The sequence below is a fragment of the Prinia subflava genome, chromosome 3 (genome assembly GCF_021018805.1).
Source record: "Prinia subflava isolate CZ2003 ecotype Zambia chromosome 3, Cam_Psub_1.2, whole genome shotgun sequence".
In the NCBI taxonomy this organism is placed as follows: Eukaryota; Metazoa; Chordata; class Aves; order Passeriformes; family Cisticolidae; genus Prinia; species Prinia subflava.
Window position 1 is genome coordinate 99,358,452 of NC_086249.1, and position 144,179 is coordinate 99,502,630.

A 144,179-nucleotide genomic window follows, 5' to 3' on the forward strand; every position below is an offset into this window, starting at 1 on the left:
CTTGAGAAATGCAGATGTTAACATGATCTGCTAAAGCACCAAAAATAGGGAGAATATGTGGTAAATTTCGTCTCTGGGCCAGCATTGCCCCAGGATTTCTGTGGCCTGAAACCAGGACTCAGCCCTGGTGCTTTTTCTTTTGTGTTTTCCCTTTTCAGTCAGTCTCTAGCAAGGGAGGGGTGATGGCGTTTCCAAGCTTTCCTGAGCTTGCTGTTAAGGAGATCTGCAGGCTGGGGCTTTTCTGGTGCTCAGCTGTGTGAGCAGGAGCAGTGCAGCCCTGGGACCTGTTCTGATACACACGAGAACGTGCAAAGAATGGCTCTGATTACCCTGACCAGCCTCTGGTTGGAAGGTGATGGAGTGATGGAACCAGAAGCAGAAGGGGCAAAAGCAAAATTGCTCCAGTTAAGGGCAGTCAGTCCCTTGTCCCAAAACACCCTGAGTCCTGCTCAGTGACTACTTCTGTTGTTACTGACATATTGCAGGGAACAGAGCCTCCTGCTGCTTCCCAGAGGAGACTCACACTCCCTCTTGCTAACTTTCCTGCTGAGCCCTGTGAGCTTTGAGAGCTAGACCCCTTTAAGGATTGCAGAGGGATCCCCTGCCCTCAGGAGGGACAGAGGATTCCTCACACTCCCTCCCTGGCTCCCCTCCATGCTCTCATATCAGACAAAACCAGATCTACTGAGGCTGAGGGAAGCACTGAGCCAAAGCTGTTTTCATTCAAGGCACATTTTCCACCCCCTAGTCTTATTATATGGTGAGATGGAAGATGAAGAAAAAGATGAGCTAATGCCACTGCCTTTTCTCTAAAAAAGCTGCTGATCTTCCTCAGAAAAGCAGTACCTCTGGTGGAATGAGTCATCCAGCATTTCCTACTCGTTTCTTAAATTATCAATGGAGAGAAAGAGAGATGCTCAATCAGAGATGCTGAATAAATATCTGGAAGCTTCTAGGGATGCCTTCTGCCCTCTCTAAACTCTAGAGAGAATTTTCTTTAGGAAGGCTGGAAGAAATGTTTCTATCCCATGGGCTAGAGACCCAAGGAGCAGGCTGGTGCTGACCTAAATTAGATCACAGAACCATAGAATATTCTGAGTTGGACGGAACCTACAAGGATCATCAAAATCCAACTCCTGGCCCTGCACAGGAGAGCTCCAAAAATCCCACCACATGCCTGACAGAGCTGTCCAAACACTTCTTGAGCTCTGTCAGGCTTGGAGCTTTGACCACTCCCCTGGGGAGCCTGTGCCAGGCTGGATGAGCCAGCCACACTCTGGATGAAGAACCCAAAATCTGGGTGCTTGTTCGTGGGTGGACAGTGCCCTCTCTGGAGTGCAGGAGTGCCACCTGTGGTGCCCCAGCCACTGACTGCACCTCAGCTCGTGGGACAAGGCCAGGAGCAGACTCAGTGTCCTGTAGTAAGGGTGAGGAATTCTGGCTGCCTGAAGACCACCCCTCTTATTCTAGCTTCTGCCTCTGCTACTCCTCCTCACAGGCTGATGTGAACAAAGCCTAAAGGAGGTGGCATTTATCAGGCACTTTGCTCCCTTCCCGTGTGGCTCATCCTGCTCCTTTTCTCCCTTCTCTCTTACCACTGTTTTCCTTCTTGTTCTTCCTCCCCCTCAGCAAGCTGCTGGCTTTCCAAGGATAGCTTTGCCCTGAAGGTCAGAGCTGCTGCTAGCAGCTGTTTTATTTCTTATTAGTGTTTGAGGAGTTCCCTCCCTGCCTCCTAGGTCTGCCTGCAATCACTGCAATGACATATCTATAAAATAGCTGCACCTCCAGTCTAGTGACACAAACTAGATTTCCAGGCTGTTGAACTAACAGGGTATCTTAGCAACAAATATTTATTTTAATAACAGTATTCCCAGCCATGTTAAACAACCACTTACTTCAATAGTCAGAATGCCCTAGAACATTCTGTTTTGTATCACAACCCACCTTCTGTTGGCTCACCTTCACTTCTGAGAGTTGCTAAAGTCAATGCCATTGTCCCAGAGAGGTTGTCTCAGTGACTTCCCAACATTTTAGAACAATACCCAAAAGAAGCAGGTCACTGCACTCCTGCTAACCACCCACACAGATTTGATGTGGGGGCTTTCCTCTCACTATCTGCTAGAAATTTCTTCTTGCTGCTGGTGTTGATCTGCTCAGAGGAGTTGTTGAACTGATTCCTTGCATTGTCTGTTTACTGCTTATCTGAAGACTGCAACATTCCAGCTACTCCTCCAGCAAGGACCACCAGGCTGATGCCTGCTCTCATCACAGCTGATCCTTCACTGGCATCCTCTCCTTGAAGCTGTCAGGAAGCAACAGATGACATCCCAGAAAACTTCCCTGCTACTGCTCCATCATGCTGCTCACCCAACCTGCCATGAGGCTTTACCATCCATTTCCTCTGGCCCTTATTAGGATTCCAGGAAGGATTTTTCTTTAAAAGAAATTTCCAATTTCCTCTCGAAAATTAGCTGTAGTGGAAACATTCACACATCAGAAATAATGGCTAACATAACCACCTAGCTTTACTGTTTTATTGTCATTGTACATTTTGCAATTACCTTTTCCTCTCCCCTGCCAGCTAAGCCAAGAGACTGACTGTGACATCAAACCATAATTTGTATGGTCATCGTTATAAATTTATGAAAGCAAGTAATAGTTTGTCTTATGGAATAAAATAACACAGCATGAAATTAGAGTAGCTTATCTTCATATTCCTTGGACAGCACATTGTTGCTCCCTGATGGGTTGAAAGCTCTTTCTTTTGATAAACTCACTAGTATCTGCGTTTGCACTCTCCTAGTGAGATATTTTAGGGACAGAAACATCCAGAAATGTTTTTCTCAGCATCACCCTATAGAGGATAAAGCCAGCCCTTCTTGTCCCCAGACACAGCTTGAGGCTTCTGACTGAACTGCTCCACTTCCAGGCTGACTTTGTCCATGTGCATTCTCTCTTCCACCTGCCACCCTCCTCCCCCAGTTACAAATGAATGTTTGTGTGCAGCTCAAGGAGAAACACCTTTCGCAGCTTCATAAAAATAAATGATGTCAGCCTGCTGCTGAGTTAGTCAGGAAGTTCTGCTGAGGACAGAAGCTGTTCTAAAGCTGCCATCATGCAGTATTTAGCAATCCCACCCGTGCTAGAGGGTGAACCTACTATCCCACAAACTGTGTGCATGGACAGGAACTGGTAATGACACCCACCTCCCTGAAACAGCCACAAGACTTTAAAAAATGTTATGGCAAGAATCACTGTTTACACCTGGGTAGCTGAGCACCACTTATGTTGAAAGAGGAAAATTGCTCACCCCTCTCATTCTTGCTTGGTGAGGGTCTCAATCCAGACCAAAGAGGTGATGTGACCTGTGCTGCTCCCCAGACAAGTGAAAGGAGTGTTTTGGGTTGGATGCCAGACTTGTGATCTGAAAACAACTCTTCCTCTTATTCTCTTAGCATAACTTCATTAGTGACAAGGACTGAGAGTGAAAGTGACAGCCTCATCATTTGATTTGATTGCTTATTGTGTTAATTTGGTACGGAAGCACTTTGAAGCTATTAATCTATTGATTCATTTTTTACTTGAGAACATAATTTGATTACTGTATTTTTCGCATTTTTATTAGCTTTGTAAATAAACTATGTAGCATGCTTGCTTTCAATTTATGTTGGCTCTATTATTCAGTTTGATAAATTCTATAAAGAAGGCCACTGAGCTGGTTAGGTTAGACCATTCCAAAGACAAACCTGTCTACCATGGCAAAGGCAAGTCTATCCATGTAGCTGTTCTTGCACATTATCCATGTACAGCAGATACAGCTTTACTCTGTCCAGCAGCACTACCCCACTCCCCTATTTATAAAGCACAGCTGGCTCCTCCAAATGCATCAGTTCTATTTTCTGATGTGTGAGCCACATTTTTTGCAGCTGCATTAACCAACCTTTGCCAATGTCCCTCTAAGGCAGTACCAGCCCAAAAACACACTCCAGATTTTCTGGGTGGAATTCTCCCCATTCACCCACAGCTGGCTGCTCATACATATCCACACACAGCCCCTAAATTAGGGCAACCTGAATTCACAAAAGCAGGCAAGCTCTTGGTGTTTTGGGCTGCTTTTAGCACTGCTGCTCAGCTGAAGCAGGGAAAATGGATGCAGGCTAGACATTTAACTTGCTGCTCTCCAAACACAAAGCACTTTTCACCATTGCCAAGGTGTTCACTTCCAATCTCGGATTCTAAGAGAATCTGACACCTGTTGTAAGGCAACACCTCTTGGGATAAATTTGCTTTTTATAGGTCTCAAAAGAGGAGATGTCATGAAAGCTATAGTGTTGAGTGCTGCTTCATAAACTGGCATTCATAAACAAAAATTTAGGTTTTGTTATTTACAGCTAGAGCAGCAATGCATTTCAAAGCACTGGTTGGGTTGTAGCTAGGAAATTGAAGATGAGAGATCTGACCTTTAAAAATGTGAGCTCTTTGTCCAGTGAAAGTACAGACACCTATTCTTCCTCCCTCCTGGGAAGGCTGACCTTCACCCTCTGGGCTTTGCAACATCATCACCCTCAGTGTGGCCTGGGAGAATGAAATAAACTTCCCTCTAGAGACCATCAGTGTTTCTTGATCACAGACACTGACAGTGACTCATCAATTAGATAATCAGTTAAATATAAAGCTGGAAATTAGCTGGGAAAATGATGGAGAAAGATCTCATCAAATATTTGTGCCTAAGCAGACAGAGATCCTGCTCAGCCAGGCTTAAATCCATTTGTGTTTAAGCAAACAATTGAATGGCCACTGTTTGTTCACAGGGAAACGTGGAGAGGGGCTGTTCACCAGTGCTTGTACAAGGACTAATCCACGCTGCAGGAATTGGCACCAATGTGGCTGAACCCTCACTGTGTGGGCAGGGGGTGTTTGGGAGAGAGTGAGGAAGCACAGAGGGATCAGGGAAGCAGGCAGGCAACACTTTTAGTCCAGACCCACGAGACAAATGCCTGGTGGTGGTGAGGAAGAGGAGGAATCCTTGAGAAGTGGTGAAGTTCTTGACCAGAATCAAGGTGCTTGTGGTCCTGAGAAGGATGAGATGCCTGAGCAGGAGCTGGGCAGAAGGATGCAGTTAAGTAAAACTCTTTATGTGCACTGCCCCACTCTAGCTTTGACCTTAAAGATCGCTGAGATGGACTTGTTGGTCGGGAGAGAGAGACACTGATAACTATTTAGTACATGGTTCAAAACATGACTCCTGTCTGGGTGCAATGGACAGCATCCAGCCCTGCTGTCCAGAGATAAGTGTGGAAAGAGAATTGGGTATCTTGGCAAGATTTCTGCTGGAGCTGAATTCAAACTGCAAACTAATACATCACTTACAACTCTTCAATCCTTATTATCTTCTTTGCTATCTTGAATCCAGGTCCTCTGTCTTCTGGAGTTCAGTTCTTATTTTAACTGAGACATTTTTTGTGAAGAGCAACTCTCCAATTTAGAGGCGGTCAATAAATTAATAAAAAGATAGGTATAAATCATGACTCGTGACTTGGAATAGCTCTGCAATTATTCGGGTCTATAAGGCTTAGCTAATGTTTCTAATGTAATATTCTTGCATGAGATTTAATTTGCCTCGTATGAGCCATTTAGTAACCTAAGCATAGATGTGGAACTGACAAATATCTTTTAAACCAGTATGTCCAGATACAATGGGGTGGATTTGTCCATCACTAGGTATTATGGCAACACTGAGCAGATGATTTTGGATAGGGAGCCTCAGCTGTAAACTCTATTTAATTATAATTTTGTTATTCTCTTATTGTTATCTGTCTTCCATTGAGCCATGGGCATCAAGATCTCTCTCACACAAGATTTCTAGGCACAAACAACTAATTTACCTTAAGTGTTTTTCTTAGTCATCTCTCAGTGACATTCCCATCTGGATATAATTCCACACCATGGACTGGGCCTTTTTCTGTGGATTGGAAGTGGCTTGTTGTCACTCCAGGAGCTCATGACTGAGGTATGAAATACCACTGAGGTCACAAAAACCACAGAAGGTTCCAGCAACAATTGCCACACCTCCAGTTACTTCAGTTGAATTGTCCATGACACTCCCAACACACCTCCACGTGCTGTTGTTTGCACGTGCTAGAAATGATGCTGCACTTTTCATAAGCTAATGACAATTAGCAGAACTGTGGTTAGTGGTTATTTTAGGCAGCATTGTCTCTGATGTTAGCCCTCAGTTTTCTTCTCAGCAGTTGTCATGATGGACCTGAACATGATTTTCCTCTTGGTCACAAGGTCCTTGACTATAAAACTGGTTTAAACTGGCTTCAGTCCAAAGTAGCTTGTCATAAGAAAAGCCCTTTCAAGCAAAACCAATGGGAAAGCACCTACTGGTTAAAGAGAAAAATGGAAATGGAATTGAAAAGCAAAAGCTAAGAGAGGAGGGTATTCAGTCAAGACCTGACACTCTCTGTGCCTGATCTGTGATTTTCTTCACCACCTTTCTCTAGATAGGAAAAAGTGATACACTTCTTTCTGTACCACCTGCACGTTACCCAGGGAGATAAAATTCCTCAATAAAAAATGAAATGCAAGGCTGTACTCTTTCAGAGCTGAGCCTCATTTTTTAAATTCAAACTCCTCCTCTCTTCGAACATCTTCAGGCAAAGTAGCATGCAGCATTTAATCTACAGACTTCTTATTCCGTGTTTTGAATTAATATTTACCATGAACAATTCTACCAGAAGAAAAGTGTTGCAGAATACACTCCTGGATGTGTACAGGTTTCTGAAGAGACTATCAGCATTTCCTTTTCTTGTTTTATTGTGCCTAACTAGAGGAAACTCCCAAACAATCAGATAAGCTTGGCACGATCCAGCCCTAAACTTCTCTTGTCATCTACCTTCCAGACTTAATTTCTCTCTGCCCTCTTTCTACTGCACTTCAGAATAAAACAGGTCTTTAATAAGTGTGGATTACAAAATGCCCTGATCCCATCCTGCTTAGATTGCATGAATGGCCTATTGCTAGACTGCTCTGAAGTTGACCCTCATTCTGCATCCAAATTCAATGATACAGCCATTCATCAGCTTGATTTTGGCAGTGTTATACATGCCCTCTGAAACGTTATTTTTGGCAGGTTCTCAAAGCACGAGTGACTTTCAGCATACAAATCTCATTTGCTGCATGGTCTCCTTCGTGATCCTTGATCAGCAGGAGCTCGGGACCTGGGCTGACTAGCACAAAGCCAAAAATAGTGTGTTTGTCAGTGCAGGTCTGAGCAACCATTAATATGTAACCTCAGTGACAACAGTTGGTGTGTGCATCTGTGCTGCTGCTTGTTGGTATGTGCTCTGTGACTGCTTCTCTCCACCTGTGCTCATGTGAGCTGCTCAGCAGGACGAAGCTGCCCTAAAAACACTTGCATCTGCTCCCTAAATTAAGCACATGTTGCTGTAAGTTGGTTTGTCCCACCAAGGGTTGTCTGGAGACGGTAACTACAAAGAGCAGGCCCCTAAATCAGGGCCCTTGTTTGTTTGTTTGTTGTTGGTGGGGTTTTTTATGGGTTTTTTGTTTGTTTGTTTGTTTTGTGGTGGTTTTTTTGTGGGTTGTTTTTTTTTTTGTGTGTGTGTGTTTTTGGGGTTTTTTTTGGGGGGGTGGGGGGGTGTTAGAAAAGCAGCAGTAATTACTCTGTATTTTTTTTAAGCTTTGGAAAATTTTGGAAGCACTTCTTTCTCATGGCCTGGAGTTGAATGTTAGTTGTCCCTGTGGGGAAATGGCAGCACATAACAAGCCTGGGGATCTCCCTGCCACTCAGATTTTCTTCTTGGACCACCAGTTCTCAGGATTTTTCTAAGATTGCTGGATCTCACCTCTTTAAGTTCTCAAAGCCTCCAGCACAAAGCACAAGGTGCCCTCCCAGTGTGCAAGGGGTGAGTGTCCCTGAGCAGCTCTCTGGGAAAGCAGTAGGAAGTGTCTGGTTGCTGCAGTGCCTTACATAACCCAGCAGTACCCACACACAAAGGCACCTGATCCCCTGGAGCTGAAGAAATGTGGGGATCTGCTCAAGTCCACTAAGGCACAAGAGATACCCCAGTACCCCTCTTCAGACACTCCTGCATGGAAAAAAAACTGGAGGAGCTGCCTGGACACTGGCACTGTCCTTTACTCCCTCAGGGGGAAACCTCAGGACAAGAAGTGATTCAGCAGAAGAGGATGCAGTGCAGGAGTGATTTGCTTGGCAGGGACCCCATTGCAGGTCTAAAGCTGCTGCCCTACAGCACCTCTTTCACTGAAAATGAGTAAAATCTAAACCTTTGCCTCTCACAGAAGGCAGATACTAAACAGGAAGCACTGTTTGCTCTTAGGTAACATCCCACCTAGCAAATAGGAGTCAGCCTTCACAGCAGCAGCCCCCAGCTTTGTTCTTTCAGCAAGGCTAACTGGAGTCCTTGTGCTGCTCTGAGAGCTGAACACAGCCCTTGCCAGAGCAGGTCTTTGTGCCCTTTTAATGACAGAAAAAAACCAAGCACTCAGACTGCAAGTGTGATTCTTCACTGAGTTGTTCATATTTCATGCCAGTAAATAACTGTAGTAAAATCTATGTCCTAAGCCAGTAAAATCTATTTTGTGATGATGAGGGATCAGGCTCGGTAAAACATATCCAGAAATTAAACAAGCAAAACAGAGCAAACAGCTCTGTCCTATCAAGATAATTTATATCCTGTTAACCACAAGGAAAAAAAAAAACCCAACATGCACAAGAGACATCTGGAAATGAAAATTAACTAAAACCAGACTAACAATATAAACAAGAGAGAAATACAACCTCCAGATCTGTGTAGCTGAGCCTGATGTATATCACAAACTAGATTGCTTGGGGTTTTTGTTTTTAAAAGAACACAACAAATCAGGGAGGAAATTTTCCATTTAAAGCCATAACTTTTCAATTCAGACATTTGTGAGGGCAAATAAAAAACAGAAGCACGGAGGAAAAAAATCATCTGCCAAGAGCTCTACATGCATGTTGGTCCCGGAACTAATTGAACAACAATAACCATTATTTGAGAATCATTTTGGTTGCCAAAATTCACAAATAATATTATTTACAATCTGGTGTATGACCACCTGCAGATTTAACTGAATTTTAAAAATATATACTAGCACATACACACATAAATTTGGAAAAAATAGTTTCCATTTTAATTTTAATTTTAAAAATGACAGTTAAGCAAGCATATTGTTTCCCTGTTGCTATATTGTCTTACACTAAGGGCATTTGCTTCTTTTTGTGAAAAAATTTCTGGGTTTGGTGCATTTCCTCTAAATGTGTGAGAATGCTGTACATGCTCCTCACTGAAAAAAATCTGGGCATGGTTTTCACCTCATCACTGACCTTGACTATTTTCTTGCCTATCTAGCGATTAAATCTTCATCCAAACTGCAGTGGGATCTGCCATCTGTTTGATTCCCCTGCAGATCTGGGCATAGCAGTTTTATGATCTGTTTCCATGCCTATAACAGAATTTTTTAAAGGATGCAAATGCTACTGCTTAAAAAATTGGGGGGATGTTGTTTATTTTTTTAATTTTCAGTATTGGAAGAAATATCATCATGGAGTTTTCATTTGCTCATATTACCCCCAAGACCCCACCAAAACAAACATTTGCTAAAATAATGGTAAGCTCAGCAAAGCAGAAAGGTTCAGGTTTTGAATTATATACCATTAGATCTTAAACAATACTGCCTGCCAAATCCAGAGCCCACATCATTTTCAAGCATACAAGTAATTTTCAAATACCAGGCTGGTTTTGCAGTGCTGACAGACTAAAATGATCTCCTGCTTTACTTAGAAGTTGACCCAGTTTGACAGAAAAATCTTCAGGAGAAAGCAAATGCAGAACTTTCTATTTTATTTGATACTGCTTTACCAACTACAGCAAAGCTCTGAAGGTCAGTAATGTTATCCAGGCACTAAATACCAAATCCTGCACCAAAACACATCCCAGAAAGGTGTGCCTGGTTCTTTTATTCCTGCATGGAAGTGGTGAAGTCTCTCCTTATGGTACCACTTCCATGGTGGACCCACCCTGTGTCCTTATTGTGCTGCTCCTGCACAGAAATAATATCATAATTCATGAGGATTATAGAGGCCCTTGCTGTGTTGTGAATTCACCAGAACCAGCAAAACGCAGTCTTCAATCTCGTTTGGTTTGGTGTGACTTGTGCAGTCCTCGTAGCTCCTTTACTTGTGTACATCATGGAACTGCCACACCAACCTCCCCGAGGGTGCTCTGCAGGATAAAAGGTCCTGTGCAGGCCTGCAGGCTGGCCTGGGGCTTGCAGAGGACTGAAAAATGTGAGGTGGAGGGAAAACACTGAAATGGAAAAAGAGGAGAGTCAGAGAAACTAAATTGTCTAAAGCCTGTGGGTTCTCAGGCACCAAAGTGATGAGTAAGAGACTTGCTGAGTTCTTCTTCCCCACGGGGACACCCCAACAAGTGTCACTGGGACTCCTGCAGTGACCCCCAGGGACTGAGGCCATGCTTTGTACCCCTCATCCATGAGGCCAGCATGACAGCAAGAAGATATGGGATGTTCTGGTACTGACCTGTGATCCTTGGCTCAGAAACTCCAGGATAACGTAGGGGGTTTTTCAGAGGTTGTTTCCACAGTGAGTTGCTGTGGTGAGGTTTATCCAGCCCCATTTTTATGTCTTCTTTTGCTATATGAAATTGAGTATTGAACGCAAGTGACATCAGTAAAAATATTTCAAATGAGTCAAGAAACTATTTATCTCAGTTCCTAATACAAGTATATTTCTAGGGGCGGTCCAGAAAAAGAAGAAATATTAATGAATACGTACAATTTAGGACAAAGGATGTCACACATTTCAAAGGCAATAAATCAATAGAAATTTTATCAGCCTCCACTATGCATCCTTATAAAGGAAGGCCCTAGTTGATTACCTGTTGATTAAAAAGCTGTGTATCTCCAGTCTGGATGCAGCAGGCCCAGTGTGACAGGCCAGCAGTGCAGCAGCCTTTGTGCCTTACGTGTCAAGGACAGTGGCACCAGGGCTCACCAGCCGTGCTCTGTGCTGGGGACAATGGCACACGGCCAGGACCTCATCTCCCTGCCCAGGCTGCTCATCCTGCTGAGAGTTGCACCTGCAGCCAGGACAGGACAGCAGGGGAGACTGAAAGGCAAAGAGGAGGGGAGTGATGGTGTCCAAAAGCAGGAAAAAGGGAAAGATGCCTGTGGAGTAGCAAACTTCGAGGCAGGATATCAGAAAATGGAGAGGGAGAGGGAGAGGGAGAGGGAGAGGGGAGACCCACCAGTGCCCATAAGGAGGTGAGCATGCAGCAAGGTGTCCTGGTGCTCTCCCCCTGCACCTCCCTTGCCCTTCTCTTCCTGGGCTCGTTCTTTAGCTCCAGCTGCTCGAGCATATGGTGCTTTGTTTGCAGTGCCAGGGAGGCTTTGTGAACAAGCTGTGTGTGGTTCTTGCATTCCTTGACCTGAGTCCATCTCGGGTGGGTGGCCAGCCTGGAGCACAGGCTCCAATGTGGCTGCAGCGTTATGAGGAGAGTGCCCAGCCTAAAAGCACCTCCAGAGAGAAGGCAGCCCTTGCACCTCCACCAAGGCTTCTCACAGCATTTCCCCAAACTTTTGCTTCAAGATGGGACAGCTGCACCCCTCACCTAAGCTGAGCCCAGGCAGTCAAAGCCCAGGAAGAGCTGGAGGGTGTGCTAAGGGTCAGGCAGGCAGTGCTGGGCAGCCTGACACAAATTGAGACACAACTGCTTGCTGCTCCTCCTCTCAGAGGAGCAGAGCTCCTCACCCAAGGGCTTAGGGAATTGCTGGATGGCTGTGGAGGAAATGAAGCTGTTTGCTGAGGGAGCCTGACAGGGACAAGCAGTGGGTGTCTCCAGGGAACAGATTGCTCCTCCAGAAGGAAGGGATGTGGGCACAAAGCAAGAAAAGCCTCCACAAGGGAAGAAGAGCTGCTCTCGTCCACCTCCCAGCTCACCCAAGAAACGAGCAGGGTCTGAGTGAGCAGTTCATGTCTGCTCCCTTCCCCAGCCTCACAGGGAAGGAATCTGCTCCACAATGAGCAGCTGGGCCTCTGAGCTGCAGCCAGAGCTTTTGTGTGCTCGTGTGGGAGATACCTGTACACAACACACAGCAGGCTGTCCTTGAAAAACAAAACTTTGCCTACACTGGCACTGATGTGGGCACAAGATGTGGGCACAAGATGTGCTCCGAGTCTTTTTTCTTTCATTGTTTTAAGATTTGTTGTTATACACTTTTCCTGTAATAAATCGGTTTTTAAATGTTATTGCTTTATACAGCATAATTCTACTTGTTAAAACACGCTAATATTTTGTTGTCATTTTTTCTCTTTTCATCACTAGCATATTGTTTTAAGATACATGGCAACTTTAAAAATCAATCATGTAGTCTTTTGAAGACAAGAAGAGGAGCCATTGTTTAGAGGAGGAGAAGCAAAACTAGAGAGGAAAACCATATGGAGAGAAAACACATTGGATCAAAAACCATGCAGTGTACCTCAAATTCCTTTCATTATGTACATGGTCTAATTTTACCTTGAGCATGGCATTGGTGAGGCCACACCTCGAGTGCTGTGTCCAGTTGTGTCCCCTCAGTTTAGGAAGGACATTGAGTGCTGTGTCCAGCTGTGTCCCCTCAGTTTAGGAAGGACATTGAGTGCTGTGTCCAGTTGTGTCCCCTCAGTTTAGGAAGGACATTGAGTGCTGTGTCCAGCTGTGTCCCCTCAGTTTAGGAAGGACATTGAGACGTTTGAGCGCATCCAGAGGAGGCAGCGAGGCTGGTGAGGGGCTGGAAACACAAACCCTGTGAGGAATGGCTGAGGGAGCTGGGGTTGTTTATCCTGGAGAAAAGGAGACTCAGGAGTGACCTTATCACTCTCCATACCCTGAAAGGTGGCTGTGCTCAGGTGGGGTTGGTCTCTTTCTCCAGGCAGCACTGACAGAATGAGAGGACACAGTCTTCACCTGTGCCAAGGAAATATAGGCTAGATATTAGGAAAAAGTTTTTTATGGAAAGAGTGATAAAGTACTGGAATTGTCTGCCTGGGGAGGTGGTGGAGTCACCACCCCTGGATGTGTTTAAAAAAAGACTGGATGTGGCACTCAGTGCCATGGTTTATATGAAGTGTTAGGGCTGGGTTGGACTCAATGATCTTGAAGGTCTCTTCCAACCCAGTGATTCTGTGATTCTGTGAATTGACTAAAGAGCTCTTGGTGTTCCCATAACCTCTGTGGTGCTCTTCACAGGGTCCCTTGGAATATCACATTCCACAGCTTGACCTCCCTCAGCAGCATCCATGTTGTCCATGGTCCATCAGCTGTCTCACACCTGAGCTTTCCTCATCCTGCTGTCCATGAGCTGAGGACATCCAGAATCCCCTTTCTGCTCAAACAGCTGCACAAGACTTCGGTTATGGTTTCCTTTCCTCTGGAACTGGACCTGAGATGCATACAAGGAAAAGCAAACCTCAGGGAAAAATGAAGTTTTCTCGAACCTGTTTCCAGACTGTAACTGGAGTGGTCTCTGCTGGGAGATGGGAACACTCTTGCTGCAGAGCTCTTATGGCTGACACATAAAATCCAGAGTCTGCAGCTGGGGCATCAAGAGTGGGAGCAGCCAAGGCAAGAGGTCAGGGTCCTCCCCCATGTACACCTGTGACTGCTGTCAGAGACAAGGTCCAGGGCCTGGCACGTCCTTGCAGGTGGCCAGGCAGATCAGTGTCTTACCCAGCCCAGAAAATACCACACAATATGCAGGCAGACAGTCCCGTGTCAGCCAGGAGCTTGTGTCTGTCATGTGGGGGGATTGCTGCAGAACAGAAAAGCTGGATTTGCTCTTCTGCCCATTTCTTAGGCAAACACTCCCAGACCAGTGATGACATGGGTAACTTCTGCCAGCACTGGAGAAGAGGCTGAGATCCCCAGTTCTGCCTGTATTTGCTTCAGGGCACACAAAAGAGAAATCTAGTGGAAACAAATCATGGCACAGTCAAGGAAATGAAAAGGAGGAAAATACAAACAGTAGTGAATGCTTTGGTGTTCGCAGTTTAACCTAATTTTTTAACCTAACAGTTTTCTAACTTCTTGACAGAAGTTAAATAACAGAAAACCACGGAGGAGGGGGACCTCATAAATGATTTTTCATCCCTCACACTGATCTTTCCAGAAGAAGAAATTATTTAATTCCTCCCAAGATTATTGCAAATTATCTACTGACCTTAAGAAATGTCCAGGTATTCCAGAGACACACAGGAGAGAATCTGATGTTGTTATTCATAACTACAAAGAAAAGAAAAAAACAGAGAAAATATAGTGTGACAAATCAATTTGAGTGACTTGGCAAATGTGCAGGGTTAATTGTCACTTTATTGCTAAAGATGAAGAAATTAAAATTGTGTGGCTCCATTTTTCTTACTGTGTGTCAAAACTCTCATCATTTAGAGATGTAATAATGTTTCTCCTGAAATAATATAGACCTGCCCTTTGTGTATTTTTCTGCTTTCTGACTTCTTTTCTTTTCCAAGTCCTCCACCCTCCCTCTGTAAATGCTGGTGATCTTAATTTATCCTGTTGTGGTAGTTATGCTTTGTCACAAATGTATTTCTGTTCCATTCCCTTCAAGAGAACACTTCACAAAGCTTTGCAGTAATCAGAAAAGTCATCACAGGCCATGAGAAGTACCTGCCTACAGAACAGCCATAAACTTCCCTTTTAAATCAAGGCATTTTCTGAGAAATACAAAGAGCTATGAAAAGCTTATTTGTATCAAAGTTACTGATAAAAGCCAGATATTACATGCCCACTCGGAAGGGAAACAGGATAAAGAACATCTCTTTTTGGCCTAACATAACATAAACTGAGCATAATTCAGAGAGAATGAGGTATTTCCTATAAAGCATCCTAAAGAAGTTCTTAAAAGGTTTAAGAGCGTTTCTTAGCAGTAGTACTTCTTCCTCTGCAAACATGTACTGCTGCCCATCAGGGTAAGCACTATGATCTCAATACTGCACAGCCAGCCCATGAGCCCCTTGTATTGAATCAGTGCTGAATATGAATTTCATCCTAACCCATACCCATTGCCAAACTACTGAGGCTGATGTCTGTATTTGCTCCCTTATCTGCACTGCTTGTTGTCTTGGTTTGAGAAGACAGGTGTCTGCCAGGGAAAACTGGAGTTTCCCTTGGAATGGAGAATGTAAATCCCCTCCCTCCAAATTATTATAATTTTACAATTAAAGGCTTTCAGGCTAAGATTTAGGAATAGGAATAACAGTTCTTTACTGTTAGGAATATTAAAAATACAAATGTAGTAGTACAAAAAACAAGCAAACAAACAAAAATCCTTGAAACCCTGACAGAGTCAGGAATATGACCTGACACCCTGTTGGTGTTGGAAGCAGTCCAAATAAATCCTCCTGGAGAAATGAGTGTGGTTCTGTTGAAAGAGATGATCCTGAAGAAAGAGTCCAGTGCTGGTGAGATGGGTCCAGTCTTCCTCTGGGAATCCAGTAGAAAGCAGGCTGCCCTGGTGTTCTGAATCTCAGGTTTTATCCAGGTGGGAATGTTTGGCTCCTCCCCCTGGGTGGAGCATTCCCAATGGGATGATGTAATTTTATCAGCCATGTAGTGAGCCTTGATGGCCCATTAACAGCAGATATCCCCTGGAGGGAGGATGGGTCCTGGAAGAGATAAAGAACACTGCCCCACCTGGTTTTAACAGCTGGCCCATTAACAGAAGGCACCTGCCCCCTCTCCCCTGGAGTTATGAGGAATGGATTATACAAGAGATAAAGAAAACATCTCTCCAACCGATTTCAACAGATGGAAAAATAGAATAAACATTTTTTTAGTTACATAACCCATGACACCTGTGCTGCAGGAGACTGGGCCTTTATTTCCAAGTTGTGGTAAATGGAAATACCTTGATTGACTTTGTCAACACTGCATTCATCTCCTTACAGGACCTTTTCTGGAAAATCATTCTCTGGCACTGGTTTTGTAACCCCACATCTCTTCCTTGGGGACCTATAAAGCCTGAGGCATCTTTAGAAGACACATTTTGGGGCCTGGGCCTGGCAGCTTGGTCCCACTGATGCATCTGCCAAAAGCATGCAGCCAGCAGCCATGTGACAAACTGGCTGCTGTGCGAGAGCTCTGCTTTTTTAGAGCTGAATCATGATGCAGATGTGTCTGTGGGACCTGTACGGAGCTGCCTGAACTCACCTGTGAACCACGAGTGAAGCAAAATTATCAAAATTATCAGACACTTGTTTTTCCTCCTGCTTCCTGCATTTTGCCACAAAGCTTGTGGTTTCTCTGCCATGGAGTGACGCAGGCTGTGGGCTCCCCCAGCTGAGGACAGCCACTGGCAAGGCCTCATGGAGGCAGGAGGAATGAGAAAAGGACAAAAAACCCCTAAAACCTCTGCTCTCCAGGGAGGATGAAGTGAGTGTGGATTATAAACCTGAATGCCCAATAAGAGATAGGAGATGTTGCTGCCTTTATATTCAACAGCACCACAGCAAATCCAGGAAAGGCCAGAATGGGCATGAATGGAACAAAGCACTACATTTCTCACCTGATAAAATTGCAGAAGAGTGTGAGACCTTTATGTTTTACCACCACTTTCCCCAGAAAGTTGCCATTTAACTACCAAAAAGCCAAGGTCAGCTTCAGGTAAGGATGGAAGTCCTCATTTTCACTTCCTATGGTACAATGCTCTGCCATAGGATGAAGGAGCTCCTTCTAGACCGATGCTTTGCAAACAGACTTATTAAGACAGAGGATATTCCCTGTGCCTCCTGAAGAAATAAGAGTTTACAGATTGAAGAAGAAACCCCTGCAAACTGCCAGTGTTTTGAAGAAATATTTTTCAAATGACACAGTTAGGCAAAAATGTCCTGTTTTGAATAACTACAAGAATGTTTTCTCTGTGGGGAGATGTGAAGAGCAATTATGTTCCCAACTTTGCAAACATGGATTACAGAACTGAAAATGTATTTTGCTTTAGAAAGGCTTGCTTTGGTTTTGTTCAAGTAATACTTGAAAATCTGCCCTCCCAAATCTGCAAAACTATGATAAAAATAATTTTAAAAGGTAGATGTGTTTCCAAGCCACATATAAAGGCTAGCAATTGTTCAGTAATTCCATTTAAGCCTAAAATGTTTGATGGCTCAGTGCTCTTGTCATATTTTAATGGTATTTGCTGTAATCAGGCAGATTTTTGTTCAGCTCTGTTCAGACATTCTCAATTTTAATCCAAAATTTGCATCTACATCCAATAAAGTATATGCTCCAGAGTTCCTCCAAAGACAGCCTCGTGAGAAGACTGTAGGTTCAGGAGGAGATACCATGGAGCCTCTGTTTCTCAGTTCTCAGGACATCATCCCTGCCAGGACCTGACATTCATGAAGAAAGGAGCTGTATTTCCTGATGTCTGCTTTTCTTCTTGCACCTCTGTTTCCTCCCTGGTTCCCTGGTGCAAAATCCTGTGAGTTTTAGCAGCACTATCAGGGGAGGATTTGTAGGCACTCATGTAGTTTAGATCCCCAACTCATCCTTCTGAGAAGACTCAGGGGATGTGTCTCAAATTAGGCACTATGGGACAGAGTGACCTAAAATCACATGCTACTGGGAGAAAATATGAGTCTTTGTCAAAATCAGCATCTACCAAAATATCCATTCTGATTGATATTATAGTTTGTTTCATGCTTTCTTAAAAACACCTGAAGGGGAGGGGAAGTATAACCATAGCTACTGAAATAAATGGCTGCTGTCCCCTGGGCTGTGACAGCAGCATTTATCTTTTCTACAGCCCAAGTGTGAGGGGAAGGAAGAGAATTCTCCAGCTCATAGCTATTTTCTGTCAAAAATCTTAGTGTAATTTTTGTACAGTGAATATTTATAACTGTTGTTAATGTCAATACAATTTTTTGCAGTTAGTGCACGTATTTACATTTTAATGGCCAAGCCAACAAAGATTTATGCACCTGTCGTCTGAATTTTCCACAAAAGTGGTGATTGCTTAAAAAACCCTGTATCTCCTGCAGAATACTCCCTCTCCAAGCATCTTTTAGATGCCTTCATTGTTTCAGGAAAGAGTAGGCTAACAGCTCTAAAAGTCATAAGTTAAACCCAGCAAAATCCTGCAGCAGTCCTCATGGCAGAATTTCTGCATATTACAAAAGCACTTGCTCAGGAACCATGTTTTTCTCACTCTGTTTTCCAAACACTGTCTCTTGAATGGCAAAGGCTGTTTCATCACTTCGATATGTCTCAGCTGCACAACCTACACTACTTCTGTAGCTTAAGGAGATTCGCTGTTTAGCGTTGACCCTGTTTTGATTTTAATGCAGTTAAAGCCATAGTTCAGATCCCTGCCTTGCGGGGCGTGCAGGCACACCACTCAGGAGGGACGTGCAGTGTTCCAGCATCCACTCCCCTGCACACATAACCTCCTCCAAAATGTGAGCTACGGAAAAAACCCCCAAAGGAATCCCCTCTGTTCCTGCCCGTGGCCTTGGCACAGCAGCTTGGGCTGCCAAGGCACATGTGTGCCCTCATTCTGGCCGTGCTCCTCCTGGAGGCAGCCAGCCCACAAGCCCTTTCTATCCCCACCCACCCAGAGGAGCTGGTGAGACCCACACGCTGCTCTGCTGCCAGGCTCTGCAGGATCAGCTCCCTTTCCAGTCTCAGACTAGGTTATTTCCCTGCTGGCCATCCCTTGCTGGATTTCCAGAGGGCTGGGGGCTGCGGTGACAGGGAAGAGAAGCAGGCTCCCTCCGGAGCTCTGGGCTCTCTCTCCGGAGCTCCAGGCTCTCTCTCCGGAGCTCCGGGCTCTCTCTCCGGAGCTCTGGGCTCTCTCTCCGGAGCTCCGGGCTCTCTCTCCGGAGCTCCGGGCTCTCTCTCCGGAGCTCCGGGCTCTCTCTCCGGAGCTCTGGGCTCTCTCTGCGGAGCTCCGGGCTCTGTCTCCGGAGTGCTGGGCTCTCTCCCCGGAGCTCTGGGCTCTCTCTCCGGAGCTCCAGGCTCTCTCTCCGGAGCTCCGGGCTCTCTCTCCGGAGCTCTGGCCTCTCTCTCCGGAGCTCTGGGCTCTCTCCGCGGTGTGTTACACTCCAGGCAGAGCTGAGTCTGTTCTGCTGGAACAGACCTGTTCCAGACCTGTTCCAGCTGAAGCTGAGGCTCTCAAAGACAGAGCAGTATGAGGCTTCTGATCAGTGTAGCTGGGGTTCAGTGTCCAGAGCAGTTTTAGCCCTGAGTTCAGATTCGAGGCTGACATGAAGCCAGGGCTGAGGGCCAGGCTCCAGCAGCACCCCAGCTTCATGAGCTGCCCCTGTAAGGCACCGTTCACAGGTCACAGCTCGTACAGTCTCCACACGGTCACCTGCACCAGAGCTGCAGGAGGGGCACGCCACATGCGGAGAGCTGGAGGAGCCCGGTCCCCCTAATGGCTTCGGTGCAGCTTCTCGCTCTTAGGTACAGCCTGGCTCAGCCAGACTGCGCGGCTGTAACCAGAGCGCCGTCAAACCTGTGCTGCTTGCCCTTGCTGTGGTCTCCAGACCTTTGAAGCTTGCGCAGGAACACACATTTTAATCGTGACACTGAAAGAGATTTTCTCCCGTACCGGCAATTCCCTCTGCAGCTCCGACCATGCAGCGCCTCCATCCCCAAGCCCCTGAGCAGCCTCCGAGCACCTTCCCGAGAAAAGGGGGCGGCCGGGGGGTGTCCTTCACCTCATCTTTCAAAACCTCAGCCCCCCCCCCGCCCGAGATATTCCAGTAAATGCCACCCCTGCTGTTGGAGCCCCCTGTGCGCTGCCCTGGGCGGCCGGGGGTCCCCGGGCGGCGGCGGCAGCAGCAGCAGGAGGCGCGGTGAGCCCGGCCGCGGCAGCCGGGCGCTGAGCTCACCTCCCTCCGCCCCCCCGCTCCCTTCTCCCTCCCCCTCCCCTCCCTCCTCCTCCGCCTCCTCCCGCGCCCAGCCTGCAGCCGGGATCTCAGTATTATGGCATCGAGGAGAATGGAGACCAAACCCGTGATAACGTGTCTGAAAACCCTCCTCATCATCTACTCCTTCGTGTTCTGGGTGAGTGCGGCGCGGCTCGGCGCGGGCACACAGGGAGCGCCGGGCACCCCCCGGCCCCACCTGCCCGGGGCGGGGGGCACCGGGGGCTCCGCAGCCGGGGTAGCACGGCTGGGCGAGCGGGGACGGGGCATGCCCGCCGGAACACAGCTCTGCATGCACACTCACGCATATACAGGAGCTCACACGTACATACACACGTATCTATGTATAAAAAATGATGGATTTTGCCTCCTCTCGCGGCGAGCACATCCCTCCCGAGCCCCTGCGGGGGAAAGTTGCAGGGGTCTCCGCGAGAGCCTCCACACGCTGCCCCCTCCCCGCCGCCCCCCTGGCCTGCCGGACCGTGTCCGCAGCGCCGGACCGTGTCCGCAGCGCCGGACCGTGTCCGCAGCGCCGGACCGTGTCCGCAGCGCCGGACCGTGTCCGCCCTGCCCGCCGCAGCCGCGGCCCCCGGCGGGGCTGGCTTTGCCCCCGAGCCGCGGTCCCGAGCCCCGGCCGCGCTGCCCGCGTTTCGTAACCGGGCTCGGGCTCCCGCAAACCATGTTCCTGACCCAGATGCATTAATTGAGTTGCCGCGATTGCCTGACGGGCAGCCCGGCCGCGTTTTTCGGGCGACCCCGGGGGCTGGGGGTTTTCGCAGCTCCCCGGCCTGTTAGTCAGCAGATCGCCGGCAGGAGCCGCGGACCGCGGCGGCGATCGCAGGTTAAGGACCTCCAATGGCACACGGTGACAGCACACGGTGACAGCACACGGTGACAGCACACGGTGACAGCACACGGTGACAGCGCACGGTAATGGCCCCGCTGTGTGCTGTTAGGGACCTGCTCCGCGCATCAGCGGCGCGGGCACCGAGGCGCGTTTGTCGCTTCCCAGCCACGGGAGCTGCCTGTGCTCTGCCGCTTTGGTAGCTTTGTGCTGTGTGGAAAGTGCCTGTGAAACACGGTGACTCGAATCTTCATCTTTCTGCTTAAAAAGGCATTCTAAACAAAGAATTGCTTATTCATGGCCATAGCGTTTGACATCCTTACAGTGAACATAGGACTTCAGCTGTTTCATCTTTAACTTCATAGGCTTTCAGATTTTTTTTTTTTTAAAGCATAACCAAAACACATTTGGCTTATCCCTACTTATGGCAGTACCTCGGTGTTATTGCCGCCTTCTTACCTCCCCCCCGATATTTAACATATCCCTCCCCTTCTTTTTTAATAATTTTGGTGGCAGCAGATGTGTCTGATGACTGAAATGGATAGGGAGCCGGAATCATCTGTTGGGTTTTTTGTTGGCAAGTAGTTCCTTCACATCAGTCTCAGGAGGTAGGTGGCTAAGTGGATATACTTACCACAGTTTCAAGATTCCTCCTTTCCAGTCCTCTGTTCTCAGCAGATCTGTAAGAAACCCCTCTTCATCCTGTGATGGGTGAGCAACTGCAGGAGCTCAGGAAAATTCATGGCATCTTTTAAAACTGAGTCTTTTTTTTTTAAGTGATCGTTGTATCTGCTGTAGCCCGAATAAACAGAGGACTTAGATCAGCACGCCCGTTGAGCTAGCACATTTCACCGACACTAATCTCATTTAAAAGAGAGAATTGTACACTGAGCCAAGCAGCTGGCCGAGGGCATTTGTGCCACAGGCTGTCACGATGCCAGGCCAGGTTGACAGCTGGGACCTCAAGGGTAAATAACACAGCTGAGCTCCAGTCTGGGCTCCAGCAAGGCGGCCGTGCTGGTGGGATGCTGTGCTGTGAATTCTTCTCCTCTCAGCTGTGGGTCAGGCTCCCGTCTGTCCTGATCTTCTCCAAGGGCATGGCCCACTCTTCCAGTTACTTAACATTCCAGTTACTTAACATTTGACAGCCACCAGAGTCTGTGTTTGTCCCCTTCCTCGAGCCTGGAAAAGGAGGAGGAAATCAATGGTTGGAGACAGAATCCTGCAGCCATGATCAAAGGAGAATGAAGAATCATGCTTGCTGTTCCATCTGGTTTCTCAAGGCACCAGCCTGGGGACACCTAGGCAGGTCTCAGTGGGAGGAGACAGCAAAGGACTTGGTAAAGGTCCAGAGCATTTGACAGCAGATTCTAAGTCTTTATCGGTTCTTCTGTGCTAAAAGGAAGAACAAAACTAATTAACATTTTTGTCCCCTTTCTGGGCTCTGAATCCATTTAGGATAAATTGGAGCAAGGGTGCAGCTGTCTCCATGAGGAGAGCAAAACCATGATGTTCTCTGGCTGTACACTCATTTCTTTTTTTCAGTCAGGATTGAGAGCTGAGGGATGCATGGACTTCCTTCAAAGCCCCCACCTCCATTGTTTTCTGGAGTGATTTTTGTACTCTTAGGAGCTGCTGGCACCAGAATCAGTGTAACTCAATTTGAGTCCTTATGAATTTTCAGAGCTGAAAATATGGGAAGGATTCTATTGGAGGGACTATTTTAAAAATTTATTTCTTGGACTGATCTAAATACCAGAAGGAAACCATGCCAGCGCCACAAATGGCTGGTTTGTAAATTTTCATTCTGACGGCTTTCCCACATTTTTTGGAGAGGTTGTAAGCTGATTTCTGAAGGAGAAAGCTCTGTGTTGCTTAGCTGCAGTTTGTATGGGGGTTTTTTTTTCTGGCTGTGGGAATGGAGTTGTGATATAATACAGGGCAGAAACTCATCCTGTGACAGGGTGGTGTGTGGTGGCCACTGTTTGCCTGTTGGGTCAGATGGTTACAGATGTGAGGGAGAGGGGAGAAGATGCTTCTTTGCACCCAGTGAGCTGTTCTGAGCCATCATGAAGGACTTCTGTGTGTTTCACATTGTTTATAAAATAAGAAAATGTGTGTATGCAGCATGTTCCCCCAACAAGTGATTTTTTTTGTCAGGGTTAAACACGAATTTCATTTGTATCTGTGGAACAAATGTGTATAGGTGGAGGCTTTTAGCATAGGCATTAAATGAGGCTGCACGGATTCCCTGGGAGCTGTAGGACCGTAATAGGGAGACACAGTTAATTCAAATTTCATACTGTGTAGCTTGTTCCTTTCCAAATAGGTTTTGTTTAATGTAATTTGTTATTTTCATAGCTTCCTTTCCTCCTCCTCACCATACTTCCCAACTTCTTTCCATAAATGTATCAACATGGTAAAAAAATTCCATAAACAGAGATAACAAGCTTTTTGTGTGCTCATATGTATTGTTATTCATAGAACACATTAAATGCCTAAGGTTACCGCTTTTGGTCCTTAAGGGATGTAGTAATAAAAATTCAACAGCCATTTTTTCCTAATCAGAATTCTGTACTGAATGCACCTGGTTTGGAACTAGTAGATTAAAAAAGGTGATAAAAGCTTTGCTTGGCTGTTAGCTATCTTTATTTTTTTCCTTTTGGGTATCATAAATTGCTTGCATAGAAATCTGAGATACAGCCTGTCCTGTTTTTAAGAGAAGATGAATTTTGGATTAGAATTCTAAGTGAATTTTTTATAGGAGAGAGAAACCTTGAAGCACCCCTCAGTATCTTGTATTTGTCTAGTACTTAAGTAACCTTTGGTCTTAAAACACGTGTATAATTAATATTTCATTGTAGCCTTCTAAATATATTTTGTTACCAAATTAACTGCCTGCCTCAATGTGTTTTGGGAGGGAGCTTTAAGGGTACATTCACTTGTCCTTAAAGTTCTATGGCTGAAGAAAATGGGCTTTGTCTTCCATGCAAAGCTTGCTGTTGCCCCAAATAAGCACCATAGCAAAGTGATTACTTTCTGATCCTAGGCCCTTTGAGACACTCGGCAATCAAATGAGAGCTTTGTGTGTGCTGTCCTGCTGGAATTGGGTTTTCTTGCTGTCAGTTAATGTAATAAAAGCGTGGAAATAGAGTTTCCATCTAGATAATGTTCCAAGGTGGGTCACTGATCTGAAGAGAATCTTCCAAAGTTTTTGGGGACTATATTAGCTTCTTAGAACTTGGCGTGTCTTTGTCTATGTGACAAAATCAGAAATAGGGTAGCTAGTCATAGTTAGTGGTAGTTTTTATTGCTTTGAAAATAGACCTGTGCATCCTGGTGTAACCCCTTGGAAGTTAGCAGGCGGTAGGAGAATGGTGGGCAGGTAAATGTTGCCTGGCTGTGAGGCCACACCAGGGCTGTGATTTTAAAAAAGGTTGAAGCTGTGTGTTTTCATATGGTTCCTCCTCTTTTAGCCGGTTCCTCTGGGAATGTGTGTCACTGGCGTGGAGGTCAGGGGGTCTGGACATGGCCCCATGAAGGACGATGGGCTCAGTGTCCCTCTGCCATGGGAGGTGTGGAAAGTCTTGGTGTCTGCTCTGAAGTGCCCCCCTTCCTTTCCATCTGCTCAGAATTCCCCAAAAGGAGGTCACTTGTGGGTGCTGGGGGTGTCTCTGCTGTTGGGACAGGCAGCTCCTGCTGTGGCAGGGGGGTGGAGGGGGCATTCCCTCGACATTCCAGGGGCTCACAGAGCTGTTTTCCGGGAGATGACCGAGACAAAGAGCACGTGTGGTGGCCTGCTCAGGAACACAGATTGATGGCTCCACTCCTGGCCATCCTCAAACGCAGCTGTGCTTTATAATGTGGGATTAAATTTGTGTGTCACTTTGAGTTACTAGTGGCGTTAGTCATCTCCCCTGTAAGTGTCCAGCTGGGTTCCTGAATTAACTGGTTTTCTCCTCACATCTTCTTTCCAGTACTTCTGTATTGGTTCCTGTGTATTTCTGGTCTTTTTAATACCTCTTACCATGCCTGTATTTCTTTTCTTTTAATTCTTTCAAAGTATATGTTAGCAGATGGTTTTAAAGGAAATATTTTGGGAAATTTTTGGCTTTCCCATGTGGCTTAGATTGCTCAATCTCTTGGTGGTTCCATTTGATTGCAAAGTCAACACTGCTATACTTTTAGAAAGAAGTGTTATTACTCATATGTAGTTACCTGAAATCTCAAAAAAAAAACCCAACCCAAGCTCTCAAAAATGCACAGTATCCCTCTATCATGACAGGTTTGAAGTGCTCCATTGTTCAGACACAAACCTCATGCAGTTGCCTCCTTAAGTCAGTTGTTTCCTGTTCTGTTCTCATAATGATATACATGAAAGATTAAAGATAATGGCTGTTTCTAGTGAGCATAGCCCAAGGTGAATTCTGTTGGCTAAACAAATAACTGGATTTAAAAAAAAAAACAAACAACCAAAATAAGGCTAGAAGGTGTTTGAAACCATAACTCCAGAGTCACCTTTCTAAGTCACTTCTTGGGATGTGTACCCAGCTTGGCTTAGTTTAGTGGGGTTTTGATTGGGATTTTTCAGGTCCTGAAAATTGAATGGTTTCAGTACAAATTAGCATTTTACACCTCATTTAATGGAACACCTGACTTTGCCATTGGCTAAATGCTCCTTCTTTTCAGCTTGTGGAGCTGTGCTTGCATCTCAGCAGGTGCGACCCCTTGACCTTGGGCTTTGCATCAGGACAGTTCTGTAGACTGAGGACGGTGACATTTTCACGTTGAGAGGTCAGTTTGGGCTGGTGAAGGAGGGCTGTGGGTGACTTAGAAGTTGTTTCAGTTCTGTTTGGGAAGGCATAGGATGCATTCATAACCAAGCTGTGGCAGGAATTCTGGTTTTTCACAGGGAAGGAGACGAGGCTGTGGGGGAGTGCCACTGTGTGTGTAGCAAACATTTGGCTGTTTAGCATTCCCTCGTGCTCTGAGCAACCTGTTGTATAACCTGTTTATATTTACCCTGTTTGTGCCTAAACAGGGTAAATATAAATCCTGGGGAAAGGTGCTGGGGAGGCCTTGTTAGCACTTCTCTGTGAAAACAGCAGTAGAGTCCTTGGATGCTGGTTCATTCCAGCCTTGCTTGTCAAGGAAATGGAGGCAATTATCGTAGGTAAACCAAGGGAATTTAAAATGGATCCAATAATCTGATTTTATCTCTGATTCTGTGACTATTTATCAATTCCCTGTGCTGTTAGGGAGGGAAATTAGGTTACCTGGTACCGTTAGTTGTCTCCATCTCTGGATTTTTATCATCGTTTCTTCTATTGTTGCAACTGTCCTACAAATTTACGTGCCACTGAGTTAATAGATGAATATCTAGAAAGGCTCTTTGTGCATGTGAGCTTGCAGAAACATCTCCTTCAATCTTTCACGTGCTGTTTAAGCCCAGTGACGCTTGTTACAGAGATGATGGCATTGCTGTAGTGCTGAGTCCCTTCTGCAGTCACCAAATTTGCACTTTTCAGCCCTGTTGATCTCAGTGCCCTGCAAACCTCGGCGACTGAATCTTTAGAATAAAATGCAGGACTCCAGAAGTGACTGTGGAAAGCAGTTGACAGATATCGTACACCATTTTTATTTGCATAACGTGACTTCTTTAGGCTCATTTCTATTAATTAACATTTAATAATCTCTCAGAGAAGATTCCACAGGGGCAGAGCAGGCTTCTTTCCATCTTAGCTCTCTCTCACGGTGGTGGGCACATGGTTGAAATGTTCTGTCTCTTTAACAGTTCTGGGGTAGGAGAGGGAAGCATCTGAATTTCCCTTGCACTGAAGGACTCTGAAGCCTGGCACACTTGTGTCTTGCTGGATTATTGTTACTTCACAGCTGAGCTGGTTCTTTGAGCTCTGGGAGAAGGACACAGGATTTTTAGGAGCTGTAATAAAGGAGAGGAAGTTAATGTTGTCAATATTAATTTTTTTTGTAATTTCCACGTAGCGTTTTGCAGATGTGTTTTGTTCCTCTCTGTGTTTCTGGGGACAGCACTAAAATCTTTAAAATAAGCAAGCAGCCCCCCTTCCCTCTCTGTTTCTTGCTTTTCCCATCTCCCTGAACTGCTGTGGTGAGTTCAGTTGGTGTCTGGTGACTGTGTAAGGCTGGCAGTGACACACTCTCCCAAAAGCCAGGCAGGACTCACCATATCCACCAACAGCCTGGGCTGAGCAGAAGGCTAAAATTTTGTCTTGTCATTAATTTATTATCAGGAGATGTTTGCTGAGGGCTTTGAGGAAAGCTTGGGTTTGGTTTGGGCTGAATGTGGATTTGGATGGATCAAACTGAAATGTTATTTTTTTGTTATTATATTCAGAAAGGGTCTTTTTTAAGAGTTTAATTGCTAGGAGAATGTGATGAGGTGAATAATGATGTGATGGACTTAATCTGCAGAAGCCTCTGGATCTTGGGAGCAGACCTAAGGAAAAGGCTGGCATGCTTAAAAGGTGCTGCAGAGATGTAGGAGAGGAGAAAAGAGAATGAAACCCTGTAACTATCATAGGAAGAGGAGCATTTACATTTCCTAAAACTGGGGAGAGAAGGAAGACCCTGCTATCTGACCCACATAACCACTCAGTGCCTTAATGCCTCTGGACAGACATGATCAGCTCAGGCCTGCTGCTGCCACAGGACTGAAGCCACCAGTGAAGCTGACAAGTTCCTCAGGATCTTATTCCAGACTGGATTACAGGCACTGCTTCAGAGAATGCAGTACACAGGAACTGCAAATTGCACAGAATGCCACCAGCAAAGCATGTCTGCAACTCAGCACATGAGAAACTCTTACTGTGAGGACCTGAGGACATCTCCTGCAGCTGAAGATTCAGCCAGGCCATGCTGATTTAGTCATTTGATAAGTTTTAAAAACATTTATCATTTGGACAGAGTTTCTCATGGGCCTCCACCTGGAAAAAAACTTTAAAGCATTTGGAGAACTCCTTTTAGCATTTTTTGGCAAAAGAATATGAAACATTGCTCATTTTGTATGTTTCTCAAAGTAAATGGGAGCTATATCAAAACCTGACATTTTTGATGGTGGTAGTCTTCTCAATGATAAAAACTTAGTGGTTTGGGAAATTCTAGAAAAATGAAGTTTTCAAAGAAATGAGAATTTCCTGAACCTGCCAGGTAGCACTGGAATTTTGGGTTTTATTTTTTTTTGTATCTGGACTTGAAACTGAGGCCAGTTTATGGCATCACAGGTTGTGTCATGGCACAACCTGTGATGTGCTGCATCAGTGCAGTTGGGCAGTACCAAGGCTTCGAAGTTGTGCTGGGGCTTGGAGCCCAAGCACAGATGAAAGTCTGCCAGAGATGGGGACCTGGGCTCTGCAGGCCCGTGCAGCCTGCAAGGATCTCCACCTGGACTGGGATATTTGTCCATGCTTGAAGAGAACACAAAGGTGCATGGCAGTTTGCAGCTTGCTTGGGCTGTCCAGATACTCTGCTGTGACCTCAACCAAAGAAAAGGTGGAGGACATTGTAAAGAGATTATGGAAACATGTCCAAGTCAATTCCAAAAGCTATCCGAGATGGAGGATTGCTGCAGATTTCCTGCAGTGGAGAACCCATGATTTTTATTGTCTTTCCTAATAGTCTCCTGCCCAAAGCATTTTTATTACAACTTGCTGTGGCCACCACTGCATCAAAAGACAGTCAACACACCAGAAATGTGTCACACAAGTTGTGCCTTTCATTCTTGGAAGAGCAGGTTAAGATAGAAGAGAAGACCTGTCCAGGTATGCATTAACAGAAGAACAGATAGAAACTCAATCCTGTTTCACTTCAATAGTACTTAACATCTAACTGGCTCTAATTAGGCTTGGAATGGGAACATAATTAAGTGCATGTCTGTTTCCCGTTGACAACAAAGAAAGGAAACAAATACAGATAGGTTACCCTCAGTACCTTGGTGCTCTCCCTGATGGCTGCATCTCATGGCTGGGTTCATTTTCACTGGTGCAGCTGCCTTGTGCTGGATGGAGCATTTATTGCTCTGTGGCATGCACTGATTGCAGACAGAGCATGATTCAATTTACCTGCAAAATAATATCTTGGAGGAAACCAGCAGCTGATATTGTTGCATGTTTTTGAGATTTGAGGGTGTTTTTTTTCAAAATTCCTCTGTTTTCAGGTCATTGATGCTATGCTAGAGCTCCTTTTTTGTATAGCTGAATCTTTGAGTCAGTTAAAGCTGGTCCAGTGTACAGTTGCTTGTAAATGTTGAGGTCAGCTTGAGTGTTACCTGGAACTGAGTTTCTCTTTCCAGTATACTGCAGGAAAACTGCTGAGTTAAATCGTGTGGGTCAAATAATCTAGAGGCTTAAATTGATCTCTCTTGTCCCAGAATAACCTATGGGCCATCTGTGCATCACCTGCAGTCTTCAGGGTTTTGGTTTTCTTTTATGCAAGTGTGTTCTAAAACCTCCTGAAGAAAGAACCAGAACAGCAAGATGTTGGAGAGCTGAGTTTCAGGGATGTTTCCCTGTTATTTCCTGGAACATACAAGCCAAGCCTCGGTGTGTTCCTTGCTTTCTGTTGTCACAAAACAGGAGCTGATGCAAAGGGATTGACTTAGGATTTTCCAACAGAAGGTCACACCATTTAAAAAGAAAAAAAAAAATGTAGTTCACATGGGGATGACCTTAGAGGTTTATTTCTGTCATGGCAGGTGGGACTGGGGACACATAACAGCCTTTCTAGGAGGCAGCAGGACCTTGCTGCATTTACTGAATATGTGCAGGATGTCTGCAGCTCTCAGGGCACTCGTGCAAAACTCTCACTGGCAGGATGGGGCAACTGCTGGTTTTGCCCATGGCTTTGTAGATAAATAGTTCCTAATGGAAAAAACCTACTCCTTTTTAAACCTTTCCCTACTGGTCTCCAAATTCAAAGTGGTGCTTTGACTGTGCATCCTCCCAGCATGGAAAGGGCAGCTCAGTGCCCTCTGTGCCCTGATCAGCTCTGACTTCACCCATCCTCAGCTGTGTTTACTGGCATAATCACCAGAGAGACGTGCAAGACAGGGCCATTGGTCCTTGTCCCATCCAGGGTGGTCCCTGCCACAGCCAGGGGACAGCCAGCAGCCTCCTGGCCAGCACGGGAGCACTGTCAGGCAGGTGAGGGCTGGGCTCTCCCTCTGTGCTCACCAGCTGGTGAAATTACAAACTGCAGGAGTTGTGCTGGACCAGCCACTGTGGTAATAAACAGTATTTCATCCAGCTCTTGTGTAATTTTCAACCAAAACTAGCAACAAAAATAAAACCTCCCACTCCCAGGACTTTTGTGTTTTGTAAGCAACAGCTAGTTGCTTTGTGACAAGATGGTTGTACTCAAAATAGGTATGTCTGTGGTGGAGGGAATTTTCAGCTCATGGAATTGATAGAATGATATGGAAAAGCTCCCTCAGTTTCTGTGAGCTGGCATGATATGCATGTAATACTCTTGAACACAAAACAAACCTGGTTCTTGTTGTCCAGAAACCTGAGCATGCTGCACCATAGCTATTTTTTAACAGAAGTATCGGATTTAATGTGGTCCCTTCCCTTCTGCTCACTGACCTTACATTGCTGGGGGACCAGACAGGATTAATCCCTGTGCCATGAAGAATATCCAGTATTAAAGCAAGGAGATTGGTTGTTTCTTAGAGCAATGCAGTCCCCAAATGATAAAGAATATAACTGAACCACAACCACTTAGTTGATTTCTTCTCTTAATTTCATTTAATTTCCAGTGTTGTAGCAGGTGTTAGACCAAAATTAATTCCTATTTTTTCCAGCACTATTGAATATGAAAAATATTTAAGACTGCAGACCCCTAAATCTGAAAGATATAGAGAAGAATTTCATGCTAAGTCTTAGCTCTTAGGCAATCAATCTATCAAGTTATTAATGATATAAGAATAAGAGCCACCTCATCAGTGAGGAGCAGACAATTACCCAGTTTTTCTTCTAGTACCATTAACCAGCCTATCAGTTGTGCCTCAAGCCCAAGTCTCTGTGGCACTAAAATTTCCTTTTTGAAAACATATTTGCTCTACATCGTATGTTAGTGCAATACTGGTAAGCAAAAGAATCTGAAATAAAAAGACATTTTAAGAGGGATTACTTCATCTCTGGTTGGTGGGCACATGTGGGTGGACTCAGCTTGGTCCATAGGAAAGGTGTAAAATATCTTAGAACATCATCTTGCTCTGCTTAAATTCAGTGGGAAACAAACATGACCAAACTGTCTTGTGCAGTCAGACAATGATTTTTGAAACTCACCTGTCTTAATATTCATGTCCAGTGAAACAGACTGTTACTCTGGCTTGGAACCCACAGAATTCCCATAGACATGTGGTTGGGAGGGTTTATCATTCATTCGTGTGCTGGATGTCTCAACAGGATAAACTTTCTTCCCCTTCCTCTGTCACATTCAGTTCTGCCTCTGGTCTCTAGACTTGCTTTGGTTACCCCATGATTTTGCAGCACAACATAATTTTACACAAATATATGTGATCCTCTGGTGCAGTGGTCCCACAGAAGCTTAGATGGAACCTAAAAGAAATAAAATTTGGTTTAAAATTTTGCAGCTTCTATGAAAACAAAGCCTAAAAGAATACAAGAGGGGAAGACTTACCTCTGTGTTGATGAGATGCTGTAGTGCAAGACCACACAATTCAGCTGGTGGATGAATATATGTTGAGTATTATGGCTGGCATCAGAGGGCATGGCAGAGTGCATGTTGTTTGGATTAAATTCTGAAGAAAATGGACCCTGGCTGCACCCTGTATGTTGATAAGATGGGATTTTTTTACAACATTGACAGCTGTATGTTATATTTTCTCTGTTCTTAAGAAGCTTTGTGTAATTACTTATTGGCAACACTAAATCTTTGGATTTATTTACCAGTGGTAGTCCTTAAAAAATAATAGTTGGCATGTCCATTTGATAAGACAGAGCTGCTGGTGCAAGTCAGGCAACATGTCTAAGATGTGGCACAGCTGTGAGCTAGTTATTTTAAGTCCCTCACTGTAATTATTATTATGTCATAGCATTCACTTCGACATCTTACTTCAATTGCAGGAATAGCAAGCTGAAATAAAAATTTGAGTTACCTGATGTTGCTTGTAGAGTACAGGAATGCTTCTGAGAAGTTTAATGACTACTGCCTGTAAAGACAGATTATGATGGAGCAGCTGGCTGTATCTGAGCTAGGAAATTGATACACCGTGATGCTTCTTTATTCTGAAGCTGCATAGACAATGCTCTGAAAAAGCTTTCAGGCTGCACAATATCTTGGGAGAGGGAGCAGAGCTGCTGGTGCATGAGAGCAAGCCCCAAGGTGAGTGGGCTTCCACAGCTGGGAATGATCCAAACAACTTTCCTGACTTCACAGGAAGCCCTTTGTCTTGCAGGGCATAGGGGGGATAGTTTTTCTTCAGGGAAAGAGCTGCACATTTCTGCAGATGGATCTCCACCTTTATTTTGGAAGATCATTTGACTGGAGCACAAGCATGTTGATACACTTCCCCGTGGAGAGGAGACTTGGTGTACTTGCTTAAGAATGTCCTCATCCTCTTTGTGCTGAGTGCCAGCGATCTGTTATCTCCATGGTATGTTCCAAGTGTGGCAAGCAGGATCAGGTTTAAGGGCTGACCTCCAGAACAAGGTGGTTTGCTTACTTTCACCCTGCTGTGGACATGAAGACACAGAGGAAGATTTTGCTAATGTGGAGTTCTGGTTAAACACCATTAGTTCTGGATGCAGAATTTTGTCATCTGTGGATTCTGCCAGGTTTTGTGAGTGGGATTGTCAAGTCCTTCCAGGAACTGGACTGACTTCTTAGCTCAAGAAGGGTTTCTCTCTAGTTTACTCATGCACTGGATATTATGACAGCTGCAAAGAATATTTAGCAGTTTTGTTTGATAAATTGTAATCAGGCAACTAAAAAGAACTCACTGTGTGGGGATGCAGCTCTCAGAACTCTGCTTTAGCACAGGAAGAGAGCAGTAACACCTACTGGGGCAGAGACTGTGCTGGGAAGGACAGTGGGGGCTTGCCAAGCTGTCATTTAAGGCTAGAACATGTTATAAAGAAAAGGATATCAGGTAACTTACTGCTTGGAGGAAACTTTCACTTTGGGGATTTCTTCAAGTAGAAGGGAGTTTGTTCATGCTGAGAGCCTATTCTGTACCTTGTGCTTTCTCCCACACCTCAGTGAGACCCTTCTGGAAGAAATTAATGCTGGCTGCTCTTGGTTTTGTGTCAGAGTTAAATTAAGGCTTTTCACTAGCCTGGATTAAGGTGTATTTTGGAGTTTGGTGGGTGTAGGCGGTGACAGCTCATGGAAAGATGTGATCATTCATTCTAGCGTGCATCTTGAATGTGAGTGGGTGAATGACAGGCTGGTTTTCTTCTGATGGCCCTGTGCAGTTCTATCTAAAATCCCTTGTCATGGCTATTGCCCAGCTGGTCAGGCTGAGAGCAGAGCAGAGCAGAATGGCTTAGAGCAGTCACTGTTTTGTTCTCGTCCTCTCCTATGGCTTGGTGAACAAGAGGGCAAAGGGCTCAGCAGGGACTCAGCAGAAGGTAATTAATTTCTCTGGCATTCCTGGACCATGCTGCTTTTAGGCAGAGAGAATTTTCAGGTTAGCCACAGCATGATTTCTGTTTCCCACTTCTCCTTCCCCCTGAGTGGGTATCATGTAGGGACAGAGATTGCTCTGTGGCTTAGTTCATGCTTTGTTTTCTTTTATCACCTTATGTGGTGCAGTTTAAATTACACTTTTCAAATGGTAAATTGCTTAGGAAAGACTTCTTAATGCCATTTTTCCTGGCAGTTTATTTCTTACTTTTCATGCAAGTCATACCAATCAAGTGTCTAGTGGGGCTGCCTGCTAAGCAGTAACAGATGGCCCATGCTAGCGAGGACAGGAAGGATCACAGGGGTAGGAGCCAGTGTTATCTGCATATGTGGTTTGGATTGCATCATGGATGCTTCCCAGGAGGAAGCACAACTGGCACTGGAATTGCAGAGATCTGATTTTTGGGCTTGGCACATGTGAACATCAAGTTTGTGTAGGGCTATATCAATAATATTGAAATTATACCTCTTCCTGAATAAAATCACTGTGCTTGCTGGTTTTCTTTTGGAGATTTTTTTACTGCCTTTTTTTTTTTTTTTTCTTTTTGCCTATCCTGTAATCAAAAGTACTTTGTGAGAAAATACACAGAAGACAGCAGCCAGATCCATTATGTACTCTTGCTTCTATGAGTGCTCTACCACAGGATGGTCTGAAAATGGAAAATGCAAATGCAAAAAAAATTGCAAATAATGCAAAACTGAAGGAAGAAAACCAGAATTAATCATAGATGGTTGGAGGAGTATCTCCCCCTCTAGCTTGCTCTGGCACTAAACACATGGGTTCCATGATAGGCAAAAGCCAAAGAGGAGAGGGGGATGTGTCAGAAAGTGGCTGCCTTGCAGAGCCCATGTTCTGGGGAAGATCCTTCCCAATGCAGGTCTGGCAGCATCCCTTGTGCTTCGACCTGGTTTTCATCTGTAGCAGTGGGCACATCTCCAAGGGGGCAGGCAAAAAGCATGAATGAAGAAGGCTGTGATCTTAAACACAGTCTGTGGAGGCCAAGCTTTGATTCCGCTAAGGTGGCCAAGCCACCTTAGGCACAGCCAGCTTTGTCTTGTGTACTGTGTTATATTGGATGTTTGTCCAGGTGCCAGCAGGAATAGGCCAAGAGATCCTCCACATGGCCAAGTGGTTAAGATTTGGCACATCAGGTCTTTCAGAGGATTCTTAGTATATATATTGGTACTTGTCTTCTCTTGACACTAAGACACAACATGAATAAAAATGTGAGAAACTTCTTACTGAAAAATTCACTATCAGACAGTCATGGGAAATTCATTACTTTGTGGGTTGTTGTTGTTGCTGCTGTCCTAGAAGCTTTCAGTTTAGAAGATAACATTTCATTTGGTTCTGACATTTAAATCCTTTTCCTTCTCCTGCATGGACAGAGGCTAGGCAGTCCTTGCTTTGTATAAAGCAACTAGAACTTGTGTCAGTCCTGGGATGAGGCAATCACATTATCACAGAATGGTTTGGGTTGGGAGGAACCCAAAAGATCCTCTGGCTCCAATCCCCTCCCAAGGTCAGGGATGCCACCTGCTAGACCAGGTTGCTCAAACTCCACCCAACCTGGCCTTGAACTCTTCTAGGACTGGGGCAGCCACAGTTTCTCTGAGCAAACTTTTCCAGTGCCTCACCACCCTCTGACTTCTATTCTCACCAGCAGGATAATAACCTGCAGTAGATAAAACACATTAAAACTGCCCAGAGAATGATGTGGAAGATCTTAGGAAGATAACCTAAGGCAATCCTGCCAGGATATGCCCTTATCCTGGGACAGCTGAGAAAGGGGTAAAACCTTCTTGTCGGCCTGGCCTGGAAGGATTTGTCTCACAACTTGCCTTATGAATTTTGCACTTTCCTAGAGCTACATTGCTGTGTTGACCTTGGTTCCTCCTGTCTTGATGTGTGTCTTTTGAGCATAAGCAGAAAATGTTGGCAATGTATCAGGAAAAAATCCATGAGGAATGCCTCTAAAATGCCCTGGGAGAGAAGTGGAAACCAAGCAAGGTGGTGAAAATTCCTCCTCTCCCTGGCCCATGTACACAAACTTGCTTGGGTCTAGGGTAAAGCCAGATTCTGCAGTCACTTAAAAGCTTTTTCACCAACAACCTTGTGTGTGGAGACAGGACTAGAAACACATTGCTGGTCATTCAAGGGAAGGAAAAATATGTTTATCCCCACTTTCTCCAGGAGACATGGGATACATGGCTGTGCAGAACTGTCAAACACATTTACCCTTTGTGGAGGTGGCAGCTGGGTATTCTCTGCTTCTCCTGTTCCCTGTTAGCTCTGGAGTGGAGTCCCATGGCACTCCTTCTGGAGAACTGCAAAGAAGGGAGCACCTGCTTTTGTACCTAAGCTGCTGAAGAGATCAAAGTAATTAATGTTAACTCTCCCTTGCACTTCCCTCCTTAAGCTCTGCTCTTGAGAAATAGCTTACTAATTTGTTAGTGGCTTGATGAGAAAGGAGGGGGTGGAAAGCCAGTATCAAATGGCTTTGGTCCAGGTCAGGTCTCTCTATAGCAGGAGGAACCTGCTCTTTCCTCCCTTGTTCCAGTGGGGAGATCAGGAGCTGGATGGTGAGGAAATTGCTTCCCCTATTATTCCACAGACTATTTTGGCTGCTGCTCATACACAGGCTGCTATATATGAAATTTCTTCTTGATGGACATGACAGGTAACTTAAGGAATGATGTAAGGGCTGTAGAATTTACACAGATTCCAAGGTTAACTGCCACCTTCCCCCCAAAACTTCACACCACAATTTAAATGTGGAACCTTTCTCTCCTTTTTGAAGATCTGTGTGTATATCACAAGTCAGCAGGCAAAAAGGTCTTTATCAGGATACTCTGACCTCGTAAATCAGTCTTGCAGACAGACAGAAACTGGCAGGTTCCTTTTGTATGGGTTTCCATTGCTAGAGGAAAAGGAAATTCATTACCTCCTTAGGAAGGAGAATATCCATGGCATAACACTATCCATTGCTGGCCTTGTCTCTGGCTCAATGTTACAATGAACCATGAATTTTTTACCTGACTTTGAAACTGGCAAGAAAATCACAGAATGACTGTAAAATGTAATTGTTTGTACTTGGTTCCTGATGTAGGAAGATGTGGAATTTTGCATTACATATTTCAAATTGGTCAGAGAAAGTGAGGAGGCCTGTAGAACCAGAAGATTTTACTATGTTTTCTGTAACAGGAAACAATATGTGAAAGATGATTCATCAAGAAAAGTTGGAAGAATTTAGGTAACTTAGTCTGATGATGTAGGTATTTGAATGCAGAAAAACTCTAGCACTGTTTGTTTTGAAACTCTCTTTATGAAGGGAATAGTTGCTCACAAATATCACACTACTGAAGTTTTATATCTCTTTGGTCCTGACATACCTGCCAGTGCTTCTACACACCTGGGCTGGACTTTTGAGGCTCCCAGCTTTAGGAGTAGAAGACAAGTGAACAGTTTGTCTTGAAACACTTAATGGTAAAATGATATTTGTGTCTATATCTAACCTAAATACTAACAACAGGAATAATATTGAACATCCTGGATGTAATCCCAAAGTTCAGAGTTCACTCTGCTTCTGATGCTTGTAGCAGAAACAGTTACCCCATTTTTAATACTTCTCTTTGGCTAACCATCACGTTCCCTCTGATTTTATGACCTGCTCCACAGGGTATGTGTCATCCTAAACACCATGCACTCTTGCACTTCCCCTTTTCCTTTTTTTTTTAACTGATGAAATCATCTCTCTCTTTTTGTTATTCTCCCCCTCCGCCCCCCAGTTTAAAGGTTTACTACATGGTTTTGGGTTGGTTTAGAAAAACTTGCCTTCCCCTTTGAGGGCTTCTTCTATTTGAAACTCTGCCTAGCTTGTCAGAAGTCCAGATGCTGGGACTTTCAGGCTGTGGTACAGTCTGGAGATGCAAGCCCCCACTGCAGGCTGTTTTCCCTGTGCTTTTGTCCTTGTTCAGCATTTTGGGAAGGATCTGCCTCTTGGGAATGGCTAAAACAAGAGAGGGGGCAGCTGCACTGCAGTAGCAGGGGATCCAGCTTTAGGGCATGGAGGGTTTATACCAGGGCTGAGTAGCACAACCACACTAAATCCATCCTGTGCCAGCTGTATCTGGGATCTGTATGCTCTCCCAGTGAGGCTGCAGTGTTTTACTGTGTGTGCTTGGTGTGGCTGACTGCCCTGCCCTCATCATCACCTGTGCCCTGGGCAGTCTTGCACACCCTGCACACCTTGCACACCTCCTGCTCTGCCCTTCAGGTGTGTCAGTTTGATTTTTTCCTGTATTCAGCAGTGTGCAGGGAAAAAAAAGAAAAAAAAGAAAAAAAAGAAAAAAAAGAAAAAAAGAAAAAAAAGAAAAAAAAAGAAAAAAAAAGAAAAAAAAAGAAAAAAAAAGGTAAGAAAAGGCTGCATTACATTTAAAAAAGGGAGGAGAAGGAGTGAAGAGAGGTGAAAAAATGGAAAATAAAAGTGTGAAATGAGGTGCAAAAGCATACACCTTGGTGCATTGAGTGCTGATGCAGGGGGGAATGGCATCAGATGAGGCAGCAGCATGCACAGAGATGTCAGGAGTGCAAACTGGGCTGCACTTCTGACATCTCTGTGCATGCTGGTGCCTCTCCTGCCATCTCATTCACAACTAACCCTCCGGACAGCACAGGCTCCCTGTGCACAGATGAACTCTCACTCACTGTGTGATTATTGGCAGCACCACCCGGGTATTCCCCAGAGGTGGTGGTGAGGGCAGGCTGCCTGTGGCACAGCTCACACTGTGGTGGTAGTGGTGTCCAAGTGTCTCCCCCCGTGCCCAGGCAAGGCAAAGCTGATTTTGAAAACAAACAAGAGGATCCCAGGGCTGCCTCGTGTGCTCCTGTGTTATCCTCCAGCAGCAGGAGTGGATGCTGCTGTCTCGGGGTGCCAGATGGCTCTGGTGGGGCAGCAGCCCTTTGCTTACCCCCAGTGCAGGGTGGGAGCAAGGTGACATCCAGGATCTCTGCCCCTCAACCCCCAATGCCATTTTCAGAGTTTCTCTGAGGCCATAATAGCATGTGATGCCTTTGGGATAGGAATTCCTCTTGTCTGTCCTTTGGGCTTTTCTTCCTTCAGGCAGCTTCACCTGCCAGGAGTGAGTGTGGGTGTTGGGGCTGATGGGTGCCTGTTTCTAGCTGTGTGAAATGTGGACACCAACAAGTGACCAAACTTGGATATGCAGGCAAAGCAGAAAGGGTGGGCTAACAGAGGGAAGGGGGATGTAAGGAGAAGGAAGGCAGAAATTAATGGAGAAGGGTAAAGGGAAACAGCTAATTGAGGCAACCAACCAGTCAACTGTTGGCCAGTAAAATAAGTGCCTAGGCAGAATAAATCAGGAAGGTGAAAGAGGAGATAAGGCTGGCAGGGCATTCTGTTTTATGGCCCTGTTCACTTGCTCTCTGGTACAGTTCACTGCTGTATCACTGGGTTTGGTGGGGCCTATTCATGCCCCTCTCTGCTCCCCGCTTGGCTCCCTGTGCCTCAGGGTGAGGAGCTGCGGCCCCACTGACCCCACTCCTTGGTGGGGGACGCAAAGGTGTGGGAGCAGGATAGTTTGTGAGATTGGTGCAACTCAGGGGTTGTGTTGGGATAGAAGAACCCTGGGAAATGGGTAGGGGAAGACATCCCTGTACTTCTTTTCAACTTGCCATCATGGCATAAAACCCCTTTATCTGCAGGTTGGTCTCTGCAGCAGAACCAGAGGGGCTGGTGGGAGGGGAGGCAGCGTGGCACTGAGGGCAGGGAGGGGAATTTCCAGTTGTGTGGATACAAAACTCCATCAGTCCCTTTCCTAAACAGCTTTGTCATGTTTTCTCCCCTGGTGGCGTCAAGATTCACAGTATTTTCACCAAAAAATCAATGGTGCCATTGGCATTGGCTGTGAGCATCGTCACAACCTGTGCCTTGAATCCAGCCCCACACCTTTGGATATGCCTGTGTGACTGTATTTTAAAGCTTTGGGTGCAGGAGAAGGGAGTACATATGAAGGATATTTAGGAAACATCTCTGGCTGGAAGAACTTATATCACCTTCTGGAGGACTTGTCAAAAAGCCAGCTACACCCCATGTGTCTGTTCCATGTGCTGAAGGTGTTTGTGCAGTGGGACTGGGGCCTTCAGTGCAATCCTAAAGCCAAGGTGTTCTGCATGTCCTATCAGTTTTGCAGGAGAGCAAGCTTCAAGGGTCTTACTTTCCATTCCTATCAAAATTCCATTTTCTCCACTTCCTTTTCTTCCATTGAATTAAAAAACCAGTATCAGTAATAATCCTGTTTTTAAATATAAGTTTCAGAAATTCATGAGCTGTCTGGGTAGGACAGAGTATCTCTTTTGTTTACAAGTGCAATTCATTAGATCTTTGCCCCAGACCATGCCCTTTGTGGAGTAGCTTAAAGAGACTTTTCTGGTGACATTAAGGGACAGAATATGTCGAGACACGCAACAATAGTGAAGTTGAGCTTATGGTGGGCAAGTCTGTGCTGAGAGAAGAGGGCTGCTTTAGAGCATTTCTACTAATGAACTTTCTTTGTGCTCTGCTTGTTTGTCTGCTTTGTTCTCTTAAATGATGGTGCATTTCTGGATAATTTCCTCTGCTGGTGAGCTACCCCCATCAAGTTGAAAGTTGTCTATTTTTAAAATGCCAGCTGCCTCTCAGATAAAAAAGCCAGTGCTGATGTACCGTTGCTTGCAATGCATTATTCAAAGTCCTTTTTAGACTCTCTCAAATAAAGAGCTTCATTAATATTTCAGCGGTCGCTGTGATTCTCTCCAAGGGGGCTCCATTCCTTTTTCTCACTTGACACCCCTGTATTTCTCTGTGTAGTGAAGATGACTGGATTTCAAGTTACCTTTGGTAGAGTGAACTCATTGTTGTCTGCAGGAAATGGATCTTAAAAGAAAATTTGACCTTGAGATTGGTGCTAAGCAGATACTTGGCATACCCAGAATCTTATGTCAGCCCTCAGGAATGGGAGTGGTTTGGGAGTGGAGGGACTATTCTGTGCACCAAACACCAACTGTTGTGCACCATCATTCTGATCATTCTAGCTGGCTTTGCTAGCTTAGAGGGGAGGTAGGGACGGGGGATTAGAAAAGGAGAATCACAACAGGTTGGATTTCTAGACATAAAGATTTTCTTAATGAGGCTTTTTTACTTAAATATTAACTGTATTTGCACTGATTTCAAAACCACACTAAGGGTTATTTTCTTTTTTCGTACTGTCAGGTACAGAACCTGTGATAAAGCTGGGCTTTTGAGAAAAAAAAAAGGAGTGGTTTCCTCACTTGAGGTACTGGTGGAAAATCAGTAGCAGGCAGGCCTGGACAAAGTGGGTTTAGCTCTAAAGAAGAAAGGCTGAGACAGAAAGTACCAACCATTCTGAACTTGCTGCAGTATGAGCAGTTTTCTTAATTTATAGGGTTCTTCTTTCCTTGTGATAACACAAATAAAGATTCCTTTGGCTTGATTGTGTGTGACGGGTTTTGATGCTGGGAGATGGAGCTCTTGTGAAACAGAGCTGTGTAATAATTTTAAGGGGTAGTTTCTCAATACATCAAGCAATTAAGCATCTGAAGGGAAGACAAGCATTCAAAGCTGCTGCTCATCCACGAAATAAGAGAGGGAGAGAGAGAATGGTAGCTAAAAACCAGCGCTGCATCCCCTGAGTGTACGAGAGCTGCGGGCTGGGGTCTCCCCTGCCAGTGGAGGAAGGGATGATGGAGAGGTTAATCTAAGTATGGTGAGGACCATCAGTTATCAAAGAAATAAAGCAACCACAAGCATAGAGGGGATTCACACCGTGGATCCCCGGACACCGTGTTGGCTGCCTACAGCAGGCCTGGTTTGCATGTCAGGCAGCTCTTGCACTGTCAGGCCTCTTGTCAGGACACTGTGCAAGGGGAATCCTGTGGCTTTGCTTGCACAATACTAGAAGTGCTGTGAGCTGCAGTTGCTGAGCATACAGAAACTTAAATTCTGCTTTGCTGTTGAAGAAAATGCCTGTGACCAGGCTGGTTAAGAATAGCTTGATGTTTCTGCCCCAAGTCAGCAGTAAAGTGATACTCTGGACAAAAAATAAGTCTTCGGTTTGGGGGGTTTTGTGTTTTGGGGTTTTTTCTGTGGGTGCTGCTGTGCTTTAAAATATGGTCTGTGTTTAGCTACCTTATTCAGCATGAAACTAAATTTCCTTTAGTTTCATGAGGTGAACGATAGTATCTAAAAGATGCGATTCTGCTTTCCCAAAATGTGCAGAAGGGTCGCTTGTTCCTTTAGGACACAAATAACAGCTGCTGTTCTGAAAAAATAAAGATTCCCTCCCCCCACCCCCTGCCGACACACTTCACTGGAATCATTCATGACTTTTCTGGTGTAATTTGTTTGACACTTTAAAAAGTATCTTGGCTTATAAGCTGTTCAGAAGGTGCAGGAGAGCATATTGCAGGATGCCAGGGAGATGGACGGGATGCCAAAGCAACGCTGGTGTATTTACCCTGAAATATTTTCTTGCTGGGAAAGGGCTGAGGACAGGGGGTATTAGCTGAGAAGTTCAGCACCCGTGGAGGTCACGGAGATCCCATGGGCATGTGCTGTGTGGTGGAGCATCCCAGCACAGGGCTCCGGGTGGAGATTGGGCATGGGTGTGGTGTTCAGAGCAGGGGGCTGTGGGGTCCGCCCTGGCAGCAGCACCCAGGGGTGACCGGGCCTGCGGAGCTGGTGCGGTGCGGAGCCGGGCAGGGTTTGTGCCCTGTCCCTGTCACTGCCCAGGCAGGGTTTGTGCCCTGTCCCTGTCCCAGCCCGGGCAGGGTCTGTGCCCTGTCCCTGTCACGGTCTGTGCCCTGTCCCAGCCCGGGCAGGGTCTGTGCCCTGTCCCTGTCCCAGCCCGGGCAGGGTCTGTGCCCTGTCCCTGTCACAGCCCGGGCAGGGTTTGTGCCCTGTCCCTGTCACTGCTCAGGCAGGGATTGTGCCCTGTCCTTGTCACGGTTTGTGCCCTGTCCCTGTCGCAGCCCGGGCAGGGTTTGTGCCCTGTCCCTGTCACGGTTTGTGCCCTGTCGCTGTCACGATTTGTGCCCTGTCCCTGTCACAGCCCGGCCGGGTTTGTGCCCTGTCCCTGTAGCAGCCCGGGCAGGGTCTGTGCCCTGTCCCTGTCGCGGTTTGTGCCCTGTCCCTGTCACGGTTTGTGCCCTGTCCCAGCCCGGGCAGGGTCTGTGCCCTGTCGCTGTCGCAGCCCGGGCAGGGTCTGTGCCCTGTCCCTGTCCCAGCCCGGGCAGGGTCTGTGCCCTGTCCCTGTCGCGGTTTGTGCCCTGTCGCTGTCGCAGCCCCTCCGGCGCCCGCAGCAGATTATCCCGTCACGCGCTCCCGGGCTGACCTTAATCTCCCTAATACGGGCTCGCCCTCCCCGAGAGGGACAATAAACAACCCAGATTTTCCTGCTGATGGTAATGCGGTAAGCAAGCCCGTAGCTCCCGGGAGGAAGCGTTCACAGGGCGCTGAGACGCGGAGGATGGGAAGAGTGCCCTGGGGAAAACGGGGGAGAGACGGGACTGCTTCCTAATTTCCCTACTGTGTGTCCATCAGGGCTTTTGGAATTAGCACTGGTTGCTGGGAAGTTACTCCTTCTAAGGTTGCTTCTTCTGGCCGAGACACCTTTTCCCCATTACAACAGGGCTCCCCGAGGTACTTTGGCTGGCCACTGTTTGCTCTTTTAAATCTCTGGGAATCTCTGCTTCTTGTTCCTGTCCCAAGAAGGAGGGAGAGCATCTCTTTCCTTTGTGTCTTGGCCCTGCTACTGCTGCCTTTCCTTCAGCAAACTTAATTATAATTAAATGCCTGTTACCAGTGCCTGTGTAAGTAAGATGTGACTTGCTTCTGCAAGGGTTGCAGAAGGCTCCCAGCCCAAGGGACCTGTCTGAATGGTGTTTGGAGCTGATGCTCCCATCTGGTTGTTAAACACTGACACTCATAATTATACCTAAATGGTGGCTGCTGGAGAAATTTGGGCCGTTGTGTTTGAGGACTGGCTGATGTGAGAGCAGATGCTCAAAGAGAAAAATGGTGCTTGGGCCTTCCTGACCTTGCAAATGGCTTATCTTGGGCAACAGGAGCCAAATCTCTTCCAAAAGCCCTTAACGTTTGATAATGGTAATTTTTTTTTCCAGCATGGGAAGCAAGGGCTGTGTGCAGGAGTGGGAAAAAACAGTGACTGAAAAGCAGAACAGGAGTCCAAACTGCCTGGGCAGATTTTTGATCCAGTGTCTTAGGGATCAGGTTAGCACATAAAAATGCCCTTTTGTAGCTTTAGCCACTTTTTCTAGTTGTGTGTTTTCTGGAAATGTGCTACAGCTGTCAGTATCAGCTCTGGTTAACTCCACACACCACCCAAATTTAGAAGGTTGAGATTTTCATAAAGGAACAAAGATCCTAAGACTCTTACAGTGACATACATGGTTCTATCTTTTTCCTGTCCATTTTCCTTTCCTTCTTCCAAGTCAGTTCAGAAAAAGGTTTCCAGGATTTTTTTTTTTTGCTGAGTCCCCCTCCCAACAGGAAAAAGACTTTCTGCAAGCCTCCTGACTCCTATTTGCTCAGAGAGAGACCAGGAGATTTAGTCAGAAAAGCTGGTGTGGTTGGAGGGCAGCCAAGCAAACAGACACTCACACAACTCAGGGCTGCTGATAGAGTGAGACTCTGCTAGAAGTGACTCAGAGGAATTGGATAATACGTCCTGCAGCTACAAAGAAGTGCTCAGAGCAGAATGTTGTTGTCAGCAGAACATCTGATGATGCAGTAGGTAAACTTGTTTTTAATGGAAACTGGAAGTAAGGCTTGGAAAAATGTCAGGGGCAGCCTTGTAGGTAGAAATTGAATGCTGTATTCTTGGATGTTTGCAAGACTGTAATGATTATTTAAGAGAGTAAAAAGTTAATTTGTTAATTAAATGTTCTGTCATCTTGCTCCTCAGTGCCAGCTTGTCTGAGTCACCACTTATCAGTCCAGCCTTCCTTCCTACAAGTGTCACAAGCTGAAATTTTTACCACAGCTTGATCTGCATGTACTGGAAACTGCACTCTGCTCGTTTAAACCTGTGCAAATGTAAATGTTGCCTGTAGCGTACCCAGTGCGGTTAAAATTACCTCTTTTTTGGGAGACACGTCAAAATTGGCTTGGATTTTCTTCTGGGAACAACTGCTGATGGCACTGCAGGAACACTGTTAGGCTGTACCAATGCACAAGCAGAAAAGGAGAGTGTTGGCAGGCTTTGGTGGGTCTTTGGGAGCACCAGAGAGCCCAACTGCTGCAGTGTGAAGCAGAGAAATGGCACATCACAAGTGCCTGCAGCGTTGACATTTCCTTCTGGTTTTTGCATCCTTGCCCTGGAGTTGGGGGGTTTGCCAGGCATCAGTGCAGTCCCACGCAGCTGCAGCCTCTTCACAGCCAAGTTTTCAGTGGAGATCCCAGCAGGGGAAGCTTATGGGAGGCTCAAAAATGTAACTCAGAGCAATGAGAAAATCCATGAAGCATCTGTCATGCTGCCTCTTGCCTGGACAAATGTCTGGTTTTAAATCTCTTTGGGAGGTTTGTGTGTTTGGGGGTGAGCTCTCCCAGCCCTGCAGTGCTTTCAGGAGGGATCTGTGGCTCAAAGTTGCTCCTTGCTCATGCAGCAGACCAGAAGGGAGGCTTTTTGCTTCTGAAACGAGCCAAGAGGCTTTTGCAGAAGGATGCTGAGGAGAGCCTCCCCTTTCACTGGCCATCACAGTGGGAGCTGGGCACCTCACTGCCCTCCAAAGATGCCATCACCACTGTCAGAATGCTCTTGCTTTGCTCCTCTCAACAGCTCGTGGCCTCTTGCAAAAGCAAAATCCTGCTTGTTTGCCTCTCTGGCTTTAGGTGAGGTGTTAGTTAAGTGTGAGCACTGCTGATTTACAGCCCCTGTAAGAGCATCAACAAAAGAGGACACATAATTTTGCTGCATTTGTGCATAGCTACCCAGCTCACAGGCTGAAAGTTTCTTCCAGACAAGAAAGGGAGCCTCCTGTCCTGCAGGCTTTTCAGTAATGCCTCCAAGGGCACATTTCACTGGGACAAAATGGTTCTTTGTGATAAGTACAGTGACAGCGCTATTTCTGCTCAGTAAATTAGGTCTTGGGTCTGAAATGAAGCTATTTGGACTTTTTAGCATTATTAATAGGAGAGATTCAAAGGCTCTTCCCCTCTTTTCTTTTTCTGCTATTTCCCCCATTACTTTCCCGTCTTTGCTTTTACATCTGAAATTATTTAAAATTGCCACAGATGGACCTTCTGGGCAGAATTATCCAGATCTGGGCAGCATAAAGAATACCTCCTTGTTCTTGTGCCCATTAGTCTAATGGGAGTGAAGAGTGAAACTCTTTGCCAGGCTTTGCAAATGTACCTCTGTGCCTATTTATTTCATGTCCTGTAGAGTATTTACCTTCCATGGGTGTCTTCTGCTTTTGCAGGGACAGGTCTCTGGCCCAGCTGAGGTCTTGTGTATTCAGATCTGGACTGGGGGAGCCACTCTGCCTTGCAGAGTCACTAAAACAAGGGTGCAGCAAAAAGCCCTTGAAGGAGCTGTGTTGCAATTTCTTCTCTGCCCACGATGCCCAGAGTGAGCCAGCTGGGATGCTGTGCTGGGGAAGGCTGGTTTTCTCTGGGTGAATCAGAGGCTGGGGTTTATGGTCATTTCTTTGCTCCCACCCTCCTCTGGATGCGTGACTGCTGCTGACTCCCAGTGTGCACAGGCCATTCTCTAGAGCTTTATTACCCTCAGTTTATGGCAATGCTTGTTGAAATGTGGACCTTGATGAGATTTTCTTAAGTACTAGTACCTGAAGCACTAAAATATTAAATTATTCTCAAAATAATGCTTGAAACATTAAAATAAATGCAGAAAAGAACTTCTCTAGAAGACCTATAGGTTAAATAGGTGAGAAACCCAATAGTACAGCTAAGGAGAAGGAAAAAATTATTTGTTCTGGTTTTCCTTCTTTTGTAAGAAATTGTTTTATTTTGCAAAAGACGAGTTGGTTACTAGCAATTCCTGTTGACCTAGAGAGCCTCAGACAGTGATTGTGCAACTGCTGATGTCTCTGTGTTTTGCTGGTTTTCAGGAGAACCCCTGAATGCAGCAGGTGATTGTCTCAAGGCATTGAGCTCATCTGTGGAGAGGACACAGCAGTGCCCCTGCACAGGCTCTTGCCCTCAGCATTAAGGGTTTTTTGGAAAATGTAGCTCCTTGATTGTGGTGAGAGGAGGACTGACTGCCTTAGGAAGCTGCACAAATGTCTAGCTGGAAAGTACAATTTACTGTCAGTGCGCTTCTCTGCAAAACCATAGTCCCTGGCATAATTTGTCCTTAAATGACTAGTGCCATTAACTTTAATGGCTTGCATAATCAAGCTCTCACATTATCCTACCACACTGTATTTTAATTTGCTTCTCGTTCTCCTGCAAGCCTAGGAAGAATGGTGTGTGCTGGATGACACAGATAGAAGTGCACAGGCTCCACTTCTCTTGGCCTTTTGGACACCTAAGAAGCAAGGATGGCAGGCTTATTAATTTACCCTAGACAACCTCTGGAAGCATGTTTTACACTAGAAGTAATGTCAGGGTTCATGTTTCTGTTCTCTGGCACTGTCACTATCAGTAAGAAACAAGGGTTGAGACCAGTAAAGGATTTGTGAGATGAGCACCCAGCACTGGGGAATAATGGGAGCATTGGCCTTAGTCCAGGAGAAATGTGACCCAGTAAACTTCTTAAAAGACCATTCAATCACTCTCTTTATTATGCTGGAGCATACAGGCTGCGTACAGGATGAATGGCATTTTCATAACTGCTGCCAAAGGAAACATTTTCTATGCTGTGTGTAGTAATTTTCTTTACTTTGGAGTCTGGGCTGGCAGCAAAAGAGGGCTGCTCCTCACCTCCTCACAGGGGTGGGTGGTAATGATGCACCTTGAACTGAACCCTTCACCAGTGATTTAATTCCATCAAGGCTAAGCACAGCTTCATTGGTCTGTATCTTTGTAGAGGAATCTACTGCCTTTCTGTTGTCATATAGATCAGGAGCAAAATAATAGAGGAAAAAAAGTTCTATTTGAAGAAAAACATCACAGACCATGGATATCTGGATGGGAACAGCAGTGTGATTGCGTGGCTGGAGGTGCAGTGAGATGCCCAAACACCTGAGAACTGTGGGCTGCTCTTGTAGGAGGGCTGGAGCATAGAGCTCCTGCAGGCTCCTTCCCAAAAAATCCTCAATAACATCAGAAATAGCACAGTGTCTCCAGGTGGGGTTTTTTATGTCTCTGGCCTTTTCTGTAGCCTTTGCCCTTCTCTGTGGTTTATTGCTTTCCCAAAATAGGCTTCCTGGGAAAAAAAAATTTCCACTAGATTCACTCTGAACCCAGAGTGACAGGCTGTTTATTTATTTAATTGGTTTTATGTTCCAACCAATAAATTAATCTTCTCTATGTTTGATTTTTGAGCAAGCAAAGCTAAAAGAAGGGGGAATGCATACCAGACATGTGGGGTTCTCTTTTTCATGTTTTATCAGCTCTTTCTTTAAATAAAAAGCTTAATTAAGCCTGGGTTTCTCATTACAGTCTGTATAAATGTGGCACCTAGAGAACGTGAACTGGGCTTGAGAAGAGTTTGCTGTTCCTGTACAGCCCATCATTTTCTCTAAAAGGATAATTCCTGCCTATAATAATTTTGTTATCCCAGTGTACTTATCTCTTGCGTCTTCATACAGGACTCTTGGAGGTTTTCCTGGCTTTCTGACAGCCCGAGCTTCCCCAGCACTCAGATTGTGTTTCTCTCACAAGCTTCTGAAACTGCATAAGATTTGATTTTTTTTTCTTGCTTTTTGAATCTACATTTGTTTTTTATCCATCATAAGCCATAGTGCTCGCAGTTGTATGTACAACCCATCTGCACACAAAACAAGAATGAAAGATGCAGGGTTCATTAGTCAGATGTGGTGAATGGCTTGAAATGTTTAATTAAAGAAAAAACACAAAAGGCCCAGTGAATCAGATGTTCAGAGTAATAGAGGAAGGGAAAAAAACCCTTCATGAATAATCTGCTATTTAAATGTAGGGTCCCTCATTTGCCCACAGTTAATTCCCATCCATGTTTTTTTGCAAGGATGATCAGTCAGTAAAAATATATTACATCCTCAACTTTTTATTTGTTATGGAAATTCTGCTATGCTAATTCTTTTGCCTTGATGTTAGGTCTTTTGTCATTATTCTATCTCAAAGCTAAGCATTGCTGGATTCTACAATGTACCTTTGTTTAAGGATGTAATGCCCATATATTTCCTGGCAATGGCATGGTCAGTTTGTCTTACAACTGAATCTTTGGAAAAGTCTCTTCCCACTTAGGACGAGTCTATTGCCACTTAATTCTTATGAACTAGCTTGCAAAACCAAACTGGTGACATCCTTGCTAATCATCCCCTGCAAGATTAAAAAAATAAAAAACCAAAAAACACACACACCAAAAAAACCCACAAAGAAAAAGCAAGTGCTTTATGTCTCTTGTTGTTGCTGTTAAATTTGGGTGTATTTTTAAACCTTTCCTGGCGATTCATGCCTCTTGTGAGCTCCTCATCAGTGGTGAAGCTGAACAGAATAGAGGTTATTTCAGCTAATTACAGGGTGACGTTATAGCTTGAAATGGAGGATGAGGAATGAACAAGCACTTTGAGTGCTCTGCCCATATTCTGTTCTGTGCAGGCATGTTAATAGCTGTATCTGTTAGTATATTTTTAAGGCTGTGTTCAGTCTCAATAGGGTGATGTTTGTCTGTGGGCCTCCCTCTCAGTCTGTTTGTCCCCAGTGTATTTGTGACAATGCCTGCACTGTCTCTGTGCCCTGAGCCGAATGGATGGCTTGTGAAGGGGACTGAGATGTTAGGCTGGGCTGTCAGTGATGCTCTTCATTTGTATTCTGCTCAGGGGGCCAAGCCACCAAGGAGGAGACGTGCCAGAGTGCTTTCCTTATGAGAGCCCCTGCCCTCTTTAATTTTCCTGTGCACTTCTTTACTCTAGTGAGCCTTTCTCTTACAAAGTGTAACTATTTCTGCAGCACGGAGCTTGGCTTTAGCTGATAAAACAGATAGGATGTGCAGTACCTACAAACCAGTGAGTTGTTTGGGGCTGGTTTATTTTTGGCTGTGAAATGTTGCATTAGGAGACAGAGAGCTGCATTGAGGGCATCTGGTGCCTGCCCTCTTGCAGGCTGAGAGCTGGGGGTTCGTGTGGGCAGAGAAATGTGAAGTACACTGTGGGAGTATGGCCTGTGCAGAGCTGCCTCTGAAGCAACAGCCAGCTCAGCTTTTTAAGGAATGGCACATGCTCTTGGAAACCCACGAATGAGAAGCTCTCAAAGTGAGGTTGTTTGAAACCAAAAACGCTGGGTTTGCCCTGAATCTAAAAGGCTGCTGGCTTGAGACCTGGCACGCTAATGCAGTGTGTTCCTCCTGAAATGGTGCAGTGATGCATCCTCAGTGCTGAGGGGATGTGCAGACGAGTGCAGTGTCCTCGCCTGCTCTGCTGGTGAGACGGCGGCAGCCTTCGGGGAGAAGGAAGGATGTTTTAACAATATGAGGTAATTTTGTTACTGCATTCATGAGTACCTTCCTGTTCAAAATCTTCTGAGTTTGCTCGGTGGTTTTTTGGGAAGAGAAGGGCGCTGGTTTTTCATCCTGTCATTTTACATCTTCCTTGTTTTAACTGCAGCAGTTTCCAAGTCTGTTGTGCCATGGTCCTGTTTTCGGGACTGCTGATGCAGCACATCCCCATGGCAGGAGAAACCAGCTCCTCTCCTGGCAGCCAGTGATTAATGTAAAGTTTATCAGCACCAACTTTCATCTCCTGCCATGTGAGTTGTCCCAACCAGTGAGAGAAAGGTCTGACTGTTCTGCTGTGGACTGCAGTCTGTATTTCTGTCCACATGCTGGTGTGACTTTTCTCTCCTCCATCCTTCCTGCAGTTCCCTTTTGCCCTCTGCCCTTGGAGATTCCTGTGTAAAGGTTAGACCAAACAGTCACCCTGAAAGGAAAATGCAGAACAGAGAAAAGGCAGTTTTGGTGAGGATTGCAGGTCATATGTCAGGTCGAATCAGTCCCTGATAGAGACAGCAAAGAAAATGTAACAGTGCAAGAGCAAACGTGGTTTTGCTGAGGAAAGGTTCATGGCTGGTTTTGATTGCTTCAGGGTCATCTGCATGGCTGCCTACAAACCCTCTCTGCACTTAAACTCATGTAGTGCCAAACTCTTTCAAGTGAGGAAAATGGAGATCAGGAGGAGGTTGCTGGACACTGGCCAGGGTGAGTGCCTGACCATTTGTGTGAGCCAAATCAGGAACAGGACAAAGCAGTTTCCACCTTGGTATCCCAGGGAGCACCATGACATGAATGAAGATGCCCATTTCTTGTGCTGTACTATTATTTTCCTCAGAGCCTCCCATTGTCTGCCCGCTTGTCCTGGAGGACAAAGATTTCATTCTAGATTTAGACAGTCACAGGTAGAATGACAGTCAGCTGCAAACTCCTGGGTATACTCCTGAAGGAAACTGTTATCTCCATCCCACTTCTCTGGGTTTTTTTGTATGTGCTGGAAGCAGTCTTGCTTTCTTCTTGAGTTTCACCAGGTTTGGTGGGCACTGCAGGAGACTGGCTGTGTCACTGCTAGTATTACGAAAAGAGGAAATTCTTCTGCTTGAAGAACATTTTGGATGAAGGCCTGGTAACCAAAAAGAAAGTTCAAACAAATTCAGCCCATACTGTATCCTGAAGCCATGCTAAACCAACACACGTGATGACACAGCGAGTCCTTATCTTCCTGGCCTGTGAATGAATGAGTTACCTCTAATTTCAAAACAAAGAGAAAAGTAACAGAAAACCAGTTATTTATTGTATTCTACTAGGAATGTGGATCCTGTATACAGAGCTAGAACAACCACACAGTAAATCCTGTTACCTCTTTTCCTTTATCCCTGATGGATGCAGGGAAGCAAACTGAAAGGAAGCCACATCACAGCAAGTGAAGCAAGGCAGAAATAGCAGCTGAGCCTGTTTGGTGCCTGATGTATTTGGAACTGAGTATCAGAAAGAGAAGTCGCAGCATCCTGTGAACAGAGTGAGGTGATCTGCTGAAGTCCCAAAGCACTGTTGTTCCCATGCATTACACATTTGTTCTTGTCGCAACAATCACCATGTCAGTGGAATTTTCTTACATAATTAGGAGGAATGTGATCACCTTCAACCCTGAGAGCAAGCAGCAGCTCCCATTCATGTGTGCTCTGCATACCAAGGGAAAGAGGAATACAATGGATTTTGTGTCTAAGCAGCACACAGTCTGCAACTGGAAATGCCACTTCTTGTGAAGCAATTTTATGTGCTGGTGACTGGACATTTTTCACTTGAAATTAAATTCCTCTTGGCCCTGCTGCATATTGGGGTTTGGATTGATGAGTAATTTCTCACAAATCTGTGCACCATCTCTGTTTTGCATCTTCCCTGTCTGCTGCTCCCAACACTGCAAATTGATGGCAAGAAGAGAGCATGACTCAAATTGTTATTTGTTAAACCTTCTGGTTTTCTCTCATATAGGAATTTTGCTATTTGAAAGTTAATCTTTCAACCATAATGAGACCAAAATTGATAAACAGGGTGAAGGAATCACCCTGTCCCAGCAACAGGCCAACAAATATAGTCTGTGGTACTGCCTGAGCAAAGCCTGTGAATTAACTACATTTTAATCAAGTGAAGTGAGTAGCTTGGGTTTGCTCTGAGACAAGTGTTTGAGTAAAGGATCAGCTTTCTGTTTCCCAATATTACAGCAAGGTTAGGAAGACATTCTGGAATTACACAGGCAACCTTCCCCAGAATGCTGTCCTGACTGCAGGCTTTCTAGATCCTGGAGCATGAGCTCTCTGCCTTTCTCGCACTTCCACTTCTGACTAGACTGAGCCTCTGATGCAGATGTCAGCATGTTCCAAATTATTATGGCGATGTCCTTGAGTGAGCCATCTCCAGTCAGAAAAATCTGTAGAGTTGAATATAGCAAAGTGCTATTTCAACTCAAGTTTGGCTTTCTTCCAGCTGACATAGCATTTGTTCCCAAAGTCAATTCCAGGACAATTTTTTTTCCCTTTTCTCTTTTTTCTCCTTTCTCTGTTCCTTCCCCCCAAAGCCATTTCAGGGAAGAGAAGTAACATAAGCTGTATTGACATCTGAAAGATGCAGCTGAATATGAATTCATGGTTATTTTTCAGTTGATGTTCTATGTCATTTTTATGAGAAATCTTTTTCACAGGCTCATCTGTGAGAGGAGGGGGAATATCTGAATGCAATACATTTGGAATTTTTGTATTTAGATGTTTGCCCTTCTTCCCCCTTGGAGATAGCTGAGTTGTCTGACTGGCTGTAATCTATCTGTTGCCATTACTTCACTGAAAAAGAGAAAAATGTCTCTGTTCTTGCCTGATAATGCTCTTTTGTTATGAAGAATTTTTGCCAGAATCAACCCATCTTGTATTGCTGTGTGAAGTTTCCAAAATAATAATGGATGCTGACTTTCAAATATTTTGAGTTCTCTAATTTGAGGAAATTATCTCTGTGCTCCACAGTAGGGGAATTGTGTATGCCTTCCTCGCCCTCCCAGCCCCAAGGGGGCTGGAATGAATGCTAGGGTGTAAGAAAACAACTCCTGTACCCTGGAAAAGGCCCATGAGCTGTGGGACAGCACTGCCCTGGCTTTGTAATGTTTTCCAGAGAAGCCGTGCCCCACCAGGAGAAAGCCCAGTGCAAATGGGCAGACCCCAAAGCCAAATTGCAATCTGAAGGGTTCTGCTTTTCTTAACTGCAAGAAGCTAAGCCTGATGTTCCAGTGAGGATATTGCATCAGCTGTTCCTGTCTGGTAGCTTCACAAGTTGTGTCTTGAAAACAAAACAAAACAACCAACCAAAAGGCTCTGGATCCAGGGCTAATGGTACATCTTTCAAAGAATTGTTTCTCTAGAAACATGCTGATGTCCTATATGGAATAACATCAATGAGAACCCTGAAACATACTGGGGTCCTCTGCTCCCTTGTGTAGTAAAGGTTATAGCCAAAATCTTTTAAAAAGAGAAATGTAAAATCTGTCTTAGACTTCACGTGCCAATGCTGTGCAGCATCTTCTCTGGCTGCACTGATCTGGAAGTTTCAAGAAGTGTCAGCATGGGTTTCTGACTGAGGGGCTGGGTACACAGGTGACCGTTTCACTGCACACAGACAAATCATCCTGCATTACCTGCACAAGAAATCTCACAATTCCAGCCAAGCCCTGAGCTAGCCCTGAGGGTGCCTGCCTAGCCAGCACAGAGCACACCCCTGACACAGCCTTTATCCCAAAGCAGATGTTGACCATGGGGATTTGTCCCTGTTGACTCTGCCGGGGGCTGAGAGTGATAAGTGGCTGAAATTTCTCTTCTTCTGCTAATCCTATGTCAGCTGAATCATGCCCTTAGTAAAAGGCACTTCCCTGCCATTGCATTGACCAGAGAGCACAAACCATTTGTGATTTAATGGCTGGTATTAATGAGGTACTCAATGCATGTAAACTTCACTGAGGTTTGTGGTAGCTCTCATGGTTATAATATTGTTGTAGCTCTTAGTGCTTACAGTTGTACAGCTTGAGATTCATGGAAAACTGAGAAAAAATGGGATGGAGGGAGAATGCCACCAGATCGCAAAGGTCCTCTTCCTGCTCCTGGGTATGATCAGCAGTGCTTCAGTGATGCACCACTGCAGTTAATTTATCCTGTATTTGGAGAATTCTGAATAAAATCTATTCCTGAGCTTTGTTATCATTATATTTAGTTTTTATAATGTTTGATCTGAGTCATTCTTGCTCCAATTTCAGCCCATTACTCCTTATCTGCCGTGGTTATGGAGAACAGATCATTCTATTGACTTTTGTAGCATGTTTCTATGTACATAGCAGTCCATTATCACCCTACTCAGAGCGTTCTCCTCACTAGATAAAAACACTGCCATTTTCTGTAAAGCCTCCTGACAAGTCCTATTTTCTCGATGTCTTTCCTGTTTTTTGTACTCTCTTCCTTTGGTCTCCTTTTATTTACCCGAAGTTCTCAGTGTAGGAGATAATACTTCATCCAAGGACTTAGCAAGCTGAGCAGAGCAGAAGAATGACTTACATTGTAGGTGATGTGGACTCCTGTATTTATTAATCCCAGCTCGTTCAGCTTTCATAACAGTGTGACTTCACCAAGGCACATTCCCTTTATCATCTACTACACTCCAAATCTTCCTCTGAAGAGCTGTTGTCTGAACAGTTTTCCCCAACCCCTCTTTGTTGGTTGCTTTTGAGTGCCTGTAGTGACTATACTTCTGGTCGTGTTGAATTTCAAAGCATGTCTTCAAATGATGAAATAATCTCATATAATCTTGTCCTCTGGTGTAATTGCGTTCCCTCCAGACTTGTGTGCTGCAAATTTTAATCAGCATGTCCTCTACTTCCTCCTCTCCTTCAGTAATGTTAGTGGGGAATAGAACCAAGAGCAAGAAAAAAAAAAAAGGAGGAAACCTACTTGACATCTCTTTTTGCTTTTACAGTGTCCCCTGAATGACACCCATGTGGGTCCTCCATTTGTCGCTGGTTTCATCAAGACTGTGCTTCTTTCATTGCTTACTGGAACATTTGTGAATGCAATATCCAAGGAAGTGTGGCTATATATGAAGTAAAAACTATAAAAATATTTTTGTACAGAGGTATCTGGAGCTTTCCTGCAGAAGTGAAAACTCATGGGCTACTAATATACTCTTTTCCTCTTCAGTTTGGTTATAGTCAAGTTGCAAAGCGAGTGATTGTCCAAAACAATGGGGGTGTAAGTGCAGGTTTCTCACATGAAAATCTTCATGTGAGAAAAAAAAATCATGCAGAGAAGCATAAATCAGTCATAAACATAAGGATTCTGGAAGCTGGGAAGTAGCAGATATTAGAATGGACATACTCCTGGGTTTAAGTGTTCAAAAACAGGGAACTAGGTGCTGGCATTCAGGAAGATTGGCATTGAAAGCTCCCATGCTACAAGGCCTCACAGACTTGAAAGCTAAATTATTTCACAGACTGAAGGCAAATGTAGGTTCAAGTGCTATGTAGGTCCCCAAATCCCTTGCCAGTGTGTGGGTTTTGCAGTAGGTTCTTTTCATAGTACTTTTGCACTTCTCCATGTGTGACAGCTGGGGAGAATGGAGATGGGGTGTGTGGCACCGACAAGTGCTCAAACTGAAATAATCCTGCAAAAAAAGTCTTCATGCCACTTTCTCTTTGGGTTTCTGATGAGCACAGCAGATGTCTGCAGGGATGGGAGCTGCAGGCTCCTGCTGTGAAAGACTGTAATAATGAGAAGCATTTGATGAGCTGACTGTGTTTCATTCTTACTGATGAGTTGATACTTTAAGTATACAAATTATTACAGCAACTTTGATCAGATTTAGTTTAGGTGCAAATAGAATTGATTCCAAGAGAGGCAGCTTGCGTGGATAGAAAAGTAACTAAGATGTGCTATCTTGCTGGCTTTAGTTTTCATTCCTTCCTCATTCCTGTTTCCCCATCTACTTAGCACTGATTTTATGTTAAGTATCTCTTTAGAATTGTCTTGTTCTGCAGTCTTTAATGTTTGAGGTTGTGTGGCATCATTTTGGTTGCCTGGTTATCACAACTATAGGGAAAACAGTCTTCTTGTTAAATATGAGTCTTACAGAGATACTCTGGCAGAGTCACACTGCAAATCCGTGTGTGCCTTGTTGCCTGGCTGTGAATGGAAAGGAACCTGGTGAGAAACGCAGAGGCTGTGGCTAACGCTGCCCTTCAGAGCAGTCATTGGGAGACTGGAACACTTCCAGGAAAAGGGTACTGATACCAAAGTATCTTCACACATCGCTGCTAATACTGGGAAGGAAAGTGCCTGAGGGAAGGACAAAACTCTGTAAACAACTCTGAGATGGAAATACGTGCAGCAGCCCTTTCGGTTGCTTTGACCGAGGGCAGGCCAGCAGGAAGTCTGTAGCAAGCTGTTGCTATCTCCAGGTCAAGGAAAACATTTGAGGAATAACCTCCCCGTTTTATTTTGCTTCTCATTCTTGGGAAACGGTGGAGGTTGGAGAACAAATGTGCAGCAGCTGTTTGGTGGCCAAGTGTCCCAGGGAAGTGGGTGCAGCCCGGTGGCTGCGCTGCTCTCCGGTCCCCTGCCTTCCTGTGGAGACTGCTGCAGGCACCAGGTGCCCTGCAGGCCCTGACAGCTCTGGCTCCGCTTCCCCCGGAAGATTCCCCATTTCTGGAGTGTCTTGGAGTATATACCCCTTTCCCCACGCCACGAGGTCTTTCCCTGAGCTTCCTTACATCGAGAAGGGCCAGGTGCTCCCTGTGGGCGCAGCACAGAGGCCGCCGTGCGCCCCCAGCCCCAGGGCCGGGCACGGCCCCGCGCCGCCCCCAGCGCCGTGAGGGGGAGGCGGGCGGGAGCGGGGCATTTTTGGAGAGCTGCTGGTGAATGTGTCACGGAGCTGCTGCCTTCACACCGCCCCAGCAGCCAGCAGCGGCCGCCCTGCCGTGAGCCCAGCGCTATAATTAGCTGGTGGCAATCAGCAGCCGCTTGCTGCTGTCACAGGGATTCAGGCTGACTGGAGCGGCAAATGCGCAGAGCTACGGCGCTTGTGCCTTAATGACTGCGTTTTCCCGGTGCCAAAGCCAGCTGACTTTTCAGCCTGGATTTCGGACTGATTTGCGGCTTTGTTTTTGTAATTCGGGAGTGGATTGGTCTTTGCTTTCCCCAAGTAAATTCTAGGAGATATGCTGAAGCATTAATAGGTCTTACTGACATTTCTGTACAACCCTTTCAATTTACAGGAAGCTTTTATCAATTAAAAGACCTCACCGATTGGAATATGTGCAGATCCATTTCTGGAGATGGCCTCAGTGCATTCCTTTAATCCATGTCCTTACCAAGTTAGCTCATTCTGCTTGAACCACTTGGGAAGGAAACCTTGCGGGGTTCAAAGTTCTGTTTTCTGAAGGCGTTTCTTTATGTCGGAAAATCCTGGGTCTTTTTTAGCTAAGATTGCTCTAAGCACTGATCGATTGGTAAAATTATGTATCCCCCTGACCTTCTGACCTGCATAATCTATCTGAGAGGGAAGATGGAGAGGAGTTTGTGAAAGTGCACACCACCAAATGTTTCTGTGGGAGCCAAGGAAAGGAGGATACCACATTCAGTTCGCTCTATTTTTATTTACAACATGATAAGCCGGTACATCAAGATTTGTACTGGCTTTTAATAGATTTTGGGAGTGCAGTTAACTTAAATGGTTCTCAGTTAAGGTACCTGCCTGCTCTGGCACACTATCCATTTCCATTATTTTGTTCTGTGGTGGTAGGAAATGTGCTTTCTCTCTCTGAAAATGATTTCCGTACCTAAGGCTTGGGGATTTTTTGCTGGTATGTCAATCTACGGCATAAGCACTTCTCTGGCAGTTTTTTTAAGAGCTTGACTGTGGGAAGGGAGAATGAGGTCTCACATCTTAGTGAGCAGGGTAGGATCCAGAAGTCTGCATTACGTCAGACTGAGCAAGACTGATTTTGACCTGATTCTATCAAACTCAAATGCTGAAAGTAGGAGCTGGAAACATGAACTCCTATTGGTGCCTGCAGTTGCAGGGTACAATCAGCTTGCCCTGCATTTGACTAGAGAGCTGGACAGTGTCTGGAAGTAAACTGGGCACTAACAAACTTGGGGGCTTCTTTTTTAAGGGTGATTTATTTCCTCAATCTATTAAATAAGTTACTGAAGGATTTGGAGTGTGCCCTGACAACCCTTCTTTGCAGCTGTGATCAGCCCTTGGAGCATTGCTCCCCAGGCTCCACCTTTAATTCAAATTACTGCTTTGCATGGAGTCTCCTCTAACGCCTTCATGCAGCCTCCTGCTCTCCTACATGAAAATTAAGCCATTTATGTGAAAAAGCCCACAGCAAACTCAGCAGGTCTGTACCTGGATCTCTGTGGTAAGGCTCTGAACCACTAATCCCTCCTGTGGTTGCTGATGTGCATTTGGAAGAGTGAAATGACATCATAAGGCTTTAATGTGACTGTGCAGTCTTATCTTTCAAAGCCAAAAGTTTTTTTCTTCAAATCCATACATATGTTAGGATCCTGGGCACCTTGTTTGTACCGATCTCTTCCCTTTATCTGCCCTCTTTCATGAGTTACTCACTGATTTATAAATAAATAAGGATGCAAGTACATTTTGGGAGATCTTTCAAATGTTGTTTATAGAATAATATTTTTTTTGGTACAAAAGACAGCTCTAAAAATAATTTGTCATCAGATAACAAGACTGCAATCCTAGGGACCTACTTCACACCCAAGCTGCCATAACCTGAAGGAATTTTTAGGAGGCAGTACTGTTTGCAGTGTCTGATACTAGAAGTGTCTGCTGCCTGACGTACTGTGGAACTAATGCACAGCCTTAGTGGCTGTATTTATAGCATGCAACAGCCAGATCCACCGCAGCAAGCAGAACTGCTCTTCGGTGTCATGGGATTTCCTCAGTGTTCTGGCTTAACAGAAGGATGGGGACATCTCCTCGCTGAGACATTTGGAACTCGAGCCTTCCGAAGCAATTTCCATTAGGCTGTGTCACGTGCTGTGTGTACCGAGTGTTTTATGCCGAGCCTGGCACAAACCAATTTGTTGACGCTCTGTTTACCTTGTGCTCCATACTGTGCCGTGCTCCAGAGAGGAAGGGAAAGCACTGGGGCTGCTGCTCTCATCACCTGGGAGAGGGATTATGACAGGAAGCAGGGCATCCACGGTAGCTGGAGCTACTGCCCATATATCTGCTGCTCACATAACTGATAATCTCCTGCGTTCAGCACGAAGCATCCGGAACAAAGTGCTACCCACACCGCTCCCCTGCTGACATCCATCATCCCAGCTCCCATCTGCTCGCAGGTTTCCAGGGCATCAGCTGTGCTCCCAGCTGCTGGTCCTCTTCACGTACCACCCAGGTCCTGGGACAGGCTTCCTGAGGAGTTGCCCACTAATCCAAGCCCTAAGGGCTGGCAGATTACCCCTTCAGAACACAGCTCCTTAGATGTTTTGTACTTGGATGTCAATGTGTGTGTATATTCATTGGATGCAATGTATAAAATCATACATGCAGAACTCCTACAAAAAATAATTAATTTGCCATATGCTGTTGGTTGCTTTGCCAGGCTTTGCTCTCTTCACCTGATCACTTCAGCCCTGTTTCAGCCTTGAGTGTCTTAAAGCCTTAGACGTGTTTTTCAGTCACTCAGCCTGCCACAGAAACGTTTTTCTCCTCTGGACCTCCAAGTTTCTCTGCCTGAAGCTAGTCAAAGGTGTAATTTAAACAGCCATAGCTTTGAGCATGTTCTTGGACTGCTCCTCAACAAGATGTGCACTGCAAGAGAAGTAGGAATTTTCCCCTCCCCTGGGGACTTGTAGCACTTCCATCTTACTTTGGAAAGGACCCAAGACACCATTTTTTAAAGAATTTCTTACTCTCTTTACAGGAAAGTGTAAATGTTCTACATCATGTAACAGACTTCAGCATGCTCCAAGCCTTGTATCCATCATATCGAAGGGATACAAAAAAAAAATAAAAAATAGCTGTGGCAGGATTTGAAAAGCCGTCTGATGCATTTCTGGAAAGGTGACATATGGATGATACAGGGTAGCTCTTTTTTAACATTTCTATCTTGCCATCCAAACCCAGTTTGTGGCTTCACCACCTGGGAACAATCCATGGTTTCAAACTCATGCTGCAGTCACCTCGTATGCCCTTCCTCCCCATCACATATCCCAATTCCTGCTCTCAGACTCTGCTGCAAAGTGACTTGAAGGGACTCTTCAGTTTTGGCAGGAACAGTGCGGCTGCTATAAAGCCTCTAATGCATCCTTCTGCATTTTATTCATCACTGAAATTGGATTTGGAGAGGGTGGGGATTCTGAATAAAGTGTGTAAAATTTTGCTGCTGTTATAAACGCCAGGACAAATTTATTGCCAAATTCAATAGTTTGGTTTATTAACATCCAAATCACAAAATTTAGAATCAAATTATAACAATTTCAAACAATAAAAACAAAACAATACGAACCCCACGAACAGCAAACTTACTTGACCGAAGTTCTCCCGGGAAAAGTAGAGCCAAGGGTGACCCCAGAGACACAGGACCTGGCAGCCTTGTCTCTAGCTGGGTTCACAAACTTGCCCACCTAAAGACCCAACTTAAATACACTTAGTTTCCCCCTCGGCAACTTTCCTCCCATTGTTTCTCTAATCATCGACCATTAACTTTATTTACATTAATTCCCGAAAGGGTCCCCGGGCACATTCAAATGCTAATGTCCAGAGTTAGTCCTTGCTTTGAGTAACTGTCGTAGAGGTGTGTGATGACCGGTGTAAGTCCTCGCTGGCACGTCTTTGCTGGCACGTAGCGTTTGACCTGTTGCGAGTCCCAATGAGTTGAGCTGCACGTAGGCAGGGGCAAGTCGTTCTCACCTTCCATTTTTGGAACCCGGAAGATCAGGGAGGTGCTTTACAGAAATTCATACAATATATATCACAGTTCCCAATCTATAATTATTTATAAAACATGAATTAAATAACCATATTTCCCACAACTCCCCCATTTCTTTTCTTTTGTCAATAATTTTAATTCATGTTTTGTATTTAACTTAATTGTTTTCCTCTCTCGAGTTTCCCGTTCCTTGGAGAAACACCTGACCAGCGATTCCTGAACCATGTTTGCCTTTTCTGCTTTTCTTCTATCTTTCCAATTCCCATGTCCCTGACTGCCTTTGAGTGCCAGCTAGTTACTTGTGTCTTAACAGGGGTAACTTTTTGGAGGAGCCTTATGTCACACTCCCTAGAGTGATCCGCAGAGGCTTCCCTCTGTCTGGCCCAGCGTCTGTCGGGTTGCAACCGAACAACGGGGAAGTTTCTTCGCGACAGCAGGGGCTCTCTGCTCGGACCCTCGGGGTGGTTCGGACGGCACACCTCCTTTTTTAAAAATTCCCCACCGAGATTACTTTACTTGCTCTGCCACCCACGGCACTACATTAGTTCGACGGCACTCCGTGGCTAACACTTGGGCCTTTAGATCCAATTTTCCCTTTAACCCCTTTTCGTATATTGAATACCACCCGGGATACTTTGGTTCTATCAATCCCAAACGTGTGGCACAGTTTAAGAATCGCATAGTCAGAGTCTGTTTTTCCTCAGAACACCTGGGGCATAACCCCAGCGGCCCCCCCACCCCCACTTGCAGTGCACCACCCAAATTTCAAGACAATAATTGTATTTGAAATGGATATATGGATTGCAGGGGGGCATCCAGGTTCAGAGCAGCGCATGGATATTTCTTCTGCCATTTGTTTCTGATATCCTGGGGTTGGAGTTCTTTCTCTTTAAATTTCTGGAGCTCCGGATTCACCCTTCCTGATGTTCTAACACCTTCCTTCTGGTTACCCTTCCCTCTCTCAGTCCTCCTTGTCGGGTGGTTATTAAGTTTCCTTTGAGGCTCCTCTAGGCTGCAGCTTAATGTTTCCAGGGTGTTGGCATCCTCGGTGCAGCCGGACCCTCAGATCTCCGGGGGAAGAGATGACCTTCCATTCGGGGTTTTCCCTCGGGGCTGTTAGTTTCTTAACCCTGGAGGCGTGTGTCCAGCCTCTTTCAGCTGTTCGGATGGTTGTATCTGTAGTTAAAAGGACAAGAAAGGGTCCCTCCTAATGAGGGGTTAATGACACCGCTTTCCAAGCTCTGATCAGTACTTTACCTCCTGGTTGTATCTCATGAATATACATCGAAATCCTGCAACTTCCTCAGATTGAATTTACCTAATACAAAATTCCAAACCAGCCCAATACTACAAGAATATTGTATAAAGAGAATCCCTGTCATGTCTACCATTCAGAAAATCTGAATATTAGAACAAGTTATCTAATAGTACATTCACACCTTTACCATAAAAACAATTTTGTCCCTGGATCACTATGATTCTCACCTCACTATCCACCCAATGTACCATACCATCCAGAATTTTTCCCCTTTTTTGTACTGTTACAGGAAAAATCAGAAAGAAAATTTTACTTCTTATTAAACATACAAACAATTCTTTTTACATCCTACCAATACTTCTGACAGTGTCCACTGGATATATAGCGAGCAAACAATAAACACTAAGACTACTCCAAATCCCATAGTATTAACACAGGTTTTAGCTTTTTAAAGAAAAATTCAGTTTAAAAAATCATAGATGAGCACAAACAATTTGGGCTTATTTCAAGAATCAAACTCAGCACATTCAGAGTGATTTGGCATACAAACAAACATTCATAAAACCCAGTATCCTACAATGCTCGGTGACAACAGCAGTTTCCAGGACAATCAGCTGTTAAGGTTACACACATCCTCACTCAGTTTCTACAGCCTCAGTGTAATGAGTCTGCACTGCTGCTAATTAACTGAACTACAAATTTATATTCCAGACCCCTACTCAGCACATTCTCAGATACACACAGCCAAAAGAAGGACGCAACTTGAGTGAGACAATGAGACCACCTTGTCCCTATTTTCGATGTGCACCCTGCCATGGCCATTCTCACTCAGCCTCCAAGAAGCATCTGCCTTCACAACTGCTTCTCACCCTTGCTTCAGCCACCCCTAATGATCAGCAAAATTAACACAATTCCAGAAGCACTATCGGACCTTTCAGCTCTGCTGTTAGCTTGATGGCGACACTTCTTATTTTGGTTTGTAATTCCACTGCCTCGTAGCAATTGTGACTACACTCCTCAGATCCTCCCCAGGACCGAAACTGGGCGGGGTTTCAAGCAGCAGCAGTACGGAGTTCTAACTCCGGGGAATTTACCAGAATTGCCTCATATTTCAATAGCCGGGATTCAGTAAGCCATTTAAAACATACCCCACCGGTTTCCTGGCTCCCGCCCACTCCTGTGTAAGAACTCCATACGCCGTGTGATTGCTAACATCCACGAAAAGCTGGAACTCCCGGTTAATATACCGGGGCAGTTCCCATCAACTACTCGTGCAGATCCGTCTACAAACCATTTCTCACAGACAGGATCAGCTGCAGACCCCTATTTCAGCGTGGCAAGATACAATCCTGCAGCAGTAGCTGAAGTGACTTCTTCCCTTCATCAGAGAGCCAATTCAAACAGTCAGTGAGTAGTACAACTTAATAAAGGATAACTTTAAGCAAAATTTGTACAAATTAAGAGAAAAACTTAAGACCTCACCCATAATCCTGGGGGAGTATTTTAACAAGACAGAAAAAAACAAAGCACACCAAATAGAAGAAACTATTACAAAGAGCAGAACTTACTCTGTAATAAACCATACATTACTTAAATTCGGAACTTAAAACCCAGAAGTTTTCCAAAGCCAGGAGTCACTGTAAACATCAGGCCCCGGTAATCAGACAGCTTTATCTAGTACAATTATCAGAACATTAACACTACTGCTTTTTACTTCAGTCCAAAAAAACTTCACAAACTTAGCCTTTCTTAACAAACAAACTCGAGATAACTTGTGCCTAATTCCCAAAGTAAAGCTCCTGTATTTGCTATACATTCTTGCGTATTATTAAACTTAAATACACAAGCAAACACCGACCAAACTTAACACCGGTGACAAAATGCTGCCTCTCATACATCACTTACTCTCCACCAGAAAAACACAGGCACCAGGGCAACCTCAAGGTTCACATCCTCCAAATTGAGGAGCAAGTAAGAAGACATAATATCAAAGGGACAACACAAACCATCTAAAATTAAGAATCCCGGTTCCCAACTAGATAAAATACATACAGAATAGGAACTGCAAAGAATAAAGAAAAATCCTGTAACTACCAACACAGAGAATTATACCACTTTCCCAACTTAATACTAGAATCCTGACTCCAATTACCATTCCAACACTATCTCGACAGAAAGATTTAGTTTCCTGCCTCTCAACAGCCGCTTTAATTTGGACTTCACCGGCCACATGCTTCAACCTTTTGAAAGAAAAACTGAAACACACAAAACCCTTGCAGTACACTGTCTGCCAACACAAATGCCATATTCCTGCTCAAGCTGACAATCCGAATTCAAAATGTAGCAATTGTTTCAAACATAGACGAGCTACATCCACCATACTATCAACCTTTTGATTTGCACAAAATCCTCACATACAGTAGACAGACAACTAAAAGGAAGATATATTTTCAGCTTTTCAAGAACAAACACCTAGGTATTTCCTACGCATAAGTATAGCTCCCATTCTTGGTCTCTTCTCTCAATACTTTTATCTATTTTTGCTTCTTATTTCGCCTTACAGGGCGGTTTTCTGCCCCGGGCAGCCTTGTCTAATCACTTTAAAACTGCCGCTTTCCTTCGTCTCCCGGCAACCATGGACTGACTCGCCCTGCCGCTTGCGGGAAGGGGCGGGTTTCGTTCCATTCCCACGTTAGTGAAAAGAAAAAGAAAAAAAACAACTCCGCCGATCTCGTCCAGGAGAAAAAAAACTCTTAAAGCAAAATACACAACTCTAGGGAGTCTCCAAAATGTATTCAGCCTGAAGTAAAAGATCTACCACCACCAAGGAAAAGAGTAGGCAAGATTCCTTTTAATCCCTTTTCTATCTTTTTCTCCTTTTGCAGACTCACGTGAATTTTCGCATTTCTAATTTGCACGCTTCCCAACACCACTAGTTATTCTCTAATGCATTCCAATTCACCTTTGGTAATTTCTGTTTTGCTCTACTGTCAAATTTCTTACGGGAATGCTTCTTTTCCCCCATTTTTCCTCCCGGGCCATTCTTGCTCTCACACCAACTGTCCCACCCCGAATCCCTCCCGGGCTCTTCAAGATCTCCTTCGGGGGTCCTGGTTTTAGCCAGGGCTCTAACTGGTATATACCTGTCTGGTTTATTCTTCCACCCTTCGTTTTCCTTACCCTTCTTCTCTTTTTCTCCATATTTTAGCGTCGGTGGCCGAGGTGCGGGGTCAGGACCAGAAACGGGGGCAGGATTCCCTCTCGGGAATCTCCTTGAACGGGAGGGAGGTTTCTGGAGTGGCCGCTGAGCTCGGGGCTCCGCATGGGTCTCGGATGGCAGTGTTAACTCTGCCCCTGAGAAGGCCGGGGAGGAGGAAGTGGTAGGGGTAGGGGCTGGCAGGACGGGGGCCACCGAGCCGTGAGAGAAGTTTATCCCGTAGTCCAGTTCATTCCGTGTTTCCCTTTCCTCAGAACACAGCTTTACTCGTACCTCATACCATAACAGAACATATGCCAATTCCTCAAATTCTCTCCTTTTCTTCTTCGCTACATGTTCCCACAGAGCTTCCCACGCCCATTCGTCAAAAGTACCAAACACAGGCCATATAATATTAGGTCCTATCTCCTTTCCTCCCCAAACATTCATACACAAATAAATCATCCGATCTTTAGATGCTCCTCTCCTAATTGGGCATTCTTGCCAACCTTGCAACAACTTTCCTAATGGACTTTTCCGAGGAATTTCAAGATCAGCCCTCGCTGAGGTTTCCCTTAAAGAATCCTCCCGATCTCTGCTGAGATCTGATCCCATACTCCCCGTGGCACAGAAGTTATGGGATACCAAAAATTAAATCCCGAGTTTCCGAACTCGATGCCGTTAACTTAATGATCCAGCGGATGACCGTTCCGTGGATGTTCGGTTAACGGCGGGGCTCTGTAACCGCCACCGAAAAAATTAAGCGACCCCCCTGGTCGCGGTCAAGAAGGCTTACTCGTCCCCGAACTCAAAAAGGGACGTCCTCTTTCCTTCAGGACCCCTGGTGACCTCCCCCACCCCGTCGGGTAGCACTCACACACGAAGCGAAATATCACACGTTCCAATCGCTTCCCCGTCGGTCGGCCGTGTCCCTCGCGGGAGCAGCGGAAACGCGACCTTAAGGTCCGCTCTCGCTTCGTGATAAATCACGTCTCATTCACACACACACTCACACACACATACACGTTCTCAAGCACTTGGTCACCCCCACTCAACCACGCTATACTTACGGTCCTTTTCCTGCGTGGATTCTTCGTGCACTTAGATTTTTACGAGTGAAACAATACCGCGGTTCCAGGGGAAAACCCCTGCTGAGTTCCCGAGCCCCCCCAAGCTAGCTTGTCCTAATGCCTAATCCCTTTGCTGTTGTGGGTTCTGGGTTCGTAAAGCCAGTTCGTTCTTCCGGACTTACCCGCTCTGCCAGGCCGCTTTTTACGGCGGGGCGCCCCCCGGTCAGAAGCAGGGATCCGTAGAATATTCAAAACTGGCCCCGCTGTTGGGCGTCAAAATTGTTATAAACGCCAGGACAAATTTATTGCCAAATTCAATAGTTTGGTTTATTAACATCCAAATCACAAAATTTAGAATCAAATTATAACAATTTCAAACAATAAAAACAAAACAATACGAACCCCACGAACAGCAAACTTACTTGACCGAAGTTCTCCCGGGAAAAGTAGAGCCAAGGGTGACCCCAGAGACACAGGACCTGGCAGCCTTGTCTCTAGCTGGGTTCACAAACTTGCCCACCTAAAGACCCAACTTAAATACACTTAGTTTCCCCCTCGGCAACTTTCCTCCCATTGTTTCTCTAATCATCGACCATTAACTTTATTTACATTAATTCCCGAAAGGGTCCCCGGGCACATTCAAATGCTAATGTCCAGAGTTAGTCCTTGCTTTGAGTAACTGTCGTAGAGGTGTGTGATGACCGGTGTAAGTCCTCGCTGGCACGTCTTTGCTGGCACGTAGCGTTTGACCTGTTGCGAGTCCCAATGAGTTGAGCTGCACGTAGGCAGGGGCAAGTCGTTCTCACCTTCCATTTTTGGAACCCGGAAGATCAGGGAGGTGCTTTACAGAAATTCATACAATATATATCACAGTTCCCAATCTATAATTATTTATAAAACATGAATTAAATAACCATATTTCCCACAGCTGCCAACAGCATGATAATTAAAGGGAGAAGATAGCAGTACGTGTAAAAATATTGTTACATGTGCACAAAGCAGGGCTGATCTTGGAAGCGGGTATTTCTGAGCTGTGTGCCTTTAAGACCTACATAATGCTGTTACATTACCTTAGGGTTTTTCTTTTGAATTTCCAGCTTCAGAAAACCAAGCTTGATTTTCCTTTCTTCCTTCCATCCCCTGACGATGCTCTCAAAACCTGAGGGTGTTTATTTGAAAGAAAACTCCCTGCATGTAAGATGTTACGGTGTGATAAGACACGTTGCAGTAAATAGGGGTAGAATCATGTGGACATCCCTGTCAGAGCTGCCATGGCCGTGTTACCCCCCTTCACAACGCCAGCTCCGTGATTTAGGGCAGCCACGACTAATTTTTCTCTATTGCTCCCTGACATCTCGTGGCAGCACCAGGTAATGCAGTTAATTGCTTAAAATTTTGCCAAGAGCGTAGCTCTGACATGAGACTTTAAAGCTTCAGTAGCTTTGCTGGAAAAGAAACTAACTTAGCTGTTGGTATTGTGATTTTGGAGTGTGATTTTTTCCCCCCTGGGGAAGAACTCTTCTGTCTAAGGAAGGATTTTGAACAGGCCAGATCTTCCAAAAAATTGTGGGTGTTTATATATATATATATTTATATATGTATACATATAAAACATTAAACATTAAATTAAAAGCTTGCACTAACACGGTGCATTCTGTTTTAAAATGTTGCCAGTGAAATTTCACTAGGAACTGCTTTGGTGCTTGGAGAGGAAGAGGTTGATGATAGCAAATGCTGCAGAAGAGCTGAATGCTGTTGGCTGGCTCTTTGATATTTTCTTGCTCTAACACTTAATTCCCCAGAAGAGTTAGAGTTTGCTGGTTAGCTTTGAGAACATGGCCAAGTCTAGGAACAAAATTATGCTGCATTCTGAGCTAGAAAGAAACATACTTTTTCTAGAAGTAACTGAGTATTTTCTATTTTGTTCTGTTTCTCCCTTCCTTAAGTGCTGGGTAAAGACAAAAATGAGGATAAAATAAGCAGAATGGGCAGTAAATGTACATTTGTGTGGCAGGTGCAACAAAACTTAAGAGTAAGACTCGATGATTCTTCTGGATCCCTTCCAACTCAGACTGTTCTGTGATTTCTGTGATTTCAATCTGTGAGTTCACTGCAATTCCAGCTTAGGGGCTTGGGGTTTGTGTGTGGCTGCTCAGAAGGTGACAGTGAACCTCCCCCTGGCACTCAAGTTCTGTCACTTAGAAATAACGAGGTTTCTCTGTGAAGACTAGTAGCAGGAATGGATGGATAAAGCATTGCTAATAGGAAGGGTGGCTTGCTCTGTAATGGTTTGTTTTCTGTTCACAGTTCCCCTTGTAATACCCCTGTTTTTGCCTCCTCTCTGAGTAGGAGCAGTGAGACCTTGGTGGGAATGTAAACTGATAGTGATTAATTTTGTGTGGCACACTGCAGATTGGACTCCTGTTCCAATTTTAGGTAGAAATTGGAACCTGAAACCCAGTTTCCTCTCCAATCTCCAGTCCCAAGGTAAGAGACCAGCCAGCTAATACTGGGAAGTGCAATCCCCACAGCTTCTTACCTGTGCAGTGAGTAGTGCTGTATTCCACAAGGGGTTTTTCCACCATCTCTCCTGGTGTTGCACTCTGTGCCATCTTGGCAGTTCTTTTATATGGATGGCATGGAATTATCAGCAGCTTGTCCTATCTTTCTCTGGCTTAACGAGGTAACAGCTACAAGTGTTTTCTTTTTATTCTCTTGCTTGTTTTGGAGGGTTTATTCTTTGCTTGTTCCAAAGCTCTTCCATCCTGGATTTTGTCTAAGAGGTTTCCCACCTGTGCCTCTCAGGCACAGTTGCCATTTGTTTATCTCCCTGACTCCATGAGAGTCCAGCTTTCAGTGTTTGAAGGGAAGGCAAAACAGGAGCAGCAGCTGCTGGCTGCCCAGAAAGAAAACCTGAGACAAGTGCCAAGGTGTGTGTCCACTGGCATTGTAGGGCTGAATTCTGCACAGAAGAGACTTCAGAAAACACTGTCTTTGTTCAGTATGTGGGACAGTTCTGTGGCAGCCCAAATTTCACCAGAGACCCTGTGTGTGTCTATGTCCCACTAAAATACCTGTGAAGTGCCAGCCTTCCAGCATCACAGAGGATATTTTAGAGAGAGCAGAAATGCTCCAGCACAGCAGGAGATACGAAGCCTCTGAACCAGGTGTCTTATCTTGAAGGGCTTGGCTGATGGAGCCAGGCTGTGACCAAAAGGAGTGAGAGCTCCAGAGAAAGGTGTCAGGGCAAAAAATGAGAGCAGCATGAGGATACCTTGAGCTTATTATCTCCATTCTTTGCTTTGTAAAGTTTTAACAGAAATCATGCCACAGGAAGGTGCCCAAATTAGTGTTTCCTTTCCCCTTTGTCCTGTCATTGGTCAGACCGTGGGTTTAGTCCATTATTTTGTAATTATTTTCCACAGAGACTTTGGTGATAATATCAGAACCTTGTTCTAGCTGACTGTCACAGAATCATTTCATCCTTGTTCATGGTGTCAGTGTGCCATCCCATGTAGAAAACAAACCCCTTAAAAATCAAAACCTGCACTTTACAAGGATGTTTGTAGTCTGAATTATACCTAAATCCATTATAGCTTATCAGGTAGAATATTTACCATAGGTGTTTTCCCTCTGGGAATGACAGCTAGACTTGATTAGATGCTTAAATGCTTGGATGTTTTGAATGAGGAGTCAGGAGGAGGCTCTTGGTTGGTGACAGGGGCAGCATTAAGGGACAATATCAGCCTGTAAACTGCCATAGCATCTCCCAAGCAATAAAACTGCACTCTGCAATCTTTTGTGTTCAAGACTGAATCTTACCTACATAGCAATACCAGCGAATGAGTGATCACATGAAAGTCTGCTCAATCCTTTTGTGGGGAAGGAGCAAGTGCAAACATCTTGGGTTTGCAGTGAGCCCAGGGAACTCTACGTCCTGCCTTGGAGAATGGTGTCTCCTTATCAACTAGTCTCCTCTGTGTGGCAAAGAGTAGTTTTTCCTCTCCTTCCTGACAGCTGGCTTTTGTGTGAAAGTGAAATAAACTTGTCATGCTGAAGGTTTCTTGCAATGCAACAGCTCCAAATCCTGCAGAGCAGCTCATGCCTCAATAGAGGGGTTGTTTCATGGCATTTCAGCATTGTGTAGCACCCCTGGGGTAGTTACACCAGGCGCTTCTGCACGAAAGTACTAGTTTTGTGTATTTTAGCTGCATTTGCTGCAATATAGCAGTTGGTTCTAAATAGCAGCAGGACAGTTCTGTGCTTGCTGCCACACATGAGATGTATATTGGGAGGCAGTAGCTCAGCTTGTTTGTGAGAACATCCCAGCACTGCTGCCTTTCATCCTGGCTCTGGGGTAAATGAGCTCAGGACCTTGCCACCGTCGAGCCAGGAGGGGTTTGCTGCTTCCTTCAGTAGAGAAAGTACCTCTGCATTGGAATAGATGATTTTGATTTAAAACCTTCATTTAACATTTGAGAGAGATTTTTTTCCTGTCTGGTTATAATTGCTAAAGTAGGTCAAGGTTGAGATCCAGATCATCATAAATCACTCTCCTTTAAAGGCAAATGTTTTGCTTTGTGGCCTGAGGGACTGAAATCAAGTCTGACAAGGCACACAGACCTGCATTTTATTCTTGGCTTTTCCACGCTGCCTCTGTCATTTTTTCTCCATCTGGAGAGCGCTGCTTACCTTGCTCTGCTGTTGTGGGGATTAATTAATCCCTCTATTTGCACAGTGCTTTGACCATGCCCAAACCAAACGCTGTTTTTTTAATTGCCTCGTGGCTCTGTGCAGCCTCCTGTGACAGCAGAGGCTGAGGGACGAATGGATGGGCAGGGAGAGGCCCCTGGGCCACCCCACGTGCTGATTTCTGAGCTCTGCCTGCAGCCTCCCAGCCAGCCCAGACGGAGGGGACAGCGGGTGTGACAGACCTCCAGGTTGGGCAGAGGCTTGTGAGGATTCCTGGACTGTTTTCTGTGCTCCGTGGCTGGAGCAGCTGGTGAGGAGTCTTCAGCAAGCCTGGCTTGCAGGTTACAGGTTGCTGTGCATCTAGCACTGACTGCTAGAAATTTGGACGTAAGTTTAAGAGCTACGAGGCTATTTTAACTTATCTGTTGGTGTTTGGAACCCATGAGGGGATTTGACCCCTGCTTGGAAGATGTCAAAGCACCAGAGAATGACAGTGTAAGCATCATGTGCAATGTCTAAGGACAAAATGGTCACTTAGCCATAGTAAATGTACATTATCAATTGTATGTGTAATCTGCTAGGCATTTAAGGCCATAAACCAGATTACTGCTTTTAGGGGGCCACAGGCTTTGTGTATTTTTTTGCCAGAAGGCTTTTTGATACACTTGTGATCTCACCTAGAATTTTCTTTGTTTTACTGGTTCACAGTAAAACAGGGACACGTTAAAGGTGTAACAAGGATATTACCCAGTTGTAGTTACAGCACAAAGCATTTGCATACCACAGATTGATTTTTCCTAGCATCTCCATTTACAAAAGAGATGCACTAGTAAAGCATGTAGGGTTTCACAGATGGGCTGTAAAAGAACAATAGGAACATTGTAGCTGTGTTTGCTGTGTCATTTCCTTCCATCTTTTCATTTGCTGCCTTACTCCATCAGTCTTCCTTTTTTTTTTTTTTTTTTTTCTGTCTTGTCAGTCCCTATTTACTCTGCTCCTTGCTGGCAGAGTTATTTCGAGTAGAAGTGGATGGTTCACATCACATGGTGGTGCTCATGCAGGAGTGCCCTCACCAGCCCAGCCAGCCTGGCTGTTTGAGAGCTGCAGAAAATGCAGTCCACAACAAGGGATGGGAATCCAGAATTTACTTTGCTGCCATCATGACAGGGGATCCTTTTCCAGTGAGGTATTCAGGACACTTGGATGACAGTGGGAGGAAACCCAGAATAAAAGAAAACACAGAGGCAAATGCCTCCAGAAAAACATTTGAGTTACTAATGATAAGCTTGGAAACAAATTTGGGATGACAATGCTGCATGGACAGAGTTGTCTCTGGTCAGCCCGTGGTGACCTGCTGGAGCAGTGGTGTGGGCTTTCCTTCTAAGGAGGAGGAGTATGAAAAGGACACTTTTCTTAAAGATACTTTTCTTAAGTTTCCTAAGCAGAAGAGATGCTGCATAGGTGTAGCTTCCAGAAAATCCAGTTCAGGCATGAAAGAGAAGCTTATGGAGAAAGCTTGAATTACTCCTCTCCACTGAAGAAGAAAAACAAATCTTGATCATGGCTACAAAAATCCATCCAGGAAAACCACCTTGTGTTACCATGTTTCTGTGACAAAATGCAAGCACCATTCTGGCCATGAACATGCTTACTGCATTGTCTGAAAATATGCATTTTGACCCAGTAACAACTGGATTTCACCCACATCTATTTTGTCAAGTTATGCTAACTGGAAATTTTGGTGGCCATGGGAACTCTGGTGTGAGACCTGGATGTTTGCTGGGAAATCAGAGCTTGGAGCTGACAGACTCAGCCCATGCCTCACTTTGGAGTGATGCCAGTGTGTTGTGAAGTATGGATTGCTGTCATTTCCATCTTTCTCCATGTGCTTTGCCACAATTTAAAGGACCTAACCATGGTATTTGATATAAAGCAGCACCTGTAAGAGTGATAATTGATTATCAGCACCGGTGACTGTCCATGTATGTGTCACTGCAACATGTACTGCCCTGTTCTCTCTACTTTCTTCCTGCCATGGACTACATTCCACAGAATAACCCAACGCCTTCTTGAGGGCACTCTTTTAGTCATCAGTTTCCTGTTGGCCATCCCTGGAGCTGCTTTATAGCTTCTTGCCAGTGTCCCTCCTGCTAGCTGCTCTGATGTGAGCTCCTCCTCCAAAAAAAAAAAAAAAATTTAACCCAGTTGCCTTGGGTAATGTTCATTCTAGTAATGCACATTGCTACGATAGGAGGAATGACTGTCACTTGAGATAGCTGGAAAAAGAAATGAGGTGTTTATTCAGCACAATGCAAATTGGACTGCTTTCTCTTCCAGGGACCCAGGCGGTACCAGTGGATGGTGTGGGGTGGAGAATTGCTTGGTACTGGATACGGACCCTCAGCTGGGTCTCATCTCTGCTGCCCTGGGCAGGCCTGGGCTGTGAAATGGGAAACACCCTCTCGTGTTTCAGACTGAGGTCCAGAACCAAGGCAGTGCCTTAAGCCTTGGCTATAATGATGTGGGGTTTTCTAGGAGAAAAGCACACCAGGTTTATTTGTGAGTTTGTATGGGGTGGAGGGAGCGGTTTCATGTTTAGTTTAGATCAAAATATTTTTAGAATCAAGTCAATTACACAGAGCATTCTTCAGCTTTCATTGCCCTGCCAGTTGTTAGAAATGTTGCATTTTGTTGTCTTTCATCTCTAAATTGAAATAAATGAAATAAAATTTCTTAGAGTGTATTTACTGTGCCTTCTCACGACCTCTTAAATGCTTAAAGTTGTTTCAGAACTGAGTATTAATAATTGCATTGTATTCATTTATTTTTAACTTGACTCTAAGCCTGAAAGCAACCAAGCAGAAAAAGTATTTAATAAACAACAAACTTAGAGGAGCAGAACACATAGCCCAGTGCTGTTAACATCCTTCAGCAAAAAAGATTAAGTACTGCTGTCGTCATTTAAGCTTTGGGGGGTGGGAGGGAGTGGGGGAAGGGAGAGAGGAGATGTCTGATCCACTTAATGCAAAGTATAAATTGATGTCATTTTAATTTTCTTCTTATAAGATTTACCACTTTACATGTAAATACCAGGCAGCACTGTGGCTGTGCTGGATTTCTGATTCATATGGAGAATGTGTTCATCTGCTGGAACTTAACTGATCACACAGAGTTAAGGGGAGGATAATAAAAAGCTATGGAGTGAATAATGGAAGGATTTAAAAATGAGGCATGGGGGGCAGAAGATAGGATACAGAGTAATTTTGGAGGTAAAACTACAGTTGAGATTAACAATGTATTTCTGGACATCTGGCTGATCTAAAGTCTGTCTGATGATTGTCTTGTAATTGTTAAACCTGTCGCCTTTATGTGTGGGATTAGGCCTGTTTAAATATGCATGCAAAAGGCAGAATGGTTATTGATTCTGTGCAGCATAATTTGTGTGGATCTTAGTTTGGAGTCAAAAGGAGTTTATTTCTACTTTAGTTCACACATACTTGGTTCTTGTTTAGCTTTTTTCTCAAATATAATGCCAAAACGAGCATCTGTGAGCGGCGTAATGATAGAGAAAGAGTTTAAAATAAAAGTTACCATTTTTAGAGGGATTTATTTATAAGATAAAAATGAGCGTCTTATTAGTTACTAAAAGTGTATCCTCTCAACAATTGTACGAAAGTTAGCATCTAATAATCCTGCATCTGTATTTAACCCCTTTCCCTGCCACAGATCTTTAATTAAAGACTCTTCTATCTTTATGCCAATTAATTTGAGATCCTAACCTTTGTGCTTAACAGAAATGGTTGCAGGATCTCTGCTGACATCCTCAGTGCTGTTTGTGAAGAAAAAAACTCCGGGAAAACCACGTCAATATCAGCCCCCATGGAAACCCCCGAGCATTTCATTAGTGGTTGTAAGCCAGAGCGACAATAAGCTGGAGGGAAGGCTTTGTTAGGCCAGAGGTGGTAAATGGAAAATTGGCAGCAGAAAATCAAAGTCTGATCATGAGCAGCCCCTCACAACTGCAAACAGCATCTTACTGTCCGTACGTTTGCATTTCCATCGTGCCCTGATCACAGCTGTGGCAGGCCACGTAATAAATAAATAACCCAACCTTTGCAGAGCAAGGAAAAAACAATCTGATGGCTCAGGGCCAGCAAAAGCTGCTCTGCAGCCATCTGCTCAGCATCAGCCCAGCACCAGCCCGCACGCTGTGAGCAGGGAGTACAGATCATTCCCCAAGGCCTGATGGTCAAAATGTCACTGATTTTATGTTCTTTGCAGAGTATATTTAATGTGGTCTTTTCCTTACAGCAACCATCTCCGCTGGTGTTCTAGTTACACGTCTATATTAGAAATACACTGCAAATGTGTTGTGTCTATATTAACAGGCTGAGGGTAGGGAGCTGAAATACTGAGTACTTTGGTTTGCTGTTCTCAGATGGTTTAAATGGAAAAAATGAGCACAAGTCAAGGGATGTAAAAGAAGGGACAGATTAATGCTGGCATGAGAGTGGTCAGAAAAGGTGATGTTTATGTAGAGTCACATTTCCATTTAGGTACCTAAAAGTGCTGATAGGTCCTGGGGTTTTCAGATGGTCGGGCTGCTGGACCTCTGTGCAATGAAAGACAGCCTTTGGAAATTGGGCGCTTGTTTTCTACTGCATTATCTCTTCTGAGTCTCTTGATGCTTTTGAAATGTCCTTATTTAAATGCTAGGCTTTTTGCATCTCTGGCAATCTGGTTTAAGTAGGTGTGGAAGCTGTGGCCTCTGTATTTTATCTTCTGCCCTGTGATGCCCATGCTTGGGTGCAGTCTTCATGCTTTAGTAGTGCTGACAACCAAAGTCAACACTGGGTTTTTGGACAAGAGATTGAAGAAGGAAATAGAAGCCATGGGAACTCTCAACTCTGGTTTAGGGTTGAGATACCTAAAATATGTTAAAATGAGTGACCAGTGGTTGACAAAGTGTTTCCATGGATGGAGAATTCTAAGCCTTTATTTCAGTGTTTCTGCTGTCAGTTCAGGCAACATTTTGTGGGTGTGGGTGTTCTTTGTCCTTGGGGGAGATAAACACTCTTAGGTGTTAAAAAGAGTAAAAGTGACTTGACAACAGGTAATTCTGGGTGGATTCAGAGAGTGTTTGATATTTCAGAGATGGGGATTGAAAGTGTAGCAAAAATTGTCAAGTGTAGCAGGAGTTGTCAAGCTGGAACATAAAAGCTGTAAATGAGACTGAGATCCACTCTCATTCTTTTTTCCCAGCTATCTCTAATTTAAACTGGCTGAGTAACCAATTTTACATGTGATCCACAGAGTCACGTAGGCCATGCATGCTTGCAGAAAGAGTTAAGAGCATGACTGAAAACTGGCAATAAAACCGCCCTTAGACCTTGCACTTGCACTGTAGTGAGTATGACTTGTGCTGCTGCTGAAGGAGGACAAGGAACCCCCTGAGGAGCCTAGAAACTGCTTTCTGCAGCAGTCATGGGTGTCTGCCATACTCATCCTGTAATAATCTGAATATGGACAGCTCGAATCATACTCTGCTCCAGAGGAGACTTCATCAGGCCTTTGTTCTTTAGTACCCATATTTCCATGTGCTGGAAGTACATAGTTTGCACAAGCATTTTTCGTACCTGCTTTGCCCTAGTAGCAAATACTCACCTTTTGAGAAGCTGGTACAGGTCTTTCAGCTGTAATTCCTGAGCACTGAGACCAGGCTATGCCAGAGGTCTATATACATATGCTCAGGACATTACACAGATATTCAAGTTCCTTCTGTTTTGGTGTCAAATGCCTCCATTTCCTTCAGTGTCCTCAGTGTGACAGTGCTGGCCATTTTCATCCTCAATAAACTTTCCTTAGGATGTTCCTCATTTTTTGTGACACTCATAAAAGCAAGTCAGCTCCAGTGCTTGCAGAATTTCTCTAATAACTCCTGCTGGCACAGGTGATTGCAGCTTCCCCTGTGTTTCCAGCTCCTTTGTCATCAGGCTGTTGCAGTACAGCTTTTTTGGGTTTTCTACATGGTGCTCTGTCAGCAGGTTTCCTGCAGGGAGCTCAGATGGTTCCAGCAGTGTTTCTGTTGTATAAAAAGTGAGTCAGCTTTTCAGAAGGAGTTATTTGGGTTAATTTGCAATAACCAAGCTTCAGTGAGCCTTGCTTTCTGCATGGTTTTATCCTGCTTCCTGCTTACCTCTATTGCCTTCACTTAATAAAACAAGTAAGAAAAGCTAGGAAAAAATATTTTTATGTTAATTTCTTTTGGTGGTCAAAATATGACGTTTAAATTTTGAAAACATTGGGTTTTTTTGCTTTATTTAGCTACAGTAATGCAGACAATGCTGCTAAAGGTGTACACTGGGTGATCTGGATGTGAAAATTAATGCTGGTGCTAAGTTTTGAAAGGAATATTGTTGTAATATGGGTGCATTTTGATGGGACATTGAGAGTTTAAGAAATAACAGTGAAGATTCTGCCTTGCTGATGGCTTGCTTCCAGGTGCCACTCATTCCAAGAAGTGGAGGCAATGGCTCATACCCAGTGATATGACCACGCCTGATGGTAGATGTTGCCAGAATATTATTTTATTTTCAATAGGTGGAGCCTAGTTTCCCATTTAAATTGGCACTTTATCGGCTTGTACAATGAAAACTATATCTACATTTACTTAACTTTTTTTTTTAATATTTCTAATTTATTTTTTTTACTTTCTTCTGGTATTTGCATTGTTAAACAGTGCTGTATTGATGCATCGGGGTGTATTTACTTGTGCTGACATTAAAATATCCATTTGAATGAGAAAATATTTTCCTCAGCAGAAGTGTAAATGTGTTTTAGAAACCCTTACATTTCTGTATTGATCAGCAAATTTGACTGAAGTAAGTTCAGCTTACTTTGTCATGTTGGCATAAAACATTTGGCTTTATTTGAGCAATTCTGTTGGGGAAGAGGGCAAAGCATGTAGAAAGAATATTTTTTCATTATAGTTTAAGCATTCTTTTGCTTTGAGGTGTCTCTTGGGCTGCACTTGCCTAAGCTTTGTTTTGTAAGGCAGCTTGATCTCACAGAGGCATCATTTATCCCACGTGGAGTATTCCTGGGATGTGTTCTTATCTGAACACCCACTTATGGATTTGTGCCTTAGCTTCCAGCCATGGTTTTTTGCCTCTAAGGATGACACACATCTAAATCTTTAAGTCCAGGTTGCTCTGCTAACCAAATTGTCCAGCCCCACTCCCTGAGCCAGAAAAAACATCCAGATCTCCCAGTCATCCCTCCTGACTCTGGCAACACCACACTGCTCTTGGAAGTGATGCACCAAGTCCCTTTTCCGTGTCTAGGACATGGGTGTGGTCGGTTGGATGTTTCTCCTGTAATTTCTCTAAAAAGATACAAAGTGGGAACCTGGAAGATGGATGGTGAGAACATGTTGGACTGAGAGACAAAGGTTTTTGTCTGATCTGTTGAAATGGTGTAATGGTAGAAGGGGTTAGCTCTAAGCAATTTGCATTTTGCAAAGAACTTTGTAAGTCAGATGGTTTGTCTTTCTTGTTATATTACAGAATGGCACTTTTTCTTTAGTTGACAAGGCATTCATCTGGTGTTTTATTCATGGTGTTTGGATGACTTACAGGTCAATGAGTTTCAGCCCTTCTGTACTTAATTCACGCTGTATCCGGAATATCTTTTGAAAATATGCCCCTATTGGCACAAACAGAAGAAGATTAATTTTTGTTAATTTTAGATATTCACATTTTTTGATGTAGTATGTTTTGGGATGCTTCTAGAGATCTTAATTCTGGGTTTCTACAGCTTCAGTGCAGCAAAATGCACTGCAAAATGCATGAAGCCTTTGCAGTGCAGAAACTTTCAACTGAAGGACCAAGATCAATGTATGAGAAGTGTGAATGGAAATGCTCATGTAGGAAACTGCCATAAGGAACAGCAGAATAAGGGTTAAAGGAACAGCATGTTTTGGTATGGATGGTCCTTTGTGTGAAGTTCAATCAAGGAGCCAACCAGCAAGAAAATGAAGAATGATATTAGACTCTCTCAGAGAAGTTCCTGTTACTTGTTGGGTTGTGTCTTCTCCAGATGTTGATTTTGGAGCATTCCCTGTCAGTAACACTTAGATGGGAATAGCATGTTTTGTTTTTGAAGAAGCAGAACTTGCTGGGACTGTTGGACAGGTCTGTCACAGCTGGAAAGAGCCTTTGTTTTCTCCTTGTGAATCCTAGGAAAGTGCATGATTTCCAAGCTTTGACCTCCACAGCATTCAGGCAGGAGAGTTCCCCAGCAGCCTGGCATGCTTGGAAACCATAGGGTCCCCCTTATAATATAATCCATCTCAAAATGCTGGTCTTTATATAATTTTGTACGTTAATTAAGTAGGGCGATGTGGTCCTTTTATATATGCCTTGGGTTTGGAAGAGAACACTCTACTGTGTGTTAACAGTGTGCTTGGCAACATGAGGTGGAAAGGGTGTGTCTGGTCTTTTCCCATATTATTTGGTGCAAGGTTTTTAATTTTTTCTTTGATTATTATTGTTATGTATGGATGAGTGTAGCAATTTTATCTTTGTTTCCTTCCTTGCTGGTACTGCTGCTGTGTCACTCCTCACAGGCTCTGATATCCTAGACTTAGAAAAGCCTGTTTGGTAAAGCACCATGGTGCTGGTGTGTCATCCTGGATTAACAGTGTGCATCAGCTCTAGCCAGCTAGGATGGCAAATTTGGGAACTACATCCCTGCCTGGAGCCACTCACAGGACAGTCTAGTGACAGCTGCTGCCAGAGTGTAGTAAGAGCTGGTGAAGTAAAAGAGAAAAGCTTGGTAGAGTAATCAACTAGGAATTTTTATGGCTCATGCTCAGCCTTTTAAAGTTTTCTATTTTCTGTCGTTAGTAGGTGGTTTCCCAAATTGGAACCTATAAAGAGCATAGATGAGGCTTGAATAAGATCGACTGGCAACAGTGCAAACATGAATTTTACAACAACCAGTCAAATGAAATAAAACAGAATGATGTGTATAATGATGGTAACATTAGCTTGCCTTACTGCTCATATGAATGCTGGTAAGATAAATATTGAATATCTGTAAATAAACTAGCATTATACCAGCATGAAACCCCCCTTCAAACTGTAATTCTTCTTGAGAAAGATGCAGTAGTTTTCTTTAATCTTTTCAACAGGGGCTCTACAGTGAATCATTTCCTTTAATTGCTGTTCTGAAACACGTAACAGGTTTTTTAATGCCTACTTTTTATATTTGTCTTTTTTCTTTCCGTTAATTGCAGTACTTCCATTCAAGCTTGAAAATGAAATTGCTTCCTCAACATATTTCTGCTCTGCTTTATGTAAACATAGGGGGGTTTATTAGCCCAATTTCCAGGGAAGATGGGAGTGCACTAATGCTGAGCACACAGGCTTTTCTTCAGTTGTCGTAGTTACAGGCACTTTAAAGGAAACTCAGAAGAGTTGCCAAGCAGAACAAACCTCATCTCCTTCGCTCACTCTGTGGAATTTATCTTGTGCCTGGGGGACAGAAGAGCAGCACCAAAATCCAGTGCTCCTTCTCTCACTCTGTGGAATTTATCTTGTGCCTGGGGGACAGAAGAGCAGCACCAAAATCCAGTGCTCCTTCTCTCACTCTGTGGAATTTATCTTGTGCCTGGGGGACAGAAGAGCAGCACCAAAATCCAGTGGGATGGCTGCTCATCTCTGCCTTTCCAGTGCCTGCTCTGAGAGGCTGAGAAAGGCTTTGCAAGTTGCACTCTGGAACTGTGTGCACCAGAGCCAAGGTTCAGATAAATTCCTCCTCTTCCTTTCCTTTAATCAACCCACTTACTTAATTTATTTGCATTGATTGCAGATTTGGTTAGCAAGTATGTTAACTGTATATCAAAACCTGATTAAAGCTGCTGAGATGAACAGGAATAAAGAAGTCTGAAAGTATTTAAAAATGAATCATCTTTCATAGCAATAAGATATGTAAAATACCATACAGTTTGGTCATTTAGGACATCACTGCAGCTGTTTCAGGAAAAGAAAAGTTGAAGGATTAAGCAGCGAGTTGCAAGTACTATATGTAGAAATCAGAGTTTGATTTAAAACCCAGGAGTAATCCATCCCCTCTGCAAATCTTACACTGCATCTCAAATAGCAGGAGCATTCCTGCTCAGTTTTGGGGTATTTTGGTGGTTTTGACAAAGGACATTTTACAGGCTGGGTGGAGGTTTGTGGCAGGGATGAGGGGGCCACAGATGGAAGCAGCAGCCATCACCTCCCAGGGCTCTTCTGAAGGGGACTGGCAGCAGCTCAGCCACAAATGACACAGACGTTTGTCCCTGTGCTCCCACAGGAGCTGTGGCAAAGCTTCAGGGTGGGGCGAGGGAATCCTGCATGATGGAATCCCACAGCTTCTGGAAACCAGGCCAAAGAATGAGTTTAAGTAGTGGGAGGCCCATGGTTAAAAGGCTTTCCTGGTGGCATCACTGTCCTGATGGGAATAGAGTGGTGGGTTATTTGTGTCTCGAAAGGGCATTAAAGCACCAGCAGTACAGTTACATGTGTGTTAGCAGCACTATGGTAGTGTCACTTGGGTATTGTAATTATCTGGTATTTTTTACTGCTTTTGCTGTGGTGGTGGTGGGTTTTGGGGTTTTGTTCTCATCATTTTTGTTGCTCGGGTTCTTTTGTGTTGCTTTGGTTTGATTTGATTTTTTTGGTTTAGTTTGTTTTTGCTTGGGTTTTTTGGTTTTTTCTTTCTTGTGTTGCTTTGGCTTTTTTAATAATCAGACATCTGGGTTGAAATTTTTAAGGTTTTGTTTCTGCTCTGGCTGATGTTTTTTGGTTTTGTTTCAGCTGGAATTTAGCAGTTTGAATGCAGGCTACATAGAAACTTTTTTTTTCCCATGCAATCACATATAGTCATACACACTCAAAGGTGTCGATATTTGAATTAGGCAACTCTGACATGTAGCAAACCCCAACTATTGGATGAGGAATATGCCTTTATTTTCAGACACATACTCAAGTGAATACCCACAAACAGGAACTCCAGTATCTCAACCATTTAAGCACCATTTAAGGTATATGTGTACTTATAGGAATATAAAACACAATTCAGTTGTTTCTTTTCATTTCATCCAGAGAGTTGTGGTGAATCATTACAGGTCCTAAACTATTTAGAAATCATATTGATAAGCTATGGTGTGGAATTTTGATTTTGCAGTCTTGTTGGGATTTGGAGCAGATATTTCCTTTCTCTCTCTAAAAAAGCATTGAAGTATTAAGAGCAATTTCTGTCTTTGACTTTGGCTCCTGTAGCAGGAGCAGCACATGAAAACCAGAGCTGTACACAAATGAACAACAGAGCAGTATGAAAACTGTCGTGTAGATGCAGATTCAGAGTGCTGGACCTTGGCTGGGCAAAACTGGCTTGTTTAAGAGTAGAATAAACCTTACTTTTGCCATTCTTGTAGCCAGCCTTTTTCACTTCCTTGACTGTGTTGCTGCTTATGTTTGGGAGGATGGGCAGTAGCCGAGGTGTGGGTGAGAGCAAACACAGAGGGTTATGGAGAACGTGGTTGGTTTTGAAGGACTGAGTATGGGTATGCTGGACTGAGAACATTTTATTTCTCATGTGAGCTGTACAACAGAGTAGTGGGGATCCATCCTGTGTGCACTGCCTCAAAAAGCAGACTACCAGAAAACATTGGAGCATGGTGCTTGAAGAACATGAGAGGAAAATGGCTCACATGAAAGGAGAAAGGGAAAGAACCGGAAGTCTTAAAAATGAAAGAAATGTGTCCTTTCTGGGGAAAAAAATAAAACGGCCCCACAGTAGGAATGACAGTTCTCAGCTCATTCTGAGTATAATTAGGAGAATGTAAATAACCCATGATTCTCCATAAAATGGGATCAGGACATGAGGGGCTTGGTTGCAACAATAAAATCCTTTTTAAACTTTAAACAAAACCTTATCATTACATGTGCCCCCGAGCTGATTTTTGGATGGACTGAACTGAAATTAATGCTGCAGCTGACAACCTTCTTGCCAGAGGCAGCCTGGCTCTGCACGGATGGAGGCTGAGACCTCGCTTGTCCCTCCTCCCTCTTCACAGTCTCCAGCCTTTTAGGCATTCAGTGGGCCCCCCCCAGCTCTCCATTTGTGCAGCCCCCATCCCACAGTGAAGGGATGAAAGCTGCCCAGCTGTCACCCTTTGCAGGCTCTGGTTGTCTTGCTGCCTTCACCTCCTTCCCTCTTCCAGGGGAGGAGGCTGCTCCCACTCTCATTACCCTCATTTGCATCCTCAGCACATTCATGGCCAGCATGTGCTCACTTTGTTCCCAACTGGGCTGTCCTGTGGCTTAACCAGCTCTCTCTTGTCCTTGGAGTGTAATCCCCTTACAGGCAGGTTTAGATCCCCTCAGCCCTCCTCATCCCCTCCAGGCCAGGCTTTGGAAGCCACGTGTGTCAACTCCTGCTCGAGGGACTCTCCTGTGCCTCATCATCCCGGGAGTCCTGCCATGGACCTGTGGCAGCATCACCTCAGCTTTCCTGAAACAGCCTCCTCTGGAAATTCCCTGCCTTTGGGAATGCACTGCTGGCTTGCATGTGCCTTCTTCTGTGTGTGCCATGAGTGGTTCCTCATAAACACTGGCATTCAGAAATCCTTTACCTCTGCTATTATTTGCAAATTTAGGGGCTTAAAACTGCTGGAATTGGTCCCAGAATCATGACCTTGCATTTGGTACTACTGAATTTATCATCTCACACCTCAGTGGCATATTCTGCTTTTTCTCAAGGTTATTAGTACTGTAGTTGCTTGAATAAAAAGTGGTTCTAAAAGAGTTTCACACCACTGCTGTGACTAATGAGCTTGTACATCTCTTTTTAATTCTTTTCAAGTTTTCTTACTGCTAAATCCAAACTTTGTAAGGCTGTTACATGTGCAGGGAGGAATTTATGTGACGATAGATCCACTGAAATTACCAAAACTCCTTGACTGGGGTCTCTCTTAAAGTCTTCTCTGCCCTGGCCCATCCTGAGGAACAAGGGAGTCTTTCCACTGAAGTCTGACTCAGCCTGGGCTCTGGACACAGTGCTAGTCTCATGGGCATGGATAGCATTAGAGGCTATTTTTCAGAGTGTTTAATTTTATTCCTTTACTTTGTTCACATAGGGATTATAGAAGTTTAGATTTTTACCTTGATTTATTAAGCAGCAACCAAATAAGAGCATTTAAGAAACAATAAAGTATTTAGATAGATAGGACTAGGGGATAGTCCTATCTCAAAACCTTTTATTGTGTTGCTTTTTTTTTATCATTTGAAGTCTTATATCAGTAAAATAGGTGAACTGTTTTAAAATTTGAGGCCAAGCTATGTCATGCTGTTTAAACAACATTTCTGTCACCTCTGTGTATTGCTACTGAAAGGATTTGAAAGTGTGGGTATGAGGGACAGATGCTGCATTTAAGATTCCAGAAACTTTCAGGCCCCAGAGGTAAATATTCTCTGGCTGTATCACTTTGCTGATGAACAGTTAGTTCCTTCTGTTCTGTGTACTACTAGACCTGCAAAGCAACCACAATTCCTGTGGCTAGGAGTGTTCCTCAGCCTTGCAGAGTGGGATGCTGCTTTTGAAGTCTGCACTCTCTAAGTTCTTTTCCCTGAGATGTTCAATCATGCATATTTAAAGCCACATTTGTAGAAATTAGGTCTGAAAATTCCCAGCAGAAATATATTTTTGCATTTTATTTTTATCCGGAGATGACCACATTCTTGTCTGCAAGCTGGCTTAAAAGATACATCAATTAATAGAGCCACTAGTGATTAAACTGTGAAGCAAAATATCTTCTCTCATTTAATGAAGTGTCTTACATAAAAATAAGTATAATTCTCAAGATAAAGAACTTAATTTTACTGAGATTTCCAACTTTTTTTCTGAAAGTGCAAGGTGTAATAAAGCTACATCTTCAGCATAGGAATATGGCTGTTTATTTTAACTATTCATCACAAGCATGACATTATTATAGAGATCAGGTCACAATTACCCTTATTCTTCCTGAATCTTCCTACAAGTGACATGTAATCAATTGATCCTTATAGAAAAATTCTCCAAGAATAGGTATTTGCACTGTATTGGCAAGAAATCTTTGGTTTTGAGCAATGCTGCAAGGTTGTTTTCAAGTCCTTGTCTCCCCACTGCAGTCCTTGTTAGTGCTCCTAGGACTTCTTGGGCCATGTCCAATTTTTTATCCTGCAGCAAACAAAATCACTGTGATGTTTTCTTCCCTGCTGTTCATTAAATGATCATTGGCCTCTTCTGGTTGCAAGGAGAAGGTTGCACTCACCTCTACGTGATTTTTAATCTGTTTTTCATACAGAGTAAGTGATACAGTCCTGGTTGTAATTTCTGCCCCAGCCTGCAAGGAAAGCAGGTTAGACCTTGGTGTATGGTTGGTGTATGGATGGGTGGGAGTGCTGGGAAACACCTGGCTTGTTTATAAAATGTTCACTTCCTTTCAGAGGTCATTTAACTCTGTAGTTGATAGAGGCATTATTAAAGTTAGGGATTAGTACACACTCTGTTGTCTGCAGAGTTGGTGGTGAGTGGCCACATCAGCTCTATGATTATTTGGCATTCACTTTGTCATCTATGTGAGAGCCAATGTTTTAATGTTTTAATTATTTTTTTTAACCAGCACTGCAGTTTGACCTCTGAGGACCTTAACCTGATGTCAGCTCTACAACTACTCATGTATTTGTAATAGTGTCCCAGCTAGGACAAACACTGGAAATTAAAAATATTTTTGAAAAGGAAATAGGATAGTAGTCCAGTTACAGAAAGGAGCTGTGCAGGAACAGGTTGCTAAGCTTGGTATCAGTGTGTCTAATCAAAATCTCCTCCACTATACTTCAGGGCAGATTCAGTGGCTGTCCCCTGACTGGAGTGCACTGATACTCAGCTCTGACCTGGGGGTGCATCCCCATTGCTGTGGTTTGATGTGGTGGTATCCCTGATGATGGATTCCACAGGGAGGACGTGGACCAGTAGTTTCAATACACAGGAATCTCAGTTTTGCACAGAAACAGGAAGGGCTGTGGTGGCTAATCAGTTCTGTGACAGCAGTTAGCTCTAGATGGATGCTGAACAGCAGGGATCATAACTCAAACAGGTTCCTGAGGTGAAGAGCTGAAACAAGATTCGTTGTGCTGGACATTCCACACATGCAACAGGGAGAGAAAACCTTGAGCCCAAAGCGTGGCAGCCTGCCCAGGTGAGACAGACAAGGGATCACACAAAGGAATGTGAATTAATCTTAGGGCATTTTTCCTTTAAATCATCTTGGCTGTGTCTTTTTAGGAAGGAATTATTTACATGGGAAAGTGTAAGGAACAAAGAAGAGGGAGAGGCCTAAGTTACAAGAGCAGAGGGACAAAATAATCTTGTTAGGTACTGGGGAAATGTGTTAAGAAATGGTGAAGTAAGGAACTAGGAGACACCAGAGCAGTTATCTACAAGAATGGCCACTGCAGGTGTTTTCTCCTAACACACTGACCTTTACAGGCTGTCTTTTAGTTTGCAAAGAGCCAGAAATGGTTATTAATTGGCTTGCATCTTATTACCTTCTTCCAAAGGTACAGTTGGTGGGATCTTCATTTCCTGTTCACTCCAGCAGAGATCAGTCCTGTGCAAAGCTCACCCAAGCTGGGTTTGCAGGTGCACACAGGATAAGCAGATGTGAGGACAGAGGATGTGTGTTCCTGGCTTACAGGCAGCTCCATGTTCTGTTGTATCTTGGCTTAATGCTTTGTCCCTGCCTGTAAAGAGCTGACATTGAAGCTCAAAGGAAGATTTATATTAGTTTTAGTCACCTGCCTGCCAGGGGCTGAGGCAGAAGACTCAAAGCCAGCCACTCCCAGTGCTTGACAAGCTGTAGAGCAAGAACATTTTGAATGTGATCCATTGCCTATTTTGGGAAAGTTATAAAATTTTCAGAGGTAGGCCAGTTATTTTTAAGTCTCTCTGGACATGCTTTTAACGCAGGATTTGTTCTGGATGTTGTCAAGGTCGGACGTTTTCGTCATGAAAAAGTTTCCCTCCTTTGGGGAAATGTCTGGAAGAGCTAATTAGCTGTGTGCCTTGATTCTCATTTCCTCACAGCCTGCTAAACCTACTGCTAGACCTTTCAGCTTCAGCCAAGATGGATTGACATAGTTCTTGTCTGCCTTCCCCTGGCCTCATCCATTTCTCCAGGCTTTTTTAGGAGAAGGTTTCAGAAGAGCTGTGCAGAGACAGCATGTCTCTACCAAAGTGAAGGGAGGCTGGTGTTTGGAAAAGGAAGTATTTGGAACTGAGAAACTGAAAATACCAACAACATGGTTATTTTCCTGGTGTCTGATTCTATGCTGCTGTTTTCAAATTTTTTTTGAAGTTGCCCACATTTTACATTCATTTAGCAAGGCTGAAAATATGACAGTGAAATAGAAGAATTATGCCTACAGTGAGATCCTCATTAATGAAGTTGTTGTCCAGCATCTCAGTTCTGTAGATGAAGAGCTGGTCCAGAGGAGTGATGAGTTCTTCCTGCTGCTTTTAGGAGTAGTAGGGATTGCTGTGTGCTCTGCAGCAATCAAAACTTGCTTTCAAGTTTAATTTTGACAGAGCTTAGGAATCAAAATAGTTCCCATCAGTAGTGAACAGGAGGACATGAATTATGTGAACTGATAAACTCGCCATTCCTGCTGCACATTTATCTTCACCTCTGTAACTGACAAACTTTAAATATTCCATATGGCAGTCCTGGGTATAAATAAGGATTTGAATTAGGGTCTTGAATCTCTGTGAATGCTGGGTGTAGGACCTTTCACGCCTCCTGTATCAGCAGCAACCTTCATATCCTGCCACCAGTGCTCTGTGGGTTTTGGGGTATGAAGAAAACAGACTCTGTTAGGAATGGTGTTCATCCAGCTGGAAGGAGTACACAGTGTTTTCCTGCCTAATTCTGACAGAATTAAAGACAGTGCACCTTCAGAAGTTATTTTCTGAAGATACCTCTCTGCATACTTTTCTGCTTTGCCTAGAAGGGGGTTGATAGTTTAATCTGTTTTGATGCTATTAAAAGAAGTAATTTCCCGACATTTTTCTGTTGCCTTTTAACAAGAAACTGCCTGTGTTTCATATTAGTTGTGATTTCAGCAATGCCCAGTGTTATCAGGACATGACTCTCCCTGTGTCCTGTAAAGCTGTGGCACATATCCTTGTGTCAGTGCTGTTGGCCACGTTTTTGTCTGTGTGTCTCTCAAAAGCAGTTGGTTTGTTGGACAAGTGAAGCTAGACCTGACAGGCAGCTCTGTTGTACCTCTGCCTGCCTGTTGCATGCTGACTTTTCCACCACATCCAGAACTGGGCGCAGTACTGCAGGTGACACTGGAAACATCTGTATTGGTGCTGAAGGAAGGCAAAAGGACTAGAAAGCCTGCCTTTGACTGAAATCAGGGATGGGTGGGATGTGCCTGTGATGCCATGCTTGAGGAGAGGCAAGAGGTAGAGTTGAACAGAGAGGGGGTTGGTTCACAGATTTTTTATTTTTTTCCTTAAGCCAGAACAATCCACTTCATCTAGATTAAAACATTCTGTGGGAACATCTTGATTTCAGTGGATTTTTTTCTTAGAAAATGTCCAGGTGGCCCACCTGCTTCACTTCCTGCCATCTCATCAGTCAAGGGCTTCTGGGGTGTGTTTGCTGAGCCTGAGCTCAGAGGCACTGAAATGTGAGACCTGCAAGGGCTAAACAACGTGATTTCTACTTGTGTGTAGCCTTTACAATCCTTGCCCTACTTGGACATCTCCTGTGTTGTTTTTTGGTTTTTGTTTATTTTTTTAACCTTTAAAATTTTGACCTAAGTGAAGGGCAGGACTAATAATATTTTATGGAATGCTGCATCTCCGGTTTCCTGGCAGAGGAAACGCGAGTCCAGGGGCTTCCACCGCAGTGAACTTTTGTGAGGAAGATATCATCTACCTTTGATGAAATCCAGGATGAAATAGCTTTCTAATAATGTTGCAAACTAGAGAAAGAACACAGAAAAGAAGCAGAAGGTGCAGGAGAAATCCATCAAACCAGTGTAGGGGGCAGGACAGGGTGCAAGCGTTAAAGAGACAACCAAAAACAGCACAAATCACTTGCAAGCCCATTTGTGGACACAAAAACTGTCTGGGTTTCTGGGGCTTGTTATAATCATAGGAACTGCTCCTAAGCATGGATAAATCAGGCCAGCCCGTGCTGCTGGCAGGAATTTCTCTAGTGATGATGTCTAGTTGGGTGTGGATATGAGCTTTGCCTGTGTTATCCAGGGTGGGCTATTGCTGCTTAAACCAAAGCTTGTCTGAAGTTCAAGGAAAACTCCAGAGGGTTTTTTCTGAATCAAAAGCATTCAGTAAATTTGCAGCCTGGTATTTGGGGTAGTTTATTCTCTTTTGCTTTCCCTTGAAAACACCAAAGGACTGGATACCGCATGTCTTTACATTTAGGTAGGATGTCCCTGGCAGTTAGTTGCTTTTTAGAAGCAAATTTCTTCCCCCCCCCTTTTTTTTGGTTGTGTTTTTTTTAGTGGTTGTTGTTTTGTTTGTTTGGGGTTTTTGTTGTTGTTTTTGTTGTTGTTGTTGTTGTTGTTGTGTTTGTTTGTTTTGTTTTGGGGTTTTTGGGGGTTTGGTTTTTTGGTTTTTGTTGGTTTTTTGTGGGGTTTTTTGGTGTGTGTGTTTTGTTTGTTTTTTGTTTTTGTTTTTTGTTTTTGTGGGGTTTTTTTTGGGGGGTTGGTTTTTTTGTTGGTTTGTTTTTGTTTTTTTTTTCCTTTGCAATTGCATTTTTTTCTGTACCACTCCAGATGTCTCATTTGGGGCATTGTGGCCTGTGCAGCTGCCAGTTCATTTCTTCTGTGTCTGCTGAGGATCTGGAGTGGGGTTGTGACACTCTTTCCTCACAGCCTGTAGCTGTCATAGCATTTCCAGGACAAATCTGAAAATTCTTGCTGGGCCATATGAAGACCAGATTTTGCTGTAGAAGTCCACTGGTGGAATGTGACTGCTGCTCTTGTGCTCCCTGTGTGCTGGCCCTTCCAGGTGTTTGTAAATGAAGTTCCTTTGCATGCTGAATGCTCAGAGGGGCTCTAAGGGTCAAAGAGCTGGTAGTCACTCTCCTCTGACTGCCAGGATATCTGAAATACTTTGTACATCTCCTGTTTGATCATTGTCTGAATTGAAACTTTACAGTGGAAAGGGAGTAGGGAAGACTGGGGTGGGATTGTGCATTGGAGAAGGTGCTCTGAGTTTCCTTTTAGACCTTTCAGGTGTAAATGGACCCACAGCACCCTGTTTTTGCAAGTATTGAGCCTGACCCACAGGTCACAGAATTGGAGATAGGCTGGTGGAGAGATTTTGGGTCAAAGGAAGGACACAGAGGTAAAGAGAAGATGTGTGCATTGATGGTGAGTGTCAGGGTCAGTGTCTATTCCTGCTGCCCTGTTCTCAGGCCAGCACTGTCCTGATCTTCTGTCTGCCCATGTCTCTCCTGCTTTTAAAGAAAAATCTACAAACCAAACCAGAAACCAGTACATTCATTGTTCCCTTGACTGTGTGACAGCACAGAGAGATAGTAATGAAAACTGTGTCTTGGAAATAAGGAAATGAGGCTTGCCTTGGGCTGGAGGTAGGCATTAGTCATACCACTGCTTGTGCTCTGCTAAATAAAGGTCATGAAAAGGTTTGTAGGGAAGTCTTATGGTTTTTATGTGTCTTCATAAGCAAAATTCCAGCCAGCACTGCTGCAACCCGAGGTTCATCTTCAGTGTGTCTTTGTGGAAACATCCCATCCCCTCTGCATTGTGCCAAGCTTGCTAGGGGCTTAGACCTCCCAACAAACACAGGATTTCCTTAAATCCCTGTAAATCAGAGCTCTATTAAGAAGCAGAAGGGGAATAAACCACCAAGAGGCTTTCCTCCTTTTTTCCAAAGTCTGTGTGTGCCATAAATTGAATGGGTCCCCCCTTGAGACCTGGTGAAACCAAACTCTTAAAATGCATAATAAAGGGTTAGTAATTGTTTCAAACAGCCAACTAAAAATGCCTTTTATAACAAGGCTTGAGCTCTCTTTCATATGTGAAGCTGCTTGTGCATTTTGGCAGTGAAGGCTGCTTTTATGCCTCCCTGGGGACAGTGGTAAAACTTTCAGCAGCTTTGGCACAGAAACCAGCCCTTTGTGGAACTGAAGGCGAGAAAGCAGAGGTTGTTCTGCAGATTTCCCGGTCCTCTGCAGCTTGCTTTCAGATTTTGCTGATTAATCCACTTCTGTTCAGGACAAGGGGAGGTGAAGACGGTGCTGTGCAGGGATGGGACCAGACTTGGCAAGGGCATTTGATGTCTGTGCGTTGGTGTGCTCCTGGGTAATTTTTTCTGACATTCAGCTGTTGGGTGCAATAGCAAGGAATCAGCACTTTTCACACAGTTGCACTGAGAGATGGACAAGAGCTGGATTTATTCTCATTGCCACTGTGAGCAGGAGAGCAGAAGCCTCTGCTAATCCTGTCCCAAAGCAGCAGCAGAAATGCCAACCCCTGCTGAGGCTGACCAAGGGGAGCAGGGGACACTCAGAGAGAGGCACATGAGGAGTTGGCCATGTCACTCAGTGGCCTGCAGGAGCAGGGGATTCCTGCAGGTGGTACACTGCACCCTCCCTGGCAGTGATTAGTCTTAGATGTCTGTCCTTCAGTGGCAGCCTTAATGTAACAGATGCTGGAGTTCAATTTTGTCTGTCTGTCCCTCTGGAGTTCATAGAATTGCAGAATCATTAGGCTGGAAGAGACCTCCAGGATCATCAAGTCCAACCCAACCCTAACCTCAACTAAGCCATGGCACCAAGTGCCACATCCAGTCTTTCCTTAAGCACATCCAGGGATGGTGAATCCACCACCTTCCCAGGTAGACCATTCCAATGCTTTATTACCCTTTCTGTAAAATTTTTTTTCTTAATATCCAGCCTAAATTTCCCTTAGAGCAGCTTAAGACTGTGTCCTCTTGTTCTGTCAGTTGCTTCCTGAAGAAAGAGACCAGCTGTTGGGGAAGATGAAATAGGAAAGTCTTACAGATATGATTGCTTGGCAAAAGACTCTGGGAATACAAAACCTATAAGTGAAATAGAAATGAGGGCAAGTTTTGATGTATAAGATGCCAAGCCAGTCAGTTACTGAACAACTGGAAAGACAATGGTTGAGTGGGCTGAAGAGAAGATCCCTGTTGATTGAACAATGTCCTTGGCAAACAGAAGGGATGCTTCTGCAAGCTGAAGAGTCCAAGGGTCGGAGTTTGGCAGAGAAGAAAGAAAGGGGTCTAGAAAATAACTATTAGGGTTTAAAATGTAACACAGTATGGTAATATAGGACTTCTAACAGGCTGTATGAAGATTCTATAAGATTTGTGTCTTTTACTGGTTGGATGTTGTAAATTAGCATATTCAGTACAGAAAAAGATATAATGTATTGTAACCAGAACTTAAGCGTCTCTCAAGCATGCTTTCAGTTGTGACTGGCAACTTTAGGCTGGCTGTTCCTACCCACAACCCAAGACTGCTGTAATTTCATCTATGCAATAAACAGTTTTATTAAGAGCCTCTTTGGAGTCCTGCATCTCTCGTCCAGGCTCTTACAACCAACCCCACCTGACCACAACCACCCTTCAGGGAGTTGCAGAGAGTGATAAGGTCACCTCTGAGTGTCCTTTTCTCCAGGCTAAACAACCCCAGCTCCTTCAGCCCTTCCTCACAGGGTTTGTGAGGCTCCAGGCCCCTCACCAGCCTTGTTGCCCCCCCTCCACGTCCTTCCCAAACTGAGTCCTGAGGGTTCCTTCTGCCAGCAGCACCCCTCAGGATCACCATGTGCTGGCTCTGGATGCCTTCCCCAGCGGCTCCTGACGCGTTTCTCCCCTTGCCTTGCAGATCACCGGCGTTATCCTGCTGGCAGTGGGCGTGTGGGGCAAGCTCACCCTCGGCACCTACATCTCCCTCATTGCTGAGAACTCCACCAATGCCCCCTACGTGCTCATCGGGACGGGCACCACCATCATCGTCTTCGGCCTCTTCGGGTGCTTCGCCACTTGTCGGGGCAGCCCATGGATGCTGAAGCTGGTGAGCAAACCCTTAGGAGGGCAAAGCCTTAGGAGGGCAGGAGGGCTTTTTGATCAGTTGGGATTCCCCCCACCCCCTGACGGACGTCGATGAAGCTTTTTAGGCACATAAGCCAGGTTTTGTTAATCTTTATGTTCAACATTTGTGCCTCTTGGACAATGGGGGGAAAAAAACCCTTCTCCAAAACCGATCTTTGACTGACTATGACTGAATTTTGCTACACGTCACATAGGCCCAAGTGTTTGGAGCAGGGGGGATGCTGCTGAATTGCTCTGTGGGTCGTTCTACAATCATTCTGGTTTTCTGTGAGCCAGATTGATAAATATATTCACAATCTTAAAGATGCCCAAAGCATCATAAATGTGAAACGCTTTCAAACTGCATTTTAAGGGGTCAGCTTAACACCCCGATGTCAAATTATGGAACAAATAGTTGGCACCTCATAAGAGCACATCAGTCCTTCCTTTTCTCCTAGCATTCACTAGGCTATAACAATTCAACCCAAAAAGCAGAACACTGTATAGCGTGTTTGGCCTCATCTCAAAAGAAGCAGGGGCTCAAGGTGCACTGAGCAGAGGGGAAGCTGCTGCCCCTCAGTCCACTTTAACTTCTCTCTTTGTGAGTTTCTCTGTTCTGAGTTTTCCAGCCTACCTTAAAATTCAAAATAACTACAGGTTAAACAAACTTACATAACAAACTGTGTTTCTAGGCATATTTAGGAGCAAAATCCTATGTGTGCAATTATTTGAAGGGTGCAAGTAGCACTTGTGAAGCACTGAACTAGTGAGAAAGGGCTTGACAGTACAATGCATTCCCCCTACAATATTTTGGGACTGCTTTTCTAAGGAGATGGGATGATTTTTATCCAGTTTAAACTGCATTTTAAAAAAGAAGGGGTGTTAAAGGGAGTTAATTTCCTCAAATGATGGCAGGAAGGAGAAGAGGAGAGTGGCAGCTGCAATTCCATCAGCTGGTGGCCAGCTGGCGAGTGCCTCACTGCTGTCTCTTGCTGGTGATGTGCTGTCAGGGCATGTGCAGAGGCTTGCTGGAGTCACTGCAGTCCAGATGGGAAAGGGATAAAAGGTGAATGATGATATAAATCCATAGGAAATTAGGCTCTGCTAGCTGCTCCATAACTCATGTAACTTTTCTAAAGCTATGCCACTAACAATAACATGTGCTGTTCCCAGCACGTGGGTTTATTTTCCTTGTACATATAAGAAATGTTTCTAAACTTCTTTTCTCTCCTGAACAGTGATTTGACAGCTGCATTAATTGGACACATTTTTTTTTTCTAGTTCTGCCTTCACCGTTGTGCTCCTTTCCCCAGTAACCTTTCATTCAAGCTAAGTTTCCCTTTCTCCACTAAATCCTGCTAGGACTGCATTTAATTTAAAATGTTTCCTTTCTTAATTAAATTTTACATACCAGATGGAGTAAAAAGGTAATTTTTCCTCCAGAAGATTAAGCCCCAACTTCAAATTTTACTATCCTACTTTGCATTTTTTCTTTACCTTCTTTATTTCTGCTTAAATATATATTTTAGTAGTTGGTGAGTGCCTACACTGAAAGCACTGTTTTCAAGGTTTATTTAGCTCCTGATCCAAATGCTGCACCTCAAGCCAAATATGGACCTTGGCTCAGCGAAGTGTCACTGTGAGAATATTTCCAGTGAAGGCAGTGTTTCAGTTCATTCATTGGAGAAACTTCAGGAACAAGCAGCAAATCCCAAGCTGGCAGTGAGATAGATAAACACAAACCAAAACACCTGGGGAAGCCTATTAACCTTAGCAGAGCACTGTGCAAAGAGGAAGGGTCTGTTTGTATCCTTTACTGCAAGATCAAAACCTGAGTGACTTGGATTCACCTCTGGCATGTGAGTGTGTTTTAATGTATGTAAGAATGCTGAGAAACGTGGGAGCAGAAATGTCAGAAAAGCCAGTAATTAAGCAATATATATCAGTTGTGAGTTGTATAAACACATGTATTACATTCAGGTCATAACCTGTGTATCTCCTCCAAAAGACTTTTCTTAACATCTTTGAAGGGTGCCTAGACGGGAAAGTTACATTTCATGTGATGATATCTGTGCTGTGACAAAAGCCTATCATGCTCTGACTCCTCTCACCTCCTGCCTTTGCAGTATGCCATGTTCTTGTCCCTGGTGTTCCTGGCTGAGCTGGTGGCTGGCATTTCAGGGTTTGTCTTTCGCCACGAGGTAGGTGGAAATGTGCTGAGACTGCATCCAGCAGGGCCTCCCTGGGCAGGAGCTGCTGAGAAGTTCCCTGGAGCATGGAGAATGTGTGGGGTGCTAAGCTGGGGGCTCCAGCACATCTCCAGGGATGTGGCTGACGTGCAACAGTAACTTGTACAGCTCTCAAAAACCGACCTGATTCCAAATGAAGGGATTTAGCCAAAGCTCTTGCCCTCAGTTGCCTGATGATTTACCCTGGAGCTATCAGGTTTTGTGTGTCCACCGTGTAAGATCTTCTTTACTCTTTTACATATGCTGAGGGCTGTAAAATAGATTAAATGTTTTTCTTAAACACAGCTTTTTCAGCCAGGCAAAAGCTGGTTTATGTATGGCAGAGGCAACTTCTGTGTCACACCAGACTTGCTGTTTTGTAAATCTTTTTCCTTTTTTTCTTGGGGGGGATGGAGAGAGGGGGTGGAGAAGGAGTGGGATGGGATTTCATTTCTATCTTGAGAATAAGGAGAGATTAGAAGTAGAGTGAGGTAGGAAACTGGGACAGGAAGAAGCTTTAAAAAAGCGTGATGGTCTAGATTTGTAGTAACACTTCTGCTTTATCCTCTGTAATCAGGTCTATCTCTGGCTGTAAGTCCGTGGACCTACATGCCACTGGTGCTGAACCAGAACAACCCCAGAGACCCTCCTTGTCTCTTCTCTTTGTAGTAGCTGGTTTTCAAGTCTCCTCTTTTGACATGACATTTCCATTGCTATGGAGTTTTCTGCTGTCCACCCTTGCGAGCGGTGGATTGTTCTTAGTGTGGTCCTGAGGTGCCTGTCCTGCTGAGGATTCCCATTTCATCCCACCTCCCCTGCAGCAGCCCCAGTGTCACACTGCTCCCTTCTGGGAGAGGCAGTGCCTTGTGAAGGCCACAGCCATGGGGGTTGCTCACCTCATCTGCTCCCCAGCCCTTTTCCCACCCAGCCAAAGTGCCATTCCTGATGATGTGCCTGACATTTTCCAGCTGAGGGACCTCCTGTTCCTTTCCCAAATCCCTTTGGTGCTGGGCAGGCCTGGTCAGGAGATTCAAGTCTTACTTTGCTGCCACTGGCTTGTGTCCTCAGGGTGTTTGTACAAGCTTTGGCTCACACCTGGCATCCATGAGCAGGGAGAAGCATGCAGTCTCCTTCAGACTTAGTGCTGGAACAAAGAGTTTGGGGGAAGAAGCATAAAATGATACTTTTTTGATAGGTTGAGTAATTTTACAGTATTTTTTTAAACATATCATTTTACTGGGATACTCTTGTTTCTGTGTTTGATATCCCACTGGAAAAATGGCATTAATGATTCTGCCAGCTCTAAAAACACCCTTAAAAACAACTGAGAAAGGCTAATTTGGGTGTCTTGTTAGGAAATTTGGAAACATATTTGCTTCCTGCAACAACTGCTTCAGATTTTGTGCATCTTGTTGCTCACGTGGGCTGTTTTTTTTCCCCTTACCCTCACAGATCAAGGATACCTTCCTTAGGACATACACTGAAGCAATCCAGAATTACAACAAGAACGATGAGCGGAGCCATGCAGTGGATAACGTACAGGAAAGTGTAAGTCTAAAACTGGATACCAAAAATCAGTCAATAGAGAAAGCACAGAATTGATCCCAGAACATGATCTGCAGGCTACAATTTGCAAGCCAAACTAGAGACTGGCAAAACTGATCTAAAGGAAAAGTATTTCAGCTGAAATGCTTGCCCAGGATGCCTAAATTTTAGTGAAAAAGCTGTCTCACAAAGGCAAGGCCTGTCCCCCTGGCTTGTTGTTGGTCGCAGATCTTGAATTAGGTTTAGGTGGCAGTTCTAGTCCTAAAGAACACACCTTGTTCCAAAGGGAATTTGCCAGTAAGATTGTAAAATGTTTTAAATTTGAGCTGGATGAGTTAGGGTTTTATAATCTTGTGTCCTGCATCACTGATAAACTGCAGCAGTTCTCTTCACAAGCACAGTGAGAGAGGCTGGCAAAGGAAACCTAGTGAGTTAAGGAGAAAAACTGGGTATATTTTCCCTGGAGGAAAATGGAGGGGAAAACTGCTGAGGTTGGCAGTGAAAGCTGTGCTGAAGGGATGGAGTAGGAGCTTGGTGGAGGAGAACCTTTCTGACCCTCAGGGGTGGCAGCAGGGCAGTGGGGGTTGCCTTGCCCTCCAGCAGGGCACAGGGCAGGAGCAAATGCCACGGCATGGCCAAACCAGTTGGGGATGCCACCCACAAGAGACCACGTCCACCAGCCACAACACAGAGTGATAAAATTCACATTTACCTTCCCACTGGAAGCTCTACCGTAGCAAGAAGCTGTTCCTTCAGTTTGCAATACATTTTACAAGCCAATTTCCTTTCCATGTAATTGTAGCTCGATGACTGGCTGAAATGTCAGTGTCATTGTATCAATGGCTTCTAGACCTTTAGAAATTACAGCTGTTATGTTGGACTCTTCAGCACAGTTGAAACTGTGCTCTAACCTGTCTTCTCCTGGTTAGCAGGTTGCTGCAGTGCTCCAAATGGAGTATATTCTGCTGTCAAATTGTCTGTTTGCATAATGTTAACTTGTATCTTAAATTTTTGATTCCTTGGAGTTCACCAAACAAAATAGTTCTGAGTAGCTTTCTGGTGTTTCTATTGTAGCAAAATGTTCATTTCATTCATAGCTCTCTTTTTACAGGAACTGTATTTATAAGCCCTTTCCATGCAGAAAATTCAGCACATACTCCATATGTTTGTGTCTCTGTTTTGTAGCTTAGATTCTAAATCAGAACATCCTTCCCAATTTAGGGTTTTCTAGCTGGCTTCCTAGATACACCCTGGGAACATATGGTCTCTTTCTATTCACAGCTCAGTGAATTGTCCTAGAAATTATTTTGGTGAGTTAGAGAGGCTTCACCTTACTGATTTGTACTAGTTTAAACCTGTATGTGTTACATGTAATTCTGTGTAGTGCTTTGAGGCCTTGAATTTACAGGGCCATCTTTAATCAAATTAAAATGTAAAGAAAACAAACAAACAAAAACCCCAACAGACTGTCAACTAAAAAAGATGGGTTTATGGCTGGACCTTTGTCAAATGTTACAAATCATAGTTCTGTTCATAAAGTACCTTCTTTTTAGTAGGTCATCTGCTCCCATGTTCTGTAAGTCCCTGGTACTTTTTTAATTCATGGGGCTGGGGTGGTATTTTCGAAACTTGAGGTGCCCTGTCTTTACACTGATTATGAAGTGGGCCGAGATGATTCTGTTCTCATTGTAATTCTGTTTTGTTTTCCTGTGTGTTTTAAACCTGCCTCTTGTCCCTCCTAGCTGAGCTGCTGTGGCATTCAGAGCTACACCAACTGGAGCACCAGCCCTTACTTCTTCAAGCACGGCATCCCCACGAGCTGTTGCATGAACTCCAGTGACTGTAACACTCAGGATCTGCGCAACATGACCGTGGCTGCCACCAAAGTAAACCAGAAGGTACCAGTAACCTTGTGCCAGAGGCAGTGGTGACACCATCCAGCACCCCAGGGGAGTGGGTGCTTGCAGCTGCATTTCATTTCACATGGTTGGTTGATAATGTGCAAATAAGGCTGGAGTGATGGTAAGGATGGGCTTGGCCCTGCACTCCATGTTTTTGGCCTTTCTCAAATCCAATCCCAGATGCAGCAATTCTGAGGAAACACAGGTAAATGTTGTGGTTGGTGTGCAGATTTATTATGAGTTAAAATTTTTGAACATGTAGGGCTGGCAGCACAGGACAGCCAAAGTGACCCTTTCCCTGGGGTCACCTGAAGGAGCAGGTTGGGAAGGCAGAAATAGGAGGCAAGTGGGGAGAACAGAAAGAAAATTAATAATTAGAAAATAAAAATAGAGAAAATGCTAAGAAAAGGAAGAATAAAGAGAAAATAATGCAGCATCTATACACTGGACACTGTGCTGAAGAAGTGTAACTTAAGTTATTGCTTCAAGTGCTAGTGTGTCATCAAGTCTTTCTTACTTGAGATTTGCAAGAGGGGAACAGTTCTTTGGTAAGAGGAATGATATTGTGGCTAAATCACCATTCTAAGTTGGAGCACAGCTTAGCAAGACTTAGGGATTATTTTCTTTTCTGTTTTTATTTTCAGAGATCTATTTAAAAAATAAATAGAAGTCCTGAGTAGACAACAGGGGAAATACGGAAATGCCTCTGTCTCTTCTGTTTCTGTCTTTTTCACCTCAGTCCCCTGTGACTCAGAAGGTTGGACTGGTGGCTGAGCACAGCCTGAAACATCTTTGAAAACCAGTCAAGTAGACAACATTTTCTGGCATGTATTGTAAAAGGGATACTAGAGGATTATTTTCCACTAAGCCTTTCTCCTTTTTTTTGCAATGGAATAATGAGAGCCACTTGTTGCAGATGTGTGGAATGCTGGTGGTGTCCATTGGTTGAGTAACTCACAGTCACCACCAGCAGAGCAATCCTGCATGAGAATAAAGGGTGAGCCACTCTGCTCAGTTGCTCCTTGTGGATTTGTACTAACCTGATGTTTTTTGTAGAAGTGGAAGGAGGGTGAGAGGCAGGGCAGGGTGGATCCAGGGCGTGTGCAGTACCCACAGCAGGCACCATGCCTCTGTCCTTGTAGGACACAAAGAAAGGATGAGAGACTCCAAATATTTCAGAAGGCAAAAAGCATAGAAAGGCTTTATTGTCTAATTCTTACTACTTTTTATAAGGTGTTCTGATACAGACAACACAATTGGTGAGTAGGAATGACACCTCTCTAATCCCATTGGTTAAACTAGAGAAACAGCTAATATTTTTTTTTGGGAACTAGAAAGGCAAAACACCACCTGGAGAAAGATTGTTTTGAGAAATGATAGTTGTTTGCCAAGATTGTTTTTAGAAGAAGCTTTCTTGAGAAATTTTCCCTTGGGAAAAAAAGCTAGCAGGTGCTAGCAAGCTAAAATCTCTCAGACCCAGAAATACCAGGCCCACAGTTCCTCCTGGGCAGCCCACCCTAGCCCCTGCTTCTGCTCCTCTTCCCAGCAGGAAAGTCCTGGTGTGACTGCTGTTCCACCAGCGGGTCCCAGCTTGGCAGTTCAGGACAGCCATGCACTCTGAACCCTTCCTGGCTGCTCAACCATTTAGGTACCATTTGCACTCCCAGCACTGAGCTGCTCTTTCCCCCAAGTGCCAGGCTTGCTCTGCCTGCACAGGGAAATCCCTGTCCACTTTTGAGTTCCTCGTGGCACAGGATGCCTGCTGAATTGGAGGAAGAGACTGAGGGATCAGTGTCTGCTAGTCCAGGGCTAGTAACACATTTACAGCCATTCTTCCTCCTTGCTCTCCTGTCCAATGCACAAGTCACCTGACAAAAAAGGACTGCTGATTCCTCAGGAAATTGTTGAAGTAATTACTTGATTTAATTACCTAGAGGAAATCTGGATGTTTGGAAGTTCATGTGTTTTTTTCTCATTTTCTGACATCAAAAGTTGCAGATTTCTCTTCAGCAGTTATGAGATATTGGAGTTGTCCCACACATTTGAGCAAAGTGGAATGCTTCTGAAAGCAACATGGGAATAAAAAGCAAGAAGGAGAAAATGTTGTTTGGCCCTCTCCTTTCACTTCAGATAGGTAGCAAACATCATTGCCTCTGACCCAAGCCCCTTGCTCATCTTGGAAACAGGCCCTTTGCTCCTTGTGTGTTGGAGAAAAAGGAAAATATTTAATGCCTGTGTTGTGGAAGACCCTTCTCACCATGCCTGTGGACAAGTATATTTGGATTACATCTTTTGGTGGATCTTGCAAAACTATCAGTAAGACGAGTTCTCTATGAGCTAATCAAATTACTAGCAGTTTCTGAGGACTAATAATGAATTAACCAAAGAGGATTAAACTAATTATATAATTACAGGACTAAAAGACAGCATTCCTGGGTTTTCTTTGCCAATTCTGACCCTGACTTGCTTAGTGACCTTGGGTTAATTATTTAGGCTCTCTGTTTCTTCATCTCTGACGGCACTAATACCCAACTTTAAGAGCTGTCATTAGGATTAGCTAATTAACATTCATCTAGTGCTTTTAACCACAGTTCTTCTCCAAGAAACCTCAAGAACTATTTCTTTCTGAAACCTTAAGACCGGAACAGATGCTTGGAGTCGAGAAAGTTCAGATCCTTTGTGAGCTGTCCCTTCTGTGCTCTGGGTCTCTGGACCAGCACCCAGAGGTGCTCACACAGGGCTGCACACACTTCTCTCCTGTATTGCAGCTCGTGGCTGCTGCTTGCACTCTCACTCCGTGCACAGCAAGGACTGAGCAGTGAAGCCATATGTAAACAATGTACTTCAGTAAACAGATTATTGTGGCTTGGGAAAACAGAGTCTTCAAGCGAGGAGGGTGATCCAAACTCTGCCATTGCACGTTTTGTTGACAAGATTTTCTGCCACCCTCAAATTACCACTGTGCCTCGGTGTTGCACCTCTTGAAGGCTCTTCAACAGCAGAGATTTCAGAAGAGCTGGGAGATCATTAAGCCATGTCAGACAGAATGAAAATACTGCTTGAGAAATCTAATCTCATTGCATAACATGTAAGACATGCAAACTATAGTTGCTTGATGGGTTAAATATGCAAGCTGGAATCAGACCTACTGTACACTGTGGTAAAACATAGTTAATACGTACACATAAACATTTCAGAAATTAATCAGGACCAGCTGTGCTGCTCCTCAGCTACTATTAGGTTCAGCACTTCATTACTCTTAGGATTAAATGTCTTGTGATGTTATAAAAGAAGTTAAAGATATGGTACTATTTATTTAATGAATAGCCTGTCTGTAATAAAGGACATTGTTTCTCCTTCTCACTGTTTTTTACAAGCACCTGATGCTCTGAGGTCATAAAGGGTTCTTACAGTGCTTGTAGAGTGAGGGGTGTGTGGGTGTAGGTGAAAAGAGACACTTCTCTCTTATGGGACAGGAGTCCAAACTGGGAAAGGCAACTCACTGTTATTTCTGAAATTTACAATTTCTGATAAAGTGGATGAAGTTATAATGTATGAAATTCCTCAGGACTGGCCTTAAGCCAGAATGTTGGTCATTTGAGAAAGGTGGCAAAAGGGGCTTAGCAGTGACTTTGGATTGTGGGGACAGATGCGTTAATAATGAAAAAAAAAAAACCATCTTTCTTATTTCTTCATGTATCAACTTGTTTAGATTAATTTAGACACCACAAACTAGGAGATAATTTCAAATGCTTTTTTGAGGGGTCAAGTAGGTGAGGGGAGAATCTTGGCAAACATTATTGTACTGAGGGGGAACCTCTCAAAGAAGTCTGTCCAAGAGAAGGGCAGATATTGTACATGAATCCTCTGGCCCCAGTCTGTGAATTGAGGCCTGAGAAAACAAGTCAGCAGAGGGAAGACTTAGTTTGGGGAGCAGGACAGGGAATTCTCTGTCCAAGGCCAAATGAACCAAGAAAATTCATACAAAACCCTTGATAACTTTGTTACATGGTTTAAAGTTACATGCTGTTCAGTGCCTTGCCTGGTGTCCTTTGATGGGTAAAGGCAAGCAGAATGCCTCAAGGGACACTTTATTAAATACCTAGAGTATTAAGAAAGCAGTGTCATTTATTCACTTTGACATCTGTATTGTATTATAACATTGGTGTATTGTTACTGGTTTGGTTTCAGGTCAAAGGTATATTGTTTTCTAACAGACTTTCTTTAAAACAACCCATAAAAATGAGTGCAACATCACATCTAGATTTTAAAAGTATTGAAATGCATCTGTTTCTAAAAGGAACTTTTTTTCCACAACTCCACATCATTCACTCAGAATTGCTATTTAAAAAAAAAAGTGCCATTTTTGGAAATTACAGCAGAAATATTGTCTAGCCAGAGTTCATTTTAAATGAGAAATTTTTATGTATGCATTCATGGCAGGGAAGGTCAGTACGAGGAATGATAATGTGTTTTTTTTCCAGGGCTGTTATGACTTGGTGACCAGTTTTATGGAGACAAATATGGGAATCATAGCTGGAGTGGCTTTTGGGATTGCATTTTCACAGGTAAGTGCATAAACACTCCCCTTCCCCCCTTTTCTTTTCCTCTCTTTTTCTTTACCTGGACTTCAAGGAAGGAAGGATTATGGAAAGGGACTGAACTCAGCATGCTCATTAGTCCTGAGGTCATCTGTTCATTGATTTTCTTTTTTTCAACTTAAATGAAGTTTCTCCTTGGGAATATCAGTTACGGTTGAGCTAATGACTAGCTCAAGGAAAACAACTTGTCCCTCCACTGGGTCAAATAGAGGTTAACCCAATAAAACTTTGGCTTAAATGGAGCATAAACAGCAAAGAAGACAAATAGCTTATCCATTGTTTGGGTAGGCTTCTATCTTCTGAGTACTCTTATTTGTTCTTAAAGGACTCAAGAATTCAAATGAGTGTGTTCTGAGGCCTCTCCATCCTGGACCTGGAGCCTGGAGGGGACATTTTGTGACCAGTTTTATTTATTTTCCCTTTAACAGGGAACACTGAGAAACCTCATTCTACCAAAAAGTCTACCAAAATCAGATTGTTAAACCTTGACTGCACCAAAAGGAGTGTGGTACGAGAGCAACAAGAGGAGAGCTAAGAAGGGGTTTTCTGCTCCATGATATTCAAATTGCATTTATGGAGACAGGAACTGGGGAAAGTATAGGTCTGGTCAGGTTGTTCTGATCAAGAAGGGGAAGGAAAACACCTGCATCTTTCAACAGGATGCTGCTTTACACCAGTCACTTCATGTGTGACAGCAAGGACTCTACTGGAAACATGCAAAAATGAGAGAGAGGGAAATATGCACAATTCAAAGCTGTCCCCAAGCCATGTGGAAAACGGCCCCCACATCCTCTCCATCAGCATACACACAGCCTGAGGGAGCCCTAAAATTGTCTGGGCTCAGGCTGGCTGACTGCCCTGCCCTGGGCACGGCTGGGAGCCTGATGCCCTGCAGCCAAGGCGTTGGATGTGAGGAGCACGTGGTTTGGTGTGGGTGGAAATGTTGGTTCAAAACAACAGCAGCTGCTCAGAGCATGTGCCTGCATGTCAGGTTTTTGGGATCCAGAAAAGGTGAACCATCTGGAGCTGTTTGTGCATGGATGAGTGGAGAGGGATTTTTAACAGGCTATTCTAGTTCTTGTTGAATGGTGACAGCATTCTCTTCTCCAGCCTTGATGATGGCTTGATTACTGCTATAGGACCCCAAGCTCAGGTTTCAGTTTGGGTTCTAGATAGCCAGGAGGCTGTAAAGCACCTTTTAAAATGCCTTGTGTAAAGCTATCCAAAAGAAAAATGAGACGAGTAGAATTGTAAAATATGCTGCTGGGGGAAAAAGTCAGGACCAATACTGCCTGAAAGTCTTTAATGGGTGTTTCATGGCAGCAAGGCACTTTGTCCCTGTGACTGAGGGGGAAAACGAGGTGTGTTTTGATGTGGTGTTGGCATCTCATGCTGCTGGTGGCACCATGAGCCCTGCTGCCACATGGGGATGTCACTCCCCAGCCCCACTGGGCTCTGGCACTGCAAGGGCATACCCAGCTGCTTGAGGTGTTAGCAAAAAAAGTGAAGAGAGAGGCTGCAGAGGAGAAAAAAGCAGCTCTCCCAGGCTGTGAAGAATAGAAGGTAGCCAGTTGTAATTTACTGCCTAATCTGTTTTGCTGGCCTAATCAGAGACAGTGTTTACAGATTGATTTTAGGTTAATGTGGCTAGCAGGAATGCCAGGCAGGGCTCCAGCTGTAGGCAAGGTTTTGCTGTTCCTATTGAGAACAGGTTTAATCTAAATAAAAGACAAATGAAATGATGCTGCTCTTCTACAGTAAAGCATGCTCAAGGGCCTTTCCTTCACATGATTTGTTAGGTGTTGACTAGCATGGGGAACGTGCTGATGCCCAGAAATAGGGAAAGTTGATGTAAAGGCATTGCAAATCTCACAGGCCTGGCACAGACCTCCCCATCAGAGTCAAGAGTTTTTATAAAAAACACTGTGTTCCTGACCTTGTCTGCTCTGCTCCTCAGGTTTGAAATAATAACAATAAAAATAAATTTGATTGGTTTTGGACTTGGATGCCAATGCTGACTTCCAGCTGGAATAATTTCCGTTTAGCAGGTGCTCTTCAGAGCAGAAAAATGATTGCTGTGTTGTGCCCAACAGAGGATAAAATTATGAAAACTGCATAGATGATGGAGAGCTGTGCCTAGATAAAATTAGAGTGCAGGCATTGGCCTAAGGAATGCAAGAGGTTTCCATGTCTGCAGAGGTTTATAGATTGTAACTAGGGGAGACTCAGTGCAATGTTCAGGCCACACTATTCCCTTTGTGCTGAATGACTGAAAATCAGGTGTTCTCCACATGCTCCAAACCAGTTTTTTGGGCACATACAGCTGTCCCATCATACTGAGATAAATCCCCATGCAGCCAGGGGCCCTCTCTACTGTGCAACACCCACCTGCTCCCTTTACTGTCAGCATTAATGTGAATAGCTCTGCCTGAACGTGGACACAGTTCTGGTGCAGACATCATCCCCCGTATCTGCCACAACTCCTCCCTGAGCACAGGGAGGCTGGGGCTTGCTCAGGGCTTAGGGAATGGGATCCATGTCAGCACCCACTATGTGACTTGAAATCTGGTCTAAGACTGGGTTGTTTCTAAAGAATACTCTTGTGCTGGTTTGAAAGCAAAACCAGTGAGACTTCAAGTCAGAAATACAATTTAATAGAGAGAGAACAAACAACAAGAAAGATAAAAATAAAATAAAAATAAAATAAAATAAATGCAATAGTACAAAGGACCACTGACAGAGTCAGAATGCAAACCTGACACCCTGTTGGTCAGGGTGTTGGAGGCAGTCTGAAGTAAGTCCTCCCAGAGTGACAGTTATGGCTCTGTTGGAGTAGAGATGATCCTCAAGAAAGGGCCCAGTCCTCTTCTGGGAATCCAGTGGGAACAGGCTCCCTTGGTGTTTGGGATTGCTGTTTTATCCTGGTGGAAAGGCTTTGGCTCCTCCCGCTGGGTGGAGCACCTCCCAATGGGATGAGGTGATGTTATCAGTCATGTGAGAGCCTTCAATGGCCCATTCACAGGGGATGTCCCTGGGAGGAGGATGGGTGGAGGAAGAGATAAGGAGGCCCTGCCTTATCTGGTGTTATCAGGTGTCCCATTAACAGAAGGCGTCTGCCCTCTTTCCACCCCTAGAGTTACAAGAGATAAAGAACAATATCTCCCAACCGACTTCAACAGATGAAAATAGAATACACATTCTTGGTTACATTTTTCAACCCAGGACAACTCTTTAGCTCTGTTTCCAAAGACTAATCTGTTTCTAAACCTTAAATCAGGGTGGATTTAGTGTGGAGAGGTAGGACCTGTGACAGAGGCACCCCACTCAAATAAGTGACACGTGACATAGAAAATTCTCTCCTTTAAAATAGAGCCAGAGAACCTGACTGTTTGGAGATCTGCATTTTGAGAATATGACAGGGTATTGGGCTAAAAAAATATTCCTGATGGATTAAACCTCCCCCCCCCGGTTTTGGCTTACCTGATGTGCTGATGAATTCCTAGTGTTCAACACATTTCTATTTATAGAAATTCTCCCAAAGAATAAAAAATGGTGACGGTACCAAGACCCAAAATAAAATGGAAATTCAAATTGCAATTCAGTTTCTTTCTCTTCAGTATAATAAGGTGTAATAAATATGTCATGCAGAACAGCTTCCAGTCAGTGGTAACTCCTACAGAATAAGTGTATTAAAAAGCCAGTTATTATGTGTACAGGAGGGCTAAGCCTGCTATAAAATATGCTGAGTATGGTTTTCAATGGTCAGAACTAAAATGTGCCAGAGATTGTTCCTACAAACTGTTAGAAATTCACTGTATTCTGCTTGCTGGAATGACCTGTGGCCAACAGGATGGTAGCACAGAGGGCACACCTTGGGGGTGTGGGTTTCCCAGTTGTCTAAACCAAAGAATTTGTCAGGATTTTCAAGTTTCCTGTGTCAAGACCAGAGTATGGAAAACTCTGCATTCTATATAATAGCTCAGAAGACCAAGATAATCTTAGGAAAAAGGGGAAGAAAGGAAAAAGTAAGAGGGAAGACAAATGCAGAACCAAGCCTGATATCTTAGCACTCAAAAATCAAGACAGTATAATCAAATAAATGAATAAGTGGATAAAAGTTGAGAAGGGGCATTTGAGAGACAATGAGAGTGCAGGGAAATGAATGCAGCTCCCAGCAGCAGTTTCTTTGTGGGAATCCTTTAACTCCAATTCTGGTTTTTCAAAGGAGCTGCGGGGACCTGGTGCACAATAGGATAAGGAGCTTCCTCCTGCCTGAAGAGCAGAGGAGGCAAGTGGTGGAACAAATGCAGAGAGCAAGGCAGGGTGGAGAGTGCTGATTTGTGCTGCACAGTCTGGGAGCCTCTAGCCTGACTTAAATGCAGAGGATTGTAGTTATGCCTGTAATGAAAGAGCGCCGTGAAGAAAATCCAGCAACTCAGTACAATATTGCCTCTTTTTGGCTACAGGAGGAACAGTGCTCTTGTGGTTAAATGTGGAAGTCAACATATGGAAAAACACATGTTTTTATGTGCATTCAAAATATTTCTAGAATGTTTATTATAGCTCTGCTATGACCTGATAATAGTTAGAAATGCTGAATAAAATGTGTGTGCAATGGCTTGATATGCATGCCATTATTTTTGAAATACAGGGTTAAACATTTTGTCACTGTGACCACTTAAATGCCCAAACCAGCCTAAGGTCAGAGCCAAGAATCAATAAGTGTGCCAAAGATCATGAACATACATTCATGAGTAACCTGCCATTTGTCTTAGGAGTGAGCTGATTAAAACAAAACACCATAACATGTCTGCAGATGCTACAGAGTTTAGACACACTGATTGTTAGAGTTACAGCCTGCACACAACAGAAGAATCCCTAATAAGAGGTATCTGGGGAAGTCTGCTCCAGTTGAAGAGGGAAAGAAAAGCCTGTGGTTTCCTATTTGTAGAGGCTACAGCATCTTTCCCCTTGTAAACCTGATACAAGCAGCAGATTGTGGTTGAGAAGAACTGTGGCTGTAATCTGGGTGCTTGTGATGGGGAAAAATAAACCAACAACTTTAATATACATATAGTCTTGGCCATTGTAGAGAGGAATTGATTTGGGCCTGGGCTGGAATTTGCTCAGGGAAAATAATTTGGATTAAATACACTTCTTATTCAAAAATGCAATAAGGCAGAGAAGCAAGTTCTGAGTCCAGCCAAGGAAGGTGAAGAAAGACTGAAAGTCTCCACAAACATGGAAAAGTGACAGTGAAGGAGGTGGGACAGGGCCACCCAGAGGCACTCACTCTGTTCAGCCTGTCAGAGCATGGAGAAATACACAGCACTGTCCAAAACAGAAATCTCATTCTCCGCAGTTGAACTGAGCTAAAGAAACAGTGCATGAGCCAGCTGCAGGAGTGTTATGTAACCTGGAGAATGTGGTTGGTTTTCAGCATTTCTTTCGGTAAATCATCCTCCCAGTGATGAGTAGAAAAGGCAACAAAATGGCTAAAATGTCTTCTTGGTATCAACAGATTTTCAGAGCTGAGGAGGGTTTTCACCATGCACATATCGTTTTGACAGCTAAAAACACAGCCCCTGGGCCCTGGTAGCTTTGGTTTTTGTTGGAGGTTGGTCAGGAGGTGGTACCAGTGCCCCACATCCATTACAACCAAGGCAGTGTCATCCTTGGTGCCAAAATCAGGGGGTGCATGTGGGGAACAGGAGGGCTCAACCTGCTTTTAAATGTGACTCTGTGCCCTTTTGAAATTCCCAGAACAGCTCTGGTGGACACTGAAACAGGGAACAGAGCAAATTTCTGGCAAAAGAAGCACAGTCTGACAAGGACTGTGACATCTTAGGAGACAGTTTATCCAGATTTAAGTTATCCTGGCTTGGCCTTGCTCTGGGCTGGTGCCAGCCCAAATCAAGCAATTGCCTGGTGCAGAGGATGTGTGTTTGGATGATGATTGTGTTCACAGGGAGCACTACCTGGTCTGGGGGAAGGGACACACAGTCCTGAGGAGTGAAATAGGAGGAGCCAGTTTGGATGAACAGCCAGCCAGGCATACCTAGGCACGCTCTGGATATGCTGAAGAGTTAATTAATTGACCAACCCCAATGAGAAAAGCCAGGTTGAATTATTTACAGCATATTAACTCTGTTGGCACATGCAGGAAGCACCAAGAAACTGCAGTCAACAAAACATTGGAAAGACTGAGTGCTTATTGATGAGTGGAAGCCTGGGATCTGTTTTCAATAATCTGAGTGACAGCCAAGGGAATAGTGAATGGCTTTTTAAAAAGTTATTTCCAGATTTACAGCGCTCATTTCTACAGTGCTGCATCACTTGGAAAGGAAGCATAACCACTCTGGGACATCAGGGAGCTTTTCCCTGGCACAGTGATAAAGAAGTTAAAGGCACCAGCTCTCAGGGCTGATGGGTGGTGGTGAGGAATTCAGGTGGAGCAAGTGAAACACAGCCTGTAACATGCTGATACCCCTAGCAATTTATTCATCCACATCTGACTTGGCCAGACATTGACAACGGGATTCAAAAATACCAAAAAAGCATGTTGCCTGTCAAATAAATGATAAAATGGAGAGGAAGATCTGACAAAGAAAGATGACAGATTTTGATGCTGTTTTTCTAATTAGAGCAGTCCTTAAAATAGGGCATAAATACGTTGTGCATAATAACTCCAGAATGTGAAATACATGTTTACCAATGCTCTGCATTGATGTAATTTGACTTAAATTCTGTTCTGTCTCTGTCCTGTCTGGAACAGTTGATCGGGATGCTGCTGGCATGCTGTCTGTCCCGGTTTATTACTGCTAACCAGTACGAGATGGTGTAACAAGGTGAGCTTTCCCTGTTTTCCAGTGGTAAAACTAGAAAAGCCTTGCTATGTTCTTGTGGCTATGCTGCTTCTGCTGAAGACAGCGAACAAGTTTTACAGAGCGTAAAAGTGTGTTCATTGAGCTTTCCCATGGGCTTTTTTGCTTTGGGATTTTCATCCCAATTTTATGTGTGGTGGTGGGGGAAACAAGGAGGGGGGGGGAAAGCAGTGTTGAATTTCATAATTTCAGTTTTCTTGCAAAGAGAGAGCAAAACACCTGCAGTGAACACTGCTAGCAACCAAAGCCACCCGCTTTTTGATCCGTTGTTTGTTTTTCATTTTTTCCGTTTTTCTCATCCTCCCTGCTCTCCAGTCTTTCAAGAAGCGTGAAGCCCAGAGCCTGTGTGAAGACCAGGAGCTGCAGAATCGGAGAAAGACTGACATGAATGTTCTAGCACACACTGTCTCTCGCACGCACGCACGCACACCCCACGAGCAAGCCCGTGTGCGCGCACACTCGCCCCCGCCTCCCGAACCGTCCCATGCGTAGTGTCCCATCCTGTGAAGTTCCACGGTGCCCCCGAGAGCGGCTGGGGCCCCTCGGCCTCCAGGGGCAGCCCCCACCCCCGCGGCTCGGCCTAGGAAGGCACCGTCTGTATGTTCTTGGTCACACAGTAGTTGCATCGTAAGTTAACAAAGGTAACTCATTAACAGCATTGATCGGGCTGTGCATGTAGTGACTGGAGGGCATAATTAGCCTCTCACCATGGTTAATAAGTGTTGCACACGTTCATATAAACCGGTATATGAAATATATATTCTTTTGGTTTTCTCTTGATTTCTTGTTCTGTTTATTGCTTTACTAAGGTTTCCATCCTTTCCCCCTTCCCCTGCGCCTGTCCCCCTTTCCCCGAAAACAAAGGAATCAGTAACATAACATGAAGATACTTGAAAAATGATGTTAAAATGTTGTGCTTGAAGGGAACTGTTATTCCTGATGTTCTTCTACATCTTTGATTCTTACTCAGTGTTGTATGCCTAGTGCGTATCCCGGTAGGCTTTGTCTAGTGCATTTTGCCTCGGAACCTGATCCTGTGTAATGCTGTTATTAAGCTGTGTTGTTGCTTACTGTGAAGGCAGAACTTTTTGCTCCCTTTATTTTTTATTACGTAGCTATGAACTAATTGAACTGTGCTGTACTGCGGCCTTCATACTTTTTTCCTGTCCTTTCTTTTATTTCTTTCTTTTTGCATTGAGGTTGCAGCCACCAAATACATTGTTTAATCAAATTGAAATAAAAACACACACACAGACACACACAAAAAAAAAAAAATCACAAAAAAAAAAAGCAGGCATATGAAATATTTTTGGGGGAAAGCAAAAGTTTAAAACCTTTTTAAAAAAAAATAGGACTTTTTTAATAATGCCTCTGTCTAGCATGCCAACGAGAATGCATTGATATTGTGAGTATTTGTGATATACGTATTAATAAATGGAACCATTACAGATTTCTAGCTGCTTCCTTCTCATTCTTTAGTTATAAGAAAACTTTTTTTGGGGAAGGGGGTAAAGTGAACATGAAACACCTGGGCACAGCTTGGCATGACATGTCTTCATGTGTTTTTTAACAACTAATTTGCTTGTAAGAGAAAAATGTAACTACCCTGGGAAAAGGAAAAAAAAAAAAAAAAAAAAAAAAGGAGAGAAAGAGCTGGAATTGTTTGAAAACTCCTACAGCTGGTTTCACCACGTGACAAATACATACCCTCTGCTTTGCAATTTTTCTTCTTGTAATTGTTAAAAATCTGCAGTGTTTAATTATCCCATCCTTAGTGCTTTGAGTGATTTTGGCATTGAGCATTTCTCTCTTGATTTTGGTGAGAAAGGAGAGGAGAGCTTTGGGGTGGAGGGGGTGGCTCGTGCAAAGGCAGGCAGTTATCTCTCTCTCACTTGAATAAGGGAAACGTCACAGATCTGACAGAAAACCCGTGGAAGTTTTAAACCTGGGAATTTTGGGCCAAGCCCTTAGCTTGGCAGCTTGGACAGAGAGGGAAACTTGAGAAGTCCTGCAGCCTTCTGGCTGTGGGACCTGTGCAGCTACTGGAGTCCCCATCATTCCCCTGTCTGTCTGTCTGTCTGTCTGTCCATCCATCAGTGCCACTGTGACCTCCTGCCCAGGGGCTCTGCCTGCCTGGTGCCTGCAGCATCAGATCCTGGTGAGCCTGTGAGTGGTGCTGGTGTGGTCAGTGCACTCCCACCCACAGCTCCAAAAGGGGTCATAGCCACACGGGCAGAAGCGTGCCAGCATAGCTTAAAAATCCCAGTAGCACCTTCTTTAGCTTTATTCAGACAGCACTTCCAGAGCAGGAAAAAGAGCTTTGCAAATACAAGAGGAATCTGGCCCCCAAATTTAAACCTGTGCTCAGTAAAACATCTGCCATGAGAGAGTGAGGCATCTTTAAAGGTGGAGATGCCCATACAGGCCCTGCATCTATGCTGAGCAGCCATGCAGGGCGGTGCTGGGGACAAAGCCACTCGGCAGGTCACAGCACTCACATTTGCAGTCTCTTCTCAGGCCTTAAGAGCAGTCACAGCCGCTCGCTTGGTTGCTGGGGCTACGCGACGCTGGAGCGATGCCCTTCTCCTGTAGGCACAGGATGTTCACAGTGCGATGTTTTTCCATACCAGAAAGAACTGGCCCACCAGCTGCCCCAGTTTCCCTCCCCTATTCACTCCCGGGCAGGTCTCCCCTTGCCCCACGGAGGGGAGGGAGGTGGGTGAGGCTGCCACCGCCTCCTTCAGGAGCCACCAGTGACCTTCCGGAGTACAAAAGCCTCTCCTTGGTTTTCTTTTTTTTTTATTATTTTTTTTTCCTTTCTTTTCATTTTCCTGAAAGAAAGAGCTGTTTGTGCCAGGAGCTGTTCCTTTTGAAGATGCTGATGTTGGCTGACAGGTCAGCAGGCCCCCAAACGTGCCTGTCCCCATTCAGGAACGCTGAGCTGTGCTCGGCTTTAAGGCGTAAGCGCTGAATTAAGTCCATTCAGCAAAGCCCTTCAGTGCGTGGTCGATTGTTTCTCTCGGCGCAGCAGGCGCAGCACCACTCCTGCTTTTATGGGGTAGGTGTGTTAATTGGGCTCTTGGCAGCCTCCCTGAAGAGGATCCGGCTGGTGGAGGAGCTGCCAGGGGCTTCCCTGGCGAAATCCCCCTGGCCCGGGCTGGGACCACCCAGGCTGTCTGGCTGGCACGGCGGCATCCCCTGCCCTGGGTGCAGCATCCCTGCTCTCCCTCCGTTCCTTCCTCCCAGAGGGAGAAGTGGGGTAGCTGATGGAGGAAACAACGCTGGGGCTGCAGAGAAAGGGTCAGTGTCAGCCGGGCACAAAGGAAGGATTTTCCTTCCAGAGGCCAAGCTGCCACAGGTAGCAGAGGGCTTTGCCCCCAGGGCTGCGGTCCCTCTGCTCCCTCTGGTGTGAACAGAATGAGCAGCAGAGGAATCAGGCTGGCTCTGGGTGCCTCATCCTTCCCTGTGATGCCTTGAGAAGGCTGACCTGGAACAGAGACTAGACAGAGCTAGAGAATAAAATAACTATTTATTAGAAGGCCTTTAAAGATACACCTTGGGCAGTACAAGAGCCTGGACAGGGCTGCACCCAAGATGAACCCAAAATGGTCACAAAATGGACACCTGGTCACAAGGTTGTGACTTCTATAAGTTTTTGTTCATTTGCATATTGGGGTTAATTGTCCAATTACAGCTTCAGGTTATGAAGTCTCATCCTTCTTGTTTTCTCTCTTCAGCCCACCATTGTTTGTGCTTTTGGGCCTGAGAACTTGTAACCACTGTCCTTGGTCTCCAGCAGGAAAAGGATTTGTTTTGTCTCCTACTCTGTGAAGAGAGCTGACTGACACTTAAATGAGGCTCGGAACTACACCCCTAGGCAGCACAGAATCTGAAAAACATGAAAGCTAAAACTTAAGGCATCACCTGAACAAATTGTGTTCTGTGCGATTAGTGAACCAACTGAGCCAAAGGAGGGTGGGCAGGTGTGGGAGGGAAGCAGACGATGGGGCAACCAGATAAGCCCCAGGAGGGGTGGGAGCAATGGGGCATGGCTGGGGGTCGAGGATAGTGGGGTATTATAGAACCATTTAAGATGAAAAACACCTCTAAGATCAGTCCAAGCGTTACCCCAGCACTGCCAAACCCACCACAAAATCATGACAACACATGAAACGGGACTCTGGGAGGAGGCAGAAGGGACATCACCGTGCTTCAGTCCTGGTGAGCTGCCAGCTTGGTTTGGCTGTAAGGTGGACCAGCAGCCTGAGCTGATGTGTGTGCTGTCCTGAGCTGTCTCCCAGGCTTGTTTCTGCTGTGGAGAAAATCCCTGAGCCCTGCTGAGAGGACAGGATGTGCTGTGAAGGTGATGTTTCATGGTGTCAGCCCTTGGAGGCCTTGCTGCTGCTGCCACCCTTGGGTGAGCACTGCTCCAGAAGAGACTGGCTGTGCTTACAGGAGTTCAGTCCGCTGCTCCTCAGAGGGGCCAGTGCAGCCCCTAAGATGATTCTATCTGCTGTGATTCTTCCCTTGACTTTATTGGCTCATTACTGTTGAAGATAATTTTAAAGCTAGGAAATTAATTTGCTGCCAAGCCCCTTGCATAAAAATACCTGGCATCCCACTGGAGGGGAAGGATTGATCAGGATGTCAGACTTCTACCAGGGCTGACTGAGGTCTGCTTCATATGAATGTATCACAAAAATAAAAATTCTCATAATTTGACATAGAAATGACACTTCTCTATTTTGTAGGTAAAAGTGTTTTGCCCTCCAAACGTGTAAAGTATGGTCAGCACTCTGCAAGCTGTTTCTCCCAGCTTGGCCTGATTTTGAAGTAAAAAGCTGTTGCTATTGCCTTTTCCTTGTCATTGCACCTGTTCCTGTTGCAGCCAGGAAACATTTTATCCAAAAGTCATCTCAGTTTTGTCCGGCGTGACTGGAGATATTTGGTATGTGCAAGCTCATTAAAAGCAAGCTGTGCTGAGACAGCAAGTCCTCAAGCTGTGGAGCCTGTCCTGCTCCCTGCTAGCTGCAGTGTGGTTATTTTTGGTGTCTGGAGCTGTCTGTAGGTGACACTGAGGACTTATTTTAGATTGTGATCCTCCTGTGTGATCAATAACTGGGGAGTGTTTATTACAGACACAAAATATCCAGGCCAGGTTGGATGGGGCCCTGGGCAGCCTCATCAAAGTGGGGAGATGGAACAAGATGATCTTTAAGGTCCTTTTCAGTCCAAATCATTCTGTAATTCTGTTCACTATGCCACAGTCAACTCCAAACATTCCCAAAGCAACTACTAAATCACCTGAATGCTATTTCTTATTCACCATACTTGGCCAAGACTTGCAGAAGCAGTAGATTCCAGGCAACCCCTGGAGGTATTTCCAGAATGCTTTCAGAAAGTGCCAAACGACCAACTTTTTGTTAATGTAGCCCTCTCAAATCCTCTCAGGGCACTGAGAAAAGTCATTGCTGAAAGCCGTATCTGTTCTTAAAATGGAGATCATTCAACCAAGTTTTAAAAAAAAGTATTTTTTAAACTCTGGTTTCCAGGGGAAAACACAACTTTCTGGCTTGCATATGGAGGACATGGTTTGTGTGCTTTATCTTCTTGAGCAGAGAATCAGAAAGTATGATGTGAGAGAAGACTGATACCCTGTAGAACTGCTGGGGTGGGACAGGAGAAGAAAAAAGATTAAAAAAGGATTTCTCCAGTCAGAGAGGTTGGAAATGGGAAGTAGCTCAATCTGGTGTGGTGCTGTGTCTGACAGCAGCTCCAAGGTAAGTAGGCTCAGCAGCTCAGGTCTGCAGCCACAGGGTCTGGGGTCTGGTCTAGAAGGGACTGTTCCCTGCCAGGACACCTCTTACATCCCCTGAGTGGTGAGAGCAGCCTTTTATGGGAGTCTGTAGGTGCCAGACAGCTAGAAACTACTGCAGTGTACATCCAGTGAAATTCACTGCCAGCATCAGCCCATGGCACCTCCTGGGGCTTTGCAGGAGCATTTGGGCCCTGGTAGTTTCCTACTCTGCCTCCCACAGGGTGACTGTACTCCTGTGGGATTTGCTTTTGATGTAGTGTTTGTAAGTTATTGCTTCCTCCATAGAACTAAAAGGACTTGATCAGTGCTTGTGTTGGTTTTTTGGTACCTTCAGCCCTGTAGTTATTTGTAAATAAAGGCAAACAAATGATTATTGGAGATTTTCTTCATCTTGGAGTGCAGTGTGACCCAAAGATCGGATGAATGAGTCTTGATCATACTCCCGAGTACAGGAACAGGTACACTGGCCCCATGGGTTATTGCTGTGTTACTCCTTTTGCCTTCACACAGCCCTGGTGCTTGCAGGGCCAGGGACTGCCTTGTTCCTGCAGGTGAGGGGAATTCAGCTCTGCAGGGAACCTGCCTGAACCTTGTACATGCCCTCTGCTCTGCCAGAGCAGAATTCTCTGAGGCCTGCCAAAATCAATGCTGTGCCTTGGGGGAGTACAGAGAACAGGTCTCCACCTGCTTGCTGGAAGCAGGAAGGCATAAGACCCAGAAAATCCTGGCCAGCACACAGCAGGCTTGAGCACTGAACTGAGCATAGACTGGCATGGTCCACTGGTCTCTGTAATGGTGGGGGTTCCTCCCCATGCTCATCTGGATAACCTGGCTGTTCCCAGCTTCTCTGGACTATGCATTAAGCATTACAATATGAGAGGGAAATCAAAACACAATCAAAATTACCTCTATGAGACCCATTCAATAAAATAGTTATTGGCAATTAGCACGGATTTTTTATAAAGAAGTAATTAGCCCTCCTGCCCTGAGCATTAATGAATGCTTTTCATTACACCCCAAGGGGTAGTCAGCCCAATAATAATGCACTTCAACACGAATGTTGTTATAAAACAGCGTTGTTTGACAACAGAGGCAGCAGGACAGTCACAAACAGGAGGTGAGCCTGCTCCGGCGAGCGCTGGAGCTGGTTGCATAAAAATGAAAGATCATTATAATTTGCTTGGATTGGTGCTGCAGACTTGTTTTCTTACTCATAAAGGAGATGAAGCAATGGATACAAAAAACTGGGTCTCATTTCCCTGAGTCAAAGCTGAGAAAGCCAATGGAGATGCAGCAGTGCTGGCCACAACCTTGTATTGATGGTGCCTGTAGAGGGTGGAATAGGACTTGTCTGCATGGTTGTCTGCAGGTGCTGATTTTGTGGTCTGCAGGTGCTGATTTTGTGGTCTGGAGGTGCTGGTTTTGTGGTCTGGAGGTGTTTGGCAGCCAAATGGCAGAGGGCTGTGTGTCCCTGCAGTCCCCACTGCTCAACTCTGGCACCAGAGGGAATGAGGAGCTGGTGACAGCACCCCTTCCCCCACACTCCTGTTTGATTGTCAGCATTTTCTAGTGAGGTATGTGTTAGTGCAGATGCAAAACCCACATTGACTTCTCAATTCAGTGGCTTTCCTGCTCTGACAACCCATCACAGCCACCGGGTTCTGTTCAGGGTGGTGAGCACAGCATGGGCAGGGCTCTCTGTCAGAAGGAAGCCCTCACAGACTAAACTGATGAACCAACAGTTTCCCTTCCCCTGCTCTGGGAACATTCCTGCTGCTCCCCTCTGCAGCCCTTGCTCAGCCCGGGTCTGGTGGGAGCCCCAGCTGAGCAGGGGCTGCTGGCACAGCCAGGCTATAAAAGCATCCCTGTTACGTTTACAGACCTGAGGATTCAAGTGAACAGCTGAATCCTGCCCTCCAAGCTGGGCTGTCAAATTAGGAAGGAGTGGTCCAGGATGACACTGGGGAGCTTGGCCCCAGGGCTTTTCCCTGTGGAAAGACAGTCGGTAATGGGAGGTCTAATTAAGGAGGCCAACAGCACATTTGATGCTGCTGGAAAAATCCTCCTTGCCCACACCTCCCTCTGCTACTTCACACTTATTTTCTGGGGAGCCCATTCTCAATCCAGACAAAAAGATGCCTCCAGCCTCTCCTCCTTTCCAGCTCTCCCTGGCTCTCGTGGGAAGCAAAGACAGCCCTCATGGTGGGGGGAGGGTAGCTCAGAGGTGGTGCCAGAGCCCCTGGGACAACGTGTGACACTGGGGCCAGGGGTGGCTCTGGAGCCAATCCAGGCTGTACCAGGCAGCTTTCCAAACACCTTTGTGGTGGGCACATCTCAGCTGCTGCTTCACGCTGTGTCAGAGAGAGGAACCCCTCAGGGGAGCAGGAATTGTGAGGATTGCTCTTCTTGCAGCATGGAGCTGCCTGCAGGCCACGGGGTGGGATCAGAGCTCTCCCTGGATATGTCAGGGGAATTCAGTCATGCCAAGGAGCTAAGGGTGCTGGTGTCAGGGGAGGAACAAACAAGGGCAGAGGGCTCAATCCTTGTAGGTCCCTTCCAGCTTGGAATATTCCCTGGGAAAAGAAAGAAAAAACAAAACAAAACAAAACAACTAAGATTACAAGGCAGTGTGGAGGCTGTTTGGATCAGTGCAATGAGCACAGAGCTGCATTAGACTTGCTTTGGGCAATCTCAATTTTGGCATTTCATAGATTATGGGTGCCTAATTTCACAGCTGTAAGCTTCTTTGAGCACACATTTGTTTTGATGTAATTACTTCACTTCAAAAATAAAGTACATGCGGGAAAATATTTTTTTTCTTGTGGAACCATAAGCATCCTCTGAGGTACCCTTAGCAGGGCTGCAGTCCCTACATCAGCCCTTCAGTGCCTGTCTCACCAGCTCTTTATGGGATGGGAAGTGGGATTGTTCAGCTCCTGGCCCAAAGGAAAAGCTGCCTGAGCTGCAGAGTCGTGGGGATTAAGGGAAGTCTCCCACAGAGCATGGGGCTTCCTGGGGAAGCTGATTTCCATGCTGTGTCATGATTTTAGTATAAAGAGAAAAAAAAAGATCCCTCAGTTTAATACTCACTAGAGTTTTATTCTCTATTATTGCTGGAAGGGTTGGCAGACCTCTAGGGAAAGTTTTACAAGGGAGAAAAACCGGATTTTTTCCAATGCAGAAGTTTCCAGAATTTCAACAAGCTGTAATTAGCTTTGAAACATGAACTAGGAATCACTTAAATGTTACATTTAAAGTATCTAGGGTCAAGAATTAAATTTTTTGTTAATATAATTATATTTTAAATTAATGCAACTGTATTTGCAGTTTTCACTTTTTAGAGATCTGTCCCTATTTTAGTTGTGGATATTTTTATTGTTGTTGTTGTTTTGTTGGTGGTGGTTTTTGTTTGTTTGTTTGTTTGGGGGGTTTTGGTGGTTTGTTTGTTTGTTTGTTTGTTTCATTTTTTCAATAAACAACAGAGATGAAGAGTTGACTTGACCAGGGCTAGGTCTCCTATGGATTCATACAGCATTGGAGTCCATATTTTCCCTCACCCATTCTCCTGCAATACCAGGAAGGAAATTTTTGCAGAAATAGTTGAAACTTGAAAAAAGGGAATTATCCTTTAATGCCATCATGGCAACGGTGCCAAGAAATACCAACTGCTTGTATCTGCAGCCAGGACAGGTCAGACTCTGGGACATAAAGGCAGCTACAAGCTCAAAACCAGGGGGAGTTACAGGGTGTGTTTTGTGTCAGTGGGAGCTGTGACCCCAAACAGAGGTGCACTTACTGAAGTGGGAGATGCTCACCCACCCTTCCTAGAGGTTACCTGCCCCACAAAACTCCCATTGATACAGCACCTAAGGGGCCTATCCCACAGCAAATGCACAGCCTGGGTGGCTGTTACCTACAGGCTGCCCTGGGCCAGGGCTCTCAGCCCCTGGCAGCCTGCAGGAGAATCATTGTCCTGCCAGGATCCTGCAGGGCTCACGCATCTAACACCTCCTTTTCCCCCGGCTCCCTGTCTGGATGGCTTTGCTGGGCTTTGGAAGGACAGCTGTGCACAGCATCAGGGTCAAGAGCAAAGGCTGACATGGATAAGAGCAAAGAAGAAGGATGTGGACAGACTTGCCCTTTTATTTGCATTTTATCCTGTATTGGAGGTTGCACATAGCTGCCTGTCTGTCCTGGCTTCAGCTGAAATAGAGTTTATTTTCTCTACAGTAGCTGGCACAAGTCTGTGTTCTGGATTTAGGATGAGAATAATATGGATAACACACTGATGTTTTTAGTTTTTGCTAAGTAGTGTTTGTCAAGGACTTTGTATTGTGTATGCTTTGTTTTTCTTGGGTTTTCTCTTTCTCTGCCTTTCCTTTTAATCACAATTATTATTAATAGTGCTATCATTTTTATTTTTTTAACTATATATTTTACTTTGTTTGGGTTATTAATCCATCTTGACCCACAGTTAAGTTTTATTTTTCTTTCCCAATTCTCCTCTTTATCCCCCTGGAGTGGGTGGGGAGTGAGTGAGTGAGTGAATGCTTGTTTGGTATCAATTGCCAGCTGGGTAAAACCATTACACTATCCCAGGAGGGTTTCAAATGCTGGACACCCTGCACAGTTACAGCAGTCATGAGGAAAATTCTACCTGGGGGACAAATGAGCTGTTGTGTTTGCCACTGACTTATTTCCAAAATTGAAAATCTATGGCTGTGACTGTTCTTCAGCCTTCCTAATTCTCTCTTGCCAACCAGTGTCTTGTATTTGAGAATAATAGGCCCTCTTTTTTAGTAAGTGGGATACATTTTTCAAGGCCTCTGCTTGTGGTCAAACAAGCCATGCTGTGTACACAGGTACCCAAAAAGTCACAGCAAACTCTGTCATCTCTCTGGGAAAAAAATAAGCTGCTCTTAAGAAGTGGATTGAAAAAAAGGCACTACATGGAGTAGTGCTCTGAGCAACCTTATCTAGCTGGAGATGTCCCTGCTCACTGCAGGGGGGTTGATCCTCATGGTCCCTTCCTCCCCAAACCGTTTTGGGACTCTGTGGTTCTATAATTCCACGATTCCTGCTGCCTGAAGAAGGGCATATTCAGGAGGTGAAACAGGGGACCCTTCCATCCCTAGAGCCTCTCGTGATGGGGCTGCATCCCTCCAAAGGGTGGCTGTGCAAGGGCAGGGGCAATACCCACAACTCTCTCCAGCCTGTGATGCTCACCCTGGCCCCAGCACACCAGGAAGCAGCTGATAAACAGCCAGAGGGGGCTCATATCTCCCCTCTCACAGGAGTTTTGATCCCTTCCCTGGCTGGTGGAGAGCACAGTTTCACCTGGTGGTGTTCTGGAGTCCCAGCACACAAAAGACATTGAAAATTCATCCCTTCTACGGCAGGTCCACCGAAATGCTGTGGGTGCAAATAGGGACAGGCCTGGCTTTTCTGCCGTGCTGCACTCAGTCCAGTCCACCTGACTAAACCTGAGCCATGCTGTGGAGGACACAACCCAGAGGCCCAGCTGCCAAGGTCTACAAGAACTGCATTTCCCAGTTCTGGAAGTCCAGTCCCATGTTGGTACTGACAATGCAATTTTAAGTACTGCATTCCAGGACCAAGCTTTTGTCATTTTTCCACCAATTAATGTTTTCAAGGTTTTGATTTCTTGAGAAAGGTTTGTGTCTGTGCCACCTGGAGAAGGTACTAGTGAGGGTGCATATCTCTGCATCTAAAACACAGTCTCAAGTCAGCTCAACAACCCATGGCTGATTGATTTAAATAATAAACTGAATGTATTAGGCAACCTAATGAACTGGACTGTACTATCTTGAAAGTGGAAGATGGGCATGATATATCAGCCCTTCATGTGAACCATACCTTCTTTGTTTTATGCAGGTCATTTAGCAGAAGATCCCATGGAAAACCCTATAAACACTTTCCAATTTATCAGAGTTCATTATTTTTACCAATTACTCTTCAGAGTAAAAATATGATCAGATAATCCATGCTTAGGTGATAGTTCATATACTGAGTATTTTCTATAATGTAAGCATGTGGTGGCACTCACATCTGTGTACGTGTAAAAAAGACAGCTATTATGCCATTTATCATCATCATCATTATCATCATCATCATCATTGTATAATATATCTGTATAACTTATACTCTGATTGAAATTGAATACATTTTTTGCCTTATGGGAAGGAAGAGAATGTGGCAAGGGAAGGACAAGTTAAAAGTGTCTGGGTGCTTTTAAAGCTGATCTCTGAGACACAGCTCTCTAGGGCAGCAGAGGTTTAGTAGTTCACCACAATGGTCCCAAGCATGGCCATAACAGACACTTTGTTTGAGGTATTCTCTCTCAAAGCAGTCCTCTGCTTATTCTGGGCTGTGAACAAGGTCAGTGTAGAGTTTCACAAGCTCAGAGTTGTTGCATCCTTGGATGTCATCGTGGAGCCACAAGGCAGAGCAGCCCTCAGTGCAATACAACATTGCACCTCCCGCACACCCACGCAGGAGATGGAGAGGTCACATTTCAGGTCTGCAAGCTGTGACAGTGTCCCTTTCAGCACCATTGCAGTGTCATCTGTTGCCCCACCTCTCCTGATTCCCAGTTAATGCACTGTGGCACTGGCAGTGGTGTTGCAACAACAGCTGACAGATTCCCTGCTTTTACAGATCCACTCCTGTCGTGTTGCGGGCGCTTTGCTAATCGGATAATGCTGTTGTTTTGGTGGCGCTCGTGTTTGTCTCCGCTAAACGACAAGCAGGAGCTTGTCCTCTGCTTTCTGGCACTTCCCTTTCAGGCTTCACAGTTGTACTTGCCATTTCACCTCGTGTGTGAATCGAAGTTGTTCCCGCTTCTTCGTGAGCTGGTGCAGCTCAGTCGGGGACGGGAGCGTGGTGGCATCCCCGGGAGCCCCCACCAGCCTCTCACAGAGGCAGCTCAGAAAGCCATGGCAAACAAAGGGCAGTCACCTGAAACTGGTCCCAATTTGGTTTCTGCTGATTGATCTGGCAGCTCCATGGGGGTAAAACAAGTTGTGCTGGATAACAATTATTTGTGGGTCCACTCCCTTCATCTCAGGATTAGTCAGGGCCCAGGGAGACAAATGAAGGGAGAGAGGATCCGTCTCTCCAGCCATGGCTGTTCCTGTAAATCAGCTCTTATAAATTAGTCCAGGTGTAAATGAGGTAATGCTGAAAAGCACAATTAGACACACTGTGATCATCAGTGGAACTTGATATCAAGATTTCTGTGGGAACCCTAAAAAGCCCCTCAGGGAAACTTCCAGGCTTTGCCCTGGAAGAATGTACCATGGAGTTTCCTTCCCTAGGCTGAGAGAGGACTTCCCCCATGGTGTCCTGCAGAAATACTGCCAGTCTCTCCTGGATTGTTTCCCCCGTGGTGTCCTGCAGAACTGCTGCCAATCTAATCTACCCTGGATTGCTTCCCCCATGGTGTCCTGCAGAACTGCTGCCAGTCTCTCCTGGATTGCTTCCCCTGTGAGCCACTTGACCCTGCCCTCCCCAATTGTTTGTCCCTCATCCCCCACAGTTTTGCTGCCCCTTGCCCTGCCTTTGTACCGCCCCTGTGCCCTCAGACCATGGGTTCCTAGACCCCATACTTAAGCCAGGGCAGACCACATTTCCTGGTCTTCTGTCCTTGATCCCTTTGGCATGCTAAAACCTTGCTGGAAGATATCATCCAGGAGGCCCTTCGTGTCTTTCTCCGCTGAGGCCTGTGTGTGCATGGACTGAAATGGCTGCTCCTGTGGCCTGCTCTGAGGGCTGCTGAAGGCGACGCTTCCAGAAGGCAGCAGCGTTTCTCCATCCTGCCACAATGCTGCAGATTTCTGCACCAAACATGCAAGGTTTAAAAGGATTTCTCTTTATATAGTTAGGGTCATGGGTGCAAAACTGAGGATTTAGATATTACTCTGTTAAACAAGTTTGTTCACTAGTAGCCGAAGCCCAGAACAGCTCCATTCTCTCCCAGGCCGAGCTCTGCCCCTCAAACCATGGAGCCAGGGCTTGTTCAGGGCTCTTGTGGCAGGGCCTGAACCTCTGTGCAGCTCAGCTGCTTGGGATAAGACTGTCTAATCAAGGAAGCGTGCAATAAATAGATTGCCTTTGTGCATGGGATCAGAGCAACGAGTGTTAGCACTTAATAATACAATTCTCCACCTTGGCACAGATGATGGACATTTCATTTAGTGCAAGTTGGAAGAGCCCCTGAGGGGCCAGGCTCAGTCTCTGCCCAGAGCAGAAGATCCCTAGGTTATCTCCAGGGAAATGTTCAGCCCAGCAGCAATTCTGAGCCACTGCATCTCCTCGTGGGTCACTGTGGGGCACTGAGTTTCCAGCTGACTTTGGCAGTGCTTTGAACACGGAGCTGGGAAGCAGCTCCGAAATACACCCAGACTAGAGCACAGTGGTGTTGGAGGGCTGTGTGCTGTATGAATTTACTTTGCTTACTTTAGAAATCTTACTACAGATCAGCCACCAAGTGTAAAAGATTAAATATAGGGACCATGGAAGCATGCCATAAAAAATAGTTCAGATAAAGGCCTTCCTCTTAGTAGGAAGATGGGAAAGAGCACAGTCAGTGTCACTTTTTGTTGGTTTTAGTGAGGGGGGGGTTGAGAGCTGAGAGTGAGGGTAAGAAAGGAAGAACATTACTTCAGAAATTAAACATTTTACATAAATGATCTACCAAAGTTCGATGTTCTGCATAAGAAGTCAGAGATAAAATTTTAAAAATCCTACATATTTAAAACAGACTTAAAAGAAATAATTAGCCTTGTTAGTCTGGCATATTAAAGAAACCCTATAACTTCAAACTGATCAGCTCCTGACACATCCTCGTTTAGCATCCTACAGGCGTGCAGAATATCTCCTGTTGGGCTATAGAAAACAAAGATACATGGCAGCCTCTGCATGGGTGCAGAGATCCCACTGGGCAAAGCAGAGATGAACGAGCACATCTGTAATGTGGTGTCTAGAGAGCATCAAAAAGCATGTGGCTGGAAACACCAGAGCAAAGCAGACAGAGGAAAAGTACATTAAAAAAAACAGGGGAAAGGAGGAATCCTTTCCTACAAGGAGTGATAACAAGACAGATTGGATGAATATTTTGAAGAGCTTCCAATCAGAAAGAATCACAAATAGCTCAAAACAGGAAAAACTGAGAGGTGAAGGTTAAATGTGGAGGGTCTTTACAGGAAAGATAGGAGTAACTTCAAGCACAGTGAGAAGACAATCTGTCAAGTTTTAAGGCTCTCACTTGTGAAAGCATCTAGTGACAGTCATGGTTGACCATGGCCAGGCAAGCAAGCACAGGACCACAAAATTCAGGAAATTTAGTATGAAAATTAAAACTGGCCATGCCAAGCTTTCCAATGAGTGACATCTCTAGATTGGGTGCCTGCTATTTAATCCACTAAAGTCAATGAACTTGACAAAGAAAAGCTATAGGCTGTGGGATTGCATATACCTGAGCTGTTAGACTCGAGACCAAGAGGGTGCACATCACCAAAAACTGCAACAATAAAATACAAAAATTCTTCCCAGAAACAAGGGGCCAACTGCATCCATAGGAAAGGCACAGGGTTGTTCACCAGAATCACAAGAGTATGTCATGGAAAAGATGAACCCTCTTCTTGTCACCACCTGCAGTGTTTCACAAACCTGAAATTAAGGGATTAAAAGAAGCATTGCAGATGAAAGGTGTAGATAGCACAGCTTGTAACACATGAAATGAGAGAAAGCTCTGTAACAGGATGCTGGTTTGGGCTGGGGTAGGGTTAAACTTCTTCACTGTGGGTGAAGGTACGGGGCTGTGTTTTGGATTTGCTGAAAACAGTGTTTATAATTTAGAGGTGTTTTTGTCATTGCTGAGCAGCACTTGCACAGCACCAAGGCCTTTTCTGCTTCCCGTGCTGACACACTGGAGAGGGGGCTGCAGGTCCTTGTGACACTAAGAGCATGTGACACAGCAGGGACAGCTGACCTCAAGTGACCAGAGGGATGTCCTGTACCATATGGCATCATGATCAGCCTGCAGAGCTGAGGAAGAAGGAAGGGGGGATGCTGGAAGTGATGCTGTTTGTCTCCCCAAGTCACTGTTACACATGATGGAGCCCTGCTGTCCTGGGGATGGCTGAACACCTGCCCATCCATGGGAAGTGGTTTGTGAATTCCTTAGTTTGCTTTGCTGGCACATAAGGCTTTTGCTATTAAACTGTCTGTATCTCAGTCCGTGAATTTTGTAACTTTTTTTCTTCTGATTCTCTCCCCCATCCCACTAGTGGAGGGAGGGAGGGAGTGGCTGCCTGTGCTCAGTTTTCAGTTTGGGTTAAGCCAGAAGAAAGAGCAGAGGAGAGAAGGGGCACAAGAGAGGTACCAGGAGGTCTTGCTTTGACCCTTTGGCAAGATCACAGACAGCAGGAAGAAAACAAATCTTCCATGAATCAGTTTTTTGTCAGAACTTTATCAGCTACTGAAGGACCAAGGGACACTCCAAGTGAGACCTCTGGCTGGGGGTGATGGGGAAGACCCCAATCCTGGAGAGCTTGAGGCCCTCCTGCAAAGGGATGGGGACCCTTAGGAATTCCTATAGCTCCATGCAGTCCTGCTGCAGGCTCCAGCATGCACAACAGGCACAACAGCTGAGGCTGTCTTGAAATAACCTTCCGGAGTGCTCTGAGAGCCAGAAACACTTCACTGCCTTATTGTAGGCGCAAGGGAGTCCTCAGGAATGAAAGTGCCCATTGATGATGTGCCATGCCCGGGCAGGCAGTGATCAGAATCCCAAATCAAGGAGGACGTTGAGGCAGCCAAGAAGATGCAACCCAAACCTCAGCAGAGCCAGATGTCAGTCGCAGACAATTTAATTGTGTCTGGAGAAACCAACCACAAAGGCAGTAAAGCCTGCTGATTATAAGCAACAGTGAGCAAGCTGACAATGAAAGGGGTAAACAGGGAAATTTAGAAATTGCAAAGGAGGTTGAAGTAGGTCAGTCTGTTCACACCCAGACACGCAACTCAAACCACTTGCTAAAGAAAATGCATTGCTCAGACACAGAGTAATTATCACAGCTAGAGCAGTGGACATGGTCCCTTCCAACCTTATCCATTGTGTGATTCTGAGACAGCAAGGACCTGAAGCATTTACAAGCATCATCAGTATTCCTCCTCCTTCACCCTCCTACCACTACAATCAGGCTCATGCTACAGGGCAAAATGCAGCTGTAAATAAATAGGACTTTGCCAAGCTGTGTCAATGACTACAAAATGTTCCATGGTCTGTAGTTCCCACCTTCACAAGTGTCTCTTTCATTAGGATGGCCATATTTTCGCTCTTAAACTATAATCCATCAAACAGTGTGACATCTGTTGATGTGCAGCACAGACTTAACATGCTCGGTGAAGCTGAGAGGATGATCAAGTGTCTCTGCCTTTGGAAAGCTGCTAATCTGAAAAACATGAAAAAGAACAAGATGTCCACAGGGAGAACTAAAGAGAGGAGAGGTGGTGTGTCACCCAGGAAACACAGGCTCAAGTATTTGTAGCCTGTAGTGGACTTCACATGAAGCATAACAAGGATGGGAAGATGTGCCAGGCCATGTAGGTCACTGTACATTCTTTTGATGGCCATGCCCTCACTCTGTGGCATCCTAACATAAATTGCACCTAAACCACTACATTACAGAAATGGAAAAGACAGGGAGTAGCACCTTGGCAGGTAACAGTGAGTGCCTTTGTTAGCAGGTTGAAAGCCTGGATAAAAAATTATGCCAGTTCAAAAGAGCAGCCAGCATTCCACCTGGTAATTGTCGGCGTGTTCAGCTTGATGAGATACAAATGATTTGGGGAAAGCAGAAGCCTCCCATGTGAACATGGTAAGGTCTAATGTGCTGTATCCCCAGCAAAAAGGGGAGAGCAGGGAAAGAAATGCAGCCAAAGAGGAAATACTGTAACAGCAACAAATCCTCAAAGTACAGGATGGTGTAACTGATCCCCCCACACAAACATTCAGTCATTTAGGGAATATTCATGAAAAGTGTGGGCACAGGATTTCCCACGATGCTGAAAAGGAAGGAGTGGAAGGGGGAGTGTGGGAAAGCACTTTGCAGTGACTCTGCTCACTGACATTGAAATGGAGAGAAAATAGCCTGGAAGTTCCAGGGTGGACAGGGAGAAGGACCTCTGTGTCTGCCCTGAAAGGCAGTCAAGTGGGGCCCTTCACCTCGAGGCAGCTGCCTGAGGGGCTCAGGTCAGGGCTGTGAAATCCCTCCTGATGCTGCTCCTCACGGCATCCCGAGTGTTCCAGCACTGCTCATGCCCAAATACCCCAGCAATGCTCCTGAGAAATAACTTGTATCTGAGGCACAGAAGATCTGTGGAGTTATGCAAACAGTTTACAGACTTTTAATGTCAGGCTGTGACCACACATTACCCACAGCTTTTTAAAGTCCAATCTGCTGGGATTTTATCACAGCCGGAGTATCACTGTCCTTTCCAACTACCAAAATCTGACTTCTGAAAAGGCCTCCATCTGTCTCCCATCTTACTTTAATTTACTAAGTTGTGCCATATCCCCATCTGGCTATTGGCTGGAATTTTGTTTTGTTTTGTCCCCTTGAGTTATTCAAGGAGACACAGAGCTGGCTGAGTACATTAGATCATTATATGCCTCTTAAAGTAGTTGTTGGATTTATTTGAATAGGGATTAGCTAGATTAAAAATGTTTTCTTTAAATTGCTATAGTAGCCTACAATTTTCAAATGGTAATTTTGTCCATTATATTGATTTATATTTAAAGGACTTTGATTTTTTTTACTACAGTACAAAGAAGGCAGTTAAGCAATGTTCCTGTGAAAACCAACAGTTTTAGAATTTTGTTCAAGACTGAAATAACAGATGCACAAATCCCATTAAAATTCAATGGAAATTGACCTCACACCTCTGTAAGTTGCTTGAAAAGCTCATTTATGGAACTTCCAGAAGTAGCTTTACACACAATTGATATTTCCTACCAAATATTCTTCATACAACTTCACATATTGTTATTTTGGAGGGAAAAATAATCAAAGAGGATTCCTGACACAGTGTTACTGACATGGAAAAGTGGTTCAGCCCTTCTAAAAAGTGCTTCACTCCTTACCATATCTTTGTGTCTCTGAAGTGCTGGACCTCAGTTTAGCCATCTGTGTTGATTGCACCAACAAGGTACAGAAGGAAGGCTCAGTGTAGTTTATCCTTGTATCATCTCAATTCCACATCCATTATTTCATTTAAAAAAACACAAAAACCAAAAAACTACCTACAAACAAACAAAAAAAACCCTTTAAAGGAGCCATCCAAGATTTGTTTATCAGAGGGGAGCATTTGGATGGAGGGCTGGTTACTCAGGATCCCATTCCCATTGATCCATCATCTCCATGCCCAGACCAACCTGGTGCAGGCTGTTCTTGTGTCTCACCCAGGGAGAGGGACATGGCTTGTGCCACTAACTTGCTTTCATATGAACCCAAGGAAAGGCAGAGGTGTGCCAGTCCTTTCTTCCTCTAAAGGTCATCCAGGTGTTGACCCTTCTGCAAACCCTTTGCTGTTTCTGCCCATCTGTCAGACTTCAGCTTCTCTTGCCACCGGCCCCCTGGCACAGTTTGGGTCAGTGACCAAGCACTGGCTGCTGCAGCCCCCTCCTACCCTCACTGGCACACAGGGAATTCCTAAGCTAAGCTGTCAGAAGAGAATGCTTAATTGTTTGCTGCCTGCCTCCTGCCCAAGTTCTGTGCAAAAACCGTGGGATTTTATTCTCCTTTCTGGAGGGAATAAGATGGAGGGAAATGAAGTGCTTAGAAACCCTTTTCTTTCCCAATCGTGCTTTGTCTGTCCAAATTATTTTGTCATTCTCTGTGCACACTCACTGGGAGAAAAATAACAACAATAATGACAATAATAATAATAGCTTAATGAAATACTGTAAAGAGAAACTAATTAATGAATGTTATAGTACCCTTTCTGCATGTTTGCTAAATGGCACAATCATTGTCTCTGTGCTGATGACAGGCGAGTTCAGCCTCCCCTCAATGTTTAAGTACCACCAATTTTAGAATCTGTAAAGCATAAAGTATTCAGTAATTTTTCCTCTCCATCTCTTTGTATGCATATCCTAATACATGCAGAGACTCCACAGCTCACATTTTTGTAAGAATACAAGCAAATATCCTGCCCCAAAAGTTAGACTGAAGCACAGCTCAGCAGCAATCCTTTCAAAAGCTTTTCAATGGCCTGTTCTCTGCCTTTGAACACATCTTTGGCATTCAAGTCCTCAGAAGAGAGGCATTTACTAGTTTGGATCTGAAGCATTATCTGGTGTGTGCTCTGGACGTTTCAGGATCTGTGAGACCGCACATCACTGCACATCTCACAAAATCAACATTGCTGTGCTCCTGTACTGAAAGTGCAACTCTGATCCAAACTCAGCTCCTTGTATTGTCAGGAGATTGGTGTTGGGGTGTCTCACATACAATGATGCTCACAGTTTGCCCAGTTTAGCAAAAAAACAAAACAAAACAAAACTGAATAAGACATCTACTGTTTAAATTCGGTCTTCCTTGCTTTAATATGAAACAAACCCTAACATTTTATGATCAAGCAGAAATACATCTGAATGTCTCTGCCTAAAATTTCCTCTCCCTCCACTGATGTGCAGTGTGCTGCAACCCATGTGATTGTCCTATCCAAGAAAGGACTGGGCCATAGCAACACTGCAAAAAATGCAATGAATTTTGAGATAATTACTCTGAAAGAGGAGAAAAGAAACTGAAAAGCACTTTGAGATGTAAGCTATTACGTCAAAGCTCAGCTGTTATTTTTATAACTTTATTAGTCCTTATTGTTGATAGTGATGGAAATGCTTGCCAGGCTTAGAAAAGGTCATCCCTTCTGCTGCAACAGAATCCATTTTTGAAGGCTGAAGTCTTTATCCCTCCAACTCTGTGATGAATAATCACAATAATACATAATCACAATTTCTATAAATCAGTGTAAAATAGGGGGATAAAAATTATCACTAGCTGGAAATCACCTTGATTGAAATCAATTTAGGTTTGAGTTTGCCAAGGAAAACAGACTAATTCAAGCCATTGTTGATTTAAGTCCAGGTAACCTCAACAACTTTCAAACTTACCACCCAATTTAAGCAAATGTGACAGAAAGCCAAAGATGTCCAAGACAGACATTTCCTGTAGGTTGCATGACAGCAGGAAGGTGGATGAGAAAGACCTTATTCATATTCCCAGCTGAGGGAAAGGGTACAGTGTGGGCATAAGTGCTATTACACAGTACAGATTCCTCTTAGGTGCTCAGCTTTAAGCCACGAATCTGCAGAAAACCAGGTCTCACTGGATCTTGTCTTCAAACACTTCTTTGTTATTCTCTCTTGATAGCAAACCCAGTAACCTCCTAAGTAAAGATTTGAATTGTAGATGACAATATAGCCTGTGCTAGCATGTAAAATGAAACTTTGGCATTATTCATAGCTCACCAAGCCTACAGGGTGTGGTATGGCTTTACCTGAAACCTGCCAAGTTTTCTTTGTGGTGGCACATCTGTTGCCCTGTTTTCCTGTGCAGCAGGAGAGGCATTTTGAAAACAGCTCATTAGTTTATTATAGTTGTTTTCACCCTTTCTGACTGTCTCAGTCTCCAGCTTAACTCAGTCTCCTTTGCTTTACCTCATCATTATCTGTTTTTTAAGCTGCTTGGCACACAGTTTATGTGCTTGTCCTTTACCCAAGCAATGCCAACTCCTCCCTATGATAATTTCTTAGGCCTGTAAAGATGTTTGTGTGGATCCAACTGCTGAAGGAAGTTTTACATAACAAAACCAGAAATTATTTCTAAAACTCCTGTGGAAATTGGTTGCTAACAAAAAGATTGTTTTTTCTTCTTTAAGGAAATGGTATTCAAAGTCAAAACCTGTCCCTGTTAAATTCAGTTCATGAAGCATGAGACCTTTTAGTTCTACATGCTGGGAACTGATTGTGAGGCAGCCAAACTCACTTATCTATGCCCTCTCTATTTCAGAGGTGACTAGAATTTGTTTAAATTAAACCTAAAATAAAAAGGTTCAGCAAATATTAATTTGTGCTTTATGGGAAATTAGGTTGGATTTGCATCTCAGGCATTTTTTCATATCTAGTTATAGTCTTAAAAATGTCACAGACCTGATGTTTGTAGACACAGCACTCTCTAAATGAACAGGGGAGAATTATTTCAGACAGTAAATCAGAAATTCATACACATGAGTAAGCCCTATATGTCTGGACCAAAAGGCTCAGTACAGTGTTCCCATGCTTCCAGTCAGCCAGCTATAATTCCTGTGACTTCAGGACTCCCCAATAAACTGCCTGCACATCCTTTAGGGATGTGCTATGTTCACTGACATTTTTGACCCAGCAATGTAGAAGAATGAGTTAATGTGAGAAAATTGTGACCTACTCCTGGGCAATTTCCAGGTGAGAGGGAGGGTCCACAAAGCTGACGGGATCCATGACTCAGTGTCACTGAAATGGGTTCACCTGGCTCTGCTCCCAAGCCTTCCCTGGTAAAATCATGTCCCTCAAAACCCAAGGCAGCCTCACTTGCCAAAGTGGCTCACTCACTTGCCAAACGAGCTGAGTGGTGGCAGCAGTGCTGCAGCGGCTTCGCTTCCGTCACAGTTCCAACCCTGAATCGGGAGATCTGAATGACGGTAAATATTCACTTCCAGGCACTGCAAATAGGTGAGGGAAGGGTTTCCCAGCGAGCCACAGGCAGCTCGTGTGGCCACCAGTGATTTATCCCCTTCCCACTGCTGTGGCCCGCACGAACACCCACCGCCCCTTCCAGAGGCGATTACACAGCCACTGCGGCACATAAAACATTGACACGAATTAATGCTGGGAAAAAACCTCAAAACAACCCAAGCTGAAGTTCCTGTAACTCCAGCTGGGCCATGAAGCCGGGTTTCCGTGCGATGCTGGCTCCTGCAATCCGGCCAAGCAGCACTAGATGGCAAAGCAGCGCCAGGTTTGGCAGCGGGGCCGCAGGAGAGGCTGCGCATCCCTGCCTTGCCCTCCTGCATCCCGCCGCCCTCCCTCAAAGCACGGCCAGCCGCAGAGATCGCGCCCCAAGGATCGGGTGCAGCTCAGAAACAGCGAGGGTGAGGGCACTGTAGGGATGTGGACGTGTCTGGTTTTGTTGCTGCTCTTGCTGGCTTTAGTGGCTTGGCTGCAGTTTCCCTCAGGAGCTCGAGATCCCGTGCACGACGAGCAGCCCTCCCTCCAAAAGAGATTACACAGCAACGGGGTGGCAAAATTTGTTTCATGCCCTTATTGAACAAAAAGCGATTTACATTTAATAGTCTCAAGTGGAAACATCTCTCCTTTCAATCTCATGTCAGTATGTTTATGCTTTGGGTGTTTTACCGTGTGAGGGAAGCCACCACCTATGCACTTAAGGTGTGAAGTATTTTTATTAGGTGTCTTTCTCCCCCTTCCCTTGTGGGCAGATAATACCTGTTTATGCTAAAAGGAGTTACAGAGGGAAAGGTGGAATCCTCAGAATCCAGTTTTGGATTAAAAAAAAAACAAAAACCTTTTAGGTCTAAGTAAAAAAAATCTCTGGGCAAGGTCATAAATCCCTCTCTGTTTTTTGTTAGGGAGTGTCATGGTTTAATCACTCTCTTAACAGGGAGTTAAGGTCATGTCAATAAACTCATCCTCACAACTGCAACACTACAAATTATACGATTTAAGGGTTACCTCTGTTCTCCCATTATATTTACCTGTAACAACTTAAGTTGGGGATTGCAAAGTTTACAGTTTCATCAGAAGGGGATATCCAAACTTCTCTGCTCTTTCAATGCTTAAGAACACAGGACTAATGGCAGCAATGCTCCTCCTCTCCCTGACAGCTGCAAGAGGGTGTATGAGGCTCTGGATGCTTATGGTCATGATGTCACCCTGTTGGAGGTGTCATGCATGGTCCCCCTCTTGGGAGCAGCTGAGCCCATGTTGCTGAAACGTGATGTTCAAAACAGAGCTTTCACTCAGAAAGTTTTGCAGGAAACTTTGAGCTTTGTCCCTCCTTTTAATTTTTCTCTCCATCCTTGCAATATTCAATCCTTCCCCCTCTCCCTTGCCTTCTATGAGCTACTGGTGACAGTCCCAAAACAAGTGAGTGAGAAAACTCTTCTTTAAATGACAGTGCTCTGCCGAGTCCCAAACTTTGCACTTGGGGATTAAAGGGCAGCAGTGAGCCTAAATGGGCAGTGCACACACACTGACAGAAGGGTACTTGCTCTTTGGGGTTGAAAGAAGTCAAGATACTTACCAATTCTAGATTATTTCTACCTTCAGGACAGGACAAGTCTAACATGAAAATATCCTGCTTTCTGCTGGTGTGGGCTTTTTGTAAGATGTATCATGCTTGTCCTTGGCTATTTAAATAACACTGTCTCACTCTGTATAAACCAACTTATAATATGAATGAAAAAAAAGCTATGGATCGTGAAGCAAGTGGGAATGGATAATCAATTTTTATCACTAATATTGTGGGTACGTCCAATAACTCTGAATGAGTTATGGAAGTCTTTGCTCTGTGCAGATGTGTCTCCTTTCAAAACAGTCTCTTTCTGGCACAGCCTTAATAACAGGAAAAAGTGTTGACTTAAACTTATTAAAACTAAGCAAACATGTATTTTCATTGTCCAATATATTTCTTCTTAAAATGTGGGAACATGAAATTCTCAGAGGTGGGCTGGCTGTGGGAGGCAAAACAACAGTGGATTACAAAAGCTTTCAGCTTTACAAACATGGGTTCAAATCAAGCTTAAGTAAGTGACAGGCAAAATGGGGCTATTGATTTCCTTCTAGTCCCATTTGGCTACAGAAAAACTGGGCACAACAGTGTCTTAACACTTAAAGGGATGGCATCAGCCAAAAGATAGAGCTTCTGTGGGAGAACATTTGCAGTGTTATTTATAGCAATTGAGATTACTGGACCACTTGAAATTACTAAAGCTGAAAGGCACCGGAGAGTAAATTCACATCCCCCCATTTTGGGAGGTGTGCTTACTTTCTAAGCTTGGCTGTGCTTTCTGGCAACCCTGTGCCCAAAGCTCCCTTCCAGTTACATGGCAGAGCAGACATGATCCATGTGTGCAGCTCAGGCTGGGAAACATGTTTTCCTTGCAACAGGCCTGTCAAAGAAAAAGATTCACACTGAGTCAAAAAAATCCTCTGCTAGCCAGGAACCAACCTGCCAGGCAAACTATAAGGCCTGCTGATTTTTCTTCCTGCCCATGCCCTCATGCTACAAGAAAGCCCCGAAGGTCCTTGAAATGAAGGACCTTTGGCAGTGGCCAAGGCTGTGTCTCCTTGCAGGTGACAACAGGAGCCAGGCCTAGCCTTGGCTGAGAGGTGTCAGGAGTAGAGCTCTAACTGGGGTGGCCTCACAGCTCCATCATGAACTTGTAAGATCAGACCTTAGGGAGCCTTCTTCAAAAGCTCCCAGCAGGCACCACCAGGACTTGGTTTTTAAACACCTCAATGCTCTTTGGGGGTGTAAGTCAGGTCCAAGGGGCTCAGGAACGAGCACAGGACGTTCTGTGTAAAGCCAGGCCTGCACTCTGGCTGATTAACACCAGAATGTCTGGCCCAAGGTGACTGACTCAGGACCATTGAAAGAGCCAGGGCTAAAATGCAGGAGTTTCTTGCTCCTACTTTTCTGAATTGGGTGCACCTCTCCTGCTGCTATTTACAGACACAGTAGGGCTCAGTGGAAGGTTGTGTGGCTGCCCTCCCCATTTCCTTACATCAGGGGATTTGTGTCAGAAGTTCAGCATTCCCAAATGTCATTTTGAATGATTTTGTAGTTCTAGGTCAATAAACTGCTTACCATAATAGAGGAACTGAACCATGAATTACTCCAGTTGCTACAGTGCATCTTTTTTTTTTATCCATGTACACAGAATGAGCAGTTCAGGATGATTCTGAATAGCCCTACATTTTCCGATTCATATTTTTAATTAAATATCATTTTCTTTCTTTTGTTTCTAAATGGGCATGCTGTGTCATTACATCTCAAGGACCACCAAGACGAGAATATCTCAAGACCTCATGGCTGCAAAACTCCATTCTTGCTGCAGAGAAAAAAATATCAGAGAATAGTGAAATAGAAGGCCAGACAGCAAGAACGTTCTCTGTGTGCTTTTTTTTTTTTTTTTTTTTTTTTTTTTTTGTTTGTTTGTTTGTTTGTTTGTTAAATTACAGGGATAAACATCATATTAATTCAAAGTCTCTTTGTAGTGACCCCTCTTCAACATTATCTGAAGATTATGTTCATTTCTTATTTAGTGAGGCTCCACTTCAGAGTGGGAATGGAGGGAAAACCCTTCCCAAACCGGGGAGAACCAGGATGAGAATAAAATATTTGCTGGTGATACTGTCTCCAGTGTAGTAGGGAGCAGTAGTATGTGGTATGTACCTTCCCACACACATAAGAAGGGTGGATTCATAATTTTCTGAAAATTATTTAAAGCACATGCAGTATTATGGTTTATACTCATATATCATTTCCTTGACACTGTGGAAGACAAATACCTAGTGCTGGCAAGGATCCCTTTTGGTCCCTACACTGCTGAATGCTGTGTGTTTCTCCTCCCAACCCACCATTTCCTCCAGCTGGAGGCAAGGAACACAGTTTGTAATTTTTTACCGACTTTCCTAGGGGTGAGCCAGGCACAATGGCTATGATTTACTCCCCAGTGGTGTCCTTTCCCTTGGAAGCTGGGGAGCAGGCAGCTTTTGTTGTGAGTGCCTCTCAGCCCTTCGCCCCACAGTAGGGACGGGAAGTGTGGCAGCTCGTCTGCCCACTGCCATTCCTTCCTGCAGGCACCACGTTATATATCCCTCACAAGCCTGACCACAGCTTTCAGAAACATCCAATAAATCAACAGTTAAAAGGGAAGAGTAGACATGGGGAGCAGGTGCTTATTATGTGTGCATCTCTGGAGAAGAATAACCCACAGTGTATTTCCATGCCCATTTGAAATGGAATACGACCATGACCCTGCAAGTGGCTCTGCTTGAATTGTTCCTGGCATGATGTTTTACTCCTAATATTTTCATTGTCTGCCTCCATCAGTTTTACCTCCCACTGTAGCATTAATTTTGTATGTGAATATGGAGGCTGTGCTTTAAATAATACAGCATATGCTTTTTATTTGCCATGTGGAATAACATTTTTTTGGCTGATTTATGTTCCACCTGGACAAAATTATTTTTTATGACGGGTTTATTTCATTTGTTCCCACATCCCCAAATGGCGGGGGGGTGGGGGGGGAGAAGAGAAATCTTGTAAACCAGTGATAATGATGGACACAAAAATCTGCTTTGAAATACAAATTTACTGCAAAAACAGGATCTCTCCAGCCATGTAAATGAAAAAATGCTGTTGTAATAATTTTAAGGCTACAAATGCATGTTACTACTGGAGAGAGTAATCTTCAGGCTCTTGTGTCATCCCTTACACAATGCTGGGAGTATGGAGAAATTCACTGACAGCTATAAGCTATTCCAGTAGAACAAAATTACACATATGGCTGCTGCATGGATTTAATTTAGCTCTTTTCAGAACTTCATCAAAGCCAGGACAAAACCCTGTGGTCTTTCGGTTTAGAGATTTGCCCCAAAACTTCATAGGCTAAACAGCCAAATCTACCTTATTTCCAGTTTTCACAAGGACCACAGAAAAATACGTTACTTGCCATTGAAACAAAATCATTTCAAACAGATAATCTGAGCTTCAATTAAAAAATAACATATTATGTACCTTGTGTTTTACAACCCTGAAAAACTGGCAGTATTTTTATGTTAATCTATCACCTACAGAAATATGCACTATGAATAGATACATTAAAAAAAAAAAGTTATGTGCAGTCCTTAGCACAACTTTGTTCTGATTTTAACTTCCAGCTTTTGGTGGGGTTTTTTTAGAGCAACCAAATATTAATCCTACAAATTCAGAATAGTCATAGCATTCAGGAAGCTCTGGTACTATTTTTGGTTGTAATAGTCGTCTTTAACCACACAGCATCCTCCAGCCAAAACCACACTATAATAGGAGTGCTTATAATAAGGACACAACGCCTCCATGTCAGCTCTGAACTACAGAGCCAGGAAAAGTAGGATATTCCTTCAGAGCAGCTTCTCTCCTAATACTGAATGTAAGATGAAGAGATAGGACTTTCACAGGAAAATTCTGCCGCTTCTAGTCCCACCCTCTAAGCCCCCATCAGACCGCAGAAATCCAAGCTGGTATCTTCCCCCTGGCGTTTTCTGGCAGTCAGAAGATTTGTTCCTAGGCTGGCCCCCTCCTCCCCGCACAGAGTTCTCCTCCAGCCCCTGGTCCTGCCGTGTCCCCAGCTCGGAAAGCTTCAGTGGCTGTGGCACCTTTGTTCTGCTGCTTCTCCTCCCGAGCACGGGCAAGTGATGAATTCATCCCGCGAGCCACGCGCTGAAAACCAGCGACTGCTTTACAACGAGGAATTAGGATTTATAGGACTGTGTGAACGCGTGTCGTCTCTGTTCCACCACCCGGACAGCTCTGGGCCTTTCAAACAAAACCGGAGCTCCCGTTTTGGCGGCCGCTCCTGCGGGAGCGCCCGGGCAGGGCCGGCAGTCCCCGCAGAGCGCAGTAGATGGAGCCGGAGAGGCGCGGCAGAGCCCGCGCGTCACCTGAGGATACCTGCGAGACATCCCCCTCCGCTAAAGCGGGTTAGAAAATGTGCAATTTAGATTTATCAGTTCAGCAGGGAGAGTCAGATAAAAACAGTTGAGCTGGTGAGATTATTAAATGCAGAGCTCCGTGCTGAGACGACGCTCACCTTACCACGCGCGCTGGTGGAGGGGAAATGGGGCACCGGCACCCCCTCAGCTGCACCCAGGCTGTCACATGGGAGCAAGGTGATGGAAGGACAGGGGGAACATCGCGGACAGACCTTCCTGCCCCCAGGAACGTCTTCTGGGAGCTTGAGATGGCACCCTTGGGATGGGGGTGCGGCAGGAGCAGCAGCAACGCTGTGGGTTTGAGTCAGAGCGGGAAGCACAGATGGGTATTTCCTGCTGTCAGCCCTGCGTATCAGCCCGGTAATGTCACAGGAAGGTGCTCCCGTGTATTTAATTTTATCAGGCGGAAGAACTCTGATATATGCTGCGCTCAGTTCAGCGCTCCCGTGCAGATTTACTCGGCGCTTTAGCATGCGTGCTGCCTCGCTGACAGAGATTAAAGGCTCTCCTCAGAGCCCCAGGTATTACGCTCAAATGTATAAATCAGGGCTTAATATATAATATTTGTCCATAAAAATATATCACAGCGGCATTCGTTTGACTATCTGCATATTAAATACCATTACAGAAAAGTCCTGAGCTTATTGAGGATTACTTTTGCTACACCAGTAAAGTCTCCTGCCATCCTAAACAGGTTCCTCTCCTGCCAGAGAGGCAAAGAGGAAGGGGCAGGTTTTGCCAACACTGCTCATGACCCCACGCAGGCCCCAACTGTGCAGAGCCTTGCCAGGAACACGCTCCCAGGCAGGCCCTGGCCAGGCAGAGCAGGGATCACGGTGGAGATGACACCACAAGCCTCTAAAGGAGAAAATTGCATGATGTATCGCCACTCAGGAGCACCCGCCAGAGAGCTGTTTAGAGTGAGATTACAGCCTCAGAGGAGACTCTCATGCCTCTTGGTCACAGGGTTACGAAGATGATGCAGCTGTAACTTGTATGCGGGAGGTAGGAGGGATTTAAGCGATGGCCAGAAAGAAAAGCTGGATCAAACCATGCTCAGATTAACCCAGATTCCTGAGTTCCCAGCTTTGAGGGACTTGAAATCAGCCAAATTGCTTCCTTTCCCTTGAACAGATGACAAAAAATGTGAGGGAGATTATAAAGTTTATACGTGGGCCACAAGTTTATGAGCAGCATTTTAGAATGAACAAAAACAAAGCCCCCCAAAATAAGAGTTAGTGCAGAGGTCTCAATCCTGCTCATGCCAATTCCATATTAGCCCAGCTATACAGATTTCTCTGCCTTTGCTGCTAACTTACAGAGACGCAAAGGAGAAAAAAATCAGACCCACTTGCAATCTTTTCCCCTTCATCCTCTTCATATTCAAGCTCTTTTTTTTTTTTTTTTCTTCTAAATTCCTATTATTAACACAGGAGAGGAAAAAAAAAAAAAGAATCCCTGGGATCCCTGGTGCATCCTTGGAGTGGCTGCAGCCTCATCATGGATGACTAGACAACCGCCACTGTGCCACATAATGAGGAGCACACATGCTGCACCGGGAGATACTAATGAGGGAGCTACAGCCCCCTTAGCCCTCTCCAGTAAATCCGTGTCTGCAAGCCATGTTTTATTTATCAGGCTTATTATGGCAGCACTAAGGAGCCATTTGAAAAGGGCCGCTGCTGTCCTGGGCACTGCACACTGCAGTGCCTGCTCAGGCCAGCTTCCAGGGAAGATGGATGAGGCTGGCAGGAGATACGGGAGAGGGATGCTATGCACACGCCATGCAAACACTCTGTGGCAGCGTTTATCCCACCGGCTCCTTTAAGGAGGAAGAGGATTCAGCCTGTTTTGACCTCACAGCACTAGCTGGATGATCCCAGGCCCTGAAAACACACAGTAACTGGCAAATGGATTAAAGCCGTGCATGTGATGATTTCCAGGAAAAGTGAGGAAGCAAGGACTTGACAGACCTGGAGAGACCCAGCTGCAAAGTGCAGCCAGGCAACTCAGAGGGGCTTTGCAGGAGCTCAGCTGCCTGAGGCAGCTGCCTACCTGCCCAGCACTGCTCCCTGATCCCACTGCCAGCACAGCTCCTGCTGGATCCCACACTTCTCACCGTGCCCTGCTGCTCTGTGCCAGGATACGAGGACGCAGAGCTCTTGTGCTGCTCCTGGCAGTGTGAGGTGTCGTGCAGATCTGTGCCTGTGCCAGAGGGAAAGGGGATTTACCATCACCTCTGCCTTCTCCAAACACCCTCCTGACCCCTCTGCACATCTCCACAGAGGCTTCTGTGCCCTTCGGAGAATCACTCCACTTGCAGAAGATCAACAGAAAGAGGAGTAAAAGGCAGCTAAGGGAAAGATAGGAGAGGGATGAGTAAATCTTTGCAAAACTTACACTGCAGGTCTCAGCAGGGCTCAGACAAATTGGTCTGCATTCCTTTAATATATTAGATTTCTACTTACCCTGTTCATTAGCATGTTAAGCTACAAGGGCTGATTATATGAACCTCATGGAGAGGCATCAATTAAGATGATAAATTTACATACATTCCTTCTGGATGAGAAATGATGGGTTTCCCTTGGTTCAGTATTTGGTACAACTGGACTCGCTTTCAGAAAGAGAAAGAAGTGTTAAATGAGTGCATCTGTATTCTTCCCAAAATGATGGGAGCAGTTCACAAGTTTGAGCAAAAATGCATGTCAAATAGGAATAGAAGGAAACAACTCGCAGTTTCCAAGGCTGAACTCTAATCTGCCGTGTCACGTTGACAACAGATTAGGAGAGGAAGTGAAATTCCCAAGAGATGCTGCCCTTACAAGGCTGGCCCAAATGGCGCTCCCAGCCTGAAGAATGCAACACTAAATATTTGCACATATTTATCACTTCTTGCCCGCACAAGATCTCATCTTATTTTGCAAACACTGTGCAGCAGAACAACTTCATAGCCACCAAAGTGTAGCCATTTCTGGTCTGCAGCGTGCCAGTGGCACCTCTTTCGTGCCAGCACGTGTCTTGGGAAAACTGTGAACAAAGACGGTTTGTTATCCTGTTGCCACTGAACAGAGAAATTAGATAGGCCTCGCAAATGGTATGAAAACCCACGCAAGCTGACAGAATCATCTGTCTTTGCTTGAAAAACACTGCACAGCTGCTAATGTTGCCAGAGGAGACAGGCCAGGAGCAGCTCTGTTCCTATAGCTAACCTTTGTAGCACTAACCTCAGCGGTCCTGGGGCTAAAGGCTGGTTTATAGCTAAGTCAAACAGTTATTGCCATTAATAGCTCAGGAACAGCTAAATAGTAACAACTGTAGTTCATCCCTGTTCTTCTTCAGGAAGAAGAAAGAAGGAGGTTCTTATCCACAAAGAGCTGAACGCCACCAGTCCTCATTAATTTCACAGAAAAGTAAAGGTTTTTAGCTAATACAGTAACTTTTATGTGACTCCTGCTTTCCTGAATAGCAGAATCAAGTTTATTTGAGCAGAAAGGTGTTTCCACCTCGCAGTGCTGGGCTTGTACATCAGGAGTGCTCCATGCAGCTGAGGTGCTGCATAAAGACTACTACTACTACATGTTGTCATGTTGGTCTCCTTATCCAGGACAGTGGTGGGCAAAGGTACACATTTACACTTTTTTGGACTGCCAGATAGCAAACATGCAAACTTCCTCACTGCCCAGGGCACGATAAGGGGCTTCCAGCTGATTCCCCTTCCAGGGCCTGCAAGGCCATGATAACCAGATCGTTCTGAAGAGGACATTTTCAAACAAATTGCATATAAAAGTTTTTGCCTCAAACTGGATCATCTTTTCCTAAAGAAGAGTGGAAAAAGTGCCATTTCTTTTTCTCTCATGTGCACAGCCATGTCACTTACCACTGGAATAAGGAATATGCATTCCTTTATTTTGTTTGAACCAAAGAGGAATCAAATCCACCCAGGCTGGTGTTCATGATGCACATTATATGTACCAGGGACACTTATGTCACATATCAAAATCAATCACAACATAAGGAAGATTAAAAAAAAAAAAAAGCCAATTCCCTTATGCTGCTAAGTTTGACTTGATTAGGATCTGTCTCAGGTGAGGCACATGCCTCCCTAAAAAAAGGAAACATTTACAGCCAAGCTGGAAGCAGAATGTGTGGCTATATCTTTTGGGAGACAAAGAAGATAGGTGTGGGTGAAAATTATTTCATGCTCAGGCCCTAATTTGTATAATAGCATCACACTGAAGACAGAGGTACTTCCCCCTTTGCAGCTCCAAGCTGGGTTGCTTTTGCCAACTCTTCCTCCTCCCCAGCCAGTGCGTCGTAACCTCAGGTGAAGACTTCAGTTTTAATTTGTTCAAATGTTTAATTGTTTTAATTTGGAAAGTTAGACAATAAACCAATTTCCCTTGTTTCTAAAGATTTATTGCTTTTTCCAATTTATTGAACGTTCAGTGCAGGCTGTATTTCAATTAAAGGCAGCAAAAGTGTTAATGGTCTATTAATGACACGCTGCATCTATATAAAGACGCAAATATAAGTCGCGGCCAATTTTCTGGCCCAGTGAGATAAAACTTATTTTCCCCGCAGTGAATTATCTGCAAACAACTCATAATTTTATACCAGCCCGTATCTCTGGCTACTGCTTAACTGCAAGTATCTGCAGCGTACGAGCTGCCCGCGGTCCACCCCTCACACACGGTTTGTCACCCGGGGACGCGCCCTCCTGCCTTG

The 144,179-nt window shown here is 44.7% G+C and overlaps 1 protein-coding gene across 1 annotated transcript; it reads left to right on the forward strand.

Annotated features, from left to right (window-relative positions):
- The first annotated feature begins 20,014 nt into the window (after window positions 1–20,014).
- On the forward strand, window positions 20,015–112,245 carry TSPAN7 (tetraspanin 7). Its single transcript, XM_063393015.1, has 8 exons — window positions 20,015–20,147; window positions 93,429–93,617; window positions 95,761–95,835; window positions 97,315–97,410; window positions 99,150–99,305; window positions 103,793–103,876; window positions 110,685–110,757; window positions 111,109–112,245. Exons 1-7 carry the CDS (start codon window positions 20,067–20,069, stop codon window positions 110,751–110,753), a joined length of 750 nt encoding a protein of 249 aa, XP_063249085.1. The 5' UTR covers window positions 20,015–20,066; the 3' UTR covers window positions 110,754–110,757; window positions 111,109–112,245.
- The last annotated feature ends 31,934 nt before the right edge of the window (window positions 112,246–144,179 follow it).

Bases quoted from the DNA above. Each gene is read 5' to 3' on its own strand.
- TSPAN7 (XM_063393015.1), top strand. From the start codon at position 20,067: ATGGCATCGAGGAGAATGGAGACCAAACCCGTGATAACGTGTCTGAAA. The intron at 20,148-93,428 runs GTGAGTGCGGCG...CTTGCCTTGCAG, and splicing joins TCTACTCCTTCGTGTTCTGG to ATCACCGGCGTTATCCTGCT. The intron at 93,618-95,760 runs GTGAGCAAACCC...CTGCCTTTGCAG, and splicing joins GCCCATGGATGCTGAAGCTG to TATGCCATGTTCTTGTCCCT.